This window comes from Perissodus microlepis, chromosome 4 (assembly GCF_051167445.1).
Source record: "Perissodus microlepis isolate ML-2025 ecotype Zambia chromosome 4, ASM5116744v1, whole genome shotgun sequence".
Lineage (NCBI taxonomy): Eukaryota > Metazoa > Chordata > Actinopteri > Cichliformes > Cichlidae > Perissodus > Perissodus microlepis.
In genome coordinates this window covers 6,114,191-6,258,369 of record NC_140464.1, presented here as the reverse complement: position 1 = coordinate 6,258,369, position 144,179 = coordinate 6,114,191, and the positions used below count along the sequence as shown (strand labels likewise).

General features: G+C 40.7%; 1 protein-coding gene across 1 annotated transcript; it reads right to left on the bottom strand.

The window, feature by feature from the left end:
• Nucleotides 1–26,357: 26,357 nt before the first annotated feature.
• Nucleotides 26,358–125,763, bottom strand: spop (speckle type BTB/POZ protein). Its single transcript, XM_084925281.1, has 11 exons — nucleotides 125,661–125,763; nucleotides 109,336–109,471; nucleotides 79,062–79,255; nucleotides 75,960–76,081; nucleotides 72,124–72,275; nucleotides 62,261–62,388; nucleotides 45,399–45,576; nucleotides 36,276–36,331; nucleotides 33,203–33,325; nucleotides 31,136–31,278; nucleotides 26,358–28,532 (listed from the first exon to the last, which is right to left on the bottom strand). Exons 3-11 carry the CDS (start codon nucleotides 79,146–79,148, stop codon nucleotides 28,388–28,390), a joined length of 1,134 nt encoding a protein of 377 aa, XP_084781407.1. The 5' UTR covers nucleotides 79,149–79,255; nucleotides 109,336–109,471; nucleotides 125,661–125,763; the 3' UTR covers nucleotides 26,358–28,387.
• Nucleotides 125,764–144,179: the final 18,416 nt, after the last annotated feature.

Sequence of the window (144,179 nt, the reverse complement as noted above, 5' to 3'; positions counted from 1 at the left end):
GGTTTTACATTCTAAGACCAATGCATTATCATAAAGATCATCGCTGATCATTTACAGCCACTCAAGATTTATTTCTATAGAGAGGGACATCGCTACATTGACCATAGTCATCTAATAAGCCATTTATAAAAGACGCAGTGTTTCTCTGTAACTGACAAAAACAACAAGGGTTTTTACAATTGGGTGATCAGTACATAAATTCAGATAATTGAAAAGGAAACAGTGGCTGCAAAAGAGACAGAAAGCCACTGGAATATATGCAAGTATATCACATCATTTAGATGTAAATGCATGCAAATACATGCAAAACCAGACACTGACCTCAACTCACCAGACACAAGAGCAGTAAATATCCAAATTTCCAAGTTTTAACCATCTTCTGCTTTGCCACCTGCCAAAAACACTCAACATTTTTTCTCATTAATATGCAAATGTGGGGAATCAGATTTGTGTGTTGGATTGAATTAATCCCCGCCACCCCTTCTGCTTGTGCTGTAATCACAAATTACAGACAGGCGTCTGACGGTAGGCTAAAGCTTTGAATCCTGTCGGAGGGTCTTCTACCTCTGGGGAGAAATCCCAATCAACACAACTGGTCAGACACACAGATACGGCAGCAGCATAGTAATTTGCCACATCCGCTGTCAGTTTCAAAGGGATATTAATTTTCCCTTTTCTCTTTTCCTTATCTCTCTGTTCTTGTAGCGTCATTGTGGCAACAGCTACAGTAGGCCCACGCTGTGGCCAGTTTCCTGACGTGTTAATCAGTGGACAATTTGTTCACATTTAGCAAGGGGGATGTTTGAGGAGATAACATACCACAGGATTCTCAGTGCACTTCCTTAAAATTCAACATTAATAAAGACAGTGCATGTGAAAACTTATCAGATTATAGAGACGTGCATGCTATTCATCCTCCTTTAAAGTTATCCAGACAATCCAGATGCTCTTAATTGTGTGTTTCTCTTATATCACCGGTTGCAAACATATTCATAACATATTTTGATCATTTTGTGAATCCTAATTCAGCTGAACATGTGGATATTGTCTCTCTTTAGGAGTCTCTCCCAGACCCAGATGGTTGCATGATGAAATAATAAATAGACATGAACATCCGCCTGTAAGAAGAGTGTAAGCTGTGCAGACTGCTGAGGCATTCATAAGCAGAGTCACACTGAAGAGTGAAAGTGTGATGTCCCCCGTGAGCAGCATCAGTAGTTACATCTGTGAGAGAGGAGACACAACAAGAGGGAAAATGTAACATGCCTCATTCAGATGACAAAGAGGGACAGACAATGGGTGAACAGGCATTATTTCAACTCCCCTCTGACAGTACTCTAATTTAATGAGGTGCACTGTGAGAGTGTGCAGGTGAATCTCTGTCTCACTTTGTCTGAAGCAAGGTCAATCTGCAAAAGCAAGGGCACGCAGAGGAAATAACAACAAAACAAAGCCAGGCCTTGTAAAGGGAAAAAAAAAGGAAAAGTCAGATTACAAACCACCAACAGTGCAAACAAGAAAGCCCGCACTAGCAGCCCAGAATATCCCAATAATTAAACTGTAATAGCAGACATGCTGTAAACAGCGTTTGCTGTGCAGAGAGTGGTAATAGCATTTTACAGAGAAGCGGACTGGGCCAGATTATTAAACAGCGCTGTTCACCTCCCCTGATGTGCTAAAGTGCAACCCTGCAAACACAGCTACCACAGCCGAAGCGACAACAATCTTCCAAACAAACACACGCACAGACTTGGAGAGACTGTAACTCCAGCCTCTTGGCTTCACCACGTCCTTCCTCTCTCCATCTGTCTGTCACCACAGACACACACGCCATTCTAGGCAGCAGTCGCCTGGCAACATGGCTCAGCCTCTGAACATATTTCCCAGTTCGGGTAAGATATACACTTTCAGCTACAGTGTTATTTCATTAGAACAGAGCATGTGGGTTTGTGTTTCTGCATCTCTGTCTCCAGCCACCTGCTTTTATTGGAGCCTGCCCCCGGAGTGTTTGCTGGGGGAATATTAAAAAGACAACTGCCGTTGAACGGGATATTATAACATAATTAGCAGGGGTTCCGGGCTGGCACACCACACAAAAACAGATGGCCTGCTAATTCTATTAGCAGGGCAAAAATGACCGCATAGCTTTTAGCAGTACTAGAATGCTGTGACCTTCAGGACCCTGGAAGAGGACCAGTGCGCAGAGCCCCAAACCATTACAAGACACTTTCAGTGACCCCAGACACTTCCTATTACACTTTTTAGAAACTGGCAGTACTTGCGTGGGAAAACCTTTACAGTGAAGAGATTTTGAGGTCACATGATGTAGTTTTCAAGCTGTGTTATTCATAAAGGTTTATGCAAAGATAACTAATACTTTCTCTAACAGACTAATTCTGCTCCACTGCCACAAAGACCGATAAAGGAAATGTTTCACATGTAAGATAATCTTGTTCCAAATGTTCCAAATAAAGGATAAATAAAGGATTTTTCCTATTCTCACCCTTTAGCAACCTCTTCTTGTTCCTATGGCATCAACTACTGCCATACATACTCTTAAAGCCAGTGGCATCTCACAGATACACACAAGGTGTCACTTGGAAGCTGTGTGTTGTGACAATACCAGACTATGAGAGCAGACAAAACAAAGTTTGCATAAGGATGCAGGGGATTTGGCAATATCTTAAATCAATTTTCTCCATAGGGTGCCTGGGCTCAGCCTTAAAGATGCGGTAAGGATGTCGGACATCTGGAGAAAGCTTGGAGGAGATGAACTGCTCCACTGTGTCAGAAAGAGCCAGTTGAGGTGGTTTGGGCATCTGGTCTGGATTCCTCTGGGCACCTCCCACTAGAGGCTTTCTCAGCATGCCCTAATGGGAGGACACCCGAGGGTAGACCCAGAACTTGGTGGAGAGACATATCTCATATGGCCTGGGAATGCTCTGAGATCCCCCAGGAGGAACTAGGAAGTGTTACGGAGTAAAAGGACATCTTTCTACTTAGCCTGTTGCCACTGCAACCTGACTTCAGGTAAGAGAATGGATGGATGGATGGATGTGGTTCTGTGTTATATGGAACCTTTGTTTTTACATTCACTTTCTGTATATTTTCTTGTGTTATTAAATGTACTGGCTGGTTGCCTGTCATAATATTGATTGGCATCACTGTCACCACTGTAATCCACACAATACTTATTTTCACCTGTCATTAAAGACAAAGCACAGGTGTAACTGAAAACATTAATGGTGGCTTTGTTCATCTAGTACATGAGATGCAAAATAGAAGTTTGCAGCCAATCACAGGGCTAATGGTAATATTTAGTGCTGCGCGATACTGCACATTTAGGTATTGATCTTTAAAATATTTTGCTTCCAAGGACCCAGATTTTCATGTAATTTTTTTAAGTGTTGTTGAGCAATAGTTCTCCAGCCTTTCTGAAAGTCTTTCAGAGTTTTTCTTTGGACACTGGCTGCTTTTCCACTCATTCTCAGTCCAGTCCTTGTACCTGACCATTTTCAAAGGATTTTCTTTTCCTCTTTGTTGATAAAGCTACCTAACATTGACCTTTCCGTCCATCAAGCCTTAAAAAAGGCACCGAACCCCAGGGATGAACCAGAATTCCAACTTTAAAGATCAAACTTTAAATTGTGTCTTTAGGCCCTTTTTTAATAGCAGCCTGTTGCAAAAAAATAAAAATTTCCCTATTTCTTTAGTGAAATCTATAAAAATACCATAAATAAATAATAGACTGTATAAACTCTATTTATATTCATAGCCAATTCATCACCTATATGTCATTTTCATTTTAGGAAAAGATAAAGAAATGAGTTGTAGCTCAATACTTTTGCACAATACTTTATATACTGTTTGTTCTTTGTTTTAAAGTAAAACAATATAAAATGTGAAACAACTGGTTATAGCAATTTGAGCACTTGGATTATATTACAGTAGTTTCTCCTGTCCATTCTCTGACAGGTCAGCACCATCTCCTGACAGTCAGCAGCACAAGATTGTCAAATCAACTTTTCCTCCATGAAAGGAGGATGCAGTGATCACAGAAGCTCCTGTTCAGTTAGGATGTGTCATCAAACTGGTGTGACGCGCCTTCTGGTAATGCTGATAATTTGCTATTTTTATAATGCAGCTTTAAAAAAAAAAAAGTATAATAGGAAAGAGAAAGCACATGGGTTCATCTATTTAGCATAAAAATGAACAGTGGAATTACATATTGTATATTACCACTGACATTCCTGCTTCTCAATATATTTAATCATCTTTCTTCACTCTAATATCCCCATTTTGGGTCACAAAAGTACTAAAAGCAGAGCTTTAGAATACTATCAGACCATGAACTATTACATAAAAAATATCATCTTTTATGTTTTTATAAAAAAAAAAAAAAAAAAAAAAAAAAGCGCTGCAGACGACATTCATGTGCATGAATTTTTAGAAACACTGCCTGAGCCTGGTCAAAGCATTTCTTTCTATATTCAAAGTATTGAATCACTACAGTGGATCCATGGTTCTAAAGCAGCTGAGCGCCATTTGACTGCCCAGATCCAAACCTCTGCTCTGCCCCGAATACTGAGGAGCTTCAGCCTTTGACTGTCATTCTCACACCCACTCACTTTTCATCTCTACCTCAGACTTAACGTTCTCCCTCCCAGGTTTCAATATGCCGTCCTTCATCCTTCATTTCTCAGAAGATTCCATTTACCTTCTCTATATATTTCACTGACACATTTTCAAGCCCTTTTCGCTTTTTCTTTCAGCCCCCTTCGCTGTCCCTCTCCCTCTAAAGCAATCATCCTTCTTCCTTTCTCTCTTTATTTACATGACACCAAGGTTCTCTCTCAGGCAGGTGCGGATGGCAAAAGGCAGGCTTTTACAAAACGGTTCAGGTTTAATATCTTCCCCTTGCTTTTCATCACAACCCAAGAGCTTCATAGCAGAACTAACAGTCCTCTCGTAATCGCATTGTCCTTCTGTAAATATCATGGGCCCAGTCTCATCTTTATTTTATTACCACCTCTATCACTAAAGACCCCCAGTGAGGACCAATATTGTCTAGGCTTGAGGGCCAGTCGACGTCAATCTTATATCACCCACCCCTGCCCTGTATGAAATATTGCATGTGAAACACAGACGACTTCTTCAGTATGGCACGATCTATAGGAACCGTTATCATTAGAATATCACCCAGATATGAAAATAAATAAAAGTGGTTTGGAGAAAATATTTCCTGTCAACTTTTAGTTTAAAAACCTTTGTATTATCTGACAGCTTGTTTGTGACTCAGTGCTTGAATGGTTTAAACAATGCCATTCATTCTTTTTTTGAAATGCACAGCTGAATAATCCCTCAAAACAATTACAGAGTAGAAACATTCTCCTCAGACTACTGCTCAATTTACAAAGAAAAACACAAACACTGTGGGAAGGTATTTTTTTTTATCTTTTATGGCACATTTTGTGAATAGATGGATTGGATGGACTGGGCACTTTGGCTCCACAGGTAGACTGTGCTATCTACTAATTGCGCAGTTTTCAGTTTGATTTCCAGCTTCAGATTTCAAAGTATTTTTTAGCAACTTTAGACAGAACGCCAACAGCTCTCGATGCTTACACCAGTGCCTTGCATGGCAGAGTATCATTGCATGAATTTTTGAGCACTTTAAATGAAACAAAAACATAAATACAGCCCATCAACAACCTTTTAAACCTCTTAAATTGTATTAGATGTTGATCAAATACTTAGATACATAGGCTGCCCAGTATTTGTGAAATGTAAATTTGCGGCTGTATCTTTGTCACATTAAAGAAACAAAAGATAAATGTAGAGCTATATATTGAAATGAAGATGCTTCTTAGAAAAGATAAAAAAATGTTTTCTATTAAATAAACTTACGGATTGTGTGGTAAAGAAAAAGAAAATCAAATCAGCATCTGGTGTTTGTGACCTTTAACTAAAGCAGCACTCATTCTCATACACTTATGCAGATTTTCAAGAAAGTTTGTTCCAACCATCTTGAAGAACTTTACCCTGTTTGTCTGTGGATTACAGCTCTTTCAATATAGTTTCACGTAATCAATAAGTGGTTTGATTAGAGTTGCAGAACTCCTTCTTGTTCTTTATTGCAGATAGTTAGCTCATTAGTTCTCTGGCTTCACTCTTATGTTTTATATTTACATTGTGACATATCAGATGCATCTATTATGGCGAAAATCCAAACCCCTAAAGCACTTACAACTTCTGCATAGTGCTGTAAATGCCTCAAAGTCAAATATCAGACTTTAACAAAGTCGGGAATGAATGATCTATGGCATATTGAAGTAGAGCCCAGTTTGACATTAGCTTTTGTAGAGTAGTCAAAGTCATTTTCAGTTCAGTTTTTAATTTTTCTGTGAGAACTAAAATGACCATTTCTGTTGGATCAGACACAGGGAGAGTAGCAAGTGGTTCACTCATGCAGAAACTTGGCCTAAACTTTACCTACTGGAGCAGACCATGAAGGTCCCAGTGCACACTTTTTATTCTAAAGGAGGTTTGGGAGTCTGCAGCCATTAAGTCTGCAGAGCGTTGGTGACTTTTGCGTACTACATGCCTCAGCACTCAGCCACCACTCTGTAGCGTTATGTGGTTTGCCACTTCTTGGATCAGTTGGTGTCATTCCTGCTTCCACTTCAGAATAATCATGGAAAACATAGCAGGGAAGAAATTTTACTGAAACTGAAATTTTGTTATCCTATTACAGTACAGTGCTTGAATTCAGTGAGCTCTTTAGAATAACCAATTCTTTTAAAAATGTAAAGACAAAATGCATGGCTACATATTTGATCTTATACTTCTGTGTTAATGGGGCTGGAAACACCTGAGTGGGGTTCAATATTTTTGTCCATGTCTGGGTACTGCTGGGGATGAAAGACTGAAAATAACCCATTAAATTATGATCACAAAGGTCATCTGGATCATGAGTCTTCATATTGTTAAAAAACAAACTTCATTCTGCTGATTGGCTTCAACTCTTTCCCCCATAATGATGACATTTGATACCTTCCCCAGTACCCTTATTGACAGGTTTTGACAGGTTCTTTTAAAGGTAGTCCTAGTACACCATAAAGCAGACATCACCCTCATTAACTTCTAATGCACACCCAGTCATTTTGTTCTGGAATGACGCCTTAAATTTGACTGAAACTACTAATTTCTGAAAAAGGAAACAAGGGTTAACCCTACCTGGCATCCAAGGGGGCAAGAGTCAAATAATTATTTAATGTAATAATCATCTGCAGCATTAATAGGGCCACATATGCAAATCCCTGTGCATGTGCCATTCAAAACTAACTTGTAAATAAAAAACTGCACATGCAACACTCACAAGTTTTATTTCACACTCCTCCTGAACTTCCACAGAGGCTGAACAGATGTTTAGTCCAACAGAGATCTGAGCTACATCTTTTCCTCGACACAGAGGAGAGGAGGAGGAGAAAAAGTTGGAAGAAAGCAGAGAATCCCCATCAGACTCCATGTAAGCTGGCCATTCTGTAAACAGAAACTACTCACACCCACTACTTCCCATCTAAAACACAGCATGCCATTATAGGTAACTTTTTTCTTTCTGAGAGGATATATATAAAATATCTTTGCCAGTGTGCAGTCATGAGATATGTTTCTGAAGTAGCTTTTGTGAAATCCTTCATTATAATCAACCAGCACAATCTCTCCCCACCGGTTCTGGTTTATAGCGTGTGTCATGTCGTCAGCTGTGTATTAATGGATTCCCACAGGAGCAGCACTGATTGCCGCAGCACAAGAGTGATCCAACCTACTTACCGTACGACCACTTTATGAAAACCTTCACATTGACATTTACCTTTCTGGGGGGTTTTTGTTAAGCACATTGTGTTGGATTTGGGAGAAATGATGGAGAGATTGTTTTTATTTTAACAGAAAAAACTGCAAAGAAAGAAACTTAGCGATAATGTCAACATTAAAAGTATGAGATGTAATACTCTAAAGCTTTAATCTGTGGCGAAATATTTGTTTAAACTCCAGACACACTGCAATTACACACGCTATATTAACAGCAATAGAGCGCTGCAGCACATTGTACAAGGCATCATGTTCATAGTCATTAGCTGAAGTGACAGCGCAATGATTATTATTATTATTATCCCCATCATTGCACACATACCTTTGTGGATCTACTGTAATTCATTTATTTTTCTTATTCACTCTGGATTTCTTAATGATCTGGTTCATTAGCAGAACGCAAATCACCATGCATCACGTTTTAAAATAGAAAACATATCCCACAGAATGACAGGCCATGGTAAATCGTAAACTAAAATGAAAGTTTGCATGAGCACACACCTGCATGGTGGAGAAGTCTTCATTCAAATGAAAAAGAAATTGGAGTTTCTGAGGGAGAGAAGAGTTTGTTTCACTGTCATAATCTGCTGCTTCCATTGGAATGATTTTTATCATGAAGCACTTTGAAAATTGTTTTCCATGTGAAGCTTATTATCCATGTCTTGCCCTAATGAACCTCGACCAAAAAAGACAAAAACATGCATCTGTCTTTCTGTTTCATATGTAATCAGAAGGAAACAGAAGCACCATAGTATTTTTAAAAGATAATGGAGGTTGTTTTTTTGGGTAGAACTTTATAATAATGTCACACAGTTAAGCATTACTAAGGTATTAGTAAGTGCTTAATTGATCATTTATAAAGCATTATTCAGCCTTAGTATATAATTTATAAATAGATGTATATATAAATGTTTATTCTTGATTAATAAGCTCATATATAACATACAAGTCTAAATAAGTGATTAACAAAGTATTTAGAAGCACATTTATATATATAATGATTATGATATAAGCTCAATGTAGGAGTGTTAATATTGTAATTTATGGTTAATTCAGGAAGTTACAAGTTGTTAGTTAAGTATGGATATGTTTGCATCTGCAATAAATATTTGTATATTCTGTATTTGCACTTATTCCTGATCATAAGATGGAAAATGATTAGCTATGTGATCTGCAGTAGAAGGTAAATGAGCGACGGTCCTAGTGCCAAAATGTAAAACAAAGTTCACAGAAACAGACAGATTGTGTAATTGGGCCAGTGCAGATATGATATTTGGATTTTTCCCACTGAGAAATAACCGCACCCCCGGAGCACTCGTGAGAGAGGGAATGAGTGAGAAACAGAGAAAGACAAACTTGCAAAGCCTTACAAGTCAAGATAATTCTCAAGTGCAGTAGGGGGGAAATTGGCAGATTGAGGAGGTATAAGTGAGAAAGGCAAAAATCCTTTGCATTTTAATGAAAACTTTGAAGTGAATGTAAATAAAGGAAGGAATACAGCGGTATATAAACAAAAGAGGAGAAAAAACTCAGGCGAAAACCGCATCAGCTTTGGAGGTTTTGATGGAATTTTTAACCGAGCGGCAGTGTGTGTGTGTGTGTGGGGTCGGGGAGTGTTACGCTGTCATGATGAGGAGGACTGACACACAAACTCACCTCACCCAAGTGTGAGGAGAATGTGTGATGACTTCAGCTTGGACCCATCAGCTCACCTGAATGATCGGGGACTTCTGCAGAAGAGGGCAATCGGGTGTTTGAAGAATTCATGAGGTCTCGACAGCAGCTTCTCATAAGCAGCAACTATTTCACAGAGTCAGCTGGACAGAGATATTTTACAACTAATGAAGGGTAATAGCCAAAATGATGGACCAACATTCCTCACAGTGACCTTTCAGGTACACAGAGGCTTGTTTGTGAGGTTGTGTGTATGTGTGCGCGTGCATGCATGCGGGTTTGTGTGTTGAGGGAACAGCAAGCCTGATAAAAGCGGTTAGAGCAAAGCTTCTTGAAGGACGAGTGACCTCATACATCATGCTGGCATTCCTCTGCACTGTGGTGAAATGAGGGATTTTCTGTCCCACTCCCTTCTCTCTTCACATGTGAGCACACTCTCTCACACACTCACACACACCAAACAGATTCCTCTATACTTGTGGGGATAGTCATTAATACATTCTCCTGCCTGTCACTAGTCTCCCACATGGCTGACCCCAAAACTTTGCTTCAACCTAAACTGAACCTAACGCTGACTGTGAAATCAATTTTACCTTCCTCTTTACTGAATGTCATCCCAGGGCTTTAAATGCTACCACTCAGTCAGATGCTGCCGGCTTCACAGAGATACAGACAAAGTGCACTTTGCCACCAGCACCTTGACACACTGGCCAGGGCAATATTAGACACCAAGAGATTCCAGCCCTCCTTAAAGAGCTGCAGTCAGTGGTTGGAGGCTGGAGGGGTGGAGTAAGTCACAAGCTTTCCACCTAATAGAATAAGGTTCATACTCTCTTAAGAATCTCCATTGCTTTGTTTTAATTTACTTATATGTTTTAAGTTGCTTTTTACTTTCACTTTTACACACCAGTTTGGTTTATATAGAAAAATCTAATTGTTTAGCAAAAGGTTGTGTGTTTTTTTTCCACTTTTCAATGTTACAAACTGGGCCGAACATCCATGCCAAAAAAGATGCACACAGATGCCAATTATAAGAGACAGTTTAAGTTCATCCCTTTCATTTAAAATAAACAAACCATGGTGTGTGTAGTCAGTACAATTAGTGGTATAAATGAGCGCATGGGTGAACAAGTGGTGTAAGCAATGCTGTTTAGTGCAGAAAACAAAGCCAAAAGGGTTTCTCAGAGAGGAGAGCCATGCAGAAACTGATCTCTCGGGGCTTTTAGAGAGCACTGGTACACTGGGCCTGGGTGTGGCCAGTATTAATGATGAGAAATGAGCCACACCACCCCTCCAGCATCTGCAGTTGGGACCTGCCACATAAACTGGCTGAAAGGAAGGCAGGGTGGATTGGGTCATCACACCCAAAATTAAACCTGCGTGGCGTAAAATTATGCTTACCCACCATGTTTAACTGTGATATCAAGGGGTCCTTTATAAGCAGCTATATGGGACTAAAAGACCAGAGGGGTATACTTCAAACAAAGTTCAACACAGCCAAAATTTTTATAATAATTGGCTCAATAATGCCTAAAACCCCAGACTGAGATAACAGGTATTGTGACGATGGTTATCAACTTTATCCGTTATACTGGTTTTTGCGCTACAGGCTCTGTGAGTGCTCACATAAAAAGGGGGCGTTTCAGGGGTCACATGACACTTTCTTGGCACAAAGTGATCCCTATGAGTGCCGCCGATTTCAGAGATGTTATCGGATGACGATCGTTATAAAATGACGATTAAGAATCTACAGTATAAAGAACATAAAAATAATAACAGTAAAATCCAACACTGTTGCAAATAACAAGAGATGAATGCTTCAGAAAATCGTTAATGCTGAGATTTATTGCACAGAGCTGTAAAAAAAATAAAATTAAAGTTTACGTATCGCTGAGCGCACTCTCAGTGCTGCTGTTTATTTCTAAAGTGACAGCTGCATGTTAGAGCTCTAAAAACTAGAGCACCTTTAAACATTAAACGTTACTGTCCTATGGCCTAATAAAGGAGATATGGAAATCCCTTTAGTTGTTGGCAAGTCAAAGTGAAACTACTTAATAGGTATTCTGTATTCTACTTGCAGCAATTCCAGCAGGGTAAAAGAGACTTAGCAGTAAATCAGAATAAAATATAAAAAATAATTTTAAAATAAAAATAAATGAATATTAAATGAATACACAAACATTTCCATGACAATCTGACACACAGTTTGCACTTAAGTGGTTTTAGAAAGGTACCACTTAACATCTTGCACATTAGAATTTATAATGCACTTAAAACATGCTGTAAATGAAAGAATCTGTGAAAATGTGCAGCTTCCAGCAGATTTTAAACTGAACTCAGAACATAACCTGCTGCCAACCCGGTTAAGTGTTACCACAGTGATTTAGCCCAGTAAGAAGAAAGCCACTTTCATATCACTGAAAACTCTGACTTTAAGCTCGATGTAGTTTGCCAAGCCATTAATCTTGCTTTGTAGTACACAGTCTGTTGCACTGTTACCTTAACCCAGTGCATTAGATACCAATGACAAATGACACAGCTTAATAAAGGAAACTTAGTACCAGTAATATCATTGTAGAATAAACAAGTCACATTATGAACAATGTTGGGTTTCACTTTAACCTCATTTTTGTTTTGTTAATGCAGGCATATAGAACATTACAGCTACAATTATGTTGTTATTGGCATTACAAAGGATCCTCAATTATCTTCCTGATGGTGAGACAGAGAAAAGAAAGGGAAATTACTTTTCTCTTCCAACACACTTGAGCTCCAATCAGCTGATTTCAGTTCATGTGCAGAGTGAAGGAAAATGGAGTGGACACATTTGAGGGGTGGAGACAGAAAGAACTGCATTATGCTGCCAACACAACTTCAGCTTTTTGCAGATATCTTCACAGACAGATGTTTGCACTAACACAAAGCTAGCAAAGAGCCCAGAGTGATGTTAAAGCTTAGTGTCTGCCCACCACAGCCTCATCTTCAACAGGTAGTAAAGACAGTGACGAGCAGTCAGACTTGCTGTATTGTAGCCTTCATTTTTACCTCTGCAGTGGAGTACAGTTTCTTTAGGGCTGGTTTTCAACGTTGCTTTGTTTTGTCAGCTGTGAGTTCAAACCTAAACACTAAAAGAAAGATTGCATGTGTGTCCTCTTTAGGACAGGGATTTGTGTCAGTGTGTGGGAATGTAACTTAAGGTTTACACTGCAGGATGCATTTCAGAGCATATTATGGAGAAACCAAAAGCAATGTAAAGAATAGTGTAGGGAATTACTTTCTTCGGGGAATAATTCAGCTACATAATGCATGAAAAGGAAAGAGGAATGTTTAATATTTCATCTCTCTCTTTTTTTTTTTTTGTTACAACCCCACATTGGATAAAGGTAATCCTCGCTCTGGCATAACAGCCACCAGATCCCCCACTAAAGAGGCCATGGATTTTTCCTTTAATCTGTCACCCGTGCGGTATGCTGAAACCACAGACAATTAAGAGGCCGCTGGTCTCTGCCTGTTTCCATGACACTGCCAACCTGCGGTCTGCCCTCAAACCGACTATATTTCATAAAACCATAAACACGTCCAAATGACTGTATAAGTAAGTGGACGCACGCACACCTACACACAGAGATTCATCTGTTTTGTCTCGTCAATGAAGCTGTGTGACATTAGTGTGCAGTGTTGCTATCTGTCAGTAATCTGGAGATGTAGCAGGAAGCTCAGCAGTACTTCATCTGAGAAAAAACTGCTGATTAGCACTGGAATTATCCCATTAACAGAAATGATTTCACAAGCTTCAGCATACAAATGAGTCACTTACAAAACTTTCATCTGATACAACTGCAAAACTTATTAGATCATTTAATTGTGAGATTAAAGTGGGCTAATTTGACAAACCAGCACTAATCACAAATGACAATAGGACGGCCTCGAGGACTGAGCGGGGAGCGTGCAGCCTTGTGCTTATTTATATATTTCTAATGAGAGTGACTAAAGGGATACAGGGATGTCGGAGAGAAAATGAGGTAAACCAAACAGCTGAAACTGCAACGAGGAAGAGAATGAACAATTAATAAATGCTTAAAGGGAAGAAGAAAAAAAGAGTGTGTTTGGTTGGCCAGTTCAGAGCTAAGCTCCGAGACAATCACAATAAAGGCTCAATTGCTGCACGGTGAAGCAGACACACATGCTCAAAACAACGTGAGAGCCAGAGATGGTAACGCTGGAAGTAGCGGACTGTGATTAATCAGTGACAGCTAACCACTAATTACAACCCCCAATCAATTACCTCAACGCTCATTATCTAGTCAACACACCACCTGGAGAGCACTAATGCGCTTTACTTGCTGTGGGCAGAATCAGACTATATACTTGTTTTTTTGAAAGCACTGACACTGAAAGTGAAAGCTAGCTTTGCTGAAGAACAACATTTGACAAGTGTGCAGTTGGTGTGTGTAATCCAGTGTGTTCTGGTAGACTCATGCTTGAGTAAGGGAGCAAATGCATAATCCCCTATATGTTTTTAGTGCACTGTGTCTTTATAAAAGAAGGTGAATATGCAAACGTGTGTGGTAAAGGGAAAAATCTCTGCTGTGTCCCAAAGCCTCCGGCGTTTGCTTTACATTTTAAGCGAGACTAAAGATTAAAGCTCTTCTCCCGGCAGTTCGCTTATGGAGAACAACCCAATTACACCTCACCAGATCTGCACCTACAACCAAAAGGGTAAGAAAGGCAGAGATGCACAAGAAAGAGAAAAGAGACAATGAAGACGCTGGAGACTACAGGGAGTGATAAGTGAGTTGCAGGGGGAAAAAAGAAAAAAGGTAGATGACTGTGGAGGGGGAAAGGACACAGGAAAAGATGTAGTTGATGTGAGAGAAGGGCAGTGTTGAAGGAATGAGTGCAATGCAAAGGAAGGTGTTAGAACAGAAAGTGGGAAGGGGGATTGAATAGAGAATATCAGAGGCGAGAGGAAAGCAATGTCAGACGTCTCCTTGGGGGAAAAATACTGTGTCCAGTTAAAAGCTGGGACTCCGAATGACAGAAAGAGTTAACTACTTGAAACTTGAAGACCTCAAAAAGCATGAATCATGCAACATGACGTCAAGAAGTAGACAGTTTGCTCATGTTTCACAAGCCAACTGGTCTGTTGGCTTCAGGTCATGGCTTGCAAACGAGAATGGACCCACAAAATGTGCAATGTTCATTTCTTTCAATTTTTTGTAAAGCTGTTTTATGGGTATAACTCTAAAGATGGCAATCTCTGGGTTTTTATTGGATAGATTGTCATGAGGTTTTGTGCAGATATCCAAAGTGCACTGCTAGCATACTAAACAAAAGGTAAAGGTGAGGGAACGGATCGCTATTCAGATCATGCAAGCATGGTGATATTGGCATATTATTCAGACAACTGCAGTAGAGCCCTCACACAGCAGGATCGCTCTTCAGTTTTTTTCTGCTCTTCTTTCGAGCTAAACTGTTAAATTGTAAAAATGAACTCCACTATTTTAGTATACATACGGGGGAGAGACAGAGGCCGGACTTTAAACAGGGCACAGCCTATCTTTCCTTTTTTCGTTGAAAGTATACATTTCAAGAAGCGCCTTTTTACTGCTATTCCAAATTCATCAGTAAGCAATTTATTCTGTGTGCAATTACTTTCTTGACATACACAGCATCTATCAAAACAGCCACGCATAATTTATTTAGCTGCAGTTTATCCAAATCTGATAAACTGTAGCAAGGCTAATTTAGATATTTAGTCTTAATAAATACCACACTTAAATGAAAAATTGCATTAACACAATATTTTGCACTCTTGACAGAAATTCCAGGCTTAGTAAATATTCCTCTTGGTCTTGTTTAGTGGTGACCCCTGGAAGTCGATGCTTCGAAGCATCAAGTGTAGATCCCACATGGCAAGCACGCTGGGGGTGGGGGTGGGGGGTGGGGGGGGTTGATTCATGAAAGAAGATAAAATCTAAGGCAGAGTAATACTTACCAACCGAGCCCTTCCCTTTAAGGGACCCATATCAGACATGAATCCAGTGTTGTAAGGAGTGAGTAGTAATGTTACCAGCAGCAGGCCACAGCCTTTGTTAAAGTCAAAAGTTTTTTCCCCCCAACTGTCACCTAAAACGTATTTTTTGCATGAATGGGACCTTTTCTTTCCTGTGTGTGTGTGTGTGTGTGTGTGTGTGTGTGTGTGTGTGTGTGTGTGTGTGTGTGTGTGTGTGTGTGCATGCTTAGGTGTGTTTGTGTTGTAATACAAAGGCTCAAATGAGGTAAAAAGAAGAACACAAGATATTTCTAAAAATGCAATCAGAGGACAAAAAAAGAAAATCCAGTTGCTAAAATGAAGAAAAAACAATTTCCTACTATATCTACATTAGTCACCATTTTCAGCTGAATAAAGCAAGATAACTCTTCTCTTTGGTTGGCAAAACATGAAAAAATATCACTCAGTGAATCAGATGTCAACAAGGTAGGTCAAAGGAAGGTACCTGAAGTTAAAAGAATTCAATTAAAACATGCAATCATAAAATAGTTTGGATTTCTGATGCTGAGAACATTTTTCCAACTGAATATGAGAGAAACGACACTCGCTGTTTCTAAAGCTAAAATTTCGTGTAGGCAGCATGCTGCAGACTGAATACACAAGTGTGATTTTATGAAGAAACCCATTTTTGAAAGTGCTTTTTTTACAACACAAATCTCTAAATTCTAATCCAGAAATGACAGAAACCTCCTCTTCACTTTCCCCCCTCTTAACATCCCCCCCAAAATGTTCAGAGTAATTATGCAGGTGATGATTGTAGCTGTCAAAGAGTTTTACACAACAAACCCAAACAGACAGAGAAGAAGTTGAAGAATAGAGATGAAACACGGGGAGAGATTAAAAGTGTGCGTCTGCTGTCTCCAAGCTTTACTTGCTTCTGGTAACAGCTATTCTTTACTCAGAGCCAGCAGAGTTTATCTGGTCTTCTGTAGCTGACTGATGATGTGAGTTTTTAGAAGCCAGTACCAATTTATCCCTAAAGTTGCAAGCTGGCCTTCGTGTGTTCCTGTGAGCTGGATGAACATTTGGACCCTGGAACACAAATGGATTGAAATCAGATGCTTTAGAGTTTTGGGTAATACATGAAAAATGTGTATAATTTGGTAACACACACACACACACACACACACAAATACACACACACATACACACACACACACACACACACAAACATTTCATTGTTGTCAATTTGATTCGTATGTGATGCAAAAAGAAAAAAAAGTTTGTATTTCATACAAATCATCTTCAATTAAAGACTCAGGTAAATATATTGCTCGGCATTCCACCTACTGACTGCAAGCAACCTCTTGCAGCCACTCGCCAGTCGGGTTGGGGAATACATAATTTTTCCTAGCAACCGGCTGTTACCGGGGGCCACTGAGCTGAGCCACTGACTGGGGCCTTAGCAAACCTCTAGCAACCACTCACAACTGGTCAGAGAATGCAGAGTTTTCCCTAGCAACTGGTGGTTGCTAACGGTACAGTCTGCTGCAACTGGAAGCAGTCACAACCCAAAAATAAGGAGCCACTGAAGACGACTGCGTAATTCTTAACGGTTTCCACTGGTTTTCTCACAATCTATATTTCCTTTCACAGCTTTGATTCATTCGATTTATTCTGCAAACAGATATAATACTACTGTGTCTGTCTCATTTCATTTTAAATCATAAATCAGACTTGAATAAAAGAAAACTAAAGTAGTAAGGATTCATCCTTTTTTTTTAAACCAAGGAAAAATAATCTCATAGATAATTTGAGGCACCAGTGTGGATCAAAGCGAAGGATCTCACTTTGAGACATGTGGCCAGCAAATATTGATTAGTACAACTTTAAATATTTGTTCAGCTACTGGCATATGAGGCAATTGACTTTCAAATTTAGGTGTGGATAAATCTGACCCTGTGGAGCTCGTCTAGACTTAAAGACGACTAAAACCACCATTTTACTGTAAACTAGAGTGTTTTGCTGCATTTGAGTTTGGTCGCTGATTTCTGACTTAATAAATGTAGTGGTCTCAGATCTAGGGGTGAAATTAAAAAAAAAATCAGAGTATAAAATTAATCAGCGGAAGCTTTTTGAATACGGCTTATCAAATAACTTTAAAAAAAGAAAAGAAAAAAGAGAGAGACAGCCATTGCAGAATCAAAGATAAAGGAGGATGCTTGTATTATACATTCAGTGTATGAGAGAATGAATCAAGATTTTCTCTCCTCCCTCTATCTCAGCAGAATCCAAGCTAAAAAGCTAAATAAATAAGGAATGGCAGTGGGGGTCGCCGAGCCGTGACCTTTCGGCCCATTTGCTTTAAGAGTGCAGGAGTGCAGCCTCAGCTAGACGCTCCTCCAAACTCTAGAGGGTAAATTTTAATCATCGCCGTGCCAACGGCCGAGGCACTGCATCATGCTTAACGAGGCTAGAAGAAGGCTCTCATTTACCCATGCACAGGTAACAAATGGACCAATGCTCATATGACAACCCCGTTTCCCCTTTTTCTGTGATGTCCTTCAGTATCTCTCTCCTCTCCCTCTAGTTATGTGCTCACTTTTCCTCACATTCAAAAGGTTTATACTCTGTAACCACACCGTTTGATTTTTCTTCCCCGTATTTTTACCTGAAAACATCTGCTTTAACTCAGATACAATTTTCATTTTATTTTGAGCAAAACAATTCCGGAGTCTGCCATTGTAAGGATTTATCTGAGCAAAGGCTGCATCCATTTCCTACACATTTGTTTTATGTGCGTTTTCCACGTTGTGAGTTACACCCAAAGAAATCTAAAACAACTGCCCTCCAAAAGAAATCCTACCGCTACAAACTTTATACATAAACTTTATGTATAGTTTGTATTTTTTTAAACAGTAAAACTTTACATTAAAAAACATAAAAACCTGCTTAGTTACTAAAGTGGGAGTGAGAAATGAATATGAAATGACCAGCTCACTGCCTTAAAAACTTCTCGATCTTATATCTCAATATTTGATGGACTGCTGTAACATTTGATAATGGCATTCATGTTGGATAAGCTTGTTTTTTTTATTTGTTTTGTTTTTGGGGGGTGTCTTTATCTAGTATTCCATTTCTCCAGAACATTGGCTTATGATCAATTCAATTCAATTGAATTTTATTTATATAGCGCCAAATCACAACAAAAGTCGCCTCAAGGCGCTTCATAGATACAGAGAAAAACCCAACAATCATATGACCCCCTATGAGCAAGCACTTTGGCGACAGTGGGAAGGAAAAACTCCCTTTTAACAGGAAGAAACCTCCGACAGAACCCATCTGCTGCGACCGGTTGGAGTGAGAGAAGGAAGACAGGATAAAAGACATGCTGTGGAATAGAGACAGAGGTTAATAACAGATATGATTCAATGCAGAGAGGTCTATTAACACATAGTGAGTGAGAAAGGTGACTGGAAAGGAAAAACTCAATGCATCATGGGAATCCCCGGCAGCCTACGTCTATTGCAGCATAACTAAGGGAGGATTCAGGGTCACCTGGTCCTATATGCTTTAGCAAAAAGGAAAGTTTTAAGCCTAATCTTAAAAGTAGAGATAGTTTCTGTCTCCCGAAGCCAAACTGGAAGCTGGTTCCACAGAAGAGAGGCCTGAAAACTGAAGGATCTCCCTCCCATTCTACTTTTAAATACTCTAGGAACAACAAGTAGTTCTGCAGAGCGAGAGCGAAGTGCTCTAATAGGGTGATATGGTACTACAAGGTCATTAAGATAAGATGGGATCACATCACTATGGTACTGTAGATCTGTAATTTTTCCACTCTATTCTTTGTATTCACTGTGTAAAAACCAAATGGTTCCTGTGAAACATTAAGGCACTACTCTTCTCACACCCTCTTTTATTTTCACTCATCTCTTCTTCCATTATGCTGTTCATCCTCAGCCTATTTTTACAGGATTAAAAGTCCAGTGGAAGATGGGTAGCAAAACATTGTCCATGCTACTTACGTATTGAGCTGATAACTCTGGGTGGAATTTCAGTTATTGCTAAAGTAGATGATGTAGCTGTAGAGTAGAATTTAGGAGGAAGAATGTTAGCCTACTTACCAGCAAGATTTTAGCTCTCTTGAAAACATGGTGGGTTTAAACTGGTTTGAAACCCCTGATTAAAAATAGATCTGAGTAAATTTAAGGCTTCTGACAGCAAAGATCAGGTTGACAAAAAGTATAAAAAATGCATCGCTTATTAACCTAAGAGTTTTGCACCTTTTTTCTTTCATACCATTCGGCTTAAATCTCTCCCTCTCAAAGTCTCCATCACTTTTGGCTCCACAGGTCTCATTAGAGCCAGGCCAGTAGGTTCTAATGAACAGATGAAGGGGGGACACACACACACACACACTTTCACACACACGCACGCACACAACCTTGAAAAAGATTACACCAGGGACAAGCACAAAATAAAAACCTTGCACTTGATTATTTCACGTAAAATAAATCACAGCCCTCAGACACACACTCTAACCTCAAAGCAAGAAAAATGGCGATACAATAACATTTGCCATGAGAGCACAAGCAAACATGCAGCTATAGATGACAGCGCTCCTTGTTAAGGAAAAAAATGAATGCATACACACACACACACACACATATGCGCATTCAAACACACCCTTAGATAATGAAACGTATACACCCATGCACCTTCCTCTGTTGCACTGTGCACAATAAGTCTTGCTTCATTAAAGCCAAATCTCATCCACTATCAGTTTACAACCACAGAAGTCGTTTGAACCGCCAGGGAAATACAATTCCATTCCGTTTCAGGGTTATCTTAATATATGAGCTTGTCTCCGCCACATTGGTCTGTGGTTATGAGCCGGGCAAACACCCACAGCAATGCAATATTGCACCGACACATTCACACGACAGATTGGAGCACACAAAGCAATTAGCAGCTCATATATATGTGTGTAATTGTGTCCGCGTGTGACTAAACTCCCTTGTCTACTTCTTATTTTACTCTAATTTCTACATCCGGTGTTATGAGCAAACAGTTCATTATGGATTGCAGTTTATTTGTTTGTGTCCTTCCCGTAATCCTGAAGACAACTTTCACAGCAGAGGATTCACCGAAAATGGCAACTAGTTACATTATGCAAAACTACACTGCTGCATTGTATCATCAGAGCTTTATGAAATTTAACTCGCCAAGACATGGTTGAAAAGAAGAACCAAGACAAATGGCGTTCAAAGAAGACAAATCTCTCAACGCTGTCAATGTCTGAGGTGCTTTGGCCATCCATCCTCGATCTCTCCTTCATTCGCTATCTGTCTGGCCCTATCCCACCTGTATGACACCCGATCACTCTTCATCCCTCTGTACATCCATTACCCCTGTCACTTCATCCTTCCATTTCTCTGGCCCAAGGCCTGAGCTTCCCTCGCCTGTCACAGATGATACTATCAGTGTGGATTACTTGGGATATCATGAGGAATATATGGTCAAATATCCCCTTGCAGAGGTCATAATATGTTAAATAATGACATTGCTATTTATAGGTAGTGTTGTTTTGTCTATATTTTATAAAGTGACTTAAAAATTCTGAGTACTGACTTACTATAAAAGAAATAGTGAGTGAGTGAATGATATTTACACTTTTAATAAGCTATTTATAATAAATATTAATTATTACCAAATCATTGAGAGCTGCTCAGATACTCAACAGGTCTTTTTTTTTTACAGAAGATAAATAATCATATTTTCCATTATATAAATATTACTCCTACTTTAATAGCTGCATATACAACCTGATATTTACAATGCAATAGTACAGCTGTCATTGTTTTTTTAATTTTGTGACTCTGCGTATGTAATCGCAGTAAAATGTGTTTGGGTAATCATGCGCTATCATGCAGTTTTAAGCTCTTGGTCAAGTGTTTGTGTGTCTGTCTGTGATTGTGGACAGACTTTTTCCAAACACTAGCGTCAGGGAAGGATCAGCCTGTTGTGTGTGCTTATGCACCATGCAACAGCTCAGAGCAGTCAGACTTCCTGCAGTCTCGGGTGGCCTCCTGAAAGGATTCCATCTGGGGCACCAGATTTCAGCTGTAGCGATAGGGCGAGGAGCTTCGACATCCAAAACAAGTAGGCAGTAGAGCTGCTGGTACTTTGAGTCAAACACAGCCAGCTGAGTCAAGCTCAGGTGGTTCGGGAATCTGATTAGGATGCTTCTTGGGTCTTTTCTTTCTAAGGCTTTCCTGGCATGTCCAGCTGGGAGAACACCCCAGGGTACGCTCAGAACTTACTTGAGGGATTGCACTGCTCCTCTGACCCAGGAATGCCTCAGGATCCCCCAGGAGGAACCTGGAAACGTAGCTGTAATACCCTGCTTTGAATTAAGGAAAAGAGATAGATGGATGGATGTGTAGCATAAATTCTTCCCCTAGGGTGAGACTGTCAATGAAGACTTTAAAATTCAGTGCAAATAACCTGAACCATGAAGCGTGCCATAGTGCACAGCACACAGTTAATTGAAAATGCATATATTTAGCTCTAGTCATAGACTTGGTTCTCGGCGACTTTGTCCTCTTCCCCAAAATGAAATTGAAGTTGAATGTGTGTGATTTCAATACAGTGGAGGAAACCTACTGATGCAAGTGAAAGTGGTCATGAGAGAATTTAGGAGCAGTCAAACAAAGGCAACCACACTGGAAACTGTAGCGCTACTCAAGGAGATAATGTAGAAGGAGGAAGACCAAATTTAAATAAGTAAAATAATTGTTTTAATAAAAGTCAGTTGAACATCCTATTTTAAACTGCTGCCATGTGTGTATAAAGTCAAAGGCACTGATAAACAAATAGCTGAGGTTTGAATTCTAGGCCCTTAAACTGAAAAGCCCAACAAGGTCTGACCCCCTACTCGACACTTTACTTTGCTATCTCCTCACTGCTATCCATCCTCCTTCCCCTCCTTCAGGCCAGTGCAGACCAGCAGGCATCAATCTCAGCCTTGATCTTCCTTCTCTTTATTGATGGTGGGGTGACACAGATGCAGAGCTTGTTACAGGCTTTCACAGCACTGACCTGCCACGCCTTGCTCTCCTTTCTCCTATAAAAGGAGTGAATGATGGGGAAGCGAAGGAAGGGGGGGCGACAGACTTATACAGCATGCATAACAACTGAGTACACCTCTCCACATGCATCATGCCATCCATCGCCCCCTGACTGTCTCATCTGAGGCCAATGGAGGTGCACACACACACACACACACACACACACACATTTACAAAGACACCGAAGGTTGGCTGCAAGCTGCTACCCAAGCTGACTATCAAAGCTAAAAAGAAATCACACCCCGGCGCCTCAAACTCCAGCTCACATGAAGAAGGTCACACTGACAGGCTCGACTCCAGCTAACAAAGGCTTTTCCTATCTCAGGGACATTCCCCAAAAAAGCAAAGTGCTGACATGCACGCCCACTCAGAGAGAACCATATGTCTGCCATGTTCGCACACTCTCAGTCCGACACACATGCGCACACACACACCGTGACCTTTGCAGCAAAATTCTCAAACTCTGAAATATTGGCTGGACAGCTTATTCTGAGGGTTATCAGGCAATATAAAGTGTAAACCATCAAGTCTTGTTCTCCACTTTTGGCACGCAGTTTAATTCTATAGTGCTATACACATACACTGCACCACAGTGGGATAAACACATACTGCCAGGTCTGAGGTTTAAGGTGGCATTCAAACAAAAGGCATGTTCTCCAAGGAATATAAATGGGCTGGTTAAAAAGCATAGATTGATATTACTCATATCAGAAATTTTATAGGAATATTTATTTTATTTCTCAGACTTCAGAACCTTGAATCTGAGAGTTTTGCAGACTCTTGTTATCAGCATTTCCTTAAAAACAGAAATTTCAGATATTATTCCTGGAATTTGCTGGTGCCATTCATTGAGTTTTTCGGTCACTAATCCCATTGCCCCCGGGAACACTGGACATTACGTTACACATCTGTTCGAGCTCTTCGTTCAGCATCTGGTGATTCTTCATCTCCTTTGGATGTTACTATCACCTGGGATTGCCACATCTATCACAACTGCCCTCTTCTGCTCCGAGTTACCACCACTATATCCGGTTGGTTAGCCAGCAGCTGTTTGTCAGTCTGGATGCTGCAGTCCCAGAGGATCTTAGCGCAGTTTCTCTCAGCACCTTTAGGAGGTGTGCCTCATGACGACTTCAGATCCATGGGCATTTGCAAATGTTGTAAATATATTAATATAAAGAACATATCCTTTTTGCCTTAACAAAAAAAAAATCACAAAGCACAAAGTGACTGGTTAAATACAATATGCAAATTCAGAAAAAGAAAAAACAAACACCAATGAATTGAGTCTATGTTAACTGAAAAAGGCACCTAAATGACCCAGTTGTATAAATTACTTTGTGGAAGTAGGGCTGTGCGATATGACCAAAATCTCATCCCGATATAAGACATTTATCGTCCTGACAACGATATAAATCACAAAAATGTAATATATTCTGTAAATTCTGTGAATCTCGGGGAACTCGATTTGCGTGAAGTTTTTCCACCTGGGCGTCCTTTACCTGGAGTCCAGTGTTTTAACCGATGCATGAAACTATACATTTTTAGACATAAGTTGTAACGGCCACCATTTTCTTTCAAAACTTTGAGTCTAAGGTTTATTTTTTTAAGCACCTGACGGCTCTTTTTTGCTTCTCATCCGTAAAGTCTCTGCATACTCTTTCACGTGATTCAGTTTATTTTGAAAAGTCTCAACAGGATCTTGAGCTTTATTGTGAAAGGTTTACGTGAAAAACAAACGAGCGGACCAGTGTTGCCAACTTAGCGACTTTGTCGCTATATTTAGCGAGTTTTCAGACCCCTTAGCGACTTTTTTTTCTAAAAAGCGACTAGCGACAAATCTGGCGACTTTTTCTGGTGTTATTGGAGACTTATTTATGACGACTTTTTGACGTAAAAGGGCGTGTTGCTCTTACTCTCACCAAGCAGCGGGTGCTGCCGTGGGCACCTCACCCGTGGTAAAGCGCTCACGGGCGGAGGATAGTCTTCCCCCAGCTGCAGGAGATGTTCACACCTATGCGTCCAAACTGCAAATGAACCGCGCATGAGATCCCGCACCGACTGTAACGCAGTCAGTTCTTCTTTTACTGTTATGCTGTTTTGTGGATCACAAGGTTTAAAACTACTTATAAACACACACATACACACACACACACACATAAAGTAACTCCACCAGAGTGCCTATTTCGGGTCACTTTTGCCGGTCGAAGCCCGGATAAAGGAGCAGGGTTGGAATTGTGACATTAAAAAACAATAATTGCTAAAATAAATTTAATTTGTAGTTCTAAATAAATTCTAAATGCATTTAGGACGTTTTTTACTCACTTTATGTCTCTTCCACGATGTTATTTCTCTCTCCAACAGCGTAGGTTACAATTATATTAGCATGACCAATTATGCAAATTAGGTGATGACGTCATTTAGCGACTTCTAGCGACTTTTAGGACAGCCAATAGCGATTTTCCTTACTGAGGAGTTGGCAACACTGGAGCGGACAGCGGAGCCATGGTTTTACGTCATTGTTGCTAACGACAACACGTAAAAACAGGCGCTTGTCCGTCCGTAGTGTAGTTATATTAAATATAAGAGAAAGAGAGAACTTTAAGAAATTAATATAGCCACTACAGTGTCCATCGAAACGATGAAAAAAAAAATATTGCCGTAAACAGTTTATTTTATGACACCACGAAACAAACGATAGACGTTTTTATATCGTCATCCGATATATATCGTTATATTGAACATGTGGAAGTGCTTTTACACACACAGATGACTTTGTTCACTAGTTAAGATCATAATTTTATGCATGTATTTGTCCAGCTCTTCTTCTCAATGCTGGTTTGCACAGATGATGTGTAATAAAAAGCCTGCTAATATAAAACTGTCCAGTTTGAAATTATTGCTAAATAAATATTTTCTTTAGAGAATGACTCACAACACAATAAGAACCACCAAAGGTTCATGCGTGGATGGTCTCCTTACAACTCTCTTCTCATTTTTCTACTCGCACAAACACTACACTCAAATAAAGGCGTAAAATTTGTTCACCATGACTCATAAAACTGTTACATAAACTTGCATCATAACTTGATATCTGATGTATGTAGTTGAATCAGTTCTACTCCCATGTGCCCAAACATTAAGCCCCTGTATACTGTCTGTATCACAAATAATGGCCATTTGTGTGTTTGATGAGCGCCAGCACAATGCCAGATTATCCCCAAAGGCCGGTGGCCACGGCTGACTGTTTGATGAGGAGTGATTTAAAGGGCTCAGGGAAGAGCTTCCCTAAAGCTCGGAGGGCCTCTACTTTGGTCAACACAAAGAAATCCCTGTTAAAATACAGTCCGAGACAAAGGTCTGAGTCTCGGAAGTGATTACAACCTATCTGTTCTCCAAGCAAGAGACCCAGTCAAAGAAGCCTGAGAGCTAAGTCTGCATGCTACACAACTTGGTATGAGACCCATGTGATCTGCTAAGGTCGACAACATCTGCACAGGAGATTGAACACTGATCACAGCAGGATTACACTGGAAACTAAAATGTGACACTGAAACACAGTGACCTAGCACCAAGCTGAAAGCTGTGCATTAATTAGCCAGTGGCCTGTATATGTGGTGAAACTGCATAATTAGAAAGAAAGAAAATATGAAGTATTAGAAAAAAAAGACACCAACATGCTGGGAAAAAATTCAAAAATATATGTATTTTACAGTTTTAAAGGGCAAAACGGTGAACAAGTCAAGGGAACACATTAAGGCATGAGATATACTTGATTTTAACTATACGCATGATGGTGAGTGTTTGGAGCTTCAGTTGTGAATGTCATCAAAAAATAAAAATATGCGTTTCAAGAAGATTCAAGAAGCACACCAACGGTAAGTACCAGAGTCTGTATAGGCATGCTGGCATCTCTATGATGTGCTGTTGCCTCTGCACAGAGACAACTACACTTCATTATCAGTGTCATCTTAGGTATATGTAAATTAGACATAGGAACAAACAACTCTGATCGTTTTGGAGCTCTGGATGGAGGTGGCTCCATAGTTTAGTGGTTTGCTTGCCAAGCAAAAGCTCGCTGGTTCAATTCTAGCCAGAGAGACAAATTCCCATTGTGGTTGCATGACGAAAAACATCAAGCACGATCAAACCATCAAAGCCACCCGCTGTGGCGACCCCTGTGACAAGGGAGCACGGGTAAAACAAAATGGAGACGTTGAGCTTTATCAATTGAAGTCCCACTGAGAATAAACTTCTTAAAAGAAATGGGCTGCCCTGATATTTACTGTTTTAGGTCATGCAAATATGGAAGCCCTCTGGTGGAATCCTCCACTAACACGTGTAGTAGGGAGTCAAGCACATAAAATGTTATATTATCACTGCAAGCGGATGTTTACGTTACTGCATGGTTAAAAAGCAAGTATCTCTTGCCTGAGGTCAACAGGTTAATGTAAAACATGTCACGTTTTGAAACTGGCAGATACCTTCTCTGTTGTGTTAGCTGGCAGCGCTTTCTTTTATTGGCCTTTCCTACATTTCATTTATGCTTATGTATTGTATGGATCAACTGACCACCAGCAGGAGTGTAACAATAAGCAGCCAACTTTCTCAAGTGACACTTCCAATACAGTCGAAACGAATAAGAAAACGAAATAATAGGACTGCAAAACTGTGTTTAAAAAAATGACAAAAAAGCATATTTTGTGCAATCCTACAATGAATGAAAAATTAGAAGACAACATAAAAAGAGCAAATACTCTGTGGCTGTATGGTCTGTCAGCTTTGAAGCACAGTCAATGTCACAAGACAACAAATACTATGCCAATTATATCAAAACACTGCCCACTAGATATTAAAATATTGCCCACTAAAACATGCCCACTATAGATTACAGTGAATACTTTGATCGGACTCTTGTAAAATTACTGTCATGTCCTCAGTCATCCAAGAGCCGTACTGTTATCGATGTTATTATTCAAACAGAGCGACTGCGCCTCGCGCTACTTGCTAAATGACAACAATCTGGCAGAAGTCTGTCACCAGTCGGAAAATAGTCAAAATCTGAGCTAAACATCTCAACGTGCCTGCCTGATTTTAACAGTTAAACAGTTTACATTTGTATTCTTTCATGAAAAAAAAAATCAAGACAATTGTTCAAGCCTTAGAAAAACAAACTGAACACCATTAAGGTCTCCAATAATGGGAACAACAGTCTTTCACTTTCCTGTTGGTTGATCCTCTTCACTTGTCTCTTCACAAGCACAGTTTGGGTTACAACACTGTACAAGACAAGACGTCACAGACAAATATTTTCAGGGACTCAGCAGCGACTTTTCACTTTCAGACAGGAGATCAGTTCTTTACGTGCCTGACAGGCAGAATAGGGTTGTAGCCTTCCAATATCATTGATGATGGATATGGAATAAGCAAGGCTTTGGGCTTGCAATCCTTAAATATCCAGGTCCAGGTCTTATGGTATTCACTCAGTTCATCTTACAGTGATGTGGAGTACCTCCTCTATAGCATTAGTCCAATAATTCTCTGTGCTGCCCAGCTGTATAGCTGCCCTAGCTATATATGTACCCAAGCCCTAGGCGTCAGTTGTGGGCATCTTGGGATGCTATAGGTACAAAAGTAGGATTGGGAGAGAGGAGCAGTGAGGCTGCTGGTACGGGAGGAAGCAGCAGGGTTAGGTCGGGAGAATCGCTCCAGACCACTAGGACTGTTTCAGCCGTTTTCTTGGGGGACCCAGGAAGGGACACTGGGCCGAGGCCAGAGAATGATAGGCCTCTGCAACCAGGTGTGGGTGAGAGATCACCATGGATTTCCATCCTGATGTCTCCATCACATCAGCAGCGTGACTGAGAGAAAAAAAGGGAAATGAAATACAAAGGAAACGGAAAGCAGGAAAAGATGTTAAATTAAGAAACTAAACAGATATCCAAACAAAGTACACAAATTAATCTTTTTTTCAGAGAGAAAGAGTTTGGGATTATAAGACTCCATCTGTGTGGAGAGCAGCTTTGAGACATTACAGATTTGTCATACCAGCTGGTGAGGCTGTTATTTATTTTATATTTTTAAATATTTAACCTTTGAGGTCATCTTTGTGATAAATAACATCACACAAATAAAAAGGCATCATTAAAGTTGCACAAATATACAGGCATGCGATAAAAAGGTTAAGTCATAATGTTTTTTATATCATATCATGAAATAATTACTTGATTAATCAGCTAATGAACAGGAAATTATTCAGGAAAGATTATGATAATTTGTTTATTTATGAGAGTCGATTTTTAAACAAAAATGTTAAACATTACCTTTTGTTAAGTTTTAATTGTGAGGATTTGCTGCTTTTCTAGGTGTAATGAACTAAATCTTTTGGTTTTACACAGTACTCTTAACATGTACTATAATTCATATATTATAGTATATATAGTATACAGAACACACTATTAACAGAAAGAAGGTTCATTTTAGAGACCACATGAAAATCTCACTGTGAAAAGCAAAAAAGGCACACAAATGATGACTAGTTCCCATTTTCAAAGCAGTCCACGTTTAGGTTTCATTATTCACACTTGGTATTGTAATGAGGAGAAATAAGATGGCTAACATGTGCCTATTTCAGCTGAATTAATTCCATTAACTGTTCATTTGTTTGCTCTTGAAAGATCCTCAGACATTTAAACTAAATGGTTTTTCCTTAGCTGGGAAAAGGGAGGAAAAAGTTGGGAAGGTTTTCTAATTAAGTGCTGATCAGTTTACTTGTGGTTGCGCTTACACCAGCAGACCCTGTGGCAGTCTTCAACCTCCTGACACCCTCAGGGTGCTGGGATGCACTATCACGCACACTGCTGTGTGGCCTTTAATGACATTTTTCATGTTTTATTGTGTGTAAATAAACAACCGCATGCGTGTGCGTGTACACGTGTGTTTATGTTTTGGCGCGTCTGCTCCTGGCTGTTTGTGTGTGTGTCTGCATGAATGTGTGGTCCTATGGTTTCCACACAGCAGCTCCAGACCTCCAGCCAACCTCTGACCCTATTCTCTGTGGAGGAAGTGAAGCCCTGCTCACAGTAATGGCCAGTACGCTCAAGCTGAGGGCAGCGAAAGGGCACAACGAGAGCAACCACAGCAGGAGAAGGAGGGGAAGGGATGGACCGATGGAGGGGAGAATAAGACGGCAGCAGTGACAAATAAAGAAAAAGGGAGGTGACAAAGAGTAATCAAACGTCACGGAGGGAGATAGGGAGAGAGTGACTGGGAGTAGAGCAGTGATGTGAAGGTAAATCAAACTATAGTCTCCAGTCAGTGGTAATTATAATTTACCAAAAAAATCTACTAAAAAGGCATTTTGTCTGTGCTTCACATTACTCGTGTTGTGTTTACATGCTGGTCTAAAAAAAACCTCTGTAAGCTTTTCTGTAACCAAAGTGGATTAGGAGAGTTTAGGTGCCTTTCCTCTCTGCTGCATCCCTGGTGAGGACGAATAAATGAGACAGAGGAAGGATAAAGAGGACTCTTATTGTCTCAACTACATGACTGTAAACTGCTTGTAAGGACTGGTGTGGAAAGAGGTTAAGGTGCTTCTGGGGGTAGGATTATTGGTTTCTCTGTGTCGTCCGTTTTCGATATTTGTCCTCTAAATTGATTTTTGTTTTGCTGCTCTTGTTGCTGTCGATTGTGTCTGCAGGAGCTGGGTTGATAACGCTTTGCTGGCCAGGAGTCCCCTGTGGCCAATTTTCCCACCACCACAACAACGCTGTCGCAAATTAAACTGTCATAACGCCCATAACCACAATTAATGACTGGGATTAGGGGGAGAAATCTGCATTACTGAACACCTTTAGGCACACATGAGCTCTTAAGCACAAAACAGAGGTGGGAGACGGGGAGAAAAGGGGGGAAAGGAAAGGATAATGGGAGTGAATGGAAAAGGGAGGGAGACGAAGCCCAGGCAGGAACAAGGAAAGGACATGAAGCTGTAAAGAGAGGACAGAGGAATGAACAAAGGGATGGAAAATGTGTCTGGCTCTAAGGCACACAGTTTGAACAAACACGGGTAAGGTGATAAGCAATTCAGGTAGCGACTGAGAGAAAGCTTTTTGTTTCAAGTGGGCATTGAAACACTGGATCAATCACCTGTCGGTGGACATAAATAGTAGTCATTGATGCTAATAGGTCACATCGTACCTAAACAGGCTGCACGCAACACGATTAACACCAGCAGCTGAGGTTTATTGCTAAATGGACCAATATGATACGACAGCAAAATCATCTGATCTGGAGATTAAATTAAATTTCCTCGGGAGACAAAAATTGCTCCCACTGAAAATTAATGACATCCCCTGACAAAAAGCCGAACGCAGAAGCGTGCGTGTGTCGGTGAAAAAAATATTTGCATTAGTGTGGAGGTAGTTCTCAAGATGGATGATCTCAGCGTGAGCGTGTAACTCACTAGTTGATGAAGTCCACAGCCTGCGCCTTGAGCTGATCTGCACTGTGCAGGTCGGCCAGGATAAGGATCTCTGCGGCATTCTCCACAGACAGATTCGTGCAAAGAGCGTCCTCACACATCACCTTCAACCTCTCCAGAGCATACTACAAATGACAGAGAGGGAGGATAAACAGCAGGTAAACGAAATTACTTAAACAGCGCTGCCACCAACAACTGTAGCAGCGGTGTGTAATGATACGGTAACACAGAATTACTCCACCGCAGTGGCAACAAGCATTAAATTGAATAAGAAAAAAATATGGCAAAGAGAAGGGTAAGTGACAGATATGCATACTGAGTTGGAACTGATGATGGAATAGCATTACACGAGAAGCAAAAAATTATTTCCACTGAGTCTGATTACAAAATTGCCAGCTACAATAACCTTCTCTCATATTCACACACACTTCAAGATGACTCGTAGAGGTTTAGCGGAGACTACAGTTTAATGTCGCAGTACTTCCTTTTAATTTAACAAGTTACATTCTCTGTCTATCTACATTCAGTGACATAAAGCAGTCGATTTAAATGATTTGTCATTAAATAAGACTTGTTAAAAATGACAAGTAAGCACGTGGAAAGATTTAAATAGGGCTACTGGTTCATGAAAATCCCAAAACTACCAGTTTCTATTTATTGTTGAATGCAAAAAAGACAGGAATTATCTGTCTTGCTCCAAAGACACAAGTTAGGAACTAGTGACGAGTTAACCTCCTAGGACCTGGCGTCCACATATGTGGACATCACATTTCAATCAATCAATCAATTAATAAATCAATCAAAGCTTTATTCGCCACATGCAGGTTGCCCTGCAGTGAAATGGGACCCCCCCCCCCCCGACCTTACACACACAACACAGACATTACATGGGGATACAAGTCAGAGATCGGTAGCGTTACAGAAAAACACTGAAATATACACTACGATGGGAAAGTACAAGTACATTTTGGGTTATTTAGACCAAAATACTCAATTTTGCTCTACTGGGGCCTGATATCCACTTACGAGGACATTATACTGCTACTGTTCTATCAAAATTTTAAATGAATATCCTCATATGTGGCTCTTATTTTCCTTAGAAACAAAAATCAGGTAAAAAAAAAAAAAAAAATCTGGTAATTCTTTGTTTTTACATTCATCAGGTCCCAATATGCCCAAATTTCAAAGAGAAATTAAAAATGCATGCCGTGGAAGAGTTCGGGTCTTAGGGGGTTAAATGTTTTTTGGTTGCAAGTGTTTTAAACCCTTTGGCAAAATTTCTACAAAGTCTAAGATCGTGGGAGCAGTGAAGCTATGCTGAGTCACATGGTTCTTTGAGCCAAATTTGCACATTAAGCTACGACTATTAGGAACGTTCGTGATTTCATAATCACTTAAAAAGAAAAAAATTTGAGCTAGTAACTAGCTCTAATTAGTCTCTGATAAAATGATACACATTTACCGACCACTATTTAACAAGCACGGAAAAATAATGCATTAGTGATCTACGATAACCAAGACGAGTAAAACAAGTTCAACCAAGGTGAATATAGATGACTTGGTATAAATACTAAAAACATACAAAGGTAAACACTACTAAAGCCTTTACACTGCTTGGAACTCCTCTGTGAATAAATTAGTTCATACAAAAAGAATCAAACAAAAATGGTATCACATGCAAACTATGCCAGCTAAAGCTCATATAGCATAAGTTTACCACAAGATCTTTCCGGTGCAGATGACTCACTCAAAATGTGATTTTACAGAAACAGACAGGAAACACTGAACATCCGGCATGAGTACAAGAATAAACAATGAGGAAAATGATTCATTGGAAGTGTGTGCATGTCTTTACCTTGCACAGTTGGGTCGGCTTTATCCTTTGCTATAAAAGTATGTTTGGATGTGTAAGTATGTGTGTTTAGAGGTTGAGGAGCATTTGGTGCTTCCCAGGTGTATTTTTGGGAACATTATCATGCATACCAGCTTGTGTGTAAATGTACATAGTAGCAGGTGCAATGCACACACACACACACACACTCTTTGTACCTTGTCAGCTGCAGCCAGCAGGTCATCAGCCATCTTGTCCAGGTTGGGGGCCTTGCCTGTGTAGATGAAGCACATCATCTCTTTGAAGACATCTGGCTCCACGTCATTTATCTCCACACGGTTCTGAATGGGTAGAGAGGACAGGAGAGGAGAATACACACAGGGTTTAACAGAATAAAAGAAAAGAGAAGAAAAACAAACGCTTTGACAATCCTTCAAAACTATGTATGGCAGCAGTGTCTTTTTTATTTCATGTAAATTTCCCAAAACCCACCTGACTTAAACTCTCTCACCTTGTTTAGTACACACACACACACACACACACACACACACAGTCAGCCATGCAGTGATACAACAAAACATGTTCCAAAATCACAATAGAGAAAGAAAGAAAAAAAAAAAACACCTTGAAGAACCTTCTGAGCAGTCAAAACACGTTTCAGCAAAACTACATTCTAGTAAATTTATTTAACTCTTTTCAGCAGATTCAGGAGAATTAATCCTGAGCATTCATTCCTTGACGGTGCCTGCAGCAATCAAAGTAGGCTTTATCGCTCTATGGCACAGTGACGGTAACCTGAACCTTTCCCCTCCACGCTGACAAGAAGAACAAAGCAATAAACCAATTATAACAGTGCTTTATCGTCACCACAGTGACCAGCGGCGTTTTAGCAGGGTCAGACTGGGTGTACCAACAGTTTAGTGCATTTGTGTCAACTCTGACCACTCAACACCAACATAATCATACTGAGAAATAATCGAAGCAGAGTCTAAAAGCTTCTGGTCTGAGCCTGCAGTCTGCCATGGTAGCCTTTTGCAGGAATGCACAAATCACACAAACACGTGAAGACGTGAAAAAATTAGTAATTCTAACAGGCAAAATAACATCAATGTGTATAATATCAAAAGCACACCTATTGTTTCTAAATTAACCTCAAACTCATCAGAATCATTATATTTCTAATTCTTTTCTATTTTTTCTACACTTGACCAATTTCATTCTGCTAATTTCTAACGTGTGTTGGAGCGTTAATGAAATAAAAAAGACACACTGCCACCAAACTACCTTGGAAATCACATGAGAAAAAAACATAACAGGACTTTCTCGCGTAATGAGAAGGCAGTGCCCAACCAGGTCTCATAAATAGACACAACTCCTGTAGTTACAGTGTCTGAAGCTCCCCTCTATTCACAGAGCAGTCCTCTATCAGAGTGCTTCTTTATGAGCTCATTTGTCTCTTTTCTATAGAGTGCTGCAGAGGAGTGTTAACCCACCTATCTGTTTTCTCTGAGTCGTATGGGGACGTGGCCCACAATCTCTCCCTCTTTCTGATGAAGACGCCTACTTAAACAGCAATTAAGATGCATTTCCTGGCTCTGTGCTTTATAATTTCCCCATTTGAGCTCTGCAGGCATCAATATTCCGCTGACATGACGGCTAAATCACCACAGTTGAATCTCACCACCTCCTATCAGATCAACACAACCAACTGTGGCAGAGAGACTCAGTGCATCACACATGTACAAGCACACACAGACACAAACAGAGTTTTGTTTCCATCACGTCAGACCTGAACTTAACCCCATTTACACTAATTTCTGACCAAGCCTCACTAAACCATGAACTAATTTAATTATTTGTATTATGAGGACTGGAGGGGGAATGGCATCAGAGACATTATATTTATGGGATTTATGGGAGAATTCTGAAACGCTCCCAAAGAGCAAATCAACAACAGAAACAGGAAACAAATGAGCCAATCATCAGTTACACTGACACACGAGAGGTTCACGACCCTTTCAGTTTTCTGGTGGCAGATGCATCTTTCTGCTCATTATTGTAGCAAGGGTGTAGCTACTTTTTAGCTCCTGTATCCCTAATGTGCATTAGAATGGAAAAAAGCAGAGACACTGATGGTGCCACCACCCAGTTATAAAACTGAGGGAGGGGGGCAAAAACCTTTATAGCTTATTCTGGGACAGGAAATAACTGCAATGATTCATTCCAGGATGGCTGTTGAGTTGCGACACTTGCCTCAAGAGGAACTTGGATTGCATTTACCTAACTTTACATAAATTTGCACATAAATCTTCAACGTTTTTTGCATCTCTAAAAAAGTATTATCAAGCTATTCGCATGCAGAACTGTAGCAACAGGAAGCTTGAATCCACACCGTCAACCTGCTAATAACACTAATCAGTTACAATAGTTCTCAGAACTAGTCATACCTCCACAGTACTTACACTTTAGTTTTACATAATTAAAGAAGTTATAGGAGAGGCAGAAAGTTATCACAACTAGCATCACCTTTCCATCATCTCCACTGTAAATAGGACGACGTCAGACAGGTTATTTAAAATACACCCTTATGACACCGACTCCTGCCTTATAACTGTCTGCAAACCACTTCCCTCTTTGGAGCAGTTAATATTCCCACTAGACTCTCTCTACTTTCCTTTAAAGGTCAGTACTGTCAAGACATTTTGCTACTGATCAATGGCACCTATGCATGTGTTAAAGTTCACTAAAGTCAGAACTTATAAAAAAAACAACAAATTGAGCAGATTTACTGTGCCCATTTCATTAAATTAATGAATTTTGATGTGAGGTATGAACATTTTGAGCAGCAGCAACACCAGGCACAAACTGCAGCACAAAAAAAATGGCAAAAAGATATGTATATTAAAAAGATTAAAAAGAGATATCAAAAGGAAAACCAATTCCCTCATGACATTGCAATTCAGTTCCAGGAACAGAGCGATCATACTGAAAGCAACAGAGACTTCAGTCATTTTGTCTGATACAGTCTTGTTAAGTCTACAAATAACACGCTTTATGCCATCAAAGAAATATCAAAGATTATACAAGTGATAATGATATAATCACTTAAGGATTTTTTCCATATAGTAGCTGTGATGACACCATATAATAGTCAGCAAGACATGAAGGAACATGTGCAGCCACACTTGTTTAAAGAGGCAAGTGCTTCCTGATGCAACAGAAGGAAAGATTGAAATTTAAACATTTGACTCACCATGCACTGAGGGAGCAGGAGCGACAGAGTCAACTCACCTTCTTACTCTCTTCCATCTCGTGCTCAAACATGGCACTGAACACCGGCGAGCGAGCTAGGACAGAGAGAAACAAAAGGCCGAGACAGAGAAAAGAGGGTTTGTTATTGAGTGTAATGTTGATACACGGTGAGGTCTCTGATATCCGTTAACAGCTTGCCACAGGGCCGGAGGAGAGCAAGGACATGACTGACAACAGTGACAGCAGTAGAGGCATCATGTGGAAAAAGTCAGCTCCTTTCTGCTGACAGACTCTTGACAGCCTTTCTCGTTTGTTTAGCCAGTATTCAACGTTGATGGGCCGACTTGAGTGTTGCTTATCTCATATATTATGCCCTAATAAAGATCTGTTTTCCTCTTTTAGTTGCACTTTCACTTGCTACCACTCAACTGCTATTTCTTTTTTTTCCTTTCCTAGATATGGTTTTTCACACGGCTTTTGCATCACAGCACAGTCTACAAATCCTCTCAAGGAAAGTTCAGACTATTCTTCCATTTATAGAAAGTGATAAGCCATGAGAGAGAAACAATGTAAAAGAGCTGCTGGTTATTTGCCAAGTCACAACAAGAAACAAAGAGGGTTTGCAATGAAAAATGTATTCTTATAATCCAAGTTCACACAGATTTCATATTGTATATTTTGCTAAAGACATTTTTGCACATTTTGACAATCTCCAAAATAACAAAGATAAAGTCTAGTAGGAAAAAAAGAAGCAAAAGCAATGACCCAATGGCCCTAAAATGGACATATTAATGTATTTAATGTTTAACGTATTTAGTGAAAGCTTAAGCACAGTGTTTTCCACTGTTGTTATCCCAGACGTGACCCCAGCTGGAGAGGTCATGCTTAATCTCCAGTACAGGCAGAACATGACGGCCCAAACAGAGCTCTTTAAAATTTCAAATTACTGCTGTCTAATAATTCTGCAGGCTTAAAATAATCACCGGATCTTGTCCCTGTAGTTCTGCTTAAGGCAACAACACTGTATTTTCTCTCTTGTCGTCCCAGTGGTGACAGTGGTTAGTTTTGGCACAGAATAAAGCACAGCCTCACAGATGGAGCTTAGCCTGTACTTGATTACCAGCTACTGTTATTACTAGTAGAGTAAGAATGTGTTCCTACAAAGGTAGACCTTGGCCTTTTACTCAGAGTCGCATATATACTATAGCCACGCTTTTCTGACATGGTTCGCTTAGTTTGATTATGCACTGAAAGGGTAACAGTTCACATTATTATTCAGAAGTGAATGCCTTATTAGCTAGTCATTAAAATCTAACAAATGTTGTAACACATTATTAAGTATGTGTCAAAGTCAGTGATATAATAATTAATTCAGACACTTAATAATGAGTTATTAACGCAGAGCTATCTAACCATTTAATTACTCATTGGCTTACACGGTGTCATCCATTAAAACTGCCAAAGCCGCAAATAGCTATAATACTGTATAACTGAATAAGCATGGACAATGGACACTGAGGCTATAAGGTCAGAAACTCACTCGCTACAGGACATCTCAAATCCACTAAATAAAAATGGCTAACACTAAGTCCCTTAACATTTTCATACATGTTATTTATGACACGTTTAGAGTTTTAGCAAAGGTGGGACATTCAATTCAATTCAATTCAATTTTATTTATATAGCGCCAAATCACAACAAAAGTCGCCTCAAGGCGCTTCATAGATACAGAGAAAAACCCAACAATCATATGACCCCCTATGAGCAAGCACTTTGGCGACAGTGGGAAGGAAAAACTCCCTTTTAACAGGAAGAAACCTCCGGCAGAACCAGGCTCAGGGAGGGGCGGCCATCTGCTGCGACCGGTTGGGGTGAGAGAAGGAAGACAGGATAAAAGACATGCTGTGGAAGAGAGACAGAGGTTAATAACAGATATGATTCAATGCAGAGAGGTCTATTAATACATAGTGAGTGAGAAAGGTGACTGGAAAGGAAAAACTCAATGCATCATGGGAATCCCCCGGCAGCCTACGTCTATTGCAGCATAACTAAGGGAGGATTCAGGGTCACCTGGTCCAGCCCTAACTATATGCTTTAGCAAAAAGGAAAGTTTTAAGCCTAATCTTAAAAGTAGAGATAGTTTCTGTCTCCCGAATCCAAACTGGAAGCTGGTTCCACAGAAGAGGGGCCTGAAAACTGAAGGCTCTGCCTCCCATTCTACTTTTAAATACTCTAGGAACAACAAGTAAGCCTGCAGAGCGAGAGCGAAGTGCTCTAATAGGGTGATATGGTACTACAAGGTCATTAAGATAAGATGGGGCCTGATTATTTAAGACCTTGTATGTGAGGAGCAGGATTTTGAATTCAATTCTGGACTTAACAGGAAGCCAATGAAGGGAAGCCAAAACAGGAGAAATATGCTCTCTCCTTCTAGTCCCTGTCAGTACTCTTGCTGCAGCATTTTGGATTAGCTGAAGGCTTTTCAGTGAGTTTTTTGGACATCCTGATAATAATGAATTACAGTAGTCCAGCCTGGAAGTAATAAATGCATGAACTAGTTTTTCAGCGTCACTCTGAGACAGGATATTTCTAATTTTAGAGATGTTGCGCAAATGGAAGAAAGCAGTCTTACATATTTGTTTAATATGTGCGTTGAAGGACATGTCCTGGTCAAAAATGACTCCAAGGTTCCTCACAGCGTTACTGGAGGCCAAGGTAATGCCAACTAATGATAAAAATTTTATTTGTGAAGAAGTTCATGAAGTCATTACTAGTTAACGTTAAAGGGATGGTTGGCTCAACAGAGCTCTGACTGTTTGTCAGCCTGGCTACAGTGCTGAAGAGAAACCTGGGGTTGTTCTTATTTTCTTCAATCAGTGATGAATAGTAAGATGTTCTGGCTTTGCGGAGGGCTTTCTTATAAAGCAGCAAACTATTTCTCCAGGCTAAATGATGATCCTCTAAATTTGTGACACGCCATTTCCTCTCCAGATTACGAGTCATCTGCTTTAGGGTACGTGTTTGAGAATTATACCACGGAGTCAGGTACTTCTGATTAGAGACCTTAGTTTTCACTGGAGCTACAGTATCCAGAGTCGTACGTAGTGAGGAGGTGAAATTATTAACAAGATAATCAACCTCTGTTGGGGTAGCGTTCAGATAGCTGCTCTGCTCTGTGTTGGTACAGGGCATTGAAGATGATAACAGTGGGAGGATTATATTCTTAAACTTAGTTACAGCGCTTTCAGAAAGACATCTACTTTGATAAAGTCTCCTCTCCACCGCTGTGTAATCAATTATTGTAAATGTAAATGTTATCAGGAAATGATCAGACAGGAGAGGGTTTTCAGGAAACACTGTTAAATGTTCAGTTTCTATGCCATATGTTAAAACAAGATCTAGAGTGTGATTAAAGTGGTGGGTGGGTTCTTTTACATTTTGAGAGAAGCCAATTGAGTCTAATAACAGACTAAATGCCATGTTGAGGCTGTCATTTTTAGCATCTACATGGATGTTAAAATCACCCACAATAATTATTTTATTTGAGCTCAGAACTAGATTAGATATAAAGTCTGAGAAATCAGACAGAAACTCTGTGTAAGGCCCAGGTGGACGATAGATGATAACAAGTAAGACTGGTTTCTGAGTTTCACAGCTGGGGTGGACAATGTTAAGCATCAGGCTTTCAAATGAATTAAAAGTCTGTCTTGGTCTTTCATTAATTAATAGGCTGGTGTGAAAAATTGCTGCCACACCGCCCCCTCGGCCTGTGCTTCGAGGTTTCTGGTAGTTAGAATGACTCGGGGGTGTTGATTCATTTAAACTAACATAATCATCCTGCTGCAACCAGGTTTCTGTAAGGCAGAGTAAATCAATTTGTTGATCATTGACATTGGAAATAAATGGTGTTCATTTTAGTTACTTAAGTTGTCACAGTCATTTTACTATAGTAGAGAAGATAATTTGATGAGACTAATATGAAAATACACTGTACAGACAAAATCTTAATCTTTGAAGTCCCATTGCCACAGGTTTATAAAAAGAAATCAAGCACCTAGCCTTGCATTCTGCCTTTACTAACTTATTTTGTAAGCGTATGGGACATTCTTTAATAATAATGCAAGTTAGTTTTCAAATTCAAATTCAAAGCTTCCTTTAACATCAGCACAAAAACTGCAACAGGAGTTTCATGGCATGTGTTTCTGGGGCTGAGCAGCCAGTAGGTGTAATGAGTAGGCGGTCCAGAACTTCTTCTGATATAGTGTAAAAGTTTGTTCAATATCAAAGGAATTGCTCGTGTTCTCACACCAGTGAAAATGTTGAAACATTAAATAAATGATGGATAGCATCTTAACTATCAAGCTTGTTTAGTTGATAATGGAAATTCACATAACCTTCAAATATTCCTATTCTCCTGTCTCTTAGGAAGGATATTTCTTTTTTGTGTGTGTGTGTGTGTGTGTGTGTGTGTGTGTGTGTGTGTGTGTGTGTGTGTGTGTGTGTGTATATATATATATATATATATATATATATATATATGAGGTAAGACAAGCTAGCCACAAAATGTTTTTTGAGCAAATTAAGTTTTAAGACAGTCTTGCTGTCCACAGGATATTAAGAAGTACCATGTTAAAGACTTCAGCAAACTTTATCCATTATGTATATGGATCCATAACTGAAGACTTAGTACTAATATCAGTACTAGTACTATCAGATATTAGTACTGAGTCTTTTGACTCTTAGATGAAGTTAGAAAGTTTGGTCCTGTTATGCTTCAATGACTTGATCGGGAGTCCGCCTAGCCTAGACATTCTCTCTGTCTTAATATCTGCATGGAAACTAAGCTTTGCACTGAATGGCCTGGTAGGACTCTGGGAACAAACCTACACCAAGTCTGTCTGGTGCAGCTGGTGAGCTCATACTGCAGTAGCAAAGCGAAAGGGTGGGTGAGAGAGAGAAAGAGAGAAAGAATAAGGAAGAGGTCACAGTAAAGAAAGCATGGAGAGGAGAAAGGAAGGAAGGAAGAAGAGGGATGGACATAGGGAGAAAGCGGAACTGAGCACAATTTAAGGGGAGAGAAAAGCATGAAAACCACTGGGAAGACATTTAACAATCAGAAAGGCGCAGATAAAAGACAGGGAAAAGGAGATAAGAAAAGAATACAGTCAAAGAAAGATAATAAAGAAGAATAAAGAATAAAAAAGGAGCAAAAAATAAAAAGCCTGAGTGAAAGAGAAAGAAGAAAAGTAAGAAATGTAGAAGCGGGTATAAAATTAAGGTAAGCGACGGGAAGAGAGTGAGTTGTACAAAGATCACATGGCCAATGCACAGCCAATTTGAGTTACTCTCCCTACGCCGTTTGATCCCACTCTGTCCGTCTCCACGGCGATTAACGGACAGCAGAGTTGTCACGGGAACAGCCTAGAGGGGGAGTAACGCAGAGGAGGTACGTCATCTGGACTGAGCGGAGAGAGAAAGCACGGTAGCAAGAGAGAAAGGGGAAGACCCCAAACCACAGCAGCACATAATTAAAATGGCTCCTCACACACACATTTCAACAAATCCAATAATGAACAGCCTCCCCTCGTCTCCACAGAGACACACAGTTCACCAGTTTCTTCAAACTTTTCAGTAGCTGATGCTGGCTGTCATCAAAGTGCCAATATCTGAAACAAGTTTATGCTTGTCTGCATGAGAGTGTGAGAAACTTTATTTTCATCAATATGGATTCCTGAAGGCCAATGAAGACACACAGGTGCTGAAGGTGTCAATAGCGAATACGGATATTCAATGTATTCAAATTTAATCATCCCCGTGGCGAGCAAAATTATTCATCAAAATTAAAAATTTGATGAAGTATTTCCCCCAGAATTTAGTTCTCGTCACAGTGGAAAAGCCTCTGTGACAGCATTCACACCAAAACGAAAACTCTCCAGTGAAGCCTAGAATAATGACAGACTCCTCTATGAATAATAACAAACTCCACCACCCTCATAAAACTTTGAATTCAAAATATTTTAATATAAACGGTGGATTAGAGTGCAATGTCAATGAACTACTTTTTCATCAAATTTTAATATTTCAATTCAATCTAAATACAGACCAATTTTAACAAAGGCATTAGGTGTTATATTCTTTACCATCAGAGTAAATAAAAGAATAAAAGAAACAAGGTATATATATAATAAAAACAGACCTTACTTAAATGAGGCCCTTTTCCCCATTCGAGGCCACTTCTTTGTGTACCAATGGACCACTTTACATTTGGTTCTGACTATTTGCACTTGTGCATCTGCAATCTCACCACTGAATTCAAACCTGCTTAGACAGCAAACCTGAACTTCTGTGTCAAACTGACCTAGCATATATTGAGGGGCAGCAGTATGGCTTCATGCCGAGAAAGAGCACTACAAACGTGATGTTTGCTTTGAGAGTGTTGATGAAGAAGTATAGAGAAGGTCAGAAAGAGCTCCACAGGGTCTCTATAGGCATTGAGGAAGCATATAATAGGGTGCCAAGAGAGGAACTATGGTACTGCATTAGAAAGTCAACAGCAGCAGAGAAGTATGTGAGGGTGGTGTAGGACATGTATGAGTCAAGCAAGCCACTGGTGAGGTGTGCAGTAGAAGTGTTAAATATGGAGCTGCCAGACAGAAGTAAAAGAGGAAGACCACAGAGAGGAATCATGAAGTAGGACATGCGAGGTTGGTAAAACACATATGACATGCTAGGGCCATGGTGAGATGGAGGCAGATGAGCTACTAAAGGGAGAAACTAAAGAAACGGAAGCAGCAGCAGACTGGTGATCGTGGCAGGTTTGTGGCTGAGACCAAGAGACCAAACAGCAGTAAGTCTGAAGGGAGAACTCAAGTCACAAGTCATCAGTTGACCTGAAACATGGTTCTTGTAGTCCATAACAACCTAAGGCATGGCAAAAATCTACTAAATCGGAGTGTGTGCCATAGCGCACCTACATCAGGCTTACCAAAAAGGCTGATTTGTGGGGGGCAACAACAACAACAACGGTATTAGACCCCCATTTATATCAATGCAACTTCATCCTCTTCTCTAAAATTAAATTCAGCTCGGGGGTAACCATCTTCATACAAAGAGGAAAAGAAAGCAAGCACCACAAACGTGATAAATGGTCAGAACTTCCAGGAAAGAATTTAAAAGCACATGTTGAAAGTGGTAGAGAGCTGCCCAAGTAAATAATCTTGAAGGAAGCATCATGAATTTAAATCGGATGTGTTTTTTGGACTGCATGTACGACCATCAAACCAAAAAAAAAAAAAAAAAAAAAAAAAAAAGAGAGAATCCTAAAATGAATTTAACGCATCAGTGTTTAATGTGAAGTACTGTGCACTCCGCCGCGGAGTCCAAGCCTCGACCGATCAATTTATCACTGATCTAATGTTCGCTGACGATAGCGCCATTTTTGCCGAAGACGACACCAAGGCGACTCACATCCTCTATGACATCGCCCGGCACTCCAAACCGTACAACCTCAAGATTAACGCCGAGAAGACCAAAGTCCTGACCACCGACGGCTCACCAGCGATCGTCCACCTCGACGGTGTGCAGATCAAACAAGTCCAACAATTTAAATATTTGGGGTCCCTCGTCGAGGAGAAGAAAGTGGCATCATCAGTGGAGATATGCTCCAGAATTGGGCAGGCGGCGGCAGCGTTCGCTTCCCTGCGCTGGTGCGTTTGGAAGAAGAACATCTCATTGGCGACAAAGATCTGCCTTTACCGGACCCTGATCCTGCCCATTCTACTTTACGGCGCGGAGACGTGGACAATGCTCAAACACGACCTGAGCAAGCTCGAAGTTTTCCAAATGCGTTGCCTTAGATGCATACTTGGCGTTTCCCTTCGCGACCGTCATTCGAATGACACCATCCTCACCAGCTGCGGCAGCCAACCGACAATCGGCGACCTAATCTAGCGCCGCCGACTCCGTTGGTTTGGCCACATTTGTCGAATGGACCAGAGCCGCTACCCCCATGGCCTACTCTGGTTGACCTGCCCCACCGATTGGAGGGTGCATCGAAATGCACCAAAAAAGACATGGATGAAACAAATCCAGGATGATTTGAAGGCCCTTCGACTTGACCTCGAGCAGGCAAGAACCATCGCCTTAGATCGAAAAGCGTGGAAGATAATCGTTGGTCAAGCAAGAGAACCTGCGGCACCTACAGCAGCGTACTGGTTGCGCGGCCGACCACCGCCGCTGGTCGCCCGCTAAGGACAAGAAGACTGTGCACAAAAACACATTGTCAAAAAGAAAAGACAAGTATACTCCTGGGAACAATCAACCAAATGTTGCCACTAGTCTAAAAACACTAGCTGTTAGGATTAAAACAAACATTGCAAAGAAAGTTTGCCCATAGTTTGCCTGTGGCATATCACTGTGTACTTTAGACAATGGTGTGATTGTTTTCTCAGCCACCGCTGATTCCAAAGTCATATTGATGCAAAGTTTGATTAAAACAAGTCACTTGAATGTTCATAAAATGAACATGGCAGCTCCAGGCAACAATCAGTCATGTTTTATCTAACGGAAACCTCAGCGCTGTCAAATGAAGCCAACATGTTGCAATTTCTTAAAGGGGCACTTGTGGCTGGTTTAAAAAACAAAAATAAACAGTTTGTAATACAATTATCTGACAGACGATCCAAGATCATTCTACATGGGTTTCCATCAGGGTTTTTTGCTATTGCTTGGCAACTCAGTTTCAGCAAGTTTCAGCTCTGTCAATTAATTTTCTATAGGACTAAGGCCTGGAGACCTTAATGTGCTTCTTCTTTAGGCTCTACTCTCCCTCTTTTTCTGAATTATTGTCTGACAATCTTAACTGATAATTTGTCTCTCTCCAATAAAATGAAACTACTATAAAAACTATACACGTGAAATAATTACTTCCCCTAATGTATGTATTATTGCAAAGAAGACATTAAAGTTGGACCACAAAAATTCTAAATGTCTTAATTTATTTATCAATCATAAACTTCATTAAAAGCATTTTATCTTCACAGACAACACAAAGCAGTAAGTGTATTGCTTTAAACAACGTTTCCAGCTGGGTTTTAGCACCTGAAGGCTAAATATAAAGCTGTAGCAATAACCTCTTACACATGTGACAAAGGATATTCTCACCTGCCAATATGGCTTTGTGTGCCTGGAATTTCTGGCCAGCAACACACAGGGAGCAGTCAGTGAATCTGGAGCTTGCCCACAGATCTCCAAGTTCTTCCGCCAGCCTGCAGTCAGGAACCCTCACCATGTTCATGGTGTTCTGGCCTGAGATATTTACAGAGTCTTGCACTACGCTCACCTGAAAAGACACACACACGTTTACAGATTACCCCCCCATGTCGTAAATTTTGTGCCCTTTTTATTGTGTAAATCAGAATAACTTGTTTTAGAGTGAATAGTTCCTTTAGCACACTGACTGGTTCACACAGAGGCAAATAAACAGCATGCAATGTTCATAAAAGGAAAATAAATCGGTAAATCAAACATGCTGTGAATGCTTAATGTGGGTTCACTGTCTCTGTAATCAATACATCAGCCACTCAGTATGGAAGTAATTTGAAGAAAACCTATTGTTCCTTCTTTATCAAATCAGACTGGCTACACTCCCAAACAAGCCAAAAAACCCGCATTGAAGTCAAATTGGGAGTGCCAGTATGTGTGTGTGTGCATGAGAGTTGTCTGTATGTCTTCCCTGCTGACTTCACCACCTGTTCCAGACAATGTCAACCAGACTCATTTATCTCTCAACAGGACTCACTGCAAACACACACAAACAAGCAGGCTCATGAGCACAAACACACCCACATATTCACACACACACTAATTACTAAGTAATTTCCAACAGACTGGATTGACTGACTTGCAGTTTTTCACCTGCCTGGAGTGCAATCTAATCAAAGAGAAAAATTAGCTAGCTATAGCCTGGTTTGGAACATTCTGTAGTTAGTTAATTAATTAGTTAGTTGTCTGGCTTTCAATTCATGACAGATTAGTCTAGTAATGACGAAGTCCAGAGTCATTCTAGCTAGCATCCGCGGAGTGAGAGTTAAACGGTGAAGGATTATTAACTGAGTTCCAACAATAAACTAAAACTAATGGTCTAGTTAATTTTGTTAAAATTATTGGAAGATGTCCTGTTCTGATTAGATTAATATAATCTTGTAACGAGTTTTTAGTGCAAGACAAAGACTGCATTGACAAAGTTACCAAGGTTACAACTTTGGTGTCGAAGAATTAATTTCAAAGAATAAAGAATATGGCTCATATTACCAATTATGATAAATTGTCAGTGTCAGTGCTCAACAAAGTCTCCTTTAGTTCACAACTTGTAAATTAATGTGTTTTAAATTGTCTAGCTGAGGGCTCAGTAAATTGTCAAATTAAGATTTGGCTAGTTTTCTGTTATTATAAGACATTAAGGCCATACTGCCCAACTGGGTTGCTTCCTTTTTCCTTTAGATTAGGCCTTTTAGGGTCAGGTAAGTTTACGGACACTGTAATGACACTACATTATGATTTTTTGAAAAGAAGTGATCCCACTCGTAGTTTTTTATACTTGTAACCATTTGATTAAAGAAAAGCTGAATTATATTATTATTACTATTACTGTATTATTTTCTAAAATGGCACAATGGAACAGTGGTTAGCACCGTCACCTCATAGCAAGAAGATCCTGGGTTTGAATCCAGCCTGAGGCCGTTCTCTGCAGAGCCTGCATGGGTTCTCTCCAGTTAATCCGACGTCCTTCCACAGTCCAAAGAATGTATGGGGTTGGGTTAACTGGTCATTCTGAACTGGCTAAAGATGTAAAGTAAGCATAAAAGATTGTCTGTCTTTGTGTTAGCCCTGTGATAGATTGGCGACCTGTCCAGGGTGTACCATGGACGGGTGCCCTATGACATCTGGCACAGCCAAAACTCTGGATGGATAGATTCTAAACATGATTTCATTAGAATATTGTTGATTTTCAGGCTAAGCACTCTTGCATTCAACAAAACACTATTCAAAGACTTCTGACATGTTTTTTCTATCAACTTAAATAAATCTATTTTGTCATAGCTGCCGGTATTGGTGGTGGATGGAAAATGAAATTTGCAGGACTTGGTTTTCAGTTACATTTAACACCACAATTAAGAGCTACGAGGCACCTGACACCTGATAGATAAAAGGACGCTTGTTCTCCTGTTTTTCTCGCTGACACCTTCGAATAGCTTTCAGTAAACTATTGTCAAGAACAAGGCCAAAAATCCCAAAACATCCCACAAAGTGACCTTGCTGTTAAAGCATCAGCAACTGAGGCTGACACCCAAAAATCCATTAAAAAAAAAAAAAAAAAAAAAAAAAAAAAAAAACCTAAACTAAATTACAGCCTGGTTCCCTTCTCATCCATCCCCATTCAACCATCAGCCCACCTATTCGTCCAATGCCACATCCATCCACCTATTCAAAGAACACAAAAAGAGTCCTAGAAAAGGAGGAAAAGTGCATACAATAGAGAAGTACGTGGCAAGCAGGAAATTGAATGTCAAGGAGCCTTGTTTGCTCCTGATGGAGGTTTGAGGGTTAGCCTGAAGGGGACAGAAAGAAAGACTGATAATAAAACAGAAGAGTAAGAAAAGCAGGAGATTGGGGGGGAGGGGGAGATAATAAAAGTGGAGAGAATACAGATGCAGAGATACCAAGCGACAGACAGACAGAATAGAGAGAAGCCATCACACACAAAAGAGCTAGGAGTGAGTGAGCCATTGGTGGGATCTACAGTTGAAGATGACCTCTCATAGTAGCAGCTCATTCCTGGTACAGAAATGACAGGGACCGTGTGAAGAAAATGTGACTATTCTGAAGAAGGAGAATTCAAAGTATTCCTGTGTGTGAGACAGTCTGGTTTCCAAAGCTGGGCCTATTATTCACACTCCTAGGAGATGCAGGTTTGACTGACATATGTACATCTCAACACACTGACAGAGGAGCACTAAAAATAAAGCCACATTCACACGAGAAAGAGACATTCCTGTGCACAGACTTTGGCATTCATAAAACACTGATTAGTAATACAGAAGGCCTGGTAGATAGGGATTTGCTGTGTATAAGGGAGGAACAGGAGGAAAAACAGAAGAGAGAGACAGACGCACGGGCAAAGACAAAGAGGGCGGAGGACAGAAGTTCACTGAGCTCAAGCTGGAATGAAAAATGGCTTTAGGAGGAGAAGAGGAGGAGAGAGGGGAGAGTCCAGAGCTGTGTCCTGAGTACCCACTGAATAAAATAAACAAGTGCTGAAAAGCGAATTGGAAGGGAAGCCTGGAAGCTTGGTCAGTGCGTTTCGGTATAAATAGCCCAATTAGTATGGTGGAGCCGTCGTTGGGCTTTTAGATGCAGTGTGGCAGAGCCGGTCTAATTACTGGCTAACTTGACCAATTATTTCACTGTTTAACCAGGCAGAAACTAAATCGCAGCACCTGGTTATTTAGATACACTGGCTGCCCAGACAGTCTTCACACCATTAGCTGTCATCTTCAGTCATTGTCAGCTTCCTCCTGCTTGCATTTTCCCACTCGAAAACAATTCTCATAGTGATTGAGCAGACAACATTCCTAACCATGTATACACTTGATCTTAATTTAGTCTTACATCATCTTAAGTCTTCACTTATTTTAGTAGAGATGGGCGAATGCTTTGTGATGAGTTATTTGTCACCTGACAACAAAAATGTAAGTCCTCCAAAGAAAAAGGCATTAGTGTTCAACATCTTAATAAATGTCAAAAACACATATACAGACTGTGTGACTCTTTCCCATCAAGATTTCCTCAGTGAAATTATAAACTCCACTAACAGACCATATATAAAGATGAACGTAGCCTCCAGGTCTGTGAAGCCAATGCATTAGTGAATTAAATCCTCATCGTTTCCAAGCAGGGGGTGAGTCCCTTTATAGAAGTCTGAGGACACAATCGTGCTGCTTGTGTGATTTATGGGTTTTATTGTTAGTTTCTAGTTTTTTTCTTAGAAAATTAATGTGATGCTGTACTAAGTTGTGCTCCCCACCTAGCAGTTGACAAGTACCAAACTGTATGAAAGCTCTCAGTCACATCACATCTGGCTTCAGAAAAGCAAAAGTTTAGGTACAGGCTTCAAAACAGCTGGATGATGTCACACTAGTTGTTTTATATGTTTTTATATGAAGTCCAACTTATTATAAGAGAGTCACAGTCATGACATCCTCCCATCCTCATATCATTTCTAATTAATATTAGATTGTTCAGGAAGACATGTGGAGGCATCCCGGGTAAATGTACGCTAACGGAAATGTAAACTTTGCTCGCCAGAAGGAAGTTTTTCTTTAAAGATACCTCAGTAATGGAGTGTTAACTGAATGTTGGTCAATATCACAATTTTAATATCGACTTTGATTCTAAAGTTTGAGTTTTGGTGTCAACGAGGTCAATAAGAATGATCCCTCAGAGGAAAACTCCATAGTAACTCTGCCAGCAGTGCAATTCAATGCAATGAAAGAACTGAATTAACCAACCAACCAACTAAATGATTGACTGATTTGTATTTATTACCCAGTAGTTATACTGATGATTATCATGATGATGACGACGACAGAAACCACTTATGTATACAACCTTAGGTAAGAAAATAACAGTAATGAAGAATCATTGCAGCTATATCGCCACAATCATCATTTGTTTTGGTAATTAAGTTCCAGAGATAAGTACTTACTAAAGCGCTTGCCTCCCAGTTAGTTCCTCAGACATCAAGATGAATCTCATTGTAAACCCTCCAGGCAACGCAGAGTTAATATTGAGTTTCAGCACCCAGATGATTTATTCATAATGCATCAATCTTTTTCTGCCTGTTTATGTGTTTGTTTATGGATTTACAGTGTTTTGCCATGCGTGAAATAGTTTGAAAAAGGAAAAAAAAAGAGATTCAAATCAAATGAAATTCATTAAGTTCTGGAACACTTGTTCCTTTACCTGCCAAGACTCATTTTCTCGGTGCAGTCCTTTGCATTCACAAACACGTAAACACGGGCCGAGATGACGGACGAAGCAGACAGACATATGGACAGATGCATGCATACATACACTCACCTCAGCAAACTACACACTTTCTCACACATATGACAGGACACTACTTGCTGCTGATGTATTATTTTAAAAAAAAGTGTAATTTCCTTCTTTCTTCTTTCTGTTATTTTTTACCATAGATAATTTGCATAAATATTATTTGACTTTCCACACAACAGTTTTAATGACCTGCTTTGAGTGAAGGCAAACTTCTAACCTGAAGAGGTGCTATCTAGACAGACAGCACTCAGGATGAGAATAAATATCCACTAGTTCTATGCAAAATAGAATTCCTTTATGCTGCTTTCTCCCAGACATCCTCACCACACATTTTCATGACTGTCCTTCCGATTCTTTCAAACTCTTTACTTCTGAGATCATTAAGGATGCCATTCGATAAACAAAACAAGTCTTAAAATTAAGAGTATTTGTTATGTGGTATGTTAAACAATAACCTGTTAAAGGAGGATGTTTTTCACAATTATTCAACAGCTTAAATTTGTTAACTTTTTGGGTCATTCTTCTAAGAAAAAAAAACCCAATGAACATAATGGGAAAAACAAATTCTGTCCATCTCTGCAGGCAGAAGCAAAGTCTGACAGTAAATGGTTCAGAAATGGTTGCCAGGTTGGCAACGAGCCGCTGCCAAAATGGTAGCCTTATTTTAATTGTTTGGAATTTGAACAATTACGTCCATATTTCAAAAATAAAACCTGATACTAAGATCGTCTGAAAGCAATTTACATAACACAGATGTTATTTTTAATCGTCTGTATTTGTGCAACACACACATACAGAGGAAATGTTACCATTGTGCCTTATTAATTATGCAAATTAAAAATATCAGTGTGAGGCTGAATGCATTTGAAATCACACATTTGCAAGTTTTGGGTCATTTGCCACCACTGAGGGGGAAAAAAGGCAGATAACAGTTCCACATTTGAAAAACTGCATTAAATGAAACCAGAAACTGATTTACTGCATGTTTTCCATCCTCCTCCATTTATTAGATCAGTGTTGCTCCCAATCAGTCTGTCTTTTAGTATCAGTACTCTCACTATGATACACTTTATTTTTCTTTAAGTATAAAGTCAGTTCTGTTGAGTGTTATATATTGTTTTATTCAATCATTTCACTGTTTTATTGCACACCTCACTTTTGCCTTTAGATGTGACAGTGTGATGTAATGCAGCTCTAGCACACTCATTTGCCTTGACAAAGATTATACACTGAAAGCACTGAATAGACATGAAAAGTGCTTCCTACAGTGGCAACCACACCATACTAAATGGCTGACAGTGATCCAAATCTGGCTGCCTGGGGCCACTAAAAACCTACTATTGATCTCTCTGGAGGTAACTACAGAAGCATTAACAAATTAAATCAGACAAACATCTTTTACAGCATTACTCACATTATATCACCGCTGTGTTTCAAATCAAACACACTGCTAGTCTGAGGATTCACTACTAGTTGTGTTTCTATTGCTTCAGTGGAACAAATGTGTTTAAATAAATCATTACAAATGTATTACGAGTCAGTTCAAGGAAAAGCACAGCCATACTTCAGAATTTCATTTATCTGTTATTTACATTTTTAATGGAAATTTGACTGCAATTGAACCTGAATCAAATGTCAGGGGAAAATATTGCATATTACGCATTTTATAATAGATTTTTAAGACGCAACAACATGGTGAGTGCATGCTATCTGAGGAATAAATCTAATAACAAAGTGCATGCAATTCCACTATTTTTCAATAAACAACATAAATACACACTCATCATGTACACCTACTCATTTCATTGACAAACTCTCAAAAGATCTGTGATCTTTGAAATTGTCATTTGAACCCCTAAGCACAAAATTTCATCACCATCTTTTTATAATGTACAACTTGCTCTCCACTCTCTAGCCAGCTAGAGTAAACAGGCTTGATGTCACAGACGCGCTCTGCAGCTCTCTTACTCATTCCCTGCATCTACTTTTAGATTTTATTGCTCACAAAAATCAAAAAAACAAAGCGCAATGACAGGATGTTGGAGTTTGGAGACAGTCTAATACACGGGTCTGAGTTAGTGGCCCTCTGGCAGCTGCAACAGGTGACAGAACTGATTAAACCGGAGAATAATAGAGGAATCTGATTTAGTCCTGACACCATTAAACAAACATAGCCCTAAATCCCAGAGCTATTAAACAAAAGTCAGAAATAAACACTGTTCACAGGAAGGCGACAGCTAAAACCGCCTCCTTCTTTAATTAAAGGCTATTCACTTCCTCCCAGCTGATCATTGTTTTTTAACCTCCTTATTCCACCCATAAGGATTTAATGGAAGCTCTTATATTTCCAGTGTTTGCTCGGTCTTCCCTTTGGTGAACAAAGAGTAATTAATTTTATTTCTGTTTTGTTTGCAGAAAACTTAGGAAAAAAAAGAACCAACCACTAAATACTGGATGACTAGTCTGAGCAGCTATAGACACGAGCCCCAATCAGACAAAGAACACTGCTGCATAACAACAAAAACACCACTATAGCTGTTTTTGATATAGCTTGTGTTTACTCCTACTATGCAAGACCATAGTGCCATAAGATTGTTAGCAGTAGAAACCACACTTTCATTAAAGGTGACCTATTATGTCATTTATTATTCTTGGAGATACGATACTAGAGCAGCTTTAAATGATTCACAGTTTAAAATATACCTTATCTATCTTATACCAACTCCTGCTGCAGCCAGTCAGTTCATCCTCTGTCTGAAATAAGCCATTTCATTTCCTTCCCCACCCTCCCTTTATGATACCTTTCTTCTGAACCAGCTGCCCCTCACAAACAAAAGATTTCAACAGCGTATGAGTGGGGCTTTGTGCGGGAAAAAAGTCATGTTAGAGATATCTCCTCTCACTGACAGACACAGTCAGTCAGTGAGAGGACACAGTGTTTGGAGCTTTTGGCTAACAGGGATCACGTGCACATAAAGTAGATTAACCTCAATATTTGAATCTTTGTTTAATGTGTATGTTAACACGTACATTAATATCTTTAATATTAGTTTACACACTCACCGACCACTTAATTAAATACACCTGTTCAACTGCTAATTAACACAAATATCTAATCAGCCATTCACTTTGTAGTAACTCAATGCATTTAGGGCTGCACACCTGGTCAAGACAACAAGCTATAATTCAAACCAAGCAAAAAAATGGGGAAGAAAGGTGATTTCAGTGGCTCTGAATGTGGCAAGTTTCTTGGTGCCACACTGGCTAGTCTGAGTTTTTCAGAAATTGCTGATCTACTGAGATTTTCTTTCCAACCAGCACTAGAGTTTACAAAGACTGATCCAAAGAGGAGAAAATACCCAGTTCTCAGGGTGAAAATGCTGGAGCATAGGCAGACTGTTTGGAGCTGAAACGAAGGCAATAGTAACTCAAATACCCACCAAAGCTGAGGATCTCTGAATGCACAACACGTCAACCCTTAAAGCAGATTGTCTACGGCAGCAGAAGACCTTAGAGCAGACAACTGAGGCTAAAATTGGCACAGGCTCAGCAAAACTGGACAATCAAAGAGAGGAACAACACTGCCTGGTCTGACGAGGCTTGATTTCTGCTTTTATATGGTTAGAATTTGGCAAAAAAAAAAAAAAACAAAACAAAACAAAACATGCAAGCATAAATCCATTCTGCCGTGTATCAGTGCTGGGGGTAGTGTTGTATGGGTGTGGGGGATATTTTGTTTGGGCCCCTTAGTGTCAACTGAGGATCATGATAGTGCTGACTACGTGCATCCCCTTTCATTAAGGTGCATGTGTCTTCTCGTGGTTACTTTCAAATGACCTCTATAGTTAATAAATATCAATCTAAGACCGCACTTTCAGGATGTGGTAGAACAGCACATTGCATCATGCCATCATGTCAATATGGACCAAACTCTGAGAAAGTTTCCAGCAACTTGTTGTCTCTATGCCAAGAAGAACTAAACCAATTATGACGGCAAAAGAATCCAAACAAGTACAAGCCTAATACAGTGGCTACTGAGGGGGCATAAAAAAATAAATAAATAAATAAAACCAACCCACACACAGACTTCCCAACAGTCCACTGAAAGCTCAGGGCATATTTGCATCAACAACATGATAACAAAATATCAATATATTTGGGCATTTCTGAGTTTATTTCTAAATGTTACAAAAATATACTGAACACTCATTATCACATTTACTAAAGGAAATGTGGGAAAATGAGGAAAACTACTTTGCCAGGTGTAGCACAAAATGAGAATGCTGTTGCTCATTGCATAATGGGAAAAGCTGGATTATTGATAGCAGTTTTAATCCAAGGTAAGAATAATTAGTTTTTGGCCAAACACAACAGTAGCTCTTCTTTTCCAATTCCGACCAACAGCACACTACAGACTTAAGCCAAGAAAGTTAAAGTTTTCACAAAATATTAACTATAGGTATCCATCCTGGTCTTACAGTGTTCACTTCACTGGCTGTGTGCAGGGATCCAGCTGTGTGAATTTCTGTGACTCTGCTCATAGACATACCTACTGCCCTGCCACTGACATGGTGGTATTTTGGTGAATCTACACAGACAGAGGCATATTTCATGCATGATTTGAAGTCAAGCTGTTGAACGAGTATCATGGCTCAGGTCCTGATTCACAGCCAAGTGTGCTGAGCCAAGCCAACTTTGTTCTTACACATACAGGCACACACAGACAGACACACACTCAGACGCAGTTCCTCTACACACATGCACGCACAGACAGACAGACACACACACACACACACACACACACACACACACACACACACACACATAACCAACACACGCTCAGTAACACCACTAGCTGCGAGCATGAGCCTCTGCTTTCAGTCTATGAGAACCAGCCATTTGGGTCTCCTTTTAAGTAGCTTTGTTTTCTCTGCTGGAAGATCACAGACACCAAAGTGATAGCTTTGAGACTCTGATGCCCGATCTAAGAAGCTTGAAGGAAATGTTTGGACAAAGAAAATAAATAAACATGCAAAAGTTGCCTGTTTGTTCAATTTTCTGCAGTCTTTACTCTGGGAGAAGCAAAGTGCTTTTGATGGGAAATGAAAGAATATTTATGTGCTGTTGGTGCGAAAGCACTGCAAAGATAGTACCTATTAAAGGATCCACTGTGGCTCAAGTCACATTGTGAGACAGAGGGGGGTCAAGCTTGCACTCTGTTTGCTTTGTTGTTTCACCTTCAATCAGGAGTTTTACATATCAGTCTTTGATTAAATCCAAATTTACACCATTTAGCTACTACAAAACACAGAACTATACAAATATATTTCACCTCAATTCCCTTTTGCCTAACAAAAAACAATTCTGCATCCTTTCTCCCACGCCCCTTCTTCCTTGTGTCTCCCACCGCTGCCTCTTTATCCTGAACCAAGTGCTGCTCATGTGTGTGAGTGTGTGCATGCCCGTCTTGTTCAGTGTGCAGGGAGAGAGCAGCTGGAGCATCTGCAGTCGTCTCCTCTGACAGCAGCACAGCATATGGCAGGGCCCTGTGAAGGATGGGTGCTGTCACCCGGCAAAGTGCTTACCCACCGATGGGAGAGGCGAACCGCGCTAACACCATGAGGAAGAGGAGGAAACAGCTGAACATCAGCACCCCACTCATTTATTCTCCCACCCTAGGAGAGGTGTACTGGAGGAGCCTTGAAGACAGGGCTTTTACTCGAGCTATGGCCAAAGTCACAAAATATTAATATACTGTAAATCGCATCAAAAATAGTTATTCTGCAGGAGTTAAAGTTTCAAGAGCAAAAAAAGAAAAAGAACAGACAACAAATTGAACCATCTTCCAGGTAACACATGCAAGTGCTGAGCTTCACATATGAACTCATTACCGCTTTATGACTCACACAAAAGTGCATGAAATTTTGTGCAAAGTTGCATGTATAGTTTTGTAAATGATTATTATTATTATTATTATTATTATTATTATTATTATTATTATTATTATTATTATTATTATTATTATTACAATAACAGTATTATCATACTATTATGCTACTACTATTACTACTACTAGACACTTAACCTTTAGATTTGAAAAATTATTTCAGCCTAGGTCTTTCCTGCTTCTAAGCCTCTGCCCTTTTGCTTGAGTAGCTTTCCCATTAATGTTGCTTTTGTGGCTTCAAGTCTCAAAAGTTAAAAGTTTAAAGCATAAATTTGAAGAAATTTGTTCATTGGACATGTAGTAACAAACTAGATAAAATGGTTCATTTTTGCATGGGAAGAAAATCTTCTTTTCGTAGCTTTTCATGGCTAGCACTGGCTATGAGAAATCATACGCAGGTCATTATATTTCTATTTGTAAGTCATTAGTTGCTCTCTGGACTTCTTTTTCCTTTTCATTTTGGCTTTGTAATAAAATATAAACCTTGTCCATCAGGTTGCACCAATATTTTCAGCGACCACAAGGAGAACTGAGTGCTCAGTCAATCCAGTCAGAACATTTATCAAAGCTGATGATTCATTTTTAGTGTCTCAATCATTCAGGAACACCAAGATTCTCCGATTCTGGCCTCATCTGAGCCCAGTCTGACTGTGACTGCTTTTGTTTTCTTCCTAACGTGGGAATACTGAGCACAGAAACAAGGTTTTGATGATGTTTTGTTTTCTAGGCATTCCTGTTGTTTTTCTGCCTCTGTCGCCATCTTCCAGTTCTCTGGATCCAACAATGTGACCAACTGTCAAGCTTAATCCTGTTAATGATCCATGAATTTTGTTCTGCCCATTGCATTTAGATAAGTTTCCTCAGCATATAGTAAAGACTGATACACTGACCACAGCAACAGTCAAACTCTAACATGCAAGTAGACTGCTGTGTGCACACAAACCTGTCATTCCTTGAACCTTCACAATAGAGGTTAAATATACAAAGTCACATGACCACAGTAATGAGGTTGAAATAAACTGAAATTGTCATTTTGAACATGTCTAGTAAACATCTTAGGTGGCCATGAATAAATGTATCCAATTATGGAACGCTCTACCCAACATGCAACACATGAGCCATCTTCACCGCTAGCTTGAAGACCACGGCAGCCAGAAGTGTACTATCATATTATGAAGGGTGTTTGGGGGTTTTCATTTGGAAAAACTGTTCCAAGTTTCAAAAACTGTGGTCATAGCCTGTTTTACTAATTTAATTTTCCTCTTCTGGATCAAACAGTGTGGTTTGGCTATGCTCTTCCTCAACTTGTTTTCACTTATCTCTCTGCAGCTTTCTTCTATGCTATATTTACTAAGCAGTCCACATTTATGATTTAGAATCTTCTTATAATTAAACCCACCTCCATACATATTCTGTTTCAGTTTGAACTACGTCACTCCACTGCTGATAAAGAAGCTCTAACTTATTAAACAAACTTGCTTTTTCTCTTTTCTCTGTGGCACTTTCCAGTGATGTTTACAGAACCTGAAAAAATGTCCCCATCTGAAAACTTCATCTCCAGCTTAGCGGTTAATTCATGTCTAAATCAGACAGCCGCTAAATATGAAGTAGTTCTCAAGTTTACGAGTGTTTGGTGCTTGAATGGGAAGTAAAATCAATGCCAATGCAGGTTTTATCAACAGTCATTTTCCCTCTGCATACTCCCCAGTGAATTGAAGTGATTGTTGCAGGGGCAAAATACAAACCCTGATTGTGGATGGGAACAAAAAAAAAAAAAAAAAAAAAAAAAAAGGAATCAACAGGTTTCAGTTTGGTTCTCACACTTGAATCCTGTTTTTCACACGTTTTCCTTTCTAAAATTATATTTGTCTTTTTAAGATTTGACATTTTGACCACAATGTTAGCAATAAAGAAATTTGTGTGTGTACAACAAAAAAGGTCAAAAATATTACATACTGGCTCATCTCTATCCAAGGTTAAGACAGAGAAAATGTACAGTTTCTGCATGGTGGAAACAGATGCTGTTGTGGTTCATCCTGTATTTTGCTCCTGGTGCCATTTCAGGAAGCTGGTATAAGCTAACAAATCTGAATTTGTTAATCTTGAGACGACAAAACTCCAGTTTTCTGCTTCAGACAGAGAGTTAACCTAAACTCTGAGCTGGTTACTGAGTTAACAGACTCTGAACTTAACCTGCTTGCTGGCAGGTTTTCTACAACAAACTGAGTTTGACTACTCTCCTCCTGCTGTACCTGAACCAACTGATTGTGGTTTCGATTCCTCATTCATAAAGTCGCTGTCAAAGCTCGATGCAGAGCAAATCAACTGCAGAAGTTTTTATTTTCACAAACTTGAAAATCCCAGTACTTAACATAAGTGCTAATCAGTAAGATGCTAATTTAAGGATGAAGTCAACTATTACGTCAGATTTTACATTTTAACACTTATTGAAACCTATTAAACATTTACTTAATATTTAAAAAAGGTTATTTATATCATTTTAAAAAACTGCCTGAGGGTGGATGCACCCCAGAGTTTATTTCTATCTGGATAACTAATGTCACGGGTCAATTAGTAAACTGTCTTATCTGTTTCTCTGTCATTTTTTTTCCACTTGCATTTTGTCCCCGGCAGGTTGAAATTTGAAATAGGGATTCCAGCTTCTATTGAAAATTCAAGTTGTGACCAGTATTAAAAAATTATTATTTTTGTATCAAACTTTTATTCTATCTATGTTTATGATAGAGCTATACAAGCTAAGTCTCATGGTGCACACTCTTTTGGGCCGATGGATTAAAATGGAGGTCCGATGATGGCTTTCTTTCTCTAGTCGTGCACATGCTTAACTCAGGAAGAAAATACTCAGAGCTGTCGAAACTTACTCTGACCCACCATACTGGAGCAGGACACTCAGAGTTGCTGAACTTTGAGTTTAAAAATAAACTCAGAGTTTGTTGAATACACTTCCTGGATTAAGGCCCTGAAGCCACAGCAGACAGGACAGGAGGAGAAATAAACCATATCTGTGCAGCAACGTCAGTTCTGTGACTCTAGTTCTAATGGAGTAAAAGGGGACCACTGTGCCTCTGCTTTTCAGTGGCCAATTTACAATGACTGACAGGTACGTTTCACTACAAACTTTCCAAAACAACCTCTTCTTTCCCCTTTAGTCAATCAAAACAGACTGTCTGACTAACTCTTACATTGTCAGTCAACACGACTCTGCCAGCAGGCAAAAAACGGCAGCCCAAAGTTGTTGGTTTTTTGAGGAGCCATTGGTCCTCCCGAGTGAGTCTGGCATTACTCTAAAATTTCTCTTAAGCATCTGCATTACCTGTAGCATGAACAATAGGATAAGCAGTGGTTTGACCTTAGAGCTAGAGGTTATCCATGGTGCTGACAGGGGAGGAGAAGGTGAGTTACAGAGAGAGAGGGTTTAACCTCCCTTACCTCAGCATCGCATTAAAGGAGGAGGAAGCAAAATGAAGGTAAAAACAAAAAAACAACTCCAAATCCAATCTTGGCCTTTTGTTTTTGTCCTTTATCGTCTTTATTTTTCCATCTTCATCTGTTCTTTACCCCTGCGGCTTGATGCCACCCATTGTGCCCACATTCGCAAGAAGGCTTTTCCTTCAGTCTCTTCTTTCTGTGCCTTCTTCCCCTCCTTTTTATCTCCCCCTGTCCCTCATGCTCTCTTTTGACAGCCAACGCAGCACCTTTAATGGGAGCTATCTCCTCATTAAAATACCTGCAAGGTGTCTGCAGTGGTTTGGCAGGGATAGAAAGACAAAAAGAGATGGAGACAAAGGAAGAGACAGAGAAAACACATCAGCTATTGTTTAGGCACTTTCTGACATGACACATAGACAGACATAGACAGATTTCACTGTGTTAAATTTGAATTACTAATGTCTCTGGAGGCAACTGAACCGAGCAGAAAGACCAGGGGGTCAGGAGGAGCGGCTGAGTCAGTTCCCCCCTCCAACCTTAATCTGGCTTCTTTTCATAGCCTATTTTCCTCTGACACTACTAGAAATACTAAAAGAGGAAGAATTAAGGGAGGGAAAAGAGGAAGGAAGTAAAAGTAGAGAAGCTCAGCAGACGGGAGAGGCAAGGGATACGAAGCAGAGGTGAAGGTAGAATGAGGAGAAAAAGTGATGCTCCAAGTGGGAGGCAGCAAGACATGAAAGGAAAAGGGAAAGGAGGAGGAGGAGATTGGGTCTGAATGAGAGATAAGATGGAGGGGAAAAAGAGGAAGGAGAAGAGATGAGAGAAGAGAGAAGAGGGAGCGGGCTGGGCTCTGGGGCTCTGGGGCTCTCTCAGATGCAGGATGGGACCATCTGGACGAAAATGGAGCCAGGTCTCTGACAGTAAACACTGGGCATCACTTTCACATGGAAAAAGACCAGGAAAAGAGATTCAAACACCCATCCACACTTTCTTACCACCATCCACCCACTATGCTCCACCCAGTAACTAACTCTGCCAACCATTCTTCACACATGTTGGTGAAAAATACTACCACTCCCCTCAATATTGGCAATTTCATCACTACCGCACAAAACACCCCACTTCCAGACTGCCTTTTTTCAAATAACACACTCCTTTGCAGTATTTTTTTCTTTCAGAATTGATTCTAAAAACACTGCTGCCTGTCTATATATCACATCTGACTTTCTCTGAGAAAATAAACTCTGTGTGCCCCTCAGGTCACCTAGGGCCATTCCTCCAAATGTTTCCAGAGTTTAAAAAAAATGGTTGCTGTTATGCTGATGAAAACTTCCAATGTCTCCATCTTCCATTTATCTAATTTTCAAATATAGCACTTTTTCTCTCTAAAATGTGCTATATAAATTTCCGCAGTACTGCTTGTTCATCAGCGGAGCTGGCTAATTACAGCAGCAACAGATATTTACTGGAAGGAAGGGGGGAAGTGGTCACCGAGGACTTGAACCAGCAACCCCATCTCTTTCCTTTCAGGAGAGTGGATGAAACCAAACACACACACACACACACACACACACACACACACACACACACACACACACAATATGTATACAATACCACGCGCACACACTCAATTCTACCCCCTCCCTCATGGCTCTGGAGAAGCAGAACTGCCCCTCCTACCCCTCTGTCGATAAGCCCGGTTTGGAAACACTTTAAACAGACTTTCACACTGCACCGCTACAAAAAGGGAAAACTTCAAGACATGCTCCCCTCCATACCCGCAGGGTTAATTAGAATTGTTTTAAACAGCCACTGCCATGCTTTTTAAACATTTATGGGGTGCATGCATTACAAGTAAGGCATTAACATATCCGGAAAGTTTAACCTCTTCTCTGCTCCCTGGCTCCATTACGAGTAGCAGAGGGGAACGAGAGAGAGGACAGTTGACCTCTGCTGCCCCCTGTGTTACAGCTGAAAAACAACAAGGGAATTTTCAATGAGGAGCAGCAGCCAGATTTGGATCAGAGGAATCGGAGCCAAGCCACCATGCAGGATGAATGACAATCAGCTTGTATGTTAGTGATGAAAGAGAGAAACCCAGAGAGTATGTAGTACCAATAAAAACATACATTATTAACTAAGAGGGACATAGAATAAGTAGTAGTGACGAAAAACAACTCAGTGAAATAGGAGTTGTGATCACTTGTGGGCAAAACCACCAAAACACAGGAAATGTAGGTATTTCAGCAAAATTGAATAATTATAGGTTGGACTTAATAAAAATGATATATTCTGGGTTAATCCAAATAGCTCAACTAATAGAAACAGCTCAGAATATGATGTCAATGTTGAAATATCCCATTTCATGAACAATCATTTTGATGATAAGGATTTTCATTTTTGGAGGTGCAGCCTGTACTGTGAATTTCTACTGGGAAGGCTTAAAAATGAAGACACAGTGAAATTAATTCAACAAACAACATGAGTTTTAATGAACAGTTCCACCTCTTACCTCACAGAAAAGAGTTAGTTTGTCATCAGGCAGCAGACCGTTGGCCTCATCCAACAGGAAGTCCCTCCTTATGAACTTCTTGAAACCCCAGTCCTTCCCCTGGACAAAGCGATACGCCCTCTGGCTCTCTGGAAAAGAAGACACACGGACAAACAAGGAGAAACAAGATTACTTGAAGACTTTCACAATGTGATTAAGCTCTGCGTGTGTGAATGTGTGTGCGAAAGAGAAAGTTTGTTATGAGTCATGGCCATAAGCAGCGGAGAAACAATGGCAAAAGAGGCTGGATGCAGGAAGTAATGCCTGCAGGGAGCTTTTAACACTTCAGAAGAAAACAGAATCTCTCTCTCTCTCCCCCGTTTCACTCTCTCTATCCTCTCGCTGCCACATAAAGACTAGTGGTAAACATGAGACAGAACTGCTGTGCCTCTTTGGCCAAGAAGTGAGAAATTGCAGGGATCAAAGCAGTCCAATTATCATGTGTTTATGGAGTGCCAATTATCTCTAACAGTGGCAGGAAGGATTCTGTAACACTCAGTTGCACTACAAAGACACAGGAAAGGTGGTGGAGTTCTTGTGTGTACAACAGGCACACTGTGGAGGCGGTCACAGCTATCTACAGTCACCTAACAGTCACAAATACTCACATACAAGGTCAAAACATTAATGGCTTTGAACTGCGCCAGCTACAGAGATCACAGCAAATTAAAGCTAATTGCAGATAGAATAAGGCCAGCCGCTAACACATAAATTTTGCAAGTAACTGAAGCTCTGCTGGAAGAATAAGACACCATTCTTTGGAGAAATTACATCATTCACCATTTTGCTAATGAGAAGAAAATGCTTCCTTGAGCACTGTTCTGGGATTACTGAGCTTAAGCGACAGACCCTTTTTGTGCATGGAGCCATCACTGTCCATTCCTGTAAGCACAGACATAACTATACGACATGATACGGTAATATATTAAGGTTTTATGGCTGTTTTTTTGCGCGCCTGTAAAGGATTAGATGACGCTACAGGAAAAAGCTCCACAAGCTACAATGAGAGTCAATAGAAATCAGTTTATTTGCCAAGTCCTTGTCATTTCTTCCCCATTAAGATCTTTCCAAGGATGCTCTGTAAGACACAATAAAAATGTAATCATCCATGCTTGAATTGTGCTGGCACTAAGCAGAAACAAGAAGAAAATTTAGTAAGGACATACGGATAAACAAATTGGCAAATTACCAGATGAAATTGTGCAATGCTTGGTCATACTGACAAGAGTATAAAAGCAACGTGTCCCCAGTCTCATTATAGTATATTAGAGCCACACAGTTTTTAGGCAGTAGCAGTGAGAATTATTTCTTTTAATAAATCATAAACTTTTTTTTTACGTCTTCTATTAATATTTGTTATGACAACCCATTTTGCCTTCAAATTGCCAGCAATTCTCCTGGGTACACTTGTGCATAATTTTTCAAGATAATTGGCATATAGTTTGTTCAAAGGATCTTCTGTGCATTCAGATTGTTTCAGTGACTTCTTCCTCTTCATGTAACCCAGACTCACTCCACAATACTGAGATGAAGGCTCGGTGGAGTCTCTGTGGAGACTATTACAGGAATCCTTTTCTTTTTTCGTGTCACTGAAGATAGTTCTTTATGACTCTGGCTACAGAGATGTACTTGTTATCATGCAACAGAACGAACACAGGTCAGCCAGAACACTCCCTGATGGTATTGGATGAAATACCACCAGGTATTGCAAAGTGCAAGAGTGTTTTACATGAACCTAAATAGACACATAGATTGTATAATCCCCCAAATTGCTTTGATAGATGTTAGTTTTGCACCGTTTTCCAAACACAGTCAGAGTATGTTCAGTTCATTATGACCCAATCTGCCAAGAGCTGCGCTTTGTCACAAACTAACAAGATATTTAGCTGGGGGTAGTTTCTAACAGGACAGGTGCAGCTTGTTAATTGTAAAACGCATAGAAATGTAGGTCATACACATCTATGTTAATTGTAGGCCTACAGTTGCAGTCTGGTAGAGAGTTGTTATAATGCACACAGGATTCAGGAACTGACGGGCAGGACTGTAAACCAGCCGACAATAGTTTAACATTGAATTCTTTCGCATTCTTCTATAAAAATAAATTACATCACTTTAAACTGGTAAAGCCTGATTGACAAACATTTATTTCTATACAAGTGTGCAATTTTTTTCCACTGGATTTGTTTAGTATGGTCGACCACTCAAACAGCCATGTGCTAGAGCACAGCTTATGTGAACATGGTGAAAAATGTATGCACTGTCCATGGTCCTGAAATTGGTTCATTTAATACAGTGGTCCCTCGCTATAACGTGGTTCACCTTTTGCAGTCTCGCTGTTTCGCGGATTTTTTTTTATTTTTTGGTGCAATTATGCATCGTGTTCTGCCTCCTGATTGGCCGTAGACCATCGTCAATCGATCTCCTCCGTGCCGTGTCTCCTGTACAGTACAGAATGCGTTCAGCTTGTCAAATTTACATAAATCCTTGATTGCTAGCAGTGTGACTCTGAAAAGTGCTGTACTGTATGTTGGTAAGTTTTCTCCCCAACAAACACAACAATGCCGACGAAACATTTTGAAACGTCAAAGGCACCTGTGGTAGCATCCAAAAGGCAGAGGAAGATGCTAACCATCGCACAAAAAGTTGGACTTTACCTTATTTTTCAGACCATAAGGCACACTGCATTATAAGGCGCATTAAGCAAAACAAAACAGTCAGATAAGTCAAATTTTTCTCAACTCATTCCTCATCAATGTTGAATTCTCTCGCAGCTGCTCAATTTCCCATGTTCTGAACCTGAAAACAGGGTTCGATCTTTGGTTTCATTCTATAATACTGGACTTTCTACGACGGTTTGAACTTTGAGAGTGTTTAAACAGGAGAGAAAGTGTGAAAAGGTTCATGCCTGTCTGAGAAAAGTGTATAAAGTGTGTTGTGATGAGTTTTACAGCCTTAAAATATCTATAATAATTGTAAAAAAAAAAATAAAGCTGGCTACTTCGCAGATTTCACCCGTCGCGGGTTATTTTTAGAACTCCCGCACTAAATGAGGGACCGCTGTATTTTGCTTCAAACATTCGGACCAGTTCAAAACATCAATATGAAACATGGGTCACTATAAAAACTTCCCATGCTTGACATCCATCCAAGGCCTTATTATTTTCAGGATCGGGTCCAAAGTCAACATTGTCATCCCTCTGTTCTCCTCATTCTTCAGCCACTTTGAACACCACAGCACAGCCTGTGGAATTCTTGCCACAGAATCCCCAGCATGTTTAAAAGAACCAGACATAAAATCTGGCCCAGTGTTGGCAAACCTAACAAATAACTTTAAGTTGTATGAGTTGAGAGGTGGACCTGTGGCACTTCCAACACCTCTTTATCAGACTCTGTTGGTAGGAAACCACCACTACTAACCAGGATCTACCCTCAAGCTTTTGCTCTTTCAGGCATGCTCTGACACAGCTGGTTGACAATAAAAACCTGACCCTAGCGAAAGTCGTAAAGCTTTTTATACCAACAATGAGAACCACCAGCATCTGTTGTCCAGAACTGGCCATCCATTTTCATTAACTTATCTGCGAACAGGTCACAGGGGCAGCAGACTAGCAAGAACACCCAGACCAGCCACCTCCTCCAGCTTATCTGAGGGGACACTGAGGTGTACCCAGGCAAGCCAAGAGACACAATCTCTCCAGTGTGCCGTGGGCCTGCCCCGGGGCCTCTTTCCAGTGACCTGGACATATTGCATACAATGTTGATTTTTAAGAAAAACAGAGTCAGAAAATAGTGAACAGAATCCACCTATGCTTGAGTTCTTACAAAACAACTTCACAAATGTTTTTAATCTCAATCAAACTAATTTATTCAGTACTTTAAAAGGGTTCAGGTCATCACTGACATTTCAGACTTCTGTTGAACTTCCAGGCATATTACATCCACTTAAAGTCAACATTAAATTTAACTTTTAATGTCAATGACGAAATATGCTAAAAATAACCACTGTATCACTAAGACCTGGTAAAACAACACAGTGAAAGTCTCGTGTTGATTCCAGCTGACTATAAGATACACAATTGGTTTTTTAGGCGTGGGTTGCAGCCCTAAACAATTCCAAATATTAGTCGAACTGCATGTAAAATCAAATGTTCAAATCTGTCTTTTCCCTCACAGCTGCCCACTGCAAAGTATGTGTGATGTCCGGTCGAGCCATGAGTAGGTATCATCATCCTGTATTCTGTATCCACAGCCAGAATCTCTTTTGCTGATGTTAAAAAGCCTAATTCCAGCTCCATGTCCAGCCAGACTCTCCCAACAATGTCCAGAGGTTAAATGTGAAAAAGGCTACAGCCACCCCATAAAAGATCATGTCTAAGGCTCATACATCTGCAGGGTGTGTAAACTTAGTATACTCTTGCCACTTCAAACAGACTCCTCTCTAGCCTACTCTTGCATAGAAACCCCAATAGGAGATCTGCTGACAGTTCACAGTAGGAAGCACTAGGATGAAGTGTCAATGCTACTGTAAGATCCTGTGTCTAATCCCCTGTTTGGATCTGAGAGAGCAGGCAGCCAAAGAGGGGATAGGCGGGGGAGTGCAGTGCATATGCAGTTATTCCCACCACTGCTCATGCAGGGGGTCCTTCACTGTAATCCTCTGCCTCTGGAGGCTGTGTACGCAAAAGAAGCTGACAGGAATCCACATGCAAACCGATACACAAATAAGCTTGACTGAAAGTCAATTCACAAAATGTATTTATGCACTTTACAAAGCTACTTTATTCATTGTTCTCCCAGCTGAACAGTTATTCTAAAATCGACTGAGGGTTTTTTTAAGCCAACGGTATCTCCAGTAAAGTCTAGCAGGTTTGAAAACGGTGTCAAACTTTTGCTACACTGCACCGTTTGTGGCTGGGCTGAGACAAAGCATTAAACTTAATGCAGGTATCTTTCACAGGCTCTCAGTAAAATCTTCTTTCTTTAGTGACTTTCACCCACTCTTATGTCCTTTAAACATGTCTGATGGCTCTAGCATGTGTGACCCAGATGAAGCCCCAAAGCACAGAAGCTACTTGTGAAGTTGTGTTATTTGGGTAAGTAACAAGACCAGTGACCAGTGAATAGTTCCCCAGTGGCAGTATCTAAAGCTAATCTAGGGGGTGAGGAGAAAGGCTGGCAGCAGGAAGAGATTTGGGGGGGGGGGGCAAGAGGAAGAAGTGAAGAGAGGTGAGAGGGAATGCTGAAAGAAGCCCCAGCAGACTCAGTGAAAAGAGAAAGAGAAGTGTGATTTCTTCAGTGTTCAGCTGTGACAGTGAGATGACTGTGGGTGCATGTGTGGATGTGTGCATGCATACAGGCACCAATGATGACGGCTTTGTGTGTGCTGAGCTCAGCTAATGCCATGCTATCATCTCCACTGGGGCATCAGAACACTGCACTGGCAGAGAATCAACTGCAGGTCAGATCGCTGGCGCTCACTCTTTCAGTGAGCTGGCCAAGGTGGTGGGAGTGCAGCCACTCTGCCAGAATACCAAAAAGAGCAGGGCAGCGGTGGAGGGAGGGGGGTAGGTGCAGCTGAGAGATACGTACACATTTAGTGGAGCTACACATACCTCTTAATGTTCGGGTAAATTATAATGAACTTGTATGAAAAAAAAAAAAAAACAACACACTTATAACAAGTATGAATCAGCGACAAGTGAAGATAATTGTCAAGTTTTTACCAAAGCTGCAGTTGCACTTCGATATTTCACTACCACTGAAATTTCTCACCCTGCCAAAAGAGAATCCAAGGTGATGCTGAAGGTGAGAAAAATGATGTCTAAACTGGCGACAGCGAGAGAAAGACTAAAGGGGAAGCCAAGCCAGAGTATTTAGGTGTGCAGGACATCCATATTCAGGCAGAAAACTCAAGGGTACGATTGGCACACAGAAAGAGAAGGTCGCCAGAAGACAAGCTGGCATGTAGAAAAATAGCAGCTGACAGAGCAGCCAGAGTCAACATCTCTCTTGGTGTCTGTCACTTTTCTGGACTTACTTTTTACCACTCAATTTTAGCAAAATCCCACTAACCACAACTTGTAATTAACAACAGACTATACTGATCCATTTTTCATGCACTGACTGTTCAAGGACAATTAGTCTAGCCTTCAGTTAGCAGTAATGGGCATTTTACTAGCTTTTATATAAGATGAAAAATCGAATGTAAAACATTGCTCCCATTTACACACTGATTCAAACTGGCTGGCATAAAGAGATATAAATGTGACAGCTGTTCACACAAGAAAATCTAACCTCTACTAAAGATCGAGCTCTATAAGCTAATGTCAGCACAAACTTGTCTATTGACATTCTTGCTAGCAATGTCAATACAACCTGATTATATAAAGACTGACCAATAACTTCTACTCTATTACACGGTGCTCCACTCCCTCCCACACAGAATGCCTGATCGCCTCTATCAGTCACTGAGGGCAACAGACTCTGACAAGTTCACATTCACAGCTTCAGTTAAATGAAACCAGCATTTCTCATTCTTAAATTACAATATAAAGCAGACCACAGCCAACACACGAGCTCACTTAGCCTTTGGCTACAACACAACAAAACCATTGTCTGTAGGGGAGATTTAACATGGAGTCCATTTGAATACAAAACAGCTTGCGGCAATGGTTGAGAACTTTCCATCTCTCCTCTCTGAGCTGTCAGAACAGGAGTCTGCAGGGGGGCAGCTGTTTTCTCTGGCAAAAGGAGGAGGGGGGAGGAAGGAGTGTGTGTGTGTGTTGGGGAGAGGGGGGAGGTCAAAAGACAACTTACAATCCACCCAGTAGCCTCAGAGGGGAGAACCAGCACATTAAGCAAGAGAGAGAAATGATGTGGCCAAGTCTGGTGTAGGAAAGGAGGGGGGGGGGGTCTGCTGGTGATGTTTGAATCCATCTCCATTATTAAGTACAGATCATCAGAGGATCCACAGACAAACACTCTCTCTAGTGAGAAGCTCAAGGGCTGACTGATGCAGATCGGGTGTTTCATTAGATAATGTCAAGCAAAGCCGTCATAGTATATCCTACACCTCCTCTTATGTACTGCAGGAATATTCATATTTTCCATATAAACAAACCCAAAACATGGGAATGAATACATCTGTAAAAATGGAAAATCTAAATATGTCTTTACTTCTCCAGTAAGCTAAAAAAATATATACATAAATGGAAGCAAAGTTAAGATACTGGAGTTACTCTACTTTAAGTTCTCACTAGTTTTTCTAACCATTTCTTCCTTCTATTCAACTATCCACATTAAAAGAAGTATAACCCAATAACTATTATATTAAATATGGTCCCTACAGGAACACAGTATAGAGGCAGACAAATCACTGTCCTGCCACATAAACAGTCCACAGCCGCTCAGCTTTCTTAATTAAGCCAATTTGTTTTTATTTGACTTTTTTTTTTTTCCTAGAGGCCTGGATTAAATTGGATTCTAAATGATCCAGAACCAATAGAGCAATCTTTACAACCATATTCTTAGACACAGTGCTTGCTAAAGTGTCACAAATATGCTGGCAGTTGGGTAATTTTCTCCATTGACAATGCAAGTGCAGTGGAGAGCCTAGGTTTCCCCAGGGGGACTGTGGGAAGATTGTAGGAGGGCATATGGCAAGAATGGGATGGGGTGTGCACCATGGAGCATACCATTTATTACAGAAAGCCCCTTGAGACAAAAAGAGAGCAAGAGAGTCAGAAAAAGAAGATTCTTTTTTACTTCACTTGGCATTCCCAAAATTCAGGTTTTCTCTGGCGATTTAAGGGAGCAATATTACCAAAATTGTAAGGCCTTGAAATTATACATATCTACAGTCTAATTATTACTTCTACCAAAGAAAAATCCTCCATGCAAAACTAAACTATAGATCACAAAATACCTAATATCCAGTATAAGCACTACAAGAGAAACTCTTCTTCAGTCGGCCACTCAGAATTAAGATTTAGTTTTGAAATAGTGATGGAATTAAAAAGGATAAAAGAGAAAGAAAACGAATTTGTGAGTGAGAAAAATGGCAAAGGTCTAAGTGAGCAAATGAGGTACCTAAGTTCACATGGGGGAATGTTTCTCAGCAGGAAAAATGATTTCCCTTTCTACACAACCTGCACCGCAGGGTGTTGTACACAACTTCACTGCATATGCCTCTCATTCAAACACATTTCCGCCTCCCACCTCTTCTCGTCTCTCTCTACCTCCCTACCCACCCGCCCGCCCCATCTTCCCTCCTCCATGCTTCCTGTACAGTGAGCTGCAGGGTACTGGGAGAGAGGGAGGCAGCCAAAAAGCCTGATAACCAGGAAGCGGTCACATCTGGTCCTCACTAATTCAATTCCACACAAGTTTGCTTTTCCTCCCCATAACATAACCTAATTAAAAAAAATTTAAAAAAAAAAAGGAATTGGAGGTGTATTCACTTCCAATTTATCAACAGGGAGTGAGGCTGTCGAAGACTTCTAAAAAGGTTGGGTCTTTTTTAATTAAAATCAAAATTGCCCCACGCTACTTTGAATTATATATTTACCAGAAATGAATCCAACCGGCAGTGATTACACAAGCCCATATGGCTATCAATACCTTACGTTATTAGACACACTTGGGGTATTAGACACACTCTCCACCTTCTACATTACAAATTTCAGTGCCCCAAAGACACAGGTGTGACAAGAGTTTTTCATTTTGAAACTCTTAAACTTTGAGATATCCCTGGCTTTGTGCTGAATATAAAGTCTATGTGGACAGCTTAGGTTTCAGTAATGAATTTGAATATATTTTTCAGTGTCAATTAGAACAAGTTAGGATTTCAGAAAATAAAACTGGACTCCCATGTATTTTTAAATGCTTGTTAGTCTTAACTTCTTGTGCCGGTGAGGGGGGATCATGTGTTTATCATCATGTCAAAGCTCCTCATATAAAACATAATGTTACCATCTTGATCACCTGTATTATAAATATGTTTTCTTTCATCAGTGTGTGCAATGAACTTGCAATCTTGTTGCTTTTCAAATAGTTGCTTCGAGGACAGGGTCTAAGATCCACATGCAGACAGTTGGTGTCTTTAAAATAATTTGACTGTGTCAGCTATTAGTCTCAGTTTGCCACTGAATGGGGTCAAGCAGCAATGGCATTTAATGGTGAGCAATTAGATGAGTGAAAATTGCAAATATGTTGCCATCTACATACCCAGACATTCACACTAACAACTTAAATTGAGAGTATAGCCAGAACCTCATTCAGAAATCCCTCCACAAATACTGACATAGTTGCAAGAGATTGGCCATTTAACTGCAGACTATGCTTTTATAGGAATATAGCCAAAATGCAACCAGTTGGCAAAACTGGTGTCTTATTGCAAAGAGATGCATCGCAGATGAGTTGTGCCCAGGTAGACTAGCTCAGATTGATTGCAATGTGTTGCAATCTGTCTGTGTTTATGAATTAAAAAGGAATTCCATGCTCTTCGTCAATCTGTCTGAATGTGGCTGCAGTCAGTCTGAGTCAGACTGTGACTGTTTGGAGACAGGTTTTCTTCTACAAAGTGATCTGTGCAATCACCTTGTGACCAAAAGGAGTCACCTAAAACTTGAGGATGTTGCACACTCAATCTCTGGTAAGCCAACAGGTCATCACGCCTACTTGAAATCAGTCACCAAATTTGAAAACATTCACAAATCAACGATTTTTTTTTCCAGTCCAACGAGGTTTTCCTATTTTGACTGAGCCATAAGGCTATATAAATAAAACTGACTGCCATTGTTTAGGGCCTGGTGATTCTGACTTACCCATGGCTTTGGTCTCCTCTCCCTTGGCATTGAGGATAGAAAACTTAAACTTGGCACGCACTTCACTTTTTGGGCAGCTAACCAAGAGGAGGTAAAGTGATAAATAGTCTTTGCTCTCCTCATCCAGACCTTTAGGATTCACACGCAAACACCTAGGGGAAAGAAAGGGAAGAAACACACTAGTGAGACCAAAAAAAAGAAGAAAAAAAAGGACAAAGGGGGAGTATCAGTTCCTGGAAGTATCTGTAATATTTGTAAGTGACAATCTGATTATTCTTAGATGAAAAGTATTGGAAATTATTGACAATGATTTTTACTTTTCATCTGATATGTACTTTAAACGGTCACTTCTATGCTCCACTTCAGCTTTTAAATGATGTGTTTTATAATGGCACAAAAACGTCTTCCTCAACAAACACAATCAATTACTTAGTCGATTTATGTTTTAGCCAGTATGAAGCAATTTCCCTTGATTTCACAAATTCTCAAACAAGTTGTTAAAAATCGAATAATGTCCTTATTCACAAAGCAACATTTAATTGAAGCTTTAGACTACATCAAAGCACAGAAACCACAGCAGTTAAGGCTACTAAAGATCTGCTTAGCAGCAGTCTCAGACTACTCTTCATGTCCAAAGCTATTGTCACCAAAACCCTCCAGTATCAAAGGAAATGATGCTCAAAAGTAAACCTATAATCTGTCTGGTGCACTATTATGTTACTTTGACAATAAGCCAGACAGACTCACACTAGTAACATGGTTTCAGGGACAGTGAGACAATACCACTGTGAGGTAACCCACTGCTGTGCCATGGTTGGTTAATGATCCTATACACTTAAACAAAGCCACAACAGCAATAACGCAGTATTATAACTCATAAGGATCAAGATCCGTCACAATTTGCAGGTTATTGCAGGTAAAATGCCAAGCACGGTTTGGATGAAGACCTGTTAGGTGATCACCGTGTCTATGTTTGATTAGATTCTGACCAGGAGGAGTAGCGATTCTTGTGACATGTGGCTGTATGGGAAGACTGACAAATCTCCAGAGGCGCTGTCACGGGATAAATTCATCAGATAAGCTAAAAACATATTTTGACATTATGACACTTGTGAATAAATAAAATAGGATTTAATATATTTCCTAGTCACTAATTAACCACGGTATGCATTAAAGTGGAAGATATAGCCATTAAAAGGGTATTTTTTTTTAACAAAGTAGGAAGCAAAACCAATATAAAGTTTCACTGTACTCACAAAAACCCAATAAACAACACCTGATTCTAATACTCCCAATCTCCCCTCAAAGTCTTCTTCTTGTCCTTTGCTTCCAGCAAAGCTACTTTTATTACAATGCACCTGAAAAGTCATGTTCCAACACCTCACACGTGTGCATCAAGAGTTCCACCTTTGATCTCAAACTTGTGCAGACTTCTGTGTCAAGCTGACCCAACCTTTATGTCAAGGATTGTCACTACTAATATGAGCCATTTTCAGTAGAAGTACACAGTGTCCATGTTGAGATCCGTGATCAGCAGTAAGCTCTTTGGGTTTTTTTGTCGTTTTTTGTTAGTTTTTTTTGTTTGTTTTGGGGGGGTTCCCTCCCTCCCCCCCGCGCTTTTGGGTGGTTTGGGGTTTTTGTTTTTTGGGGGGTTTTTTAGGGGGACATTTAACCCAAGATCAGACCGACTGTTGAGGGCTTCAGCAGTAATTGAATAAGGAGCCTGAGGGAGAGCATTCAGTGCAAACTCATGACCTGTGGTGCGTGTCAATTGTACACCAATGCACACAAACTGAACTTTGGCCACACAAGCACAGTCATCACTCATCACCCGCCATACTTGCCAGATCTAGATCCTTTCGATTCTCCTCTTCCACAAAAACAAATGCAAGTTGAAGATCTAGAATCATTCACAGACGTGAAATTGGTCTGAACAGCAAGAGTATCCTCGAAAAACTAGTGTTACAGGCGCTGCCGAATTTCACAAGCAGACTGGAATCGGACAAATTGAAACGAGGGTAAATCCAGCAGAGTTTTATAGTCAGTAGTGGTACAACGTAGTTGAGCAAAGAGTCTGGAGGTTTCCTAATATTTCAATCTGAAACAGCAATAACTATAAATAAACATCAGAAATCTAAAATAAATCACAGGAAAAAAGGGTCCTCAGCAATGCAACAGAAACCAGTTTCACAAAAGAATCATAGCTTTGTGTTTGCAACATATGGATTGTTTGTTGCACAGCCTGTTACAGTTTAAGTAGCATCAAACACTTTACCATGGCCATATGGACTGTTAAGCATCTGGAAACTGTAATTCTGGAAATTATTTTAGACAATAATATTTTACGACATTATATGAATTACTGTAATAATCCTGGCATCACGTCATAGTCAGCTGCCAAGTAAGTCTTACATTTTTCAAATTAAATAACCTCTACTTAAAAAGTATTATAAGGTAAAAGAAAATGAACTGAAAATTAGATTTTTAGTTATGGTAATATACTACAGAATAGCCATTTCATACATTTTCCTTGTTTTGTTCTATAATGTAGCAAACCTGGCCTGAATTCTTAACAAGTTCTTATTAATTCATTTATGTTTGTCTCTAGTTTTTATTGTACAACTTGGGGGGCTGATCTGCAGTGCAGTGCACTGGAAAAAGATGCAACTGAAAAAGAGTTGTGCTACAGATGGTTAAAATAAAAATAAATAACAGAATCACCCGGAAACAAAAGACTAATTAAGTCATCATTCTTTAACATGACACAGTTTGCATCCAATTTAAACAAGCAACTTACATAACCCAATGTGACTACTGCATTGTTTTATCCCAGGACATAATCATTACCTTCATCTCCCTAAAATATCTCTGGCCACTACATAAATGCATGAGATTTTAAATGAGTGACCCTGACTTATGTGGAAATGAAATCACTGGCATGTCATACTTAACACAAATCTTTGATGATGTGGATCCAAAAAGTACTCATCTGTTCAGCCATCTACAGAAGTCTAAGCATGACAGCCCAGTAGCTGTTCACTTAGCCAGTTTGTACAGCTGCACTCTCGGCAATTAGGTACATTTCCAACACCGGATGGAATAAGTCTGTCAAGTCATTTCAGGGCAAACTAGTACAAAATCAAATCATATTACTGCCTTAAAAATTTAGTTTTGACAAGGAAGGATAAGCACTGTAGCACCTTAAACATAACAGTTTTTTCTTTGAACATTTTTTGCCACACTTTGCAGGAATCAAACAAAGTCCAAAGCTACGATCTGGAAAATTCAGCATACATTTATCCATTTTCCCCTGGTCAGACTGTGAATAATAGCGGACGAAGAATTATAGAGCAATTTTCTGTGTACCTAGCCACATCCTCCAAATCCCTCAGTTCTTCCTGGGGAGTTGCCAAGATGTTTCAAGGAAAGATGGGAGGTGTGAGCTGCTCATACTCAACCTATCATTTTAAACACGACAAGCAGGAGGGTGCTCATCTCAGAGCAAAGTCCCCTCATCTCAGAGTAAAGTAATCCAATTTAAATGTGGGTTTAACCTCAGATCAATTCATGCATACTAAGGTGTCATGCAAGAAGGTTAATTTTAATTTCAAAACATATGCTAATAAACACTGCAAACACAGACACGTTAAAAGGCACAGAGCAATGATTGATACTCCACGTGTAGAAGCACGTAGATCACGTAGATCTACCTTTCAAAGGTGCAAAAGTTGAAAATCCTTAAGACGACTTCTTGAAAGGACATTCTCCAAAAGCACTCTTAGAGCAGGAATGCTGTACTTTATATGTGATAGCTAGAATGATGAGACTTTACTAACCATTTGAGTTTGTCATTGGCTCCTGAGGAAAAAGTGGAGCTTTTGATGACCTCTCCCATCTCCTCACGACAGAAGCTGAAGTTGTTGATGGTCCACATGTAGGAGAACTTCACCACTTTGATCTGCATAGAAAAAGCACAGGATCGGCTGAAACCAGATCTCCTTTTTTATATATTTATCTATTCTATATGGGTAAGTGGTCTTTGGTCAGCCAGGACTTCAAAACCGCACATCAAAACTGCCTTTCATCTTAATAAACACTGACAACAAACGAAGGGAAAGAAGAAAGGATAATGGAAAAGTAGCCACGGAAAAAAAAAACAAAACAATTTTGCAAGGACGTAGCAGAGATGAAAAAACAGACATCATCAATGACATACTTTATTTACCTTTGCTCTTAACAGGAAAGTGTTATCTGAGCTAGTAAAGCCTACACTGCAATAACTATAACAAATACAATTTCATAGAGCAGATAACCATTAAACAAAGAAAACATGTAAAATGACATCAATTTTTATTTAAAAAAAAAAAAAAAGTTTGGCTGGTAATGTAGAAGCCATCAGGGAAAAAGCATATCAGCAAGCTAGATTTAATATTGCACAATTACCAAAAAAGTTAAAAAAAAAAGATTCACCATTAAAGATTAGCAAAAGCTGCACCAGGCTGATTAAAGCAAAAGATACATATTGTGTAACACTGTTCAAGAACACCTTTATGGCTGAATTACTCCTCCAATTTAACACTGCACCTTGTAAGTTTAGAGAACTTTTTTTAACATTCAAAATTGATGCAGCAGAAACAGCGATATCGCCACCTTGTTAAAACACAGAACCTAGTTCACCCGCAATATAGCTCAACGTCTGACAGTTTATCTAGTAATCTGGGTGTAAATTATAGTAGTAACTGCTAATATAGCCTTGAGCCTCTAGCCTCAAGCAGAAATAAGAAGCAGGCAACAAAAATCTCTTACCAAGAAACCAACAATGTTTGAAGAAGCTTGAAGCAATTTGTCAGACTGTGCATAGCCAATTCTAAAGCAAAGATTGTACTTTATAAATGATGAACATAATTTTTCTTGCATGAATCAAACTGACATTTGATAATCTACGGGCAGAAAAAAAGAGCATCTCAACCTCCTGACTGCATGAAAGCATCCAACAAAAGGGACTGATTACCAAGTAATTACCAAATTACTAAATTCAGAGTTCTTCTGGGGTAGAATCAGATTATTTTGCTAAATCCAGCCAGGTACTGCATATGGTACTGTGCAAAAGTCTTGAGTCAGGCCTCATTTTGTTATATTTTGCCTCCAAGGAACCAAACGTTCTTGTAATTTTTAAAGTGGTCTTGAGCAGTACTTCTCCTGGCTGGTTAATCATAGTTTCATTTAAAAATTAGCTGCTTTTTAACTTATTTTCAGACCAGAAAATATGAACATTTTCACCAGCATTTTTTGGGTTTGTTTGTTTAGTAAGTCAAACCTGTCTGAGAATTTTAGCAGATACACCTATTGGTACCAAAACTCCTATGCTACCTCGTTATGTTATCACATTAAAAAAAAGCTGCTTGTCAACGTTGCCCGCCCGTCTAGTGGGGTTATAATAACAATAACTAAAAGTCATGTTATTCAGCAAAGACCAGACACAGGACCTGAGAAATGTATTTGGTCCATCAGTTGATTGATCTACTGTTTGCTGAACCCTTATCAGAAACAGTCTCAGTGCAAATGTGGCTGTCAGAAAGCCATTTTTAAGGAAGCGAAATGAGAAGAAAAAGCTGAGGTTTGCCAAATTACACAAGAACTGGGCTGAAAATCAGTAGCAAAAGGTCTTAATGAGCGCTAAATCCAAATTTCTAATTTTTAGATCAAATCGTTTTCAAAATGTATTAAAGAAGTCAGAGGAGAGGTACAACACAACAACACAGAGGTTCTGTCATCCTTTGGTGCTGCATTTCAGCCAGTGATCTCGTCAAAAACGATGGAATAATGAAAAAAGAAAATACTGTCAGATTTTGATTCATCATGCAATACCATCTGGAAACTGTCTGATTGGCAACAGCTTCATTTTTCAGCATAACAATGATTCCAAAAACGCTGCCAATGCAAAAAAAAAAAAAAAAAAAAAAAAAAGCACCTGGATGGAAGAACACACAATGGAACACACAACTATCAGGCATGGATTCACATCCCCAGAGACTGGACTTCAAAATTATCTAAACAGTTTGGGATCATCTGGACAGAAGTGAACAAAAGGCAGATGACATCCAAAGAAGATGTCTGGAATTTCCTGAAGAACTATTCCTAATAACTACTTAAAGACATAACGAGGAAGCTTGCCGAAGTCAGTTCGGGCTGATTAAAGACAAAATCTTATAAATCCTCTAACATCTTTAAATACCACAAATTAAATAACCTCAGCATTTACAAGGGGTGAAATTAAAATTATGGTTACAAAAGTAGTCCAGTAAATTATACCCCATTTCTTATTTCTCAGTTTGTACATCTTCATTTCCTTTTCTCACATTTTACCAGAGTATCAAATGAAGGAGGTGATAAAGAGATATGAGGAGAGAAGAGCTGAGGCAACAGGCGTTGAACAAAATTAAAAATCACTGCTTCAGAGCCTCATTTAAAATTGATTTCTAGCAAAAACAACTATTGCCACAGGTGTCTCATAAATTGCTTTGTTATATCCCAACTACAGCTGTATTTGTTTCATCTCAGATGGTCAACGGTTTTGCAAATCAGCAAAATATTATTTATTAAGTCTACTTTTTAATTAAATTAAAAACGTGGTGCAATGTGACCAGATATACTTCTTTTGTTAAATCACACACACACAGATCATTTTCACTTCAGATGCATTTTAGGAATTGAGACATCCTTCAGCATTGTGTGCTGAGATTAATTTCCGGGCAAAAGGACAGGAGACACAGGAGACTGGTTAATGGCACTGGTTAGTGGTTACCATCTTAAGTAATGCCTGACAATCTAACTATAATATTTTAAGATGCATTCTGGCCTGATTACGGTTCAGTTTAGTAAAACACAAGGAAGTGAAAAAGTGAAACACAAAATATAAAAAGTCATGCATTACTCACCTGAGTATAACACCAGCTCTCAGCCACAGGACTGCTGGACATTTCTGCCGGTGGTGGGGGACTTGGTACTCTGGACATTGCCAGCATTGATGCTGAGAGCACCGAGTTGGGCAGTGGCAGCAGCCAGATGTGGGATGAGGTGTATGAGGGAGGAAAGGTCCAATAATCAGTCAAGCTGGCTGCCTCTTAAACCCCTGCCATACAGAGAACAGCAGAAAGTTGAATTCAGTACAACAAACTCTAAAATAGCTACAGGCTCCCTGTAGTGTCACAGAAATACAGCCATTAAAACAGTTTGACTTTTAAAGCAACAAAACCGAAAACTAAGAAATCTGTGACCTTGTGCATCCCGTGTGTGTATGTGCCTCTCTTTGTACATGTCATGGCAATTCTTAATTAAATGTTTGGTCTAATTGAGTGGTATTTCCCAGTAAGTAGGAAGCAAGGGCTCTGGATTTATTTGTTTTCAAAGAGTCTTTGGCAGTCAAAGCACAGCAGCAGCGTGCACTCGGCTTCACTAAGGGAAGCCTTCCTTTATCTGCGCGTGGTTTCGTCTTTGTTTTGCTTTGAGATGAACAGAGTGCTGTGCCAGCCATGTGATTCCAGCCAGGCTGCATCCCATCCGCTGTGGCTGTAAGTGAAGGGCAGGACTTAAGACTTTCATCTCAAGCAGCCAGTCTGTACTCACAACACACACAAGGTCACACTTTACTTTCAAACGACTAAGAAAAGGTCAAAGTTTTGTTTGATAAGCACCTGTTTCAAGGCTGTTTTTATTCCAGAATACTGCGGTACAGATTTAGACTGGAATGGCTACATCACCTCTCCGCTTCCATTTGAAGCAAAGTGGAGTTTCCTCATTATTTTCCTATTCTAATTTTTGGTCCGTTCTATACTAGCAGTCTCAAATGCCTGAACATCTTACTGAAAAATAAAAAGGAATATGCACGGTTTGGTTTCAAAGTGTAATTTCTCTGCTGTCTAAATCTCTCATTTCCTCTCGTCTCATTCCCTTACGCTGCTTTCAAGTTCCTCTCCACAAATTTCATACCTAAGTCATCAAGGTCTCAAGATCTGGCTTTTCTCACTCAACCTGCAAGTCCTCCTGATCTCCTGCCAGAGAAACCCTTCCACTCCATTGCTTAATTAGTGTCTGATTGAAAGAGAAGTTTAGGACCTAAGAAAACTTGGCAGAAACAGTACTGGACCAAGAATCCAGAGAGACAAAAAAAAAAAAAAAGGGAAGGAAAGGGGTAAAAAGGTAAGAGGAACCTCTGTCTCTTGGTGAGTGGATTGGAAACAGAAGAGGCGACACGCAGACCTCACCGGCTCTAGAACCAGACAACTTAATTAATGTTTAGAGCTAACGCCTGAATCTGATCATCTCAATTCAGTGCCCCCTTTTCTTCTTTTGTGCCACTTGTATCTGATGAAAACACTGGTGGCATTTTCGCTCAGTAAAACAATAAAATATTAATCAAAAAAAAAGTCGGGAGAAAAAAAGCTGTACTCATTTGCAATTTAAATTACCTGAGGCTTCCTGGCAATTAATTACAGTCTATACGAGTGAGCGAGGGTGATTTTTTACATGCGTGTGTGTTTCCTCGTGTCATCATTCTGGTATTGTATCACAGTGTATTCAAAGCGCAATTTACCAAGTGGCTTTCTTGTATCATGTCCCTTAAAGAGCACCATGAATGCCTAGTAATCACAGGAAATCAATTTAAGAAAACATGACAACACTGGCAGCACTGCTAACAGCCTCACAGCTTTCTAAATACACCCAGATGACACTTAACCAGCAAAAAGCTTGGGATGTTTTTTTTTCCTTGTTTTTCATGACAAACATCAAGAGCAAAGCAGTAGGAGAAAAGCAACAATAACAACTGAGAGACGGAGGAGATGCGTGCTAATCATAGGACTCCCTCAGGAGTCTTCAGACAGTTCATTTGTCACAGGAATCTGAAGATGACGGTGTGAACGAAAGGAATGGCTAATAGGTGATAATGCATATGATGTAGGGAAAATAAATATTATCACATTACAGTGTATGGCAGGCACAAAGACTGTGCTCTCCCAAAGGCAATTAAAAGACAAAGGAAAGAGGTAATCGAGGTGCTGTGGTTCAGATAAGCACTGAAGAATTTTTTGCAGCTACTTGGTAGCCATCAGCACTTCCAAGGTTGGATAAAAAGCAGTGAAAATTAGGATGAGGATAAGAAGTGCTTAGAAAGAGAGAGAGAGCAATGCAGAAGGACAGCAAGAAAGTTCAGATTCTGAAGAGTATACATCAAAATTTCTCTGCCTGCAAATACAGCAAACTAAAGAACTAGACAACAGTTTACTATTCTGTAACAAAAGCATACAAACGCTGTGCTAGGGATACTGCATTGTGAAGACTAAATGACCTGTCCTTCTTTACCACTACAATTTTTGAGGGCTATTGTTGTATTGAACCTCCACTAAAGTAAGAGGTTCTATTTTTAAATCTGAAAAACTAATGTCACAAGCTCACCAAAGTATTTTCTGCATGGTTTCCACATCCAATTTACAGGCCATATAAAAATGAATTGAGTCACAAAGATGTCACCACCTGGTTTGTAAACTGCCATTTCGAAGACTCAGTTTTAGCATTGTGGCATTGGCTCTCCTTTTTTGTTTGTTTGGGTTTTTTTTGTAACTGTTAAGTTACAAGATAAAACTACAGAGCCTGGTTAACAGTGCTGCGATGGACTGATGGACTACATCACAGTCACAGAAACCTGCTAACGCTAGGCGACTGTTAGTCATGAAAAAATAATGCTAAAGGTTAAATGTTCACAAAAATTTGTACAGGGGAGTTATTTAAAAGTTTGCCCCTGAACAGCTGTTGCAAAAAAAAATTTCATTTCTGGGCATTTTAGCATAGAAGTCCATGGGGACTCATCTTCAGAGCAATTTGTCATCATTTGAGTAACTGGAAATGAGGAACCGTTTCTGGCACTTCTGCATGAGCCTTATTATAGTCTTGGATGTTGCCACTCTGGTTTTAACCCATTCTGCACTTACAATAATTACAGTTTAATCAAAAACAAAGTGCACAGTAGAAAAGAGAAAATGTTCTGCACTCCTGTCCTTTAACATCAGTTTTTGCATATCTTTATTGAAAATGTCATTATCACAACATCTTGACTGACAAGACACATCATTCCTGATTTTCTGCACAACAACCTCAGCACTAAAACCTCTTGCAACCATTCATTTTTTAACCTATGGTTCATTTCAAGAAGTCATGTTTTAACAAATGTTCTTACTTTACATTCACATAAGTGTCAAAATGGTTTATGTCTCTCCACACACTTACACTTAATGTCTCTCAACACACACTTAATCTTAAATGATATACAACAATTTATCAGCTCTTTGACATTAGAATTTCCTCAGTTTTTTTACATTTCAGGACTACAGACAGTGAATAATTAGAAAAAGAAATAGTTTACAAACTACATAAGCAGAATAAATGTACCCTACAGATCAGAATTCAGTGCTATGTTGGGTTATAAGTGTAACTTGTGTGCTTCCTTAGGGCATGTTGTCATTTTTTACCTTTTACCTTGCAGAAGATTATGTTCAAGATGCCCCTTTCAAATGACACCTTAAAACCAAAATGCAGCCGGCAAAAAAAAGGCATGGCACAAAACAAGTTTGATCTTCTGTTTTCTGTATGTATAATGCAGAAGGTTTGACTGTGTAGCAAAAGGAGTAAAGGAGGATGGGCCAACTTCAACCCACATTCTCATCCCATGGCTGCTTTCAGAAAGGTAGGCCAGATGAGGAGAGTGAGACCTGGAGCCCATTTATATTCATTACAGAAAGACAGTCTGCTCTCACTCTACCAGTCCAGTCACCATCTCTCTCCATCTCTCTGTCACATACTTCAACACGCCAGGGAAGAGACTCTGACAAACCAAAAGACAGATAGATTCAACTTCTTCTGCATAAACAAGAGGTAAGCGAGGTGATGCTGCGTCTGCCTCTGCCATCAGGATGAGAGCTAGAGGCCACCAGCTGTCCAGGCTGTTACAGCCCCACGGTATACCGGTACCACATCACTAACATGTTACATACTAAGTCAATACATGACACTCGGCTCATGGTGTAATAATTCCTGTGCTGCGATATTCACTCCATCTGTAAATTTTACGTGGTGATAGCATATTCTGCGCATATGTTACCTCCATCTGCAAATCTGATATTGTGAAGCGCTTACAATGCATATTTACACTCGAGGACACATTTCTGTTCATTTGTTTTTCCATCTGTGCTTGTGACAATCTGAATAGCTGGTGATGCACATCGCTTGCACAGCCTTCCCAACCCAACCTCAGTGTCAGTGAGAACAATGCATATTTAGCTTGTTTACTTTCAATATGGCTAGCTGTTGGAGTGTTATCTTTACTTCATTGCAGATTAAAATATTTATTGGCCCTTCTAAAAAAATCTTAACAGTATCAAAGAAAAGCCAAGTTTGCCAGACATTTGATATTTAAAACATTTCCAATCATTTAACTGGACTTGCTTGGGTTTGCCAGATAAAACGTGTAGATCACCAATAAGATTTCCATGCAGGATCCGTTGATGCACAGGTTAACAACCATGGTGTAGATAGGAAGAGAACTGGATAATGTGAAGAATGTCGTAGAGGTGAGGAGAATATCAGCCAGGATCATGAGTTTAAAGGTGGAAACTGAAGCGTTGATGCTGAATGTTCTTCGATGAAGAAATGCGAGTAAAAAGGAACAGGTGTGATGATGTGGTGTTAGATAGATATAGTGTTAAAAAGAGAAAAGTAAAGTACAGATGGCAGAGAAAAGGATGGATGAGGTGAACACGTATTTCAGGAAGAGGCAGGAACATAGGGTGACAAAAGGTAGGGAGGACTGGGAAAGTACAGCTGAAGTGGTAAGGTAATTTGCTAAGAAGGTGTACCCTGTGGACAGAGAAAAGGAGACTTGGGTTTGAATGAGGAGGTACAGGAAAGCATTCAAAGGGTTAGCAAAGAAACAAGAGGGATAGTCAGGAGGACGAGTAAAGTAGACAGAGTATTGGGAGGCCAGGTGGCAAAGAGAAAGGAAAAGGTGTGTAGTGATTTCTATGTGAGGCTGGACACTAAGGAAAGGAGCTGAAAGATGTTGAATATGGAGCTGCCAAGTAGGAGGAAAAGAGGAAGACGACAGAGAAGATTCATGGATGTGGTCAAGGAGGATATTCAGAAGGTTGATGTGACAGGATGCTCGGGATAGGGTGAGATGGAGGCAGATGAACCACCGCAGTGACCCCTAAAGGGAGCAGCCGAAAGAAGAAGCTCATGCATAGAAATGCTGGAGAGTGCACATTGTTAAGCTGCTGGGCTGACAGAGCATACATCAGTTGTAATTTTCTCTGAATTGTTAGCCTGACTTCTCCCAGATTGTGTTCTTTTAGACAAACTATAAAACTCAAACAAAAAACATCTTTGACAAAGAACATTTGCTCATATTGTTTCTTCAATTAGACTGAACAGCCATAATGCTAAAACCACTGAAAGTGTAATGTTCTGGGAAACTTCAGATCCTGATATTTACTTGGATGTTATTTGACATGAGGCACCCCCTAAACATCCTTGCAAATGATCACATTCCCATAGCAATGTCACTGGCAACGGCCTGCAGTACAATGCACTGGACAAGCAAGCAAGCAAGCAAAAACAGAAAAAAAGAAAGAAACAGAAAAAAAGAAAGAAAGAAAGAAAGAAAGAAAGAAAGAAACAGAAAAAAAAAACTTTGCTAGAATGAGTCAACAAACATGACACAATGTTGACTTGGTCTCCAAAATCCTGACATTCTAATCCGATCTAGTACCTGCAGGCTTTATCAAAACAAAACCGGTCAATGGAGGTTTTGCCTTATAACCCACAAGACCCAAAAATCTGATTCTAACATCCTGGTTGCAAATACCACATGGCACCTAAGAGGTAACATATTCATACCATGGTGGGAGCTGCAGGAGGTGAACCTGTATAATATTCAGCAGGTTGGATCATCAGCCTATAATATCTTCACAGATCAATAATTTGCAATTACGCCGGTGACTGTGGCTACAGAGCCAGTCGTCCTAACATAACATTCTTGGCAGTCCAGTAGGGTACCTGTTTCAGTGTAATACTTCACCTAATTAACTGATAGTTACAGCCAGGGACCACTGCTGCATTGCACATTTTCTCTTTATGCTGCTTCTGCTGTCATGGCTAAATAGTAGCAAAAACACATGCAGAAAAAATATTTAGCTTTACTATCCCTACATATAAAATGTCGCTGTTGAAAAATTACAATCTACATTTACCATCACCACGAGTTTTTGGATTATGAACACAAGTGTAGGTGGTGTTCATATTCTAAAATGAATACTTGTTCCAACATAATCTAATGTCACCTACTCTAACTTTACAATATATTGCCATTCTAAAGATAAACGGATCCTATTGTGGTTACATAAGTTATGTAGAGTTATAGCAATGTTTTTGTATGAAAAGGTTAAGTTTATCCAATAAATCCTTCAGTATGACCATATGGCAGGGACTTCAAGCAACCTGGTCTACTGTGAAATAGGAGTGACAGAACAAAACAACAAAAAGCCTTCTGGAATTCATTACAGCTATCGCAGAGTCTCAAAAACAGAAAATATATTCATTATACAAAAGAAAAGGAAAAACACATTCTACATGCAAGCACACAAACACACATCAATACACAATTAGCCTGTCACACGGAAAATAAAATGGAAATGTCAAAAATATTAAGTTACCTACTATCCTCTCCCTCAGAGAAACAGGTGGGAAGGTGCTGAGACATCGCCACCAGGTGGACAGGGGGTGGAGGTGCGTAATTTGGCCGCTACAAAGAAAAGCCAGAATCACAGCAGGGATCCTGGAGTGTTTAGAGGGTCACCTTGTGCAACAACAGGCACAGAGCAAACCTGTGAGGTACACAGACGGGCTGCAGAGTTGAGAGGGACAGACTACAAACACTGAAAACCTGCCAGAAAACTGAGGTTAAGTGACAAAGTGCTGCAGACTTCAACGTATGTGTGACGCATTTCTGAACGTAAATCAAATGCCCACATGCTAGCTCATCTTTCCACAGCTTAGAGCCAGGCCATGTTCTTCTATCACCACCACAATTCTCTTTCCTCCAGCTCTGGTGAGCAGTCTGACAGAGGGTTAATCAAGCCTGTTCATTATAACGTCAGATTTCATAAAAAGCTTAGGCAGTATGTGCAGATCCATCTGGGGGGTTAGCAAGATTGATCAATTAAAGTAGCCGACCCTCATTTCTAAAACCCACAGACAGATGGCTGGAGGTGCACATCCTGTCAAATAAGTACATGCACATGGATCATAAAAAAGGAAGATATCCCAAATATTCGTTATGAGAGATTCTGGATTTGTAGCAGAAATTAAGGGCAAGAACACTGAAAATATGTGAGCTTGCTGCAGGAGACACTGGCAGGCAAAACATGAAAAGGGAAGGAGAAAAGCCTCTCAGTGTTGAGAGAAAGAACAAGTCTAGATGTGGAGCATGTATAAAAACACTGTAAAACAGTGTCTGTCCATCTTGCCCGAGGCAGTGCTGATAGCCCTGACATTCACTCAGAGAAAGAAAAAGAGTGAAAACAGGGATAAGAGAAGGCCAGGAACAGTGGGCACACATGCATGACAGAGCTGAGCATGAATTCGTCAGCGGGTTGGGAAGACGCTGGAGTGTGTCGGATCCAGGACCGCAGGAGGTGTGATGGATTAAGAGGCACTGGCAGAGACAGAGGTCCTCCCTGAACCGTGGAGCAAACTCCAGCGAAACACCATCACTATCCCTCTCCATATCACCAGTCGTCTTCTCTCACTCTCCATTTCTCACAGCTTCCTTCTCTCTCCCCTTTTTAAATCACCTAAACTCTCCGTTTTCACTTCTCTTAATCCTTCTCAAGACTGCTATAAAACTGAGCAACCATGCCTTACCACATACCTTGCTTTAGATCTACTAATTCACGTGGCATTTTCTACTTTAGATGATTTCAAACGAGAAAGGTATTACTTGCAGCTAAGATAACAAAACTACTATAATGCTAGCAAATAAAATGAGATAGCTTAGCTCAAAATATATCCCCAGCTGTACTGCAACACATAACATACCGATGCATGTACTGTATGTAGTGTATGTACTGTAAGTACGTCACAGTGTTTGCTATAGTCATACCACGAAATAATTACATTTTCAATACAGTAAGTGAAGTCAAATCTTCCAAACTGGAGGAGTTCCAAACCTCCTCTGGCATCAACATCAGCACAAAAAACATTTGCTTGGAGCTTCATGTCATGGGTTTCCATGGCTGAGCAGCTCCTGTCGGTGTAATATACAAGTAGCCCAGTACGTCTGCGCATCTAATGTAATAGTAAGGCTGAAAAGACAAGAAAAGAATATTTTGGCAGCATTTGCCCTTTCCATCATCCTCTCTTAAGTCCTCCCACTTCTCCGTCATATTCTGATCTTTACCAAATCTCTCCATTGCTCTTCTGTTGCAGAGCAGACCAGCTGCTACATGACTCAAGTCCACATAAAGGTTATATAAAGAGCAGCTTGCACACAATTTAAACTACAGTTAAAACGACTTGAGAAGTTTTAACACATGCAATGCAGTCCAGAATTTACACATGAATTACAGGTCGGGCAAACCTGTAGGTGAGAATGTAAACATCTGATTCAGTTGGAAAAGTTACTAGATGGTTTTTACCCTCTCAGCTCCCTAGTGTAAAGTGTACATTGTGTTTCCTGCATCCTATATACTCTAGAAAGGTAGCAAACCTTGTCTAAATCAAACAGTAGTTCAAATCTATAGCCAACTATCTCATGCTATGCAGTGTAGCAAAAAAGTGGTATGTCCACCTTTGTTTTTCAGCACAGCCTGATCTCTCTAAGCCAAGCTTTCTTCTAATTTCTTTAAGTGGTCTTCAGGAATAGTTCTCCAGACTTCTTGAAGGACATTGCAAAAGTACTTCTTTGCATGCCGACTGCCTTTTGTTCCATTCTCTGTCACGCTGATCCCACGCCGCTTCAATGTTGCGTGCTCATGTCCAGGCTCTGAGGAGGCCAAACCATGACTGATTGAAACATGTCACTTCATAAGGCCACCAATTTTCAGATAAATTCTTGTGTAATTTGGTATACCTCAGTTTTCTACCCATTTCCCACCTTTAAAAATGAAAGAAAAACTGGAGAACTCAAGACTACTTTACGAGTGGTGGCTCAAGATTTTTTGCACAGTACTATATGCGAGAATGGGAAACCTCTTGATTTTCCCCAACACTATTCAAATTGTGTGTGTCAAAACACCTGCGGTCTGTTCAAAGTTCCCATTTTTTCCCCACACAAAGATGCAACGTGTGAATAAATATATGAAAGTGAATGGCTTGGTATACTTCCTTACACATGCCAACTGCTTTTCTGCCTTTTAGGATTAGAAAAATGCAAATTAATCTGTTTGCAAAATATGGGAAAAGAATATTGCCAGTATGCAAACTCTGATAGAAACCATTCCAATGTAACATTTTTATCAGTCAAATCTGCAGGAAAGATAAAGGACTTCTCTCACATATGGGGTACCTTTTGCAAGTGGTACGGAAATACAACCCCTGTAAATGTGCCATGCTATGCTGGATTTTTATGGGCCACATCTCAAGCCTCTCAGTCTGCATTCACACAGTTTGTCCTTGTACACTTCTCCAGTGTGATCAATTAGCTCTATATACTTACTGACAACACAAGTGACAAACTAATACTCCTACTAAGCGTAGACACCTACAAACAAACACATACAAAGACACACAGCAGAAACAGTCAAACCAGCTGAGAAAATTTCAGCCCTGAAAAAATTAAAATTATTATATACTCTGAGACAGACATCAAATCATAGTGGGCCCATGTTGCCAAGATAACAAGAGAGAAAAGCTTTTTAAATGACAAAATGATATTGGCTGCAGCAAGTCCACAGGTTTTTCTCCGTCTTCTTTTCCAGTGCCCAAAGCAAAGTCTGTCTTACTATTGAAACAAAAATCTTCTTTTGGCAATGTATTTCTTCTAAACTAAACTGATACAAACATTATTTGTATAACGTTTTCATACACTCACTGAGGCAAGGCTTCATTCAGCTTCACCAACTGTTCTCTTACATATAACTCTCCCTCTTTAATTTCTGCCCAGCAGAGGATCTCCGCACGAAGTTTCAGTCTTGTGAAGTGAGCTGAGCTTGAAGCAAAAGGGAGGAGTGAATGGAGAGAGGCAGAGTTGATTTGTTACCGCACTCGGTGCAATGATGCAATTTATAATTAAAATGCAAATGGAACGACAGGGAGTCTCTCTTCACCTTGTTTTCACTTTACTCCAACATTCTCGGGGGAGGCTGATCTCTGCCCAGGATCTATGTATCCAAGTCAGTAAATCAATTTTTATATGAAGCACCGAAATCAATTTGAGACTTAGGCTATACAAAAACTCAAGTACAAGACACTGTTTAGCTGAGAAAAAAAAAAAAAACTTGAGATGCATAGATGGACACACCCAGCCTGTGGCTATAAAAACAGTCTTTTGCTTTGCTATGATGATGTGAGGGATTTTAAAAAGCTCAAATCCCTAAATTGAAAACTAAAAGCAATTATTCAGCAACAAGAAAACACAGACACGTCCACCACTGACCTGTCTCTGTTTTGACTATAGCTAATCACAAAAGGTGGTTCAAGCATCCCCTAAGCTTTAATCTCAACAAACAACAAAGATAAACACTGTGGAATGAATCATTTGAGAAAGTTTTATTTCAAAAGTGTGCCTGACAGAGAAAACGATGGAGAGGAGGCCTTTTTTAGTGGTTGTCCTTCAGCATGACTTTGTCATGTAACACATTTCCAGCTCAATTATCTGCATCCAGTGGATTTCAAACACATTTAGCAAGGACCAGAGAGCTTGGTAATTAGCAGGATCCCTGGCTCATAAGGGGACCAAAAACAAAGCCTGTCTTTAGCTCTATCTTTATCCCCTTCGTTTGTCTAATCTCTTCTTATCCTTCTCTTTTCACAAAGGGTGTTGGACATCATGTATGCACTCTGTCAGTTCCTTTGTATGCCAACAGGTTTCAGCTTTTCTGGACCAAAGCATTATGCAAAATGAGAAACTTGGAGTAGGCCTGAAAATTAGTAAACGGGGACTATTAAATTGTATCCCACATAAAACAAATTCAATAAAAACAAAACCTATATATTGAATTACTCTCCACTTCGTTGTTAGGTACACTTTACAAATACTGGACCCCTTTTGCCTTAACGGGTTCCCTAATTATTTATGGCACAGATTCAACAAGATGCTGGAAGCATTCCTCAGAGATTTTGGTACATATTAACACAATAGCTTATAAATATTTGTCAGCTACACATCCATGATCCAAATCTCCAATTACCAGTACGATCTATGGACTGTGGAGGCCATCACGGTCATATTCAAGAAACCAGTTTGAGCCATTTGCACCCATCAGAAGATGGTTACACTCGGGTCATAAAGGGATGGAGATGGTCAGCAACAATACTCAAGACAGACTGTAGCATTTAAACGATGCTCAATTGGTACTAACAGCCCCAAAGCCTGTCATCAAAAATATCCCACTAAACCACCGATGGAAGGCAGGATTGATCCATGATGATGATTACAGCATTTACTGACCCTACCACCAAAAATCTGAGACTTTTGCATTCTTCTATTGTCCAATTTTGGCGAGTCTATGCAAATATTAGCCTGTGTTTCCTGTTGTTAGCTGGCAGGAATGGCACCCAGTGTGGTCTCCTGGTACTGTAGTCCATGTGTTTCAAGGGTTGATATCTTGTGCATTCAGACACACTCTTCTGCATACCTTGGGGGTGATGAGTGAGTTTGTGAGTGACAGAGTCTGTCTCAAGTTCAGAGGAGAGTGGCCAAACTACCTTTCTCCTGTGAACTCTGATGTCAAACAGGCATTTTGATCCAGAGAACTATTGCCCACAGTATATTTTCTCAATTTCATACCCTTCTCTGTAAACCGTAGAGAATGTTGTGTGGAAACTTCCCAGGAGATCAGCATTTTCTGAAATACTCAGACTAGCCAGTCTGCCACCAATAACCATGACACATTCAAAGTCACTTAAATCACTTTGTCCTCCATTCTGATGCTCGGTTTAGACTTCCCTGGGTTGTCTGAATCATGTCTACACGCTGTTGGTGACTGGTCGATTAGTTATTTAAGTAAAAGAGCAATTTAAAAAGGTGCAACTAATAAAGTGGCAGGTGACTATATACTCACAGAACCATGTAGCATAGCACAGAATGTCATGTATAATGAAACAAAACTTAACAGACCTCCAAATGCAGCATTGTGTAAACTACAAGGAGTATTGAATATCTGATAAAATATACAGCCTGAACTATTCCTACAAACTTGATAAAGTACTAATAACTACTGTGTAATACTGATTTACAGATTTCATGACATTGTTAAAACTCAAGGTATTAAAGTTAAGACCATAGCACACTATGAATGTCCACCCACTTTCCATTTTTTGTTTCCCTTTTAATTATGGCTTGAAATCCAAGCAACTTTGTGCATCTCCAAACACTCATAAGATTTAATTTCAGCAAGGAATAATTTCATTATCCTTAACAATGTTCACTATGGTGCTCTGTCTAGAATGGCTGCCTATGCTTGCATTTAGTAGCTTTGAGTTTGAATTCAATAACAATTATTCAAGACAATTATACTTTTAAGTACCATAAAGCTACAAATAATCCTCTTTCAGAGGAAAAAAAAAATGCAGATTCAGGGGTTTGCTAGCGATTTTAAGATAACAGTGGTGGGCTACATATACAGTAATGATTCCAAAATCTCACAGTAAACTACAGAGAGCTTAAAATATTTACTATATAGAAACAGTGGTGTAGGAAGGAAGCAATTTCAGGCACAATGAGATTTTCTGCCGTTTTTTCCATTTATTTCCTCCTTACCATTCCCTCCTTACTCTCCAACAATTATAATGACGAACTGTGCCGGCAGCAGCACAAGTTACTGAATTTGTGGGATGTCATCCTCAACAGAGCCGTGTGTCTGCAGAGTAAAAGAACAATGACAACACATCATGTGAATCCACTGATATTGGATTGGGGGGGAAAAAAGAAAATACCAAGTGCCACTGACCATTCACCAATTTATCTTTTCTTCTTGTATTGCTCTCACACAAAAAAAAATAAATAAAAAAAAAATCTGTGAAAACCATCAATGAAGCAAATATTAATGTAAAGTATGAACGTCTTTTTTGTGAAGTACATCTATCCCTACTGCTGTCTTTCCATTAGCATTACAAAGGACATAAATCCCAGTTGGATACACACCAACACACCCACACACAAGGAGCCAATTAAGTTCAACTGTTCGCTTAATGTGTCATACTGTCACATCACTGTGCAGCAATATTGGGATCAAGGGTGCTCTAATGTCATCAATGGTCAACGCTGGGATTCTCTCACACTACCACTCGTCTTTACCTTGGGGAACAATATTCCTGCTTCTTACCAGATGTCATCTCTAATCTCCTTCTGGCTGAAGAAGTGAACAATAGAGACCATTCAGGACCAACCACTGAAGCAGGCAGTTAAAAGTACAGGGTCACCATAAGCAATGGTCAGGGTAATCTTTTCTTGAGACTGTCCTCACAAAATAACAATGGAAAGCAGTACAATTGGGGCCCAAGAACAATTCAACAAATGTTAACAAAAACTGTCCAAGACCGTGTAGCTCAACCAAGGCTGAAAACTACTGCCAAACCATGAATGATTTGAGTCCCAGAAAGATATCTGGATGACTTGTGTTTCAATTTTCTTCAAAACAACAACAAAAAACAACACACGTCTTCTAATCCTTCCTGTATCAATTTGATGTGATCCAATATGACTGATTTTATCTCATCCCTAAAGATTTCTTCCCAAAAATTCCTAGATTCAAATCCAAATATGGATCAACTCCAAAAGTAGATCAATACAAGAAACCAATAACAAAACCTGGAAAATGAAATGGGGGAATTAAAACAAACAGCACAGCATTTCTCTCGATTTCTCCAACAGTATTAGTAGTTACTAGTAAGTAACTACTAATACTAGCAATACTTTCTCTTGTGACTCTTAATCACAGTAGTATAACATCACAAAACATATTTTTTCTCCAATAGTGACGTTTTTGGATCGTCAGTGATACAATTCCCTGCTGATTGGGCATCTCAGAAGTATCATTTTACATCGTCTAAAGGGAGCAAAATGACTCAGACAAGTAAGAAATGCCACACAGAGACTCAAGTCACTTGCATCTTACGTTATGTTTTGAATTTGCCCAAGTCTGTGTCAGTGAGCTCGACCAAATAAACTGGCTTCCTGAATCCAAAAACTAACATCAACAAGAAGAGTTAATTCTTAAGAAATAGCCGAAGCAAGTCGTGAGGCTGTATTTTAAAGTACCTACAGATGAGAACAAAGAAATACACTTAGTACTAATGTACTTCCTAAATTTATACAATCACAGGTACTTTTTATATCCAATAAGAGAATACATCTGAATGTATGATTTAATATAAACTGTCAACAAAGTAATTCTAGGAGATGAATGAACCATTTAAGAAAGTTCATTCCTCTCTTTATTTAATAGAGCTACAGAATTCACAAAAACATACTGAAACCAGGCAGTCTCACAGACCATTGATGAGATTTGGAGACAGATGCAGTGCTCTCTGTCTTATTGCTTTGCTGTTGCTCTTTTCAGTAAAAGAAAAGAAAAGGTAGTTGTGCTAATAAGTTCAGTTCCATCCATCGGTTACACATGGTACGACAAGGGTTGCTCCTTTGTGTGCCCCAACGTCACTCTGCTTCCCAATTACCACGCTTACACACATACCCACACCGACACCCACACATGCATACACTCATTTATATTCAGGAAGAATTTTAAATGCTCTTCATTAAATTCCTAAAAGATGGACCAACTCTTAAATCCAAAAGTGATCTTCTCACCTTTTACACATTGTTATCTATACATTAAAGAGCACAGATATTATACAGCGAGGGCTGAAAATTACCCATCTCACTCGGTAAAGTGCCAAACCGCAGCCCTGATAAGAAGAATGGAAATGCAGGTAGCACTAACAGATAAAAACACTGTTGGTCAGACTAAGCATTAACAGCAAGGATGCATAAACCTTTAAAAGAGAAATGTCAGAGAAATAAAGGACAGGTAAACAAGCATCGGTCTATTCTTTCAAACTATATTCGCTCTCATTTTTAGATCATTTGCATAATGAAAAAGCTGAATGTTTCATTTGTAACAAGTATGGTTTGTTAATGTAGCTTCAATAAATTTTTTTGGCATTTTCTCTTTCAAAAAAAAAAAAAAAGATATGACATTCAAAATGCTAAAATTTCAAAAGTTTCAACTTAAATGTAATTTTGAGCTGACATTTTCAGTATTTACTTGGAGGAACCCCAGTCGAGATAGTGGTGGGCGCTGGGTGCCTGCAGACGAACATATCTGTTTGTCTCCTGACACCTAAATGCCAACCTCTATCCTTGCACCACTGAAGTGGAAGAGACTGCAAAGTTGCAGCCAAAAGCTGATACCACCCAGCTGGAAATGTGTCATATCATCTATATTAATCAGCCAGCACCCTGATTTGAGATCAGTTCATTACCTGCACAAGGGAGCTCACGGAAAGTTGGCACTGGCAGAATCAAATCCAAATTCCCATGAAACTATTAAGATAACAGCTGCAAAATAACTGCTGGTGTTAGTAAAGGTGACAAAACCTTGTGAGTCACCCTCCAAATCTAAGCCTTTCTAATTTGTGTTAAGGTTACAAGTGTTCCCCTTAGTATTCTCTGCAGCACTGAGCCTTTTGGAGGGTCATCAGATGTTGCTTGGTACCACAGTCAGTTCTGAAAACAGGAAATGCCAGGCAGATAAAGCTGCTAGACTACCACAAACACACATTTGCACACAAACACACTCTCTCACACACACAAACACACAGTGACATTTCAGATCTTCACAGTAAATCTGGGACCGTAACCAACAGTTATGCTCTGAATTGAAGCTTCCCTAATTCATCTCCTTCTCTTTCACTATCTCTGAGAACACTCCTGCCACTATCAAACTTTTAGCACTAAAACTCATCTTCCTCGCCTGTTCTGCCATTTGAAATTACTCACGTTAACCATTTCAAATGTTTTGTCTTTTGTCTAAATGGCCTTTGTTGAAGAATGCCTTTGGTGAAGACCCCCTCTGAGATTATCACTCTCTCTAATGAAGTCATTTGTGTCAGGCAGGCACATTCCAATCTCTAAACAGCCAATCAAAAGCACCAGAGAGACTTTCTCTGCTCTGGCAGATGCCAGGATGGTGGCAACAGTAGACAGCGATGGACTTAGAGATGGAGGCAGATAAAAAAAAAAGAATGACAAGCCTAAAAAACAACATATAAGACAGCGCTCATTAAAAAAAAAGAAAAAAAAAAAAAAAAAAGAAAGAAAAACGTTAAATATATAAACATAATAAATATGTAAAAAGTTATTTAAGATGGTAATGAATGGGGAAAAGGATGGATATAAATGGAAGCATACATGCAGACACAAAATGAGTAAGGGAGAAAGAAAGCAAGGAACGTCTTTACAGACAAAAACGCAAACACAAAATCCAGATGTCAAAACAAATTAGATTTCTGTCTCTAACTTTGGATAAGCAGGCTGGACATGTCTGGATGAGCCATTTTCTTCATATTTGCAAAAAGAATTTTCAAACACAAATATTTCGTTGCAGTTTTCACAGTGAGATCTCATTAACTACATAACTAGAGCCATGATGATTCCCATAAGAGTTGCTACCAAAGTAAAATAAAAATTAAAAAGTACTCTGGTTTCTAGTCTGGTCACTTTTTGTCGATAAAATATCTCGAACAACTTTTGTGCCGTTACCCAGAGATATCTGTGAAAGGAACAAAATCAGACACAGTGAAGAATGGAAGATGTAACAATAGAAGAAAAAGGAAAGCAGTGCTGGACAATAAACAAGCATGAACCTGTCCAGTCACACAGTATGTGAACAGTATTGTACTGGTTGGTATTAAAGTGAACTGGGCTATCTGTCGGTATGCAGTCAGTCAGATCATTGGCATCTTACCATTTGCCAGTCAGTACACTAATTAGATAGGGCTGAAGATTATAGTAGTTATACTCAAGTACATTTTGCTAATTGTTAACTTTAACAATTAGTAAGATTTAGCTGAGATCAAAAAAAAAAAAGAACAACACACTAGGACAATTTAATCTTTTATATTTGAGTTGAAGTAATGTGTAATCATCTCCAAGCAAGCAGAAAACAGGACTTCAGTGGGTATACAAATATATATCAAGCATTAAAGATGTATCAGTGAAGTACACTGGTAAACTGCAAAAAGCATATGTGAGAGGAGAAAAAAAATAAATAAATAAAAATACTGGAGACCGCCAATGCTACCCTTCAGCCTCAAAATCCTACGTCGCCGTGTTCTTCAGTTATCGCATTCACAAGATTTTCAGAAAACTTGACCTCTGACTCTGACTTTGAGGTCACTGAGATTCAAACCCAGATTTTTAGCTGATACAACAACAGCATCAATCTTAAGCTCCTACATCTCTTTGTTCTCACATTCAAACTTAATTGTCCATGGCACCCACCCAGCATGGTGACGACAATACCCCATTGGCCTTGGTTTTGACCATTTTCAAGTCACTGACTGTAAGTCCCATTCTAATCAAGTGCACATGCTCAGGAAGTACATGTCACGTTCTGTATCATACAGACCAAAATTTATGTCAAGGATCATCACTGCTGATAAGAGCTAGGTCTTCAGGGATAACTCAGAAATCAAACACCAGTAGTTTAGTAAAACAGACCACATCACCGCGCCTGAAGGATGCACATCAGCTCAAGCAGTGCAGCAAGGAGCATGCTGTGCTACAGTTAGACTGTCAATGAGGAGTTCTACTTTAAACATCCTGAGGTGTGTGAGTGAGGACATTTGGTGAAAACAACCTGAACTGCTTGGCTTGATACTGTGCCATCATAACATTGTGAAAGTTTTCTAGCCACCCCAGCACAACAGCTGCTCACCACCTCCCCTACTCAGCATATCTGGCTGCCTTTCCATTCTTTCCCTAGTCTATAAAGAAACTCAAATGAAGAGGTCAGTATTTCAACATAGCAGAAAAAACTCCATATGCTCAGCAAATGCCAACATGCATAAGTGTATCAAAAAAAGTAAATGAAAAATACAGTAGTGGCTCAAATGCGCAAGAAAAATACAGCTATTACTGGATATCTTAAAAAAAATAAATAAATTATGGAGTGAATATCATGCACCCATACCAGTTACAGGTATTGGTTCTCATCTGTTTCGGGAGGTTTCTTTGAACTCCAATCATGAACTCAGAGCTCAACGAAACTCTGTTTGCATTTATGTAGATCAAGTTTAAACAATCATACAAGGCACACTGAGCAAATTAGTTTGCATCCGAGTACAGCACTGCATTAGCAGTGAGTCCACCTCGTGTCCTTGAGAGACGGTTTTCTTGCACGACTGACAGCTAACTGTTATGAGAAAAACAAGAAAACACAAGACAGCCAGCTACAAATCAAAAAAGGAAGGAAAAGAAAGGGCAAGAAAGAAAGCAAACGAGTAAGCGAGAAAGAAATAAAATGAAGATACAGGACATACTATAAAGCCAGGCTTATTCAAGAGTCAAGGCATGCGTGCCCTATCAAAAGGAACCCTACCGGAGGAAAAATATAAATAAAACACAATCATTAACCAGCTCTGCCACACTTAACAAGGAGCTCAGAGAGATGAGGGAGGAGGCATAAGTGTAGGGAGCCGCAGGGTTACCGCAGCAACTGAAATTAGAACCTAGGATAACAAGAGAAATGAGAATGTGTGGGATGACCCAGGTGAGGCAGACCAAGAGGGGGAACAGACAGAAGATGAGAGGCAAAGGAAGAAAAAGATTCAGAGACAGAATAACAGATCCGCCTTCATTTTGTTGAGCAACCCTTACACAACAATATAATAAATTAAATGCTGGTAGGTGTTGTCATTTAAAATCTTAAAGCGATGTCAGCACCTTATTCCTCTGATGCATCAGACAACGATAAATATGCTCTTCTGTAGTGTGACGTTATCATCATTTTTTCTTAATTGTACATGTTTACATATAGCTGAAGAGTTATACAACTGTGTGGAAACTGATGCTATAAATAGTGTATGATAAATTATTATAACTTTGACTTCCAGTTATTAATTAAGTCAGTTTTGTTTGTATGGCCCATAGTCACAATGATTCTCAAAGGATTTCTCAATACCCACACTATAAAAATACATTTAAAAAAATGCCTTAAAAACTCAGGCCCTCATTGGAAATGAGGCAAATCTCCAACCAACACGAGAAAACTGGCAGCAAAGGTGACACTAAGAGGATCACAAGGGGCCACAACCACCAGTTTCTCACTGGCTGTGCTCACGGCTAATGTGAAACTGATGCAGGCTGGTGACATTCATTCACTAAAATCTCAAACTTGACAGTCCAAGTGCTAGACGCTCTGCCCCAGAAACAGCATCACCAGCCCATTCCTAGACCAAAAAAAAATTAATTTGTGACAGTGCATACCAGATAATCAAGTGAATGGTTACAGAGTAATGTTATCTGGGTAAACAGTAATGTACAATCTTGACACATTATGGCAGTTATCACAATATGTACAGTAAGTTTAAACCAAGTTAGGAGTAACATCAATACGAAATAACGCTCTCCTATTACAGTTCACTGGGAGCACTGGGAGAAAGAAGCACTCCGATCTTCCTCTTCATTTGACAGCAGCAACAATGCCATTTTAAATATGTATACGATAAAACACACACACACACATTTTATATCTATCTACAAAAACAATGACTGTGAAAAATGTACATAAAAGAATCAAAGGCAGTGAATTGTAAAATCACTTTGTTTTGTTTTTTTCAAAAGCACGTATGCTCATTTGAAATTTGATACCAGCAATGTGATGCAAAAAAGTTGGTACAGAAGCATGTTTGCCACTATGTTGCATCATCTTTCCTTTTACCGAGACTGTTAGACTGTTGGGAAGTGAGGAGACCACTTGGGAAAGCAAGATGTTTTCCCATTGTTGTTTGAGTCAGAATTCAGCTGCTCACCAGTCTGGCACCTTCTTTGTTGTAGTTTCCATTTCATAATGAGCTAAAATGTATTCGATGAGTAACAAGTCTGGACTGCAGGGATGGCTGCAACGTGGCTGAGCAGCAACTACAGGGCATTAATGCAGAATGTGGTTTGGCCTTGTCATGCTAAAAAGGCTAATTATTTTGATGTGGAAGCTGAATCACAGCATGTGCTGCTGTAGAACCTGCATAATATTTATATTATATATACACTAGCATTAATGGTGCCTTCACAAATGTGAAAGTTATAAGCATATATTTTTTCCATTTTGTTTTACCTGTGATTTGTTCTTTTCACAATAGTTTTACTTTGCCTGTAGAAGCAACAATAAATGTGTTCCCAAACAAATTGTTCTTTAACATTCCTGTCTTGCCCATGCACAGATTTTCACAACAGAACAGAGTCGGATTTTAATGCAGCATTGTCTGGGGGCCCAAGAAACATGCTTATTCAGCACTGGCTTTCATCCCTGTCCTATAGCATACAGAGATTTCTCTTGCTCTTCTGGATCTTTTAAATTTCAATTCTAATTTTATTTACCTAGCACCAACTCAAAACAACAGCTACTCCGAGGTGCTTTAAATTGCAAGACTCTACAATATTAGAAAGCAAACCCCTCAACAATCACACAACCCAATTGCTACACACTTAGCAACAGTGGGAAGGACGAACTTCCCAAGAGGAAAAAGCAAGTAGAGTAGTAGAGAAAATTTGATGGCATTCAATAAATGAATGTCATGCAGTAGAATAATAAAGAAATTCTCAGTGCATCGATCATTTAATTATATTACATGCAGCAGATGAACTAACCTCCATTTTTTGGTAATTTTACAGAGTGTATACAGGGAGTGCAGAATTATTAGGCAAATGAGTATTTTGTCCACATCATCCTCTTCATGCATGTTGTCCTACTCCAACCTGTATAGGCTCGAAAGCCTACTACCAATTAAGCATATTAGGTGATGTGCATCTCTGTAATGAGAAGGGGTGTGGTCTAATGACATCAACACCCTATATCAGGTGTGCATAATTATTAGGCAACTTCCTTTCCTTTGGCAAAATGGGTCAAAAGAAGGACTTGACAGGCTCAGAAAAGTCAAAAATAGTGAGATATCTTGCAGAGGGATGCAGCAGTCTCAAAATTGCAAAGCTTCTGAAGCGTGATCATCGAACAGTCAAGCGTTTCATTCAAAATAGTCAACAGGGTCGCAAGAAGCGTGTGGAAAAACCAAGGCGCAAAATAACTGCCCATGAACTGAGAAAAGTCAAGCGTGCAGCTGCCAAGATGCCACTTGCCACCAGTTTGGCCATATTTCAGAGCTGCAACATCACTGGAGTGCCCAAAAGCACAAGGTGTGCAATACTCAGAGACATGGCCAAGGTAAGAAAGGCTGAAAGACGACCACCACTGAACAAGACACACAAGCTGAAACGTCAAGACTGGGCCAAGAAATATCTCAAGACTGGTTTTTCTAAGGTTTTTTGGACTGATGAAATGAGAGTGAGTCTTGATGGGCCAGATGGATGGGCCCGTGGCTGGATTGGTAAAGGGCAGAGAGCTCCAGTCCGACTCAGACGCCAGCAAGGTGGAGGTGGAGTACTGGTTTGGGCTGGTATCATCAAAGATGAGCTTGTGGGGCCTTTTCGGGTTGAGGATGGAGTCAAGCTCAACTCCCAGTCCTACTGCCAGTTCCTGGAAGACACCTTCTTCAAGCAGTGGTACAGGAAGAAGTCTGCATCCTTCAAGAAAAACATGATTTTCATGCAGGACAATGCTCCATCACACGCGTCCAAGTACTCCACAGCGTGGCTGGCAAGAAAGGGTATAAAAGAAGAAAAACTAATGACATGGCCTCCTTGTTCACCTGATCTGAACCCCATTGAGAACCTGTGGTCCATCATCAAATGTGAGATTTACAAGGAGGGAAAACAGTACACCTCTCTGAACAGTGTCTGGGAGGCTGTGGTTGCTGCTGCACGCAATGTTGATGGTGAACAGATCAAAACACTGACAGAATCCATGGATGGCAGGCTTTTGAGTGTCCTTGCAAAGAAAGGTGGCTATATTGGTCGCTGATTTGTTTTTGTTTTGTTTTTGAATGTCAGAAATGTATATTTGTGAATGTGGAGATGTTATATTGGTTTCACTGGTAAAAATAAATAATTGAAATGGGTATATATTTGTTTTTTGTTAAGTTGCCTAATAATTATGCACAGTAATAGTCACCTGCACACACAGATATCCCCCTAAAATAGCTAAAACTAAAAACAAACTAAAAACTACTTCCAAAAACATTCAGCTTTGATATTAATGAGTTTTTTGGGTTCATTGAGAACATGGTTGTTGTTCAATAATAAAATTATTCCTCAAAAATACAACTTGCCTAATAATTCTGCACTCCCTGTAAATGAAAAGGGTACATTGGTATACAATTCCAGTATTGATGTAGTTTTCAGCAAAGCTATATACATAATCAAGGCATAACAGAATTACTTTAATTCAGTGATAGATTTTGATTTCGGTGTGCCACCATGAGATTTTCAGAGCCCCCTTGTGAAGCATTAAAACATTTCTACAGTCAACACTGCTTACAGGAGATACTTGCCTCTAAACAAATATGCAACATAATGATCTGTATAATACTGATAGAATTTAAGGAAATCATCTAAGCACAACTGACAGTTATGCATTTAGCTGTGAGCCTTTATCTAGCACCTTTGTTAGTCTGCTTGGAAGTTGCCAAGAGACAGATAATGCCAACTGGAGGCTGGCAGTTTATAAGGTCTGAGTGTTAAGACCTTAAATGCCAATATTTGTCCCAAGGGACGGAATAATTAAGGCGTAAAGATTTAAAAGGCTTGTCACATATGGCTGGCCAGCTGTCACATCTGTCTATTCATATTCATACCGGTAACAACTGGGCCTATACTAAAGCAGCAACAGAGGATGTAATGGCTGAGCATTAAATGTCAGCAGACTGAGCTACAGTATAACTAAAGACTTCCACAAGAAAGCACCCTGAATGAGTAGAAGCCTGGCATTTAAAACAATTCACAAGCCCCACTTCTCATTTTAGACATTCACTCCCAAGTGGAGTGTTTCAAAAAGATCTATTCCCTATGGCTATACTGCACACATTCCCAGTTTTCAGTGTTACAGGAAGCAGCACTTCAGAACCAGCAGAGGGGGCACATTATTGCAGCCTCAAGTAACTCAGTAGCAAGATGTAAGAGATAGGCAAGTTTCACTTTTTACAGCATCAGCCAGACAATCTCTCAACTGAGTGATTTCTAGGTGCAAATACCTGAAAAATATCTGCAATGCCATAAACCACTGAGCTTGCTTGTCCCAGCAGCACACTTTCAGCTATTAAATTAAACCATGTAAATGCACCCTTTTTTTGCATGCAACCTCTTGCTTCGACTTCCTACCTTCATCATTGTTTCTTTCAAAGATAACCACAAACTTAAAAAAGTAATCTTACTTTAATTGTATAAACTATCATATTCTTTCATTTAGCTATACCATGCAGGACCAATCTGAAACCTTCTTTGCCATTTAGGTATGATTTCTTGCTGGTCAGACATCAAACTGCATGCTGAGGCAGGAGAAAAAGAGAATTTCTATGTCTGGATGATGAAGGCGTGACTTTATGGCCTTTATGAACTTCAAACAGCTTGTTTTGGTCCAAATCATAGAACAAGTTGTGTCTTTGTTGCATTTATAGAATGGTTACTTTATGATAACCATAGATAATTTTCAATTCAGCCATAATTTATCAACAAAAGCCATGTGGGAGGCAAATTATTCAAAACAAATCCAATTTTAGTCCATGTCACTTTAGCTGAGCTTTGTGGGCTTGAAGTCTTGGATCTCTGTTTATACTGAGTTTTAACACTTTTCTTGTGCTCTTTCGGAGTTTAGAAATACCCATGAATTGGAAAAGGCCTTTTATTGCATCTCCAGTCCACATTTGCCCTTTTTTCATTTTGTTATGCTTGGCTTTTCAAGCATGAGTAAGTACAGGCTATCAGATGACAACATTCTCCTTATAGCTATAAAACTGCAGTTCAGGGTCACGTCTTGTAAATGAAGGTCCAACTCCTGAAAATCTGTGTTTCTGCTCACTTGAAGTCTATTTTCAGACCTCTTGGTAAGTTTTTAACGCTTTCACTTGACTTTAAAATATTTTGAAAAATGAACAAAAGAAGTTTGCAATAAGTTGCATAAATGGTGCAATCATAAAATTCTGAGACTCCATCATACCAGAATAAAATCTTTCCACTCTCCCCTTCAAGATCAAGATCTTCTAGCCTGAATCCAGTTCCAATGCTAATTTTAGATTCCTATGTTGCAGTTCCCTTGTACATCTCCGATTTCAATTTGAACCCAAATAAGCCCAAATTTGACTGAGGATCATCAATGCTGATAAGAGAGCAATTTTACATTGGGTTTGGAAGCTGTACACCTCAAAGGTGGAACTTCCAGTCAGAAGCATAACCAGGACCACTTCACTGGGTTTTTGAACCACGAACTTTTCTCACTTTGCCTTTACATTATTATCTAGGCTTTCAAAACACCAGAGTAAAAATGGTGTTTTCTTGGTTGCACAAGGGTCATTTTTACATAGAATTTCAGTCAGTCTGCAGCTATGAGTGCAACTCGTCTGCTCATCGAAAAGTAACAAACACACAAACCTGAGTTACTAATGTTTGTAGCAGACAGTTTACTCTAAATTGTGCTAAATTTAACACCAAAACCCATATCTTACATATCTTGCTGAAAAACCTAGAGTGACGTGTGGTTTAATTGACATGGCACACTAATAGTATCTTCACAAAGACATGGATGGCTCGGTATCTCACATGAATAATGTTTTGTGTTCCTTTGTACATTTCAGCTGTTACACATAGTGCAATAATTACAATATTATATGTAATAAAAACACACTCAGGTAGAGTGCATGATTTATCCAGAGTCCCACACCACAGGACTGCATACAGTGCTCAGCAATTTCTAGCAGAAGAGTTCACCCTTGTCTCATAAACATATTGATTCTTATGCAGTTTTGTTTAATTTATCTGAACCGTTTTCAGATAAAAGCAATGTCTAGAACCTGTAGTACTTTTAGTACGTTATTTACACTCTCAGTTTTGAGCAATAAATTTGCACTGCTCTTGGTAAAATGCAGGTCATTAATGGAATTAACTAGCTCTGTTTGTTTATAAATGTCTAAATTGTAAACTTATCCATTTATTTAGTATTCTGAGATTCTGCATGGTCTGCTGGTGGTGAGTTCCCCACTGGCTCCCATACAGCACTACAGGTCTGTAGTAGATAGATTTGCAACAGATATCACATTTATCACAACTAGTCTCTATATCAAACCTATTCAAATGGCGGCCCGCAGGCCACATGCGGCCCAGAAGCAACCTGCGAGTGGCCCTGCCTGTGGTCCTGGCAGAAACACAGAGAAAACGCAAAAAATTAATCAATTAATTTAAAAAAAAATTAAAAAATTCCTACAGCGTAGTGTAGACTGTGAATGCAACACTCCTAGTAGCCTAGCAATATTTAACCCACAATGCACCGTAATGTAAATATATTAAACTATCATTGTAATGTATGATGCGACAACAGCATGTCTTTCTCAGTCCAAAAGCGTAAATTGACAATGAAAACTGTCGGTTTAACCCTGCATGGACTGATAAATACTTATTCATTTTACCACCAAATCCAAATGCCAAACCTATGTGTTTAGTTTGGAGTGAGTGTGTTGCAGTACTTACGAAGGCACCACAATGACAAACACCAGACTTTCTACACAAACTTTCCAGAGCGATCTCAGGAGAGGGCTGCAAAAGTACAGTTTAATTGCGAGTTTAATAATCTTACAAGCGGAGTTGTACTACCATGGTGAGGGTCCTGTACAGCCCAAGAGAGAGCTGCAGCAGCTTTCCTTCGTGTTTGCTTCTTGGCAAGAACAGCCTTTCACAGATTCTGAAACAGTGAAATACTGCATGCTGGCCGTGGTGGATGCGGTGATAAGTGACAAAAAAATTAAAGTAAATGTGACATCTGCTATTAAAAACGTACCCCTGTCAGACAGTTCAAATATTCGTCGAGCTGAAGTTCTGTGAAGTTCTGGCGTCAGACGAGTTTGAAATGCTGTTAGATGACCTGAAGAAAACTGATTTAATGTCTATAGCAGGAGATGGGTTCACAGACAGAACTGATAATGCACAGTTGTGCCTATATGTCCGTTTTTTGGATGGAAAATTGCTCGGCTTACTACCGTTAGAGGGACACACAGCTGGCGAAATAATGTTTGAGAAGATTTCAGCTCTTTTTGAGGAAAATGGTCTGGATATGAAGCGTGTCTGTATACTTGTGACAGATGGGGCTCCATTCATGGCAGGAAAAGTGAGTGGTCAGCAAAATATTTATTTTAATTTGAAAGGGAAATATCAAAATGTTTTAGTATTATCATTATTATTATTTCAAATGTGCAAAAAAAATAGTTTAGTTATACCTCCCTTTTTTTTTTTAATAAATGGACCTTTCAGTGTGCATTTTTGAGAGGTCACCACATTTACAGGGGGAAAGAGGAATAAAAAAATTACTTGTTTTTCAATACAGTTGTGTGGGTTTGAAATTGATCATGATCTGCTGCTTACTGGCTGCAAAAAAAAAAAATATCTGGCCCAAATAAACTCCTCGGTTTGAAAATCTGGCCCAACTAACTTCTTAGTAGTTGAATAGCCATGCTCTATATTATTGTAAATAGACTAAAGGAATCAAAAACAGATGCAACTGAAAATCAATAGCAGATTAAACTGATGAAACAGCAATGAGACAGTCAAAGAAGGCAACTGACTATAAGTGGTTTCAGAACTGCTCCCTGCCTTTGAAGCGACCATTTAAAGACAAGGACATGACATGGTGCTTGCACATGGTCAAAGAAAAGCTTTGGTCGCACCATGGTCAGCTACCACAGCCATTTAGTGTAAATAATTCAAACGATGGCACATGATAGCATTTTCACATGCTAGTATGTCATCATACTAGCTCACCATTGTATATAGACAGGAAAATAGAAAACACAGGAGCCTTTTGGCTAGACTAACATTTCTTTAACCCTACTCACCACATAAGCCTTTGTTTTAATCCTCTTCACTTGAATAACATTAAAATGTTGTGTGCATCACAGAAACACAAGTAGTGGCCATAAAGAGACTACCAGAAGGAACCTTAAAATAACAAAAATAAAAAGCAGCAATGCTGAAGGTATGAAACACATGAGTAGATGAACTCTAAGGGGAGATCAGCTAAATTTAACTTTAGAAATGTGTTTTATACTCATGGGCAAAGTCCCAGACCTTTACGATGGCACCTGATACAATACAACAGACCTCAGCTGTTTTCACACATAAACTCAAATGCTGGGAGAATTGGTTCATGGCTTTGTTTAAATTTGCCTTTTCCAATATGTACTAGACAACATGTTATGTGCCACATATTGTAGTACATTCTCACTACATTTGCTCTAGCCAGAATGCTTCTGATGCATTCTCACTACAGGAAATACTCAAATTTGCGTGACAGAAATGCCACGATATAAATCACTTGATGTAGATTTGAGACAATTATGTGGTTTTTCTAACAAGATCCATCAAACAGACATTGTACTAAGGAGCTGGCAAGTTAAAAGTCTGTTTACTCCAAGATCCCAATATGTTGGACATTTGCACCTGTCAATTTCCAGTGAAGTGGTTTTTTTTTGGGGGGTTTTTTAAGGTAACTGTGTACTAAGTATATTCCCGGGATCTTTGTTATATCCTGGGTTTGTAGACGATCATGTGTTGGAAAAAGCTTGTGGGTGGCAGGAAGCTGCTGACAGAAGTGAGTGACAGGTCAGGTGAGTGCTGTGGTCTGTTCAGGCATGCAGATCCAGCTCCTCTGACTGATCTGAAGTGGCTTCAATTAACTGAAGCAGCCAAGTGTAAGGAAGGGGACTGGGGAGCATGGGCCCCAGACAAGCCTCCTGACAGATTTGGGAGGGGGGGTGGGGATAAGATGAGTGGAGCCTTCTGACAGGTCCTCTAATACTCCACAAATTCCAACCTTTCTCCATCTCCTCTTAGCTAATTACTAAGTATCCATATGGAGACACTTGTCACTGTGATCACAGCAAATTGGCTGTAACTACAGGGTCAGCAAAGACCGTTATTCACTTATATATAAACACAAGAACACACACAGAATCCAACCATCTAATTTTGCAAGAAAACAGAACACACACAATACTTTTCTTCATCTCCAATACTAAAACTATTTTTAGTTTCATGGGAGAAGTGAAGTTACCACCGAGAAATCTAATATCACCGGCACTGCTTCATAACCATCTGAAAAACCACATTCATGTTGATTTTTCATGATGCTCTTTCTGTGTGATAATACAGAAAGGAGGTGATTAAAATATCCCAGCATTTCTCAACAAATCCTACACAGAGATTTAATTTTCATGGGTATACACAGCAACACTGATGTCAAGAGACACTGCCAAATGAAATGTTAAATAAAAAAAATACTCTGAAATTCACTTCTGAATGTATGAAAGTAAACCACACACCAAACATGTGGGAAGAAAGAGAAAAGGTTTGAACTGTATCTTGGAATTTTTGTATTAATGTCAACACCAACCTTTGCTTTGAGCTTAAACCCAAAGTAAAAAAATAAATAAACGTCTTATCTTACATGTGATGAAGGAGTGGAGAAGCAGACTGATCTGTACACTAGTAGGGCAAATTAATGCATTTATCATTTACCATTTCGTCATCTCAGCAAATACAAAACAAGTATCTCATAGCCTCTAAATGGAAAGAGACTGCTACTTTACACTATTTTCACCAAGCTTTTTTCCCCCCTTCCTTTCTTTCCGTCTTGCTGTTCTTGCTACTTTTACACTACCTAATTAAGAAGTTTGGTGGGGGAAGCATGAAACACACAGGACCACATACTTTACCCTCAAGGATTTATTTTATTGTTCCTCTGTTTTTTTGGTCTCCAATGTTGGCACATCCTCTATACCTCCACCCTTATTTCCCTTTTTTCACCTTTTCAGTCTTTTATTAGAACTGGGTCCAAATTCTGCTTATAAATGACAGATGAATACTACCTGAAATGTCTTATCGAGCTGCCATTTATATGATCAAGTGTCTGCTGCTGTCTCTATTCTCTTGCTATTTGGTATTCCTTCACTGGCAGCCTTTAGATCTTCTTTCACCTTCATGCTTTTTGAAGGTTTGTGTTTTCTATCCAAACCATCAAGCTTATTTCTTATGCTGGACCATCCACTTCCTCTTACCCATAATTTGATTCAAAGTTAGCCTTATGAGAATACTGTAGGTGTTGGTTTCTTAAACAGCTAAACAAAATGTAGTTTACTTTAGAAGAAATGAATTTTTTTCAAGCCAAAACCTGTTTGAAAACACACACACACACACACACACACACACACACACACACACACACACGAAGACAACTAAAGTTGTTCAGAAGTCAAAAAGGCAGCATTTCAAACTTAAATGAATGTGAAATTGCCTGCTTTGAAAAATGAGTACAGAACACATGAACACAAAGACTCCAATACTTAAACAGTTGTTAAAAGTTAGCTAAAAACACTTGGTTTAATAGTGCTGTCATCGGCTTGAGATCAAAAGTGGTCATTTTAAAGTTTTATCGTCATAGACTAAAATTGCCTCTAACAAGCCCTCTTCTCCACTTCTCCTCTCCCCACCCATGGCAGATTTGCAATTTCCCAATATTGGTACAGACCGATGCCCCCCCTTCCCTCCCCCAGATCCACACCTCATTTGGTACTCACCTAGATCAAAGTACCTCGCACATCTGTTCCGCTTGCAACTGCCACAACTAGCCAGCTGGACTCTCTCCGTCAGGTCTTGCTGTCTGTAGGTGTGTCAGTACTGCTCGTCTGTCCAAAGCCAGAGCTTCTTGGCAAGCTGCAAACACAAACAGCGAAAAGAATCAACAAGACTGTAGTTGTGAGAGTGAGCGTGGGTGTGAGCCAGTGCCTTATCATAGTCTTGCAAGAGACTCCTTGTCAAGTTGACTGTTTGTGTGTGCATCTGTTATGTAGGAGACTTGAATGCAGAGTATTCCTGAGATAGAGCGAGTGTGTTTGTGTGTGTGTGTCTGTGTGACAAGATATTACAAAAACACATGTTTTACAGAGACTGTACTAAGGTTTACACAGCGAGGCGGAACAAAGCGGGACAGGGGCCCACCTTCCACAATTACACGCAGCTTTAAAATACTAATCCAAGCACAAACTGTATCTGGACTGTATCCAAACAGCAAACCAAAAAGCCACAGGTGTAAACAGAGCAATAAAGCAATGCAATCTCAATCCCACAAATGAAATAGTGCTGCTTATAGCAATAGCATTCAAAGCAGGATCACAGCAAAGCAGGCTTAATGCTTCCCTGATACTTTTTATGCTATATTTACAGTGACCCATAAAAGTGGATAAAAATCTTTGTAGATAAAATTCACCACGTTAATGTGATGCATAAAGGGCCCACACAGAGCCCGATAGCAAAACAATCATCTGACAGAACAGACCCACGGTGGCTTCAACTCTGCAGTGTCATTAAAATCCTCCAAGTCTAATTGTCTTTCAAATACCACCTCTACCTAAATAAATATGACCAAGGACGCTTACTCATACTTCACATGCCTGCCAACCACAGATGAACAGGATTTCACAGAGCAGACTGGGTGTGTTTTGCCAACCATTACTGCAGAAAGGTCTGCAGATTGTGACAAAATGTCTCAAGCTAAACAGCCACGGTGATGCACTTTGTTCTCATAATAAAGCCAATCCATAAAGATGTCTGACATTTAACATGCAACTAGAGAAAGCTGTGTGATTTAAGTCAATTTACTTTGACACTGGGATCATAAAGAATAAAACAGGATTTTAAAACAGGCGTTGAGTGACTTCAAACTACGGCAATCCAGGGAGTGACAAGTTGCCTCAGAAGTGTAATAAACTGCAACTCTAAGGCTAAACACTGACTTATATTTGGCTCAGAAATACTGCACCGAGAGTGTTACTTTTTATATTTTGGTGCTTTGTATTCACGACCGGCATTCAAACTGCCTGTGGGCTTTTACCTCAGAGAGAGAAAAGATGATCTGCATGAATGAATGAAATATCTTAAGATCCCTGTGTTTACACATATATACCAAGGAAATGTCAATCAGATGCAAAATACAAAGGTTGAGCCCTGAAAGAAATGTCAAAAAGGTAGTCTGGCTCTGTGATGTGTGAATGGGACCAGCACCATTTGATCAATAGCTCACCTGAAATGAATACAAGATTCGTTCTTACCGACTCAAAACAGCAGATGTGGACTCCAACTCAATTTGTCACAAACTTGGATGAAACCGTTTCAGCTGATAAAGTGGAGATTGCCTAACATAACACATTTTTAAATATTTGTTATTGGTTGCTTTCCATTTGTGATGTTTATTTGAGGCTCTTCAGAAGTGTTATGCTGAGTTGTTACCACAGGAAATTACATGAAGTATAACTTGAAACAATCCTGTCAGGAGTATGAACAAACATAACGTTATGTGCCCTTCATGTTCTTCCTGTTTTTTTGATCTTGTATCATTTGCCCTGCTCAAGTCAAGTGGTCAGCTCAAACAGGAAGCGATAACAATAGGCAATACAACCAGCCATGCCACCAAGACATGTCAAGCTGACCCCAGCAATGCTGGGACGCCATGAGACAGCAAGGGCTGTCTCAAAAAAACAAAAAGAAAAGATTGAGGAGGGAGCTGACAGATGAGGAGGTGGAAAACAAAAAATACAAGAGGGGAGAATAGAAAGCAAAAAAAAAAAAAAAGTCGTCGACAAGACACAGAAGAGGGAGAGGCAGGATGAAAGATAGGTCGATGTACCACAGGCTGATGAAATAGAGCGAGAAAGGCAAAGAGAGAAAGAAGCGGAACAGCAAGTCAGACAATAGTCAAACAGAGGAACAAAAAAAAAAAAAAAAAAAGACACTAAAGGAATAGGAGACAAATTAAGGACAGGGCATGGGGGGGGTGGGCAGAGACGGGGGGAGCCCAAATATAAAGACAATGTCAGATTCAATACTTCTCTTAAACGAGACAAGAATTAAGGAGGAAGAAGAAAGAGTGGCTGTTCTATATCTCGCTGCTCCTGAAACCTGAAAAGACCAATACGTAGAAAGGAACAAAACACCAGGGGGGTAAGATCAAGCACTTGACTGCATTCAAAAGAGCCACAGAGGGAGTATAAGTGACACAATTAAGAGCATAACTGTCATTACAGCCAATCAACCCAGTGCCACCCACATGGCCACTGAGCAACAGAACCATCATGAAGAGGGATGAAGGACTGCTTATTCCCCCTAGCAATGCAGCAACGACTGTTAATACTGACTAGCACACATACCTAAAAAACCCTAAAGGTCATTGCATTATAATGCAACAGAAACACAAGACACGTGTACAAAATCGTTCCATCAAAACATGTTCTTGTCTCATTTGCATCTTGAGAGAAGAGCTGACATTTAAATATAATCCTGCTGACATGCAAACTAAGTGCAGCCAATTCCATAGCCCACATGTGCATTAGAAAAGGAAAAAAGAAACGACATGTGAATCTGAAACCAATCACAGTTTGATGTATACTCTCACTCAATAAAATAAAAACCAAATTTAATGAGCTTTCAAGCTCCTCCACAGTGACATTTCCTCTCCCAATTCTCCATCTTTTACAACCATCATTCACCTTACCTCCATTTCTCTTCTTCCCTGCTACCGCTTGCCTTTCCTCAAACCTCCCTCACTTAGTTGTTCATTTTAAACCCACTACTTTGCCTCCATCTTCTTCTCTCTCCATCCAAAACAACGGCCATTCCAGAAAGAGGGCCATCAATCTTCTTCAATGAGACCAGAGTGCGAGAGAGTGCCAAGGCTACAGCAGATTACTACCTCCGCTTACCTCCACTCAACACTGGATAACATATAGAAGAAGAGAAAGGGCAAATGGAGAGTCAGGGAGGGTCGAGAGTGAGTCAAAGAAACCATCTTAGATAGAAGATGGACATTAGATCTTAAAAGCCTCAAAAAAATAAAAAAATAATAAAAACCAACTTCCACTCCTGTCACCAGCAGAGGCTTGTCAAGAAAAGACACCCAGCAGCTGAAATTAAAACCTCTAATCCTAAGTGGCAACTCCAAACCTGATCCTTGATTTACTTCCACAGAGAGCTCTGCTTAGACATGAGATACAGGTCTTCTGTTAGACTGAACATGAATCATACTCTGCATCCAAAACAGAGTTACAAATTCAGAATCAAAATGTGTACTGTTACTGTAACTAATTTAGTTGTTAACTACGGTACCAACAGGTCATTACAGTTCAGTTTGAACGGGGAAGAAAAAGTGACGGTGCATGTATAGAAAGGAGGTGGGGGAACATGATGGAGCAAGCGCTGCTTAATTACTTAAACACTACAGAGAAATTGTTGTTAGTGCATATGCGAATATTTCTGTGTGTTTCACAAAGTCCTGTAAGCCAATTATCCCGCCTGATGATATTTAGAGACTTCTGAAAGCAATGTGCGAATGTTTGTTTGACAAAGAACTGACACAATGGTGGAAAAGCCAGAGCTGTGATCTTGCAGCAGAGAGGGGTTTTTTAACAAGCTGCCTCACTGCCCTGTGTGGTGCAGTGGCAATAATCTGCACACACACTGTGCATCACAGGTAAATCCAAGGCTGAGGACGTCCTTCTGAGGAAACCTTATGTGAGAAAAAGATTGGTTACATGGCAAAGTAGAGTTTTTGCATAGAAAATTGGGTATTTTTGTAATGCAGTGCAGCAAACGCTCAGTGAACTCTTACATTTATAAAACATGGCCTTCTCAAGCAGTCTGCAACCAAGGACGCAAGACCACCAGGCCAGCTCTGACAGCTACATCCACAATTGAGCATGATAGGGCTAATCGCTATGCAGCTTTCTCATTGAGGAAAAACCTACGTGGGGGGAGTTTTGTCAGGCATAATAAACTCTCCCTGCATTGTCACACCACTGTTGAGGAGGAAGGTTAAACTTAGAGCTGTCTGTAAAGCTGTCCCTCTGCAGCAGCAGTGCTCTGACTGGGGATCAGCATAGTGTGGCTTCTGTGGGCCACACAGCAACGAGTGGGAGGAGGCAGCAATGGGGCTCAGCCAGGCGCTAAAGACTTTGACACTAACATAATCACTGATAATTGATTCTGCTGGTGAGGAAGGTTTAACATTAAAGGATAAAAACAGCAACGGCGGTGGCAGCACGCGCTCTGGCTTAATATGAGCTGATGGGACTGACGCCACCTGTCACACACCATCTAGTCACATGAAGACAAGATTCTCTAGACGAACACATATCATCAAATCACTACCGGCCTTGGACACGCTCAGCACCCTCAAAGCAGCTTTGATCAGCAGTGGGTCGAGAAAATCGAGGGGGCACAGAGGCTAAGGGCGGCGGAGGAAGAGGAGGAGGAGGAGGACAGACAGACAAATAAGACAAACGTCCTTCACTATTGCAGGACAACAGCCCTGAGATATCACATGACACGACAGAATAAAAGCACAGTGTTTCAAAGAGATATATAGAAAAAAAACAAACAAACTGCGCACTAAACCGAATGCAGTTATTACAAGCAGTGTGAAACATTTGTTCCATACTCGCGGTAATGGCAATTGAGCTGCAGTCAGCTGACATTGCAGTTATAATTCAGCTAATGTTATTCTCATTAGCTTATAATAAAGTGACTACTATTATACTATAATAATCTTCCAACTGCCTTTTATTGTAAACTGCCAGCCTGTGGGAAACACTAATAAATCTGCGGCAATAAACCCATTTTAACCCTTTTCACCTGTGATCTGAGCACTGTTTTTTAAGATGGCTAACCACAGAACACTATTTCTAGTCAGCCTCACAGATTTGTTGTTAAAGTATAATGGAGACACATGAGCTAAGTCTTGTAGCAGTGACTGGGGTGTGCCTATTTGCTGAGTGAACTGATGAAGACGGAGGGCTCCCTGTAGCCTTACAGTCAGAACACTGATAAATTGGCCAGCATCCACCCTTTCCCCAACTGCAAGAAGGATATGTGTGCATGAGAATAAGTATGAACGCCTGCTAGACTGGAACTGACAACATAAAGTGGCAATGCAACTGATTTCATGAACAACACAGGAGCACAAAGGAAAAGGAAGACCTCCATTATGTCACTAGCAGACGTGTCACCACAAAGGAGACAGTCGGACTATCGGTCCTCCAACCTAGCAATGGCAGACTCACCTTCTTAAATTAAAGGGTGCTTAATACAAAGCATGTCCCAGACAGACAAACACAAATTTCCACCTTGGGCTGCAGACATAAACACACATCACTTCATGTCGAAAATGACTGTTTGGAGATCAAAGGTTTAAAATATGCGAGGGTCAGATATCTTGCAGGGAAATAAAGGAGGAAAGATTGAGGCTGAGAGGGGAAAAGGTAGCAACGGCAAATAAGAGATGGAAAAGGGACCAGAGAAAGCCCCAGGCTGATGGCAGCGGGCAGAGAAGAGGCAGACTGGATGATGAGCTGGTGAGAAAATGTAAATGAGAATCTGTCATGCAAAAAAAGGAAAAGAGGGGAAGAAAACGTGAGAGATTACTATAGGAACTGTTCGGGGAGAAACTGAAGAGCAGAACAAAGCTCAAAAGAGGGGAAAAAGGGGGTGGGCAGTGCACAGGAGGAAACAGCAATCCAAGAGACATGACAAGCATGCACTACGCAGCCTTTTGCTGTTAAAATGGGCCACATGGTTTCTAATATGTCCTTCAACATGTGGTGAAATCAGTTTTAGTCACCACAGAAAGAAAATGCAAAAAACACAAAAGATAAGAAAGGTAGCAACAAATAGTGAGAGGTAAAATAAGAAGACAGAGATGGTCCCTGAAGAGGCGACTCATGGCATCCCTTTGTCACAAGTCAAGACCACAGGGAGGAAGAGTAGGAGGAGTGTAGGCAGTAAAAAGGCAGCTCTTTTTCTCAGTCTTTCACTCCCTGGCTATCCTCCACCAGCAGCTGGAGGCTAAACTTAAGCTCCAGCAGCCACGAGGGAGAGAGGAACGGCCTTGGGAATAGGTCATCCACAACTACAGACCAAAACAAAACTCAAGCATCTGCATCATTAGCAAAGGAGCCCAGAGTCCCCTGATGTCTACCCACTGCACAACAGATCCCTCAGAAATGTGGCCACAACAGTCCCCATGCACACAATCATCCGCTGCACAATCGCCATACAGCGATGTCAGCCTCCTGAATATTCATCTGCCTCATTAACACTCAAGTGGGGAAACACAGCATATTGCAAGAGACTCCCGTTACTTGGAGAGAATGAAAGTTAAAGGCGGAGAGGAAAGGGGAAGAAGAGATGGGACACATGGTGACTGCAAAGGAAGGAAAGGGGAAGAAAAAGAGTAAGAGGCAAAGGCTTTGTTTCTTTGCCTTCAAACTTTTTTGAATCTCAGGAGAAGAGGGGAGGAAAAATGTCCTATATTGTTCCGGGAGCTGATACCCTCCAGTCGCTTTTCCTTATGAAGCCAGATAGGGCAGTATGAAAGCAGCGTCAGCAGCAGGGACATCGCAGCGGGAGCACAGGCTAAGAATTACAGACCATTTTACCCTGTAAATCCTACTGCAATAAAGGCTTTAAAACAGCTGCAATTTCACCACTAATGTCTGGCTGCTCACAGTAACTGCTAAACTGTGGGGGATATGTGTGAATACACCTCAACGCAAGCTGCAGCTGAACAGACACTCATGTGACTCCCCCTCCCTCTGTTCAGTAACAAAACACACTTACAGACGTAAGAAGCCAGTCTATATCGTACACAAAGTCTGTCAGTCCACTCGGCCACACGCTTTCTCTCAGAGCCACTTGCCAATAGAAAGACACACAAGCGCGCACGCACACTCGCGTGCACAGACACACAAAGAGAAAGGATTATTTTCTCTTCATGTTGTAATGCTAGTGAATCTCTTAACAGGAACTGCCAACAGGGGAAATCTTCCATCCTGCAGCTGTGTCCTCAGAGAGACTCTGGAAACTGTAGAAATTTCCTTGACTCTTTTCTCGTCGTGGCTTTGGTGGCAAAAACAGCTTGGCCATTCGGGTATGAGGAGATGAGGCAGAGTCAGGTGCTTTTCTATAACGTTGCCCCACCAGAGTCGTTCTAGTCCTTTAAAAAGGGCAGCGGGAGGGAGGGAGAAAAAAAAAAAAAAAAAAAAAAAACTTGTGGTACCAAAATTGGACCAGGTCTGTGGAAATCAATACTGCTGCTTACATGAGGGGCCTCCACTAAGGCTATTTCATATTTCACCATATATACACAGTTTCTGAGGAGAAAGAAAAAAAACACAACCCCTCAATTTCAGAACAGTATGAACTATCGATTTCACAGTCACGATTCTTACTCTTTCTCTGCCCATTTCTGTCCTCTCTCTTTTCCATTCCCCACCTTTGATGTGGAACTCCCCCCCCCCCCCCCAACTTCTGTTAAAGGAAAACTGTTTATTATTAGGCTTCTCGCGACGAAGAGGTCGTTACCGTCACATTTTTACATCTTTCACATTTCTCCTAAAAGAAATGTTTTATCCATTGACATCACGAATCGATCAATCTGTAAGGTGAAACAGAAAAGCTATTTCTTGACAAAAGTGAATACCACTGCCCTTACCTTGTACACTTTTGAGATATTAAAAGGTGGGCCTCATAAAGTAACTTCCAATGGCACACCGTAACAATGCACTGCCTATTATAATGACTATATCGTGACTTGAGATGCATCACGACATCTATTTATTCACTGCTGAGGTCTGTACTGTGTACTATGGGCTTAGTGAGGTAACTTGAGATTTAACCCTGGGTTTATTTAGTGCTACAGAGGTGGTTCACTCTTATCCTGGAACACCAACATGATAACTTAGATACATTTTTTAAAACATCCCTGAACTGTTTTATTTGAACCAGTCTTCTCTTAATTTCTTTTAACATTTCACCTACAAGTGATATGAATTTTAAATGCCAAACACTGTTGGAGCTTTAAAAAAGTTGGATCTGATGTTCAGAGTATTTGGATGGGTCGCTGTTTTCCACAATCTAATGCCAGTGTATCAGCAAAACTGAATCTGACTTTTGGGCAATGGCGCTTTTAACCAACTGTGTTGTCATTCATTTATATTCATACAGCTTTCCTGGGTCATGTGTTTTGCTGAGCAGTCTGGCAGAGACCGGGGACCTGGCCAGTTCAAATCACAGGTCCAAAGTCAGCATGCATGCATGATTTAAATACATCTAAATGGCAGATGGTGAGAGACCTGGCTGGGATCTGGCTTCAAGACAGAAGCAGTAATGCAGGAGAAGCAAAGGGATTAGAGTGAGGAATGGCTTGGCTTGTCTTTAAGATTACTTTTCCTCTTAAAACATTCACTTCATCTGTGTCACTTCTGCTCTCTACTTGTTATTGGAAAATAGCTTCATGCGAGAGAGGTGGAAAACCATTCTATGCCGGCTCTGTCTGCATCAGTCACACACTGACACGCACATACACAAAGAAATACATTTCATCCTCCATATCCGAAACAGCCAAAGCACTGGCAGGCATTTGCGACCCCAATCCATATTTCAATTTCCCTTCTCTCATGCAAACTAATTCAATACTTGTTGCCTTCCCTCACAAGCGATCAGCAATATGAGAAATGAGCTTCTTCGCATGTTGCATCTAAAAAAGGTCCAATCAGAGACATTTTTGAATGCCTATATCAATTATGTCTTAGTAGTGCTGTGCATATGCAAATTTTCCTTAGGAGTAGCATTGCAGGATAGAAAATCTAAACTACAACCAAAAGGAAAATTTTTTTTTAATCAAATGGTGTGCCATTTGAAACTCATACATTACACCACTGCCTGTGTTTATATCAACAACTTCATGTTTTCAAAACATTTAAATAAACATTAAGCTAACAGCATCGAATGAGTCAACCGAATGAGTAATTTGAATATGATGTTCATATATGGATTTCATTACCTTAGTTTTTCCTTTAAAATAAATCACTTCAGCTTTTCAAAAAGCCAGAACAAGAAGTATCAAAGCTGTATGCTGTGATGTGATCAGCCAATGCTTTTTGAAATCAATCCAGCGACACAGCTCAGAAGACTGGACAGTATGGGCCTGGTTTTAGAGGAATTTGTGCATGTTCTTTTAATCAGGCTCATTAGTGGGATAAAATCTTCAATTCTGACATATTAAACATTTTCAGTAACACCCAATTTCCTTACGGACTAGTATTGATGTACTGACCGATGTAGCATTTTACACTGTTACACTCCAAACAAATTCACACATCTTGACATCTCCCACTTCTGCACACACCAAGAAAGGAATTCTCAGAAGAGCAAATAAAAATACAAATCTGAAAACATAGGATACAGTCTGAGCCTGATGGAGAAATGGTGCAGTGCTGAAACATTTGTTTGTTAAGATCCACCACACTCTGCAGTAATTCACTTTTTGCTTGACATTATATAGTGGATAGTATATCATTGATCCATTTTTCAATGCGCTCTGCATTTGACCCTGAAAATACACAAGCATGTGCGCACACACCAACGTACTCATTTGGTGTTGAAATGAGCAAAGATGAGTAACAACATCGTCTCAAACTCAGGAACACGGGTGCACTCTTTGCCCATGTAAAGAGAGAGGCAAGCAGGTAATAGCGACAAATTTAGGGGCTTAAACAGCGACAGCTTTACGATGCCTGAGCGGCCTCTATGACTCCATTCCTGTCAGATTCTATTAGCCTGGCCTCCACCGTGTGCTTCGATTGGCTCTTGGCCTATTCCCAGCAGTTACAGAAGCACCACCCGTAAATAAACCAAATGGCTGCATCTTGTAGTATATGAAGGGGCGGGGGGCTCTTTGCAGCTGGGCGCTTGTGTGTAAAGAACATCTAACAGAGTGGTTGAATAGTTTAATATACAGCAGCGAGCTGAATGGACACAGTCAACTAGAGGGAGAGCGCGACACACATCACTGTAAGAGTTTAAATTTGAGGAATACGAGAAGCCAGAAAGGCACTTTTAAATCAAGACAAGTGGTCTCACTCCACACACACACACACACACACACACACACAGCTAGATACAAAAGGAAAAAGTGTGCCTATCTGCCAGCTGCCAGGTGGAAGTCTATGGAAAGGCCACCTGTCTAATAACCACTTTTGATGCATACAGCTCAGCAATATGAAACACAGCATCTGGCCTGTCCCCTCCAAACTGATCTTGTTAACAGCCTGATCCGTGTTCCTCTTACATAGAATTTATTTGGGCAGTTCACTCAGATACAAAAAAAAAAAAAAAACCCACACAACTCACACAAACAAGAAACACAAAAACATAATTTTGTGTTTATAAATTCAACCACTACAGGTTTTAGTTTTGTTTTTTTAATGGCTTTTAAAGAACTGTGGAAAAATAATAAATTTCCTCGTACAAATAAAAAAATAATAATAATTAAAAAAAAAAAAAAAAAAAAAAAAAAAACTGCTGGCCTAAAAGTGAAGAAAGACTGACGCTGGCACAACAAAGTCCAAAGTCACAATTACCTATACGTTTAAATTAACAGTCATTATATCATATTATATCATGCATACTAGTGGAAAAAATATAAAAAGAACATTTACAATAGTAATAACATAATGATCTCAACCAAATGCTAGCTTCATTGCATGCATATATTAACTATAAGAAAAGGTATAATTAACACAATTTTTATAACCCAAAACCATGTGACTAAGGAACCTGTTTGGTTTTCTTTTGTTTTGGGTTTTTTTTGTTTAGACTCAAAAACATTACTAATTATTTGTAATTAAAATAAAAGTATATTTATGCTACTGATTCATACAGTAAAGCTCTAGCATCACATTTGAGTGAACTGTATGATTACTGTAATAAAGTGCTTTAATCAGACAATGTAACTGGAAAACAGAGTGCTTGTCTTCACAGAAATAAATCATAAGATTATTGTGTTTATTGCAACTTGGGAAATATCTGTTATACCTTCAAAACTCTGAAAAGCTGCTCCTCTGTGCCTGTCTGTGGCAAAGTGGCCTTCAGCATTAACAGGCTATTACTTGTTAACGTAACCAATCAAATTGGAAAGGACATTGCTCAAGACCACAGAGCGGTGGCTAAAGACAGACTGAGGCAGCTGCACCACAGTGAAAGCAAAACTTTTTTTTTTCTCTTTTTTTTTTTCTTTTTTAAAATGGGGCACATGAAATAAAAAATGTTTTACTTTATTTATTTTAATCAAAATGGTTTTATTTTAATTGAAATTGGTTTAAAAAGTTACAACAATAAAATGTAAGAAAAATATGAAATATTAAATATTAAACTAGCAAAGAAATTGGACTGGACACCTGGTTGATTTCATTTATACATCTACTGCTTTCCATATATGTCATATTGAAATATTTACCAAAACTACACTGTTAGTTTCATTTGTCCTGTTCTTAAACAGTAGATTAGTTCACCTGCATTCAGAATATGAACCGAAAGTTTACCAGTTTGTATCTACTTCCTTTTCTGACAGACACAACAATGTCCAGAGAGTGAACAAAACACTTCCATACCAACACAATAAAAACAATGATGTGACATCACATCTTTTACAGTCACAGCTAGACAACTGTGACTTAAGTGCCAACAGCTGTTACACAAAACTGACTGGATGTTGAAATTCAGATCCTGAATCTGCATAGTTCGACCGTATTGTAAGCTTGAGGAATGAAGTCAGTATTTTATTTTGTGCAATGAGCTGCAGTTTAATAAAAAATTCAATTTCCCTGCACACCAAAACAAGTCACGAACTTGTACATCAAGAATCTGTCTTTACCAACAGATATGTGAAGAATGTGTGGATGTGTCACGGTTTAAGAAGATAAAATAAGAAAAATGCTAAGCCAGTCAAAGAGTTATCTTTTGGGATTCAAATTTGTTCACTATAGACTCTTCTGAATCAATCCAAACTCCCATTCAGAGCATTTCTGAACTCCCACATGCCCTTTGCTCATGCATACAATCGCAGCACAGCTGAGCAGAAAACTCTGTGGGACAAACCAGCTGAATTTTTAGCAAGCACTTAGCAGATCTTTTACTAGGAAATTCAGCTTTGCAAAAAAGTGTTCCACCAACTTTTGTCACATCACTAATAGAAAATATGAAATGAGACATGTTTACCTGCCCTTTCAGATGACCACCTAATTATTTTAAGGATGCACTGTTAGATCTGGTCATTTATTCCAGCATGATGTGTAAAAAACAGCTTTTGGTGTCCTCATAGCCACAATAGTGAGTTTTGGGTTTTAAAACATGAATCCAGCAAGGAGAAGCCTCTTAATAGAAACAACTGGGGGTCAATTTTATGCCATTAAATGATCAGGATCCACAACCACACATTTTGGTCTAGATCTCAAAGGTGAATTGACAATTAAGCACCAATCAAGTCCAGTGTCACTTAGCACAGTAACTGTCTTGTTTTGTTCCATTTGGAACATGGTGCAACAAGAATTTTACTTCTTCTTTTGGCTGCTCCCTTTATGAGTTGTCACAGTAGATCATCTGCATCCATCTCACCCAATCCCTAGTATTCTACTCTGTCACCAACCCTCTGCATGTCCTCCTTCACTTCATCCATAAATTATCTCTGTGGTCTTCCTGGCAACTCCATCTTGAATAGGGATGGGTACCGGTATCCGGTGCCATGATGGCACCGGTTCTGACATAAACGCTAGTAACCAGACCGAAAAGCAGCGCACATTTCGGTGCTTTTTTTTCCTGAGCTGTGATACACTTTAGATTCTAGCCAATCATTTTACGTTTCCGAGGATAGTAGGCGGGTCCAGGTACGTACGTTCTTTTAGAGCAGAGCTACAGATTAAAAATGCCCAAGGAGGACCGGTCAAATGTATGGCTGTACTTCACAGCAAAATATGCAAACTCAGCAGCCTGCAACAAGTGCTTTAAGCTGATACTGTGATACTGTCAAAGGAGGTAACACCTCAAATCCGATGAAACACCCGGCGACGCATAGCGTTTTTTTTAAAAGCCGAGAAATGCACCGTATTTGATAGCTTGCTGCGAGACCTCACTCCGTGCACATCTACTGCGGGTGGGTTGCCAGTTATCGGACCCGGAGCAACATCCCCCAAAAACCCGAAGAATAGAGTCCTGGCCCCTAGCCCTGCCAGTGTAGCAGAAATGATGACGGATGATGATGGCAGCAGCAGCCGTTCTTCTCTGCGTGAGTAGCGTAATGTTGTTCGTGTGTAATTTACGTTGAGTACGCTAACCACGTTATTACATTAATGCATGTAAGGTGAACTAGCAAACATCATCATAGCTACATGCGGCTGTCTTCTTGTTTGATGGCAGATACTCCCTTCACCCTGGCCAAAAAGGCTAAAATGACCAAAGAAAAAGTGGAAAACAGTTAAACATGAGAGGTTTTTGGATAAAGTTTGTGTTTTTTCCTTTGTTTAAGCACTGCTTCCAGCCAAGTGTGATACCATATATGCCCCATAGCTGCAGAAAAGGCTAACATTGTTATCTTTTTACAAAAAAAAAAAAACAGCTGAACATGAGAGGTTTTTGGACAAAGTTGGTGTTCTCCATTCTTTAAGCACCGGTTTGAGTACCGTTTAAGCACCGGCACCGTTTCAAAAGTACCGGTTTGGCACCGGTATCGGATAAAACCTAAACGATACCCATCCCTAATCTTGAACATCCTTTTTCCAAATATATCCCCCATCTCTCTTCTGCACATGTTCAAACCATCTTTGCATTGCCTCTCTGACTTTGTCTCCAAAGAGCTCAACCTGAGCTGTCCCTCTGAAGTAATTATTTCGAGTCCTGTCCATCCTGGGTACTCCCAGTGAAAATCTGAGTTTCATCAACTCTGCCACCTTTTCTTTCACTTTTTCTGACGTCCTTCTGTCACAAATCACCTCAGGCACCCATTTAAACTCTTTCACCTTCACCGATATACCTGTGTCCTTCTCATTCATACACATTCTGTCGTGCTTCTACTGACTTTCATTCCTCTTCTCTTCAGTGCATACCTCCACCTCTCCAGGTTCGCTACCACATGCACACTACTCTCACAACAGACTTCTTACTCCCAGATTCTACAGGAGAATCTTAATATAAAACATACATAAATATAATGCACTACACCCACATTATCAGAGCCCAAGGAGCTAAACTTGGCACACTAGTAAATCTTGAGCTCTGTCCACACTGGAAGCAATTTGCATCACTTTGAAGCCGACTGCTCGTCCCTGACAGACATTCCAGGCTCTAGTTGCCTAGGTAACCCACTAATGTATTTACCACCAGGTCATATGCCAGTCAAAGGTATTCTCTGCTCTTTTTGATAATGCTGTCCGTCGCTCGCCTAGAAGTTCAGAAAAGTTTAAACCAGGTTATTTTGCCTGTAGTCACTTAAGTTGCAAAATTTCCTTCCCTTTCTATGGTCTCTAGTCGTCACAACGCTTCCAGTATGGACACAGCTTTGGACCCCTGAAGGCTCTTACCTTTATCAGATATCACAAGGTTGCCTAGCAACCACCAAGCAACGGACTTAAATGCCCTGTTTTTAGCAGGTATGCACCTATGAAACGCTATGAAAGCATCTGATCATGTTTATTTCATGGCGATAACATCTATTAACTCATATTTCAATTATGTACGAAATATTATGATGCCAACCACTGAGCAATGGGCTAAAATTACCTGTTTCTTGCCTTTCTGCAGCTACAATATTTTATGAACGCATCCTGTGGTTTTACTTTCACGGCCAACAGCCCAAACAATACCGTAGCACTGGCATGTACTAGCATCAGCACAAATCCATCTGGTTGTTCCTATTAGTACTTGGTTTCAATGGAGCTGCACAAGTTAATAATTATGAAAGAAGCAGGCTACTAAATTAGGTAAATTAAATAACAAAATTCACAAAAAAAAAAAAAGAATCCCCGCCTTCCTCCAATGGCAATGGACTTGGCCAATTAGCAGTAGATATTTGTTCAGTCATCCAACTCTAATGACTGCAACAGTTATTGCTATTACTGATTAATCTGATAATTATTTTTTAATTAAACTTGGTCTATATGTATCAGCTAAACTAAAAAAAAAAAAAAAAAAAACCATTAAATTTAACAAAGCAAAAAATAAAGTCTTCTCTCATTTTAATAAAAGCCAAATCCCCCCCCCCCCCCCCCCCCCAGGGGTTTCTATAAGGTCTACTGAAATCTTAAAGACGTTTTCTGATTTTTTTTATTTATTTTTTTCATAAACCAACAAACTACTAGTTTTTGTAGCTCCAGTACCAAATGTTTGTCATTCCATATTTCATTTAAATAGTTGTGGGTTACATCCTTGAATTTGGATATCACAAAAAAAGTTATTCATAGAACTTTGAGTTCATTACTTTATCTAAAAGTCACCAGTTTTTTCCGAGCCACCTTGCAGAGGTACTACAGCCTGCATTGCAGTAGCCTTTCTGCTTGACTCTCTCTTTTCAGATGCTTTCTGGCAGACTGAAACCTGCAGCTGTCCTGCACTGCGCATTGGGAAGCAACAGAGGGGAGAAGCCGTGGTCACTCTTTGGCAGGATACTGAGGCATGATGAAGCATAACATGTTTTTTTCTAACATGGGTCTCATTATTTTGCATATCCATGTGGAAACGTTCAGACTGACAACTCTTGCCGTGACAACCCAGACATGACAGTCATGGCATAAAATTGCACAAAAAAATCCGCGGAAAAGTGAATCAGAAACGGGAACAGTATAAATAAGTCCCGAGCCGCTACCTACCTGCTAACAATAGCCAGCTAGCGGCTAATATTGAAGCTCTGTAAAAGTGCTTCCAGCGTTAAATTACGGCCAAACTTTAAACGCACTTTACCATAGAGGAATAAATAAAATTCGTAAATAACAGGCATATGAAGAGCTCATTTTACATCTTTAAAACTCACCTTTGTTTCGCACTTGAACGAAAGAGATGAAGGATTTTTGACAAGAGCTGTCACTGCACTTCCGGGTTAGACTGTGACGTGTCCGAACGCCCAATAAGCGACTGGCCATGCTGGGATTGTTTTGGTTTTGACTCTGGGTGTTACGGGAATATACAAATTTCCTATTTAATTATGAGCAGCTGTCTGTCATCAAAATCAGTAGACTAGCACATTTACTATCACTCGTAGACAAACTACATTTTCTTTATTTTGTTTGGTTTAGCTGTAGGAATTTCTTTTCGTTTTTTAAGATAAGAATTAAAAGAAAGCAAAGGGCGCATAATAAGAATAAGCCTCAGATAAGAAATTCACTGAGTTTTGGTAAAAGGTTTGTAGTCTGAGTTGCTCTAAATTAAAAATTGAGTCTTTCAAACAAGGAGCTTTTCCCTTGACCTCAAAATAATTTAGTGGCCCTTAATTATAACCACAATAAGAAAAGAAGAGAGGACATTTTAAAATAATTGTTAATTGAGAAACCAGAGATTGCTGAATCAAACCATCAAGGATTGTCATCCTTTATCTCCAGATTATTATTAAACCATCAGGCAGAAACCATGAGTGCATTTTGAGACAACAAGCTCTTTTGTCCTCACACGTTATATCATTGCTATAGCTAATATTTTCTGTGTAGTATATATAAATACTTATAGTCACATTAGATTAAGTTTCTATGGATGTCATATTTTATATGCACTGATGTGTGAGATTCATTATATTATTAGTTGTAAAATCAAAAAATAATTTAAAAAAAATGTAAAAGATTTGTGATATTATGTGTGAAATTCCAAAGACTTAACACAATATGACAAAACCCTTTAAGTATTTCAGAAGTCACATTCTGTACAACAAATATACATAACATAATATATATATTAAAAAAAATATATCTTCAACTACTGCAACCCTTCAGCTTATTATCCACAATACATTTTGATCATCATACAATTATATATAATTGATGCTACATCTTTCTGTCTTTGCACCTTTTGCTAATTTTATAAAAACCTAAACACTATCAGACATGCCGCCTTCACTTACCCAGAACTTAAAATGAAAGGCATCTACCATACAGTAAAAAGCACCAAGTATCATCTCAGACTTCTTATTGCATTGTCTGGATGGGTATACAGGCTGTTATTATGAAGGAAGTTTATTTTTAACAGGCCTCCAGTCTGTCCTGCTTTAGCAGCTCTAAAACATATTCTCAATTACCATATACTGTAAATAAGAAATGGTCATAGCTTCCAGATATAAAAGGTGAAGAAAAAACAAGAGTGTCTAATAGCTGTCTAATAGCCATCAGGTGGCATCTTCTCTGGTTGCGAAAAGACATTTGGCAATAGAAACTGGTACTTGGCTCCCACGATTCATGACCTCAGCAACACTTTCCTGAGGAGTCATCCTCAGTACAACACAACATTCATTTTATAAATGATGGTCCGATTAAAGTAAAAGAGCAGGATAATTTGGTATGCTTTACTGTGTGACTGACAACTTGATACAGTCTGAGTATGCAGCATCCCTTTGTTTCTCTGTCCGATCCACCCCTTACATATCACAATGTGTTCAAAACATTTGAACAGCAAAAACACTCTGCTTCAGTGCCATTCAGTAAGGACAAGCAAGGCAAGCAGTGCTTCTTTGTCTACCTTTAACAATGACTTGAGGTGAGCAAGCTAAGAGGCCAGTAGCCGTTTTCTGGTTTAGGAAAAAACGCTGATCTTTCATTGTAAACTGATGGGAGACCAGCATGCGAGGCAAGCTGCCGCTGGCTCCACTTTCACTGCTCTGAGACTAATTACGATCTGCACTTTGTGTGGAAACCCAGCTAGCATTAGCAAAGTTGTTAATAACTCATTTAATACACTAGTGAGGAAAGCAGATGATGATGGAGAGGGGACAGCAGCTCTAACTATGTCTGGCCTAATAAAACAGGGAAGCTGAGCAGGTGCAAGTTCAGTAGCACTTTCAGATTAGCATCTATGAGAATGTCTGATTGTAGTACGTTTAACCAGCTGCTTTGCCAACACTTCATTTTCCATTCATATTGTAGTGGGTCAGGGCTTCTGTTTGTACAGTTATGTTTTGTTTATGTTGCCATAGTGACAGGTGACGCCCTCTCGCTGCGACGGTGTGTCCTTCCGGGGTCAGAGGGCGCCCTGTGTTGTTGTTGTTGCCGCGCTGAGCAGTTAGCTAGCGGCAGTGTTTGCTGCGAATGTAAATAAACGGCTGTGCTCCCTGGCTAGCTCAGGGGAAGCAAGACCAAACGATACCTCCGTCTCCTCCTTGTCTGAGCTCGCCACATTGGTGTCAGAAGTGGGATAGCTCACCCTCGCCGTAATGGAGAGAGACATTCAGAGGCTGGAGCAAGCCGTCGAGGAGAACATTCCCCGCTTGGGAAACTGGCGATGGAAGAGAGAGGATGTGAGCGGTCATGTAAGTCCCCCGACGGGTCCCGATGGTGCGAGCGCACCGCGGCGGCGGCCCGTCGCGACAGATGCTAGGGCAATGCTTCATGGGCTACCTCTGTCGACCCACACGCCGAGCCCCCAACCGCGAGCAGTTATGCCTACCACGCCAGTTAAGGTACCGAAATACAACGGCCTAACCCCGTTAGAGCCCTACCTCTCACAAGTGCGGCTAGCCGCCAGACATAGTGGCTGGAGCGAAGAGGAGACTGCTACACACCTAGCACTAGCATTAGAGAGAGATGCACTGCTGATACTCCTTGACCTAGCCCCGGCAGAGCAGCATGAGCTCCAGGCCCTCACCGCGGCACTCGAGAGGCGATTCGGGCAGCGGCACTCCACTGATCAGAGCAGAGAGCAGCTAACCAACCGGAGCCGTCGACCAGGGGAGAGCCTGGGCACCTTTGCAGCAGACGTGTTGCTGTATGCTCGTCGTGGCTACCCGGAGTTTCCAGCAGCGGCCCGTGAGGAGCTTAGCCTGCATGCTTTTCTGCGAGGACTTTTCCCAGAGCGACTACGCCAACACGTCCGCCTGGCCATGCCTCAGACCCTCCGTGAGGCGCTCCTTGAGTCTGAAAGGGCCGAGCCGGTGCTCACCTTGCGACCTAACCAGCAGGTGCCCCCCCCCAAACTACCCCCAAATCAGAGCCGCAGACTGCGACGGGGATGGGGAGGGGGAGGTCGCCGAGATGTCCCAGCTGCAACCCTCGGTGCCCCGGAGGCGTCCTCGTCGACCAACCGACCGCTGCTACCGGTGCGATGAGCCTGGCCACGTGGCGCGTGACTGCCCAGCACCAGCCCCGAAGACCGGAACTACGCAGCCTCAGGGAAACGAGGAGGGAGCGGTGTAGCGAGGGGACCACCGCTCCAGCTTCCTGCCCCCCTCCAAGGACGATGCACAGTGGTGGGCCGAGTTGGGCACCTGCAGGGACTCCACCTGAGCTGCTGTGTTGAGGACCAGCCATGCCAGGCCCTGGTGGACACGGGGTCTACCATTTCCCTGATACGACCTGGCGTGCTCCCTGAAACATCCGGGCCACTGGTGAAGGGTTGGTTGCCCACAGACACCCAGCTGATGACAGTGACGGGGGAGAAAACTGTTTTGCGGGGGAAGAAACCGTTGCGGATCCGAGTGAAGGATCTAGAGCTGGTGCACGACTTCTGGCTCGCCGACATTCAAGACCAGTGCATCATTGGCCTGGATCTGCTGAGCCGCTGGGGGGCCTGCGTCGACACCGCAAAGCTGGCTATCACTCTTGGCGCAGAGACTTTTGCTCTCCAGCGCGGCCAAAAGCAGGGAGCGGGGACCAGACGAGACAGGCGTCGGGCAGCTGCCGCTCAGCAGATTTCGAATGCCGGTGGCTCCGGGTCATCTCCACTCGCCTCAGCCTCTCAGCCTGACAAACCTCCTTCGACCGAGACCATCGAGGCTGTTGATGACCTTTGGCAGCGCAGCAGCGTAGGCCTCAACGTCGACCAGCGCCAGCGGTTGAGGTGCCTCCTGGACGAGAATGTGGACAGCTTTGCCGCCAGTGACAAAGACTGCAGGCAGACGAGTCTGGTCCAGCACACCATCGACACCGGCTCTGCTCAGCCCATACGTCTGCGCCCACACCGGCTGCCCCTCTCGAAACGGCAGGTAGCGGAAGAGAAGATCCGTGAGATGGCTGCGGCTGGGGTGATCGAGCCGTCCAATAGCCCATGGGCGGCACCCGTGGTTCTGGTGGGGAAGAAGGATGGCAGCCCGAGGTTCTGCGTGGACTTTCGCCGTCTCAATGCAGTCACCAAGAAGGACTCGTACCCGCTGCCGCGGATCGACGAGGCCCTAGATTACGTTACCGGCTCCAGTTGGTTCAGCTCCCTCGACCTACGCAGCGGTTACTGGCAGGTGGAGCTAGCCCCCGACGCAAGGCCTAAGACTGCATTCACCATTGGACAGGGGCTGTGGCAGTTCAGGGTCATGCCATTTGGGCTCTGCAATGCGCCAGCGACGTTTGAGAGGCTGATGGAGAGGGTGCTCGTGGATATCCCTCGTAGCCGCTGCGTTGTGTACCTGGATGACCTGTTGGTGCACGGTGGCGACTTCGACAGTGCACTGTCTCACCTGAGCGAGGTCTTGAGTGCCATCCGACGAGCTGGGCTGCAGCTCAACCCCGCGAAATGCCGCCTGTTGGCGAGAGAGACCACGTTCTTGGGCCATGTGATCAGCGCTCGAGGTGTCGCCACTGACCCCGCAAAAGTGGCTGCGGTCCGGGACTGGCCGACTCCCTCGAACGTCCAAGAACTGCGGAGCTTCCTGGGCCTAGCCTCCTACTACCGTCAGTTCATCAAAGGGTTCGCGACAATGGCCAGCCCCCTCCACCGCCTGACTGACAAGGGACAGCTGTTTGGCTGGGGGGATGCCTGTGCTGCGGCTTTTGAACAGCTGAAGGAGGCCCTCACCAGAGCCCCAGTCCTGGCCTACCCCGACGCCCGGCAACCTTTCATTGTGGACACTGATGCTAGCAATGTAGGGGTCGGGGCGGTCCTTTCCCAGCAGGACGAGGCTGGAGAACGGGTGGTGGCGTACTTCAGTCGTGCCTTGGGGCGAGCCGAGAGGAACTACTGCGTGACCCGGCGGGAGCTGCTGGCCGTAGTGCTAGCGGTGCGGCACTTCCAGCCATATCTGCACGGCTGCCGGTTCCTCCTGCGCACTGACCATGCATCTCTGACTTGGCTCCTGAACTTCAAACACCCAGAAGGGCAGGTGGCCCGCTGGCTGGAGGTCCTTCAGGGCTATGACTTCGAGATCCAGCATCGGCCAGGTCGACAGCATGGCAACGCTGATGCCCTCTCCAGACGGCCCTGCGTAGCCGTCGAGTGCCGCTACTGCCTGCGACAGGAAGAGCGGGCCCAGGAGGTGCTGGGGGTGGCTACTGCTCAGGCCACAGCCGGCGGAGGGGGGTGGCTTCCATTGACAACGCAGCAGCTGAAGCGGGAGCAGGAGGCCGACGCGACGTTGGTTCAGGTGGGGGCCTGGCTGGAGGCGGCGCAACGCCCCGCCTGGACGGGGGTGTCGGGACAGGAGCCCGAGGTGAAGGCCTACTACTCCCAGCACAACAATCTAGAGACCCACGACGGCCTCCTGTACCGGAGATGGCGGGCCCCCGGTCAGGGCAGAGATCTCTTGCAGCTGTTGGTGCCTCGGTCGCTGCGGTCGCAGGTGCTTGAGCTGGTCCATGGCTCGGTGGGGGCAGGACACTATGGGAACGCCAAAACTCTCCGCTGCCTCAGGGGACGGTTCTACTGGCCTGGCTGTCGACGGGATGTGGAACTCCATGTGCACTGCTGTGACACCTGCACGGCACAGAAGGGCCCAACTCAACGCTCCACTGCCCCCCTTCAGCAGTACCTGGTGGGGGCCCCAATGGAAAGAGTGGGAGTGGACGTTCTAGGGCCTTTCCCCGTCACAGAGTCAGGGAACCGGTATGTGGTGGTGGCTATGGACTATTTCACGAAGTGGCCAGAGGCCTACGCGGTGCCGGACCAGAGCGCAACGACGACGGCCGAGAAGCTGGTGGAGGAGATGTTCACCCGTTTTGGGGTCCCGGCTGAGCTCCACAGTGACCAGGTGCGTAACTTTGAATCGAAGGTCTTCGGAGAGATCTGCCGGCGACTGGGGGTGGAGAAGACGAGAACCACACCGCTCCACCCACAAAGCGATGGCTTGGTTGAGCGCTTCAACCGCATGCTGGCCACCCAGCTCGCCATTCTCACCAGCCGCCACCAGCGAGATTGGGACCGACATCTGCCCCTGGTCCTTTGGTCGTATCGGACTGCGGTGCAGGAGTCCAGCCAGTGCACACCTGCCGCTCTGATGTTTGGACGGGAGCTCCGGACGCCTGTGGATCTGGTGTTCGGGTCCCCCCCCCGAACCGGAGATTGATGGTGGGCCAGAGATGGACTACTACAGGAGGCTCAGGGAGCGGCTGCAGGTGGTTCATGGCTACACCCGCCAGGCCCAGGCCAGCGCCGGAGTACGACAGAAAAGAGCCTACGACACCAAGTGCCGAGGGGGGGTTTTCATGCCTGGCGACAAGGTTTGGGTGTACTGCCCGGTTCGCAAGAGAGGAGTGTCCCCCAAACTCTGCAGTCACTGGCAAGGGCCGGCAGAGGTCGTGGAGTGGCTAACAGACGTGGTGTACCGTATCCGCATGCCGGGCCCGGGGCGCATGGTGGTGTTGCACCGGGACAGGCTCTCACTGTACCGACCGCTCGCTCCAGCAGACGCCGGAGCAGGGGATGATGGTGGCACCCCATGTTCTGACCCGAGTGACTTTTCCCCCGCTGGTCGTGACCGGCCGGTGCGCCAAAAGAAGGCACCTGGACATTTGCAGGACTTTGTGTGGGGTAATGGGGTCGTCGGGGACGACTGACCCCTTAGGTGGGGGCTATGTAGTGGGTCAGGGCTGTTCGGGGTTCTGTTTGTACAGTTATGTTTTGTTTATGTTGCCATAGTGACAGGTGACGCCCTCTCGCTGCGACGGTGTGTCCTTCCGGGGTCAGAGGGCGCCCTGTGTTGTTGTTGTTGCCGCGCTGAGCAGTTAGCTAGCGGCAGTGTTTGCTGCGAATGTAAATAAACGGCTGTGCTCCCTGGCTAGCTCAGGGGAAGCAAGACCAAACGATACCTCCGTCTCCTCCTTGTCTGAGCTCGCCACAATATTTTAATAGCCCCTGTAGATATTTACAGTTAAGTGTGTCACAGACTGCTCAGGCCTTTTAGTTCAGCTGATTTATTTTCATTTTTGTTGTTTTTACTATGCTATTTTAATATACTTTTTAAAAATAAATATATAGGCATGTGTTTTGGAGCTCATGAAAACCTTTTTTCTTAGAAATACGTGGTTCTCATCGGACAGGACAGCCAGTAGAAACAAAAGATTTCAAGATTATGCTTTGCATTAAACCAGGGGTGTCCAACTCCAGGCCTCAAGGGCCAGTGTCCTGCAGGTTTTAGACGTGTCCTTGATCCAACACATCCGAATTAAATGTTACCTCTTCAACATGTCTTGAAGTGCTCCAGAGGTCTGGTAATGAAATAATCATTTGATTCAGGTGTCCTGACCCAGGGTGATATCTAAAACCTGCAGGACACCTGCCCTTGAGGCCTGGAGTTGGACACCCCCGCATTAAACAGAATATAAAGTATTTAAAATGAGCTCAACCTTAAATATATACAGCAGTAATATTAATATGTTTAGCACAAATTCTTTCCTTAAAAACAACAGAATCAGTGACAAAACAAACTCCCACAGGAAATAAGTCTGACTTACTGCCGGCAAACACAAGCTTTTGCATCAGTTGTACAGGGACCGCATGGCCCGTAGAAATGGACCAGGCAGCCCATACTGAAGGGTGGCTGGCCTCTCTGTTAGAGATAGGGTGAGGAGTTCAGTCATTTGAGAGTCATGTCAGAGTAGAGGCGCTAATCCTCCACGTTGAAAGGAGCCAGTTCAGGTGGTTCAAGCATCTGATTAGAATGCCCCCTGGCCGCCTCCTGGCTAAGGTGTTCCAGGCATGTCCCATTGGAAGGAGGCCCCAGGGCAGACCCAGGACATGCTCGAGAGATCATATCTCTCGGCTGGCCTGGGATTGCCTCAGTGTTCCCCCAATAAGCTGTAGGAGGTGGCTGGGGAAAGGGGAGCTCTGGGCCTCTCTGCTTAGACTGTCTCTACGACCTATTCCCAGATAAGCAGAAGAAAATGCATAGATGGTTGGATGGATGAACTTTGGGTGCACAATTTTCCAATACAGCTTTAATTGTACTGAAGTGTTTTCATGATGTTTTGGTTTGAAAAATTCTTCAAATTTATTTATTTTTTTGGGGTGGGGGGTGGGGGGGTTGTAATATAATAGATCTGCGGGACATTGGGGACCTGTCCAGGGTGTGCCCAGCTGGGATAGGCTCCAGCACACCTGCGACCCTGTCAAGGATAAGCGGAAGAGAATGGACGGATGGATATAGTAGATATTTATTTAACTATAGAAGTGTTATGATCCAATGTTGTCAGTGTTTGTTTTATGTGTGACTCCTCCCACCAGAGGATGGCTGTGGGTTTTTTCCCCTTTCTCTCTTAGGAGGTGGACACCTGGGCGTGCCTGCTGAGTAGCTGGGTGGAGTCTCTTCCTGTCCTGGGATTGGATAATTGGTTGATCACCTCCAGTACTTAACTACCGGATGACAGCCACCTGGCCCTCTCTCTACTAGCCTCCACCATCCAACAAAGAGCATGTGTTTTTGAGTCGTTGTTTCATAGAGTGTCTTTGCCCATTGATTTGCAAGTATAAGCGTGTGTGTGACTTGTGTTAGTATCTTAGTTTTGTAAATAGCTGTAAATAGATTTGTAAAGTAGCAGTTGTGTATTTTGTTCACCTTGTATATATTCTTCACTGCAGCAGCCTAGTAGGCGTGAGAAGCCATTTTTGTTTAAGTTTTCTCCTGTTTTTCATTCAGGAAGTTAGGTAAGTGAATTGTCTTTTGGTTGGTTTTTCATTTGTGTAGGAAAGCATAGGGACTGTTATTTTTTGGCACTGCTCACTGCTGGAGAAAATAAATGGCCGCTTAGCACTTTAAAAAGATATTGCTGTTTGTGTTCTTGCTTGGGTGGTGTGTGAGTGGGCCAATTTCTTGTTGCGTTCAATACTCGCCTAGACTAAGAACGTAACATTTTCAACAATTCTTCAGCCACGAAGGACTGCAGAAAGACATCCATGTAGGGTGCAGACAGGCAGGACAAATAGTATGTTTTAATCTGATCCAGTTAATCTTGTGAAATAGGTAAATAGTGGTGGATGTTTTTGTTGGTGTGTATACGGGTGGGGGATCGTCTCTGCTTGCCTTTCTGTAAAAGTCACCACACACCACTGCTCAACTTGGCTTGAGGCGTCACAAGGGTGGCTGTGTTGATCTCTTATACACAAACTCTGTGAATAATACTGTATGTACAGTAATAATACTGCGATACGACTATTTTTTTTTTTCTGGATATAGTTATATTGTTCGAGTTATTTGATATTATATTTGCACTATCCTACTGTATATTACTGTATACTAGTATTCTTATTGTATAGCGTATTCCTCTGTTCCTCTGTCTCTCTTGCTGCATTGAGCATGTGTATGACAGAAGGATTTCCCTCGGGATAAATAAAGTTCTTCTTATCTTATCGTATGTGGTTATATGTGATGTTGTATGTGGTCTATGTGTGTGCCTGTTTATGAAGTTTACTTATGAGGATTAAGACTCATGAAACTTGGCAGATCCTGGGGTTGAAATTAGTTGTAAACCATATATAAAATGCTATATTTATAACTGAAGGGTTGTGCATCAATGTACCCATACATGGAATAAAAATCCTTTTTTTTTTTTTTTAATTGCAAAATGCTGTATCCTTTTTACCTTTGAGACTAAGTGCTCAGTGACACGTCAAGCACACACACAGATGTACTTTAGTTTGTCGGCCGTGATTGCCTTACTCTCATCCCTGAAGTTCAGTCAATGTAGGCACAATATTGTTGTGCCTACACTAACTGAATTGGGGATTTGCTGTTTGTTTTTTGTTTTTTTTATTTCTGTATGTGTGTGTTTGTTTTCAGGGAAAATAGTATTAAATGCAATGTATCTGGTATTAGGGAATTTTTGGCCCCAGGAAAGTGGGTCATCACAGCAGGAAATAAATGCAAGTCAAGAAAGAATTTAAGAGATAATGTAATAAGCAATTAAAAATCTGTGCAGAATAATACAAGCTATAACTTACAGTGCACTGTCTTCATAAAATGTGAGCTTTACTAGTTTGATCACATTGTGAAAAGATGTGCTATAATGAGATTATGATCTTGATGCCAACATTTAAAGTGACTTTGAAAAAAAAGGTGCTTGTTTATGCTGCAGATGTGAGTAGGCAGTGTTGCAGATACTAAGTCATCACTCGTGGGTAGCTGCCCATGTAGGGTATCTTGGCAATTTCACTGTGTTATAAGAATATTGTAATGTGATTTTTCTCTGTTGAAGATTCAAATCACATTCATCAAACTTTAACAAAAGCGCTTGGGATGTACTATGAATTTGCTGTGAAGCTCATCCAAAAGGTTGTCTGACGGGATATTTAAATTAAGGCAAAGCAATTTGAAAAAATAAACAACAAAACAACTGAAGACAATTGGCAATTGAATAAAGGAGAAAAGAGACAAGTTTTTATGATACGTGGATGTTTTCTTCCTGGGAATGTTTGATCTGAGAAACACAACGCTATGGGGATGCTATCACAAGATCTTCTCACAACAGGAGTTTGCTTTTGTTTCCACAGTTTTTAATATGGACATTGATAAAAACTTTAATATTAGAGTTTGAATTATATGTGGGGGGGGTTTATATATAGATTTTAAAATAAAAAAAAACAACCTCTAAGGCAGTCTATTTAAAACTGCATTTATTCTCAACGTTTGTTCTTGTGAAAAACAGGTTTCAGCACCTGGGGTGTTAAATAGATTTCATGGAAGTAACCTCTCTTTTTACCAGTAGGAATGCTCCACCTGTGGCGTTTTACCAAGAAGAATCTTCTAGGAACTTCAACAAGGACAAAGTTTCATCCATTCTCTTCCGCTTATCCTTGCATAAGCTGAAATATCACTAGCTGAAAGAATATGAATGTATTTCCACTGAGGAAAAAAGTCTGCGTTCACATTTTATACTTGTTCTCCAGTGAATTAAAGTCGAGACTCATTTTTCAGCTGCTCCTTGTTTAATGTACAGTGCATTCTTATGTGATATGTTGAATTTTCCTAGTCAGTGGGACGTTGCAATACACGAAATTGTATTACTGCGTGACAATCCCAGCTTACTCCACAGGTCTGGCACCATGTTCAGCCGTGGCTCAGCTCTGGAGTTTAATGCAATTATAAATAAATAAGCATGTGGTCGGGAAGAAGACAGGGCCCTATGGGGACAAGCTGAGAGAAAATAGAGGAAGTTTAATTAAAGCTGCACACTGCACTCCTACACAAACACACACAGATACACACAGTAATATGTGCAAAATCCATATACTTATGTGTGTTTGCATGTGCACTTCACTTGCCATTATCCAGCTTTACATGCTCAAGTGTGTCTACAGCTACAGCTACACAAAAGAGGAAGTTGTCCACACGCTCACTGATGTGTCTGCCACAATGTGTGCACATATCTACAGGTAAACCAAGACACAGGGAGGAAATTTTCGGCACAGAGAAATCCCATGTGGTATTCAGATAAGATTCTCTAAATTCCTTCATCACACTGAGGATTGGTGTGTAACCTTTCTGACAACAGACAGGGAGGCCTTTTTGTCTTGCTCAGTATTTCACCCCCAGTAACCCAGCTATCACACTCCACACATCCACTGTAAAATTATGTGGTGTGCGCCGCTACATTTTTGTAACATTATTTCCTGCAAAATGATTGAACTGCCAGTCTCCTTGTAATTACCTAAGGGGTGCAGGCAATGGCACAGCCAGTAAAAGGCTGATGAGGGAGTATTGAATTTGCACTTCAATTAGAGTGCTTATAAAGTGTGGATTACACAAGGACTCCAGGGCCAGAGCTTTCACTCAATTACCACAGTGCACTATGGGAGGAGGGACAGCAGGCAGGAGGGGTGGACAGCAAAGACATGGGGGTGAAGGAGCAAGGTGGTGGAAGAAGACCTGAGCCAATACTTTAATCAGGATAGATTCATGCAAAGGCAAGTCCAGAGAAAAGGATTAAATGTGGAGAAACAGTTGGAGGGAGGTCCATTCATGTGTAACTCAGGTCTCGGTCCCTATGCTCTAACCTTGGGTTGAACAAGGATTTCTGAAAGCACAAAGCCATCTGAGTTATTAAACTTCCCAGCACCATGCTGATTTGAAATGCCTGTGTATGTGCATTCATTTCCATTTTTTTCTGTTGTTTAAACAAGTCTCCTTCAAGTTGAAGGGAGTATAAAGAGAGATCTGTTCAAAAGGAGCAATAAAAAAAAATGGAACAATGTGTCTGAGTCCCTGAGTAAATTCTCAAATGGATTATTGAGCCAACGAGTGAAAATCACCGGCCATTTAGAGTGGATTTGTCTGCAAGGCAGCGATAAACGGCAGCTCGCCTTGCTACGGCTTAGCCTCTCGATTCTGGGAAGGAGATGCTTGAAGGACACGCTTTTGGAGTAAACAGGGCAAGGGAAAATAATAAAAAAAATTCAATTTGATTGCTTGGCTGAACTTATAAAGACAATGTCAGATGATGTGACTGTGAATGATTAATTGTTTTAGATTCTTAAGAGGAGCTACTGGTTCTCAATTATTTGTTGTGATTTACAAAAGAAGAATGAAGAGAGCAGAGTAGAAACACAGAAACAAAGAGGGGCTGAAGAAATCCCTTTTAGGGTAAAATAAGTTAAGTGGGCTAAGAAACACATTATGAAATATCTCGGCTAAGTATAGGTAGGTTACCTGAATATAATTTGACAGCCTTATAAGATGTAACTGGAACACAAACCTCATGCTAATTGGATATATGGACGAACAAATAAAGGGAAACCTAACAGCTAACTGCAGAAAAGGATTTTATATCTGCACGTACCTTTAATCTCCCAGACTCCATCCCTTTTTCTGTCTGTTTAGATCATCTCCTTCCCCTCTACCTTTCTCTCCCTCTCTCTCACTCTCTCATTTCTACTGTCAACAAAGAATGTGCAGGCTTCCCACAGGCCCTAAAGGAATCTCTCACACTGCACTCACATAATCACTTCAGACCCGGCTGTTTAGGCCGACATCTCCACTGGGACTTACCAGCCGCACACTGCAGGCCAAATCAGACCGCTGAGTTTTAAAAAAAAGCACAAAAAAACCCCCAACTGCAACACTGAAACAAAGAAGTGCAAGTCAGACAGAAGAGCGCGACCAGTCTGAGAACATCAAGGACTGGTCTTTTGGTGGCTGAGTGTCATACTCTCTTCCTTCAGTAATGGGATGATTTGGTGCCCTCCTGTATGGATAGAGCAGACTTTAAGAAGCTTCCTTTGAGGACACAATAAACACCCACGCATGTGTATGAACAGAGAATGCATGCATTTATGAGACTGTTTGTGTTTGTGCAGCAGAGTAAGCACCATCCTTTGGCTGTCATCAGCCCAGTTCAGAATCCACCATGCTTTCCAAAGACTAAATGTGATCTAGCACTTCCTCTACACATTTAATGACATGTGTAATGACTCCTTCCATTGGCAAATGGGCTTTATTTGAAACCTCCAGAGCCGTCAGAAAGAAGAATTCTCTCCTCCAATTAGAGGCATTCTTTGGAAGACAGATTTGCTGTTCTTGGCGAGGATCATTTTTTCAAAGATAGAGAAAGAGGAGCAGTTGACGCTTTGTCCCCGGCTAATGACAGGCTCAAGCAGGCTGGAAATGCATTAAACTATCAAGGTGGGAAAATATTTTTAACAAAGGTAGGCAACTGCGAAAGCCTTATGGGAGCTGACAGCTTATGAAAACGAGTTAAATGCATATTGTGATTGGTCTCAAGCTCTCGCTACTGTGTTTAATGGTTGGTATCGTCACTTTGTATTACCATAACTTTTTCCCCCCACTTTTTCTGTTTGTCTCAGGTCATTTTCAAATTTTGTCAGGATCCACACTTGCTGCAGTAAAGCTTAGTGGTGGCTAAAAGTTAACAAAATAATTGTAAGTAGATAAATTGTTAAAAGTAGCAGGTTTTTGCTACGAGCATAGATTGACTGAGTCGACTAAATTATCCATCCACCTGCTTTATTCCACTTGTCCAGCTCAAGGTCACTGAGCAACTTAGCTGTGACGGTGAGAGGTATGGTACACAGGTTGCCAGTCTGTCACAGGCCCAACAGAGAGACAACAACCATTCACTCTTATTTTCACATCTACAGCCAATTTGGAAACACCAGTTAGGCCAACCCATCATGTTTCTGAACTGTAGGAGGAACCTGGAAAGGTGCAAAGAAGGTGATGCAAACTCCACATAGAAAAGATCCAGCTTGGATTTAAACCAAGGCAGCAGTCCTAACCATCACACCATCGTGCCACCTCGACCAAATTATTAATATCTTAATTAACAAATACAATACAAAAGTGTGAGACATAAGGCTCATAATGCTTGTTCTCATAACAAAGGCTGTGCTCGAAGCTCTCGAAAAAGCGCATTTTGCTTCAGTTTTGTCTTGTATACGAATATTTGTGTATTAAAGTCACGTTTAGAAACTGAAAGGTTTTCAGAGGAAAATGTCTGTCATAATAAATGTGAGTTCAAAAAGTGTAACAACCTGGCTCAAAAGCAGTAATATAATGTGGAAACTAAAACCAGTTTTAAGGAATGTGGCTTTCATTTTAAATTGCTTAATACACTCAGCTAAAGCAGTTGCAAGCCAGAGTTTAAAGGCAAGAAGTGCCATCTCCCCAAAGACAACCTCAGGCATGCCTTTATGCACACATCATCAGTTGTAGTCAATCAGCAATTAAACCCAGGCAACACCTGAAGACTCTTACACTGCCACTGCAAGGCAGGGGTTGCAAAGGAGTGTAATAATACACATTTATTTTTAATAAGAAATATTTAAATCTAAGCATTTCTTTGCTATGGTTTCGAAACTGTCTTTAAAGCATTATCTCAGCAATTTGATAATGTTCTTGTTTAATGCTGGGGAACTCTGAAAGGCAGATTAAAGAAGACAAATGAAAGCAGCAAGTGTGACGTTGTTAGTTCTTAGTCTCACAAGAATGAGCATAACCATGCACCAATCCAAAATATTTTGATTCCCAGCTGTTCGTAACTGCTGTTCGTTTCAACAAAACTATCGTTAGTAGAAAGTAGGGTACTAATGACTGCAGCGCATCTGACTGAGATGTGAACACAGTGCACGGAAACACATCTGTGGAGCAATGAACTACTTTTTTGCAGACTATAGTGGTTTTCTTCTTCTTTTGACTGCTCCCTCTAAGAGTCAGTGGATCTTCTGCCTCCATCTCAATGTATCCACAGCATCCTCCTCTGTCACATCAAGCCTCTGCATGTCCTCCATCACTACACCCACAAAATTTCTCTGTGGTCTTCCTCTTTTCCTCCTCCTGGCAGCTCCATCTTGAGCATCATCTGCCCAGTATATCCACTATCCCTCATTTGTACATGTCCAAACCATCTCAGTGTCTCCAAACCGCAACCTCGAGTTGTCCCTCTGATGTACTCATTTCTAATCCTGTCCATCCTGCAAAAAACCAACTCCTCAAACCAGGTGACTCGAAAGAAAGAGAAAGAGAATTAATATAACAGAATACATTTTAAAAATGTACTTAATGCACGTTTAACTGCAAAACGAAACTAATGATGTGAGGACATATTTTACCAGTGTGTGGCTGAGGTCGTCACACCCAGGCTATAAAAACGTTTCCCACTGGATTCAGTAAAAGCACTTTGCCTATATTTTATATTTTGTTTATTAATGATATATTATATAATTAATTATTAATTCATTTATATTTATATAGAGATGTGGGGTGGGGTTGCAGCAAGGGACCATTACAAATTCCACATTTGTGTACAAACTTGCAATAAAACCGATTCTGATTTTGATTTGATTCACCCTTCTACTTGCCTCCTTCTTATTCACATACATCAGAATCAGAATCAGAATCAGAAAGGGTTTTTATTGCCAAATGTTGAGCAGGTTTACAACATTAGGAAATTGCTGCGGTACTTAGTGCAAACATACTGTCATATAACGCTTAAATAGACATAAAAATAAGAATTAAAAGTGCTAAGTAGATAGATATATACATGAGTGCAGGTGGTGATCAGTGCCAAACGTGGAATGATGCAGTGAACACAGCGTAGGGTCATGTGTTAGTGGTGGGAACAGTCAGATGGTTATTGTTCTTGAGTCCAACAGCAGAAGGGAAGAAACTGTTCTAATGGCGAGAGGTTCTGGTGCGAATGGACCGGAGCCTCCTGCCTGAGGGGAGCAGGTCAAACAGACTGTGTCCAGGGTGAGAAGGGTCAGCTGTGATCCGAGCTGCACGCCCCAGTGTCCTGGAGGTGTACAGGTCCTGCAGAGATGGGAGTCTGCAGCCAATCACCTTCTCAGCAGAGCGCACAACATGCTGCAGTCTCTGTTTGTCCCTGATAGTGGCTCCAGCGTACCACACGGTGATGGAGGAGGTGAGGATGGACTCGATGATTGCAGTGTAGAATTGCATCATCGTCCGTGTTGGCAGGTTGAATTTCTTCAGCTGCCTCAGGAAGTACATCCTCTGCTGGGCTTTCTTAATGACGGAGGTGATGGTGGGCTCCCACTTCAGGTCCTGGGTGATGGTGGTACCCAGGAAGCGGAATGAGTCCACAGAGGTGATGAGGGTGTCAGTTAGGATGATGGGGGGAGTGGGGCTGTGTGCTTCCTGAAGTCCACAATAATCTCCACTGTCTTCTGGGCATTCAGCACCAGGTTGTTGTGGCTGCACCAGGACACCAGACGTTCAACCTCCCTCCTGTAGGCAGACTCATCCCCGTCCGAGATGAGTCCAATAACGGTGGTGTCATCTGCAAACTTGATTAGCTTGACAGACTGGTGGGTGGAGGTGCAGCAGTTGGTGTACAGGGAGAAGAGCAGAGGAGAAAGAACACAGCCCTGAGGGGAGCCGGTGCTGATGGTCCAGGAGTCCGAGACATTCTTTCCCAGCCTCACGTGCTGCTTCCTGTCCGTCAGGAAGTCAGTGATCCACCGGCAGATGGGATCAGGCACATTCATCTGGGAAAGCTTGCCTTGGAGATGGTCTGGAAGGATGGTGTTGAAGGCAGAGCTGAAGTCCACAAACAGGATCCTGGCGTAGGTTCCTGGGGAGTCCAGGTACATGTATTCTGTCTTGCTTGTACTGACACTGGGGACTGTGATGGTAACAGGAGAAAATTCCCGTTTGGTCAGAGAAGGGTATTCTCACTCCTAAATATGGCTGATGATGCCAGCTCAGAAAGACACACCAGTCACAGTGATAGTGAGAGAGGTCTCCCTCATATTTGGTCTCATCACATATGAATCAAGACCATATTTTGCTACATCTTAACAAACTGGGTACTTAGTAATGTTTAGCATGCAGGATTAATGTAATGTAAATAAACATAAAAATATTACTGGTGCTTATTTTAACAATCAGAAAAAACAAATAATAAAGGAGAAGTGCAAACACAAAGCTTTCAAGCAGGACACAAACTACAGTCCTCTCACTAATAATCTTGTGACTGAAGCCTCTTCAAATTCAACGCTACCTTATACAGACTTTTTCAGACTGTCTGCCAGTACTGCCATGACCAGAGTGGCACTAACAACAAAGAACATCTTGTACATAGGTTTGTAATGAAAGCTCCTGATAAAATGATGTATTTTGACACCTCAGGAGAAGAACAGGATGGTCAGAGCTCGCAACAAACTGTGTGAATCTTTGAGGTAATTTGTTTGAACAGCCCCATTAGTCCCTGGTGAGCCCAATTCCCCAAATCCCATAATCCAGCATTCCTATAATTTAACCTCATAGCATCTTTTATAAGATCTTCACTTTGTCCATACCTTGAAACTCCACAACCCCACAGGGTAAAACTACTTTTCTCTTTTCATTTTAAATTCTCAATCCCAAGCTGAGAAATGTCGAAGACATCATTAGAGGTTTTTAAAAATTGAACACTCCCTCCTGAGCCAAGGAAGACATTAAACAACTTTTTTCACTGGCGGCATAGCAGCCAATAATTAACCTCAAATTTGTTTTTAAAATAGTTTGAATGACCCTTTTAAATAATGCTCATTTAACAATAGCCAGATGCAACAGCAAACATTTATTTCTACTAACAGAAAAAAGGGAAAATTAATGAAAAATCTCTTACAAAAGGAAAGAAACAGTCATATAAGTTCAACATTTTTTAGCCAAAAACCCATAGTGCAAAGACACATCCTTGAA

Bases quoted from the DNA above. Each gene is read 5' to 3' on its own strand.
- spop (XM_084925281.1), bottom strand. From the start codon at position 79,148: ATGCTGGCAATGTCCAGAGTACCAAGTCCCCCACCACCGGCAGAAATG. The intron at 76,082-79,061 runs GTGAGTAATGCA...TTTTCTATGCAG, and splicing joins AGAGCTGGTGTTATACTCAG to ATCAAAGTGGTGAAGTTCTC. The intron at 72,276-75,959 runs GTTAGTAAAGTC...TCTTTCCCCTAG, and splicing joins GCCAATGACAAACTCAAATG to GTGTTTGCGTGTGAATCCTA.